Source organism: Camelus ferus, chromosome 18 (genome assembly GCF_009834535.1).
Source record: "Camelus ferus isolate YT-003-E chromosome 18, BCGSAC_Cfer_1.0, whole genome shotgun sequence".
NCBI lineage: Eukaryota > Metazoa > Chordata > Mammalia > Artiodactyla > Camelidae > Camelus > Camelus ferus.
In genome coordinates this window covers 7,866,294-7,972,807 of record NC_045713.1, presented here as the reverse complement: position 1 = coordinate 7,972,807, position 106,514 = coordinate 7,866,294, and the positions used below count along the sequence as shown (strand labels likewise).

Below are 106,514 nucleotides of genomic sequence, written 5' to 3'. Positions count from 1 at the left end.
ATGTTCAGTGGGTCATAAGGATGGGGTTCTGATCCCATAGGACTGTGTCCTCATCAGAAGGGGGGAGGAAGAGCTGGTGCACATGACACAAGGTGGCACCTAGAGGCCAGGAATAGAAGTCCCACCAGGAAAGACCCTGCTGGACCCTGATCTGGGACATCCAGCCTCCAGAACTTGAGAAAGAAGTGTCTGTTGTTGGAGCCGCTGGGTCTGTGGTGTTTGTTTGGCAGCTGAGCTGACATGGCCTCTCAGAACCTGAGTCCTGCTGGACCCCCAGGGCCTCCTTCTTCCCATCTGACCCACTGAGAAATCTCCAGAATTCAGGCTCCAAAAACGTACAAAAGCATGTTAGTTATGTGTAGCTGTGTAACAAGTCACCCAGACCAGTGGCTTAAAAGGATAATAACCATTCCCTTTGTCTCTGGCTTTTGTGGATGGAATTGAGAGGGTCTCCCACCTGGGGAGTTGGGAAGAATGGCTCAGGTTCTCCTCATCATCTGCAGGTTTGACCAGGGCTGAAGGACCTGCTTCCAGGGGGTGATGATGGTGATGATGGTGATGATGGTGATGGTGGTGATGGTGGTGATGGTGGTGATGGTGATGATGTGATGGTGGTAATGATGGCGATGGTGGTAATGATGGTGATGGTGATGATGGTGATGATATGGTGATGTGATGATGTGATAGTGGTGATGGTGGCGATGGTGATGATGGTGGTGATGGTGATGATGGTGGTGGTGATGGTGGTGGTGGTGATGGTGGTGATGGTGGTGGTGGTGGTGGTAGTGATGATGGTGGTGGTGATGGTGGTGATGGTGATTATGGTGGTGGTGGTGATGGTGGTGGTGATGGTGATGATGATGGTGATGTGATGATGTGATAGTGGGGATGTGGTGATGGTGGTGATGGTGGTGATGATGGTGATAATGGTGGTTATGGTGGTGGTGATGGTGGCGGTGATGGTGGCGATGGTGGTGATGGTGATAATGGTGGTTATGGTGGTGGTGATGATGGTGGTGATGGTGGTGATGATGGTGGTGGTGATGATGGTGATGATGGTAATAATGGTGGTTATGGTGGTGGCGATGGTGATGATGGTGGTGATGATGATGGTGGTGATAGTGGTGATGATGATGGTGGTGATGGTGGTGATGGTGGTGGTGGTGGTGGTGATGGTGATGGTGATAATGGTGGTTATGGTGGTGGTGATGATGGTGGTGATGGTGATAGTGGTGGTTATGGTGGTGATGATGATGGTGGTGATGATGGTGGCTCTAAGAACAGCAATGAGGACAGCAGACACCCTGAGTCCTGACCGGCCAGGCTCATGATCATCTTTCATGATATCTCATTTCTCCTCGTGGCCACTCTGTGAGTATTTTACAAGCTTTGCTGCACCAGAGAATCACGTGGGAGTTTTCACAATTCTGAAGCCCAGGTTACAGCCCCATCAGTTATGGCTGCATGTCCGGGAGTGGGACCTGGGCATCAGGTCTTGCTCAGGACCCCGGGTGATTGCGTGTGCAGCAAAGCTGGAGACCCCTGAGTGGGGCACTCCCTGTGCTGACAGTGAGAGGCTGGGGGAGCCAGAGTTGCACCCCAGGTCACCAGATTCCTGAGCCAGGGCTCTTGGCCTCTATGCTGCCGTGTAAGACGGAGGACAGGTGGCTCTCCTGGCCCAGGCTGACACCTTCCATGGAGAGGACATGGCTACAGAAGGACCTGCTGTGGACAGAGCTCTAAGACCCCCACGGCTCTGCCTCATGCTCCAGGAGACAGGGGGCAGTAGTGGGGTTCAGGACAGCCCCGGAGGGTAGGGAGCAGGGCCCTCTTTTCTGGAGTCCCTTACAGACTTCAAAACTTGCTCTTCTCCAAAGATGAGCAGGGGGCTCAAAACTTCCCCAGCCAGGACTTAACCTCATACCTAGCGATGCTTGTGCAAATGGAGTCCTGCTTCTTAAGGACAGAAGCCCCAGTCAAGACATTCATTTATTAAGCACCTACTGTGTGCGAGCCTTAGCACGAACGGCCTTACTAGGGCCATCTCCTGGGACCCTCCTGCGAGTCACTGAGGCGGGCACTGCGTGGCCTCTGCTGTTTAGAGGAGGTGACGTAGGACGTGCTCAAGGCCATCCTGCTTGAGAAAAGAGACAGGGACCTGACCCCAGGACTCCGTCTCAAGCCCAGGCTATCCCTTCCTGGGGCCTGGGGCTAGTGCAGGACGTGGCCCATTGAGGTGCACACCCTTGGAGACCGAATTCGGCCTTACACTCCCTCCTGGCATCCACTCCCTGGCAACTGGCACAGCCTGGAAAGAATGTTCCAGAGCTTGTTGGCATCTGGGGCTCGTCCTGAGGGCTTTCCCTGTGGGCACTGTGCCCACACCCCCGGGGAGTCTCGGATCATGAGAGCCGGACCAGCAGCCAGATGTCTGCTCCCTCCCTGTCCCCGTTTGCCCTGTGCAACTCGGAGTCACCCAGACTCCTCAGAAACCGGGACCAGCTGCAGCACACGGCAGAGGGCAGAGGGCAGGGGGCAGGCGCAGAGGGGTGACCTGACCTGAGCTCCTCCTTCGCCTGGTCGGGAAACGGGAAACCCTGTCCTGCTGGCATCTCTGTTGGGTGGGTGTCACAGACACCTGTGGCTGTGTTGTCACCTGGTCCTGGGACCCTGACCACTTCTCCCTCCTCTTTCCACCTTTCAGAGTCTCCTGCATGGCCTGGAATGGACCTCCAGACCCCGTCCTGGCCCCAGGCTCCGCTTCATCTCAGACACTGTCATCAAGCCCAGATCTGCAGAGGTGTGGCTGGTTGCCCTCAGGACCAAGTCCACAGGCCGGGGAGTCCAGCGGTGCTTCTGTTCCCCTCAGCAGGCCTCGGCCACACAGCAGGGCAGGTGAAGGGTGCCCTGTGGTCCCTGGTTCCTGGATTCTTTGCTGATTGGTTGAGAATCTGAGCCACAGTCCTGGGGAAGGGCCTAAGTTTGCAGCAGGAACCCACTCCCAGGCCAGGAGGGTGTCCAGCGCAGCCTCCCATCCCTGAGATGTGCAGGCCAACCTCCACGGGCCCTGGCTTCTGTCCACAGGTCCTGACCCCCAGGAGGGGCCCCAGTGCTGGCCGCAGAGCCATCCTCAGTCAAATGAGTGGGGAGGGGAGGATGCCTGCCTTTACCGTTGTGATTATTCAGGTTAAATTAAACCAGGAGCCCAGAATTCCTTCAGATGCAGCCAGAAGCAGGAAGAGGAAATTGGTTTTCTCAAGCCTTGCAAGAGAGCTGGGGAGGCAGAAGCTTCCCTTGCTGCTGTGGCCCCGATGCCGAGGGGCGGGGGCCTCCGCCGGCCTGCACACCCTGCCCTCCTGCGAGGGGCTAGCTCGGACCCCAGCCCCCTGCTTGGGGCTCCTGGGAGGCGGTGCACCCAGGCCTATCATCCGCGTGAGGAGCCGAGGGCCCAGGAGGAATGAGGATCCCCGCCTGACAGGACACTGGGAAGGGACCAGGTGCACAGGCCACTCCTGGCCCAGTCAGGTGGGGCCCCTTGCACTGACTACTTGGGGAGAAGTCACTGAGAACCCCAACCGAGGCTTTCGGTTAAAACCCCTTCCTTCATCCAGTCCTGCAGTGAGTCTGGCTGTAGCTCCACGAGTCACCCGGAGGGATGCAGCCAGGAAAAGTCAAACTGCCCTGGAGGCTTCAAAGCCCCAACATCTGACATGGTCCGCAATTGCAACACCCGCCATGGCAGCGGGGGGGGGGGGGCCTGGCTAAGAGCAGGGTAGAGGTCGCCCAGCCACAAGCCAGCTGAAGGCCCTGGGACATCTGAACCCAGTGGCACCGGGTCTCCTGCGGTCCCCTCCCACTGCCGATGCCCTCCACGACCTCTGCAGTGCTCCCGCACCCCTAGAAGTATCTGGTGACTCACTCTGGTGCCTCGGTCCTCAGTCCCCAAAGCACCCCCACCCTGAGCCCCCAACCCCATAAAGTCACCCTGGCAATGCAGTGGGCGGCTGGACTCTGGCATCTGACCCGTCATTTGAGGCAGTGTCTTCATGAGTTCTGGGCTGCCACTCTGGGCTGCCACTCTGGGCTGCCACTCTGGGCCACCTCTGCCATTCCCTGCCCTTTTCTCTCCTGCATGTCTCCTCCCCATCCTCTCTTTCTCCATCACATATAGTAGCTCACGATTTTCTCCACATTAGCTGAAAAAAAACAAAACAAGACAAAACAAGAAGAAAACCCCAGAAACTATCACCATGCAATTCTTTAAAAAGTCAGAATGGTAGAAGTCATCCACAGAAAATAAAATCCACACAAACTGAACTGCCTGCTTAAATTTTGCTTTGTTCTAAGTGGAGAGAAAATTGTGCAAAATTTGACCCAGAAAAAGCAGACATTGGTGTCTGCAAAGATGGGAAGGGGGCAAGTGAGGGGTCCTCAGTGATCTGTCCTTGGGTGTCCCACAGGCCCCTGAAGACCCCCTGAGAGAAGCTCTAATCAGAAAAACTCATACGAACAATGAATGATGAAGAAGTCATATTTTTTTGTAAATTGAAATGGAGGAGAAGTGATTGCTATGAATAGAATTTCAGTGGAATGAGAAAAAGCTAATTGGAAACTGTTTGACTTCAAGCTTAGACGATTGACAAGGATTAATTATATTGGATTAATAGAGTTTGCTCTGGAAAAGTGTTTTTTTGTTGAACATTAGTCAACGAAGGCAAGGTCATAGCAACATTTTTTGTATTCAAATGTCACTGGGGTCCCCACAGCTTCACTCTCTGCAACACATGCACATACCATAAACATACACACACCCCTGCACACACGGTACACACACACTGCTCACATGCACACCCCTGCACACATGGTACACACATCCACACAACATCCGCATACCTGCACACATGTGCACACACCTGCATACACCATACACATGCACGCACACCATTCACACATGCACATAGTGACACACAGTGTAGATGTGCACACGCTGCACACATGGCACAGACATACACATGCATGCACACACTCCCTCTCCAGGCTGGGCTCTGCCCTCTGTCTCTTACTGGATGTGTGCCCGCTTCGGGGTCGGGGACCAGCCTGAATCCTGGCTGTCCTCCCGGCTCTGACCTCAGTCCTTGTCTGGTTGGGTGAGTCCTGAGTCTTGTCAGTGTCCCTGCTGCCCCTCTGGGTGAAGCTGTGAAGCCATTTTCCCTAGGAATTTGTCCGTTCCACCTAGAATGACCATCTCATTGGCATAAACTAGAATCATATTATTATTATATAATATTATAAAAAATGTAATTAATTGGTATAAGGTATAAAAATGACACCTGTGAGGCACCTGGCAGGAGGCACCCGCCTGGCGGCCCAGGCCCCCCACTGGCCACCACCAGACTACTCAGCGCACACACACTGCCCACTCCCAGCCTGTCCCCAAAGATCACCCTCCATGGGGGCCCCTCCTGCTCCTGGGCAACCTTGGCTGTCCCCTGGCTCTCCCAGGAAAGGACTCAGCCTGGACCCCCTCTGATGGCCTGGCTTCTCCCGGCCCAGAATGGACAGTCTGGACTCTGAGGTCTGACCCCAGCTGCTTCCACTTGCCGTGTGCCCTCCACTGGGGGCTAGGGGTGACCCTGGGGCCCACGGGGTGCAGGTCTCTGGGATGAGCTCCATCTGCAGAAGAGTTGGGGAAGCTTCACTTGGAGTAGGGGATCCATGTCTTCCTCCCCCCAGCATGCACCCCATGGCAATTACGAGGCTCAGCTGCAGCATTGGGGGGCCTCTTTTGACCGTCCCCAGAGCTCTGCCACCATCCAGCGAGGGCCCACTGCCCTCTGTCACTGTCCACCAGCTGTGTGGTCATCTGAGCACCCGTGTCCCTCCAAAGGGAGGAAGAGGGCCCATCCGGGCCCCTGGGCTGGGCCTGGTGCCAGCGTCACCCGTGAGAGAACATGTGAAGCTGCGGCCTGGCCTGGGCTCACCAGGAATGATTAACTCCCTGCCCTGAGCACTTTGTTTCTCCCGGGCTGGGGCCTGGGATGGGTACAGCCTCTCCCCTCTCACAGCCCTGTCTTATCTCCCCCAGGCCTCCCTCTGTTTGTTCTGACATTAGAGTAGGGTTTATCTCCTGCTCTCAGCGTGTCAATAAAACCCCAGACCCTGCTGAGAAGCCTCTCCAGGGTCCTGGCCTCTGGGGGTGGGCTGAGGGGTCACAGCCCGCAGCACAGAGGGGAGGGGAGGGCCCTCCCGGAACCAAAGCTCCAGAGGGTCCGAGGGTCCCACTGAGGCAGCAGGGGCAGCTGCCACTTACTTTTAAGGGCGCAGGGGCCTAAAGCCCAGCAGGCGAGCCCCACCTCAGGGTTTCAGAAGCAGCAGCACGTGGGCGGGCAGGGCGAAGACGCCCACCTGTCCTCATGGCACTGCCCAGCCCTGGTGGTCCAGGGCCTCTTGGCAGAGCTGGGACCTGCGAGTGGGCCTGATTTATACAGTACTTGCTCCCTGAGGGTTGGACAGCGAAGTTGCTCTTTTCCCAAAAAGAATACACCCTTCTTGCTCGGGTGAGCCTCTGTGGGTGGGGCTGCTGAGTGAGGGGCTGATGAGGCTTGGGGAGAGCAGACAAAATTTAAAGCCCCGGACCAAGGGGACACACCCTCTTCTCCACCTGGACTGGGGCCTGGAGCCGACCCCACTGTCCCTGCTCCTGGGCCTCGTCCCGAGCCCAGCTCTGCCCCCTTGTCTGGGCCCCAGAGGCCCCGCCTGTCAGGCAGCCAGGCCCCGTGGAGGGTAAACTCCCAGACCTGCCTGCCGGGACCACCCCCACGGCCCCGAGCCGGCACACAGGGGCCAGAAATGGGGCAGGTGTCATGGGAAGTCCGATTAGACTCCCGTGGAGCTGGAAACGCAAACACCGATAGGAGCCGGGAGACTGAGCGCTCTCTGCCGTGAGGCATGATGTCACCTGCAGCACCTGTTTCTGGTCGGAGCTGCGGGAACAGGCGGGTGTGTCCGTGCACTGGCACTGCCCAGAGCAGTGATTGGTGTAATCGCCTGGGGGCTCCGGTCGGGGCCCCGGCGAGACAAAGCCAGAGTGTGTGCAGAGCTGGGTCCTGGCCTGCTGGGCTCGCCAAGCCCAGCTGACCCAGCCCAGCCTGGCCAGCAGACACAGGGCCAAACAGGGCAGCTCTGGGCCTCCCGGAACTTATCTTGAGTCAATAGGATGCCGGGCGATGATGGAGGCTGTTGACCAGGCCGGAGACAAGGGCTGCATTCAGGCCACAGCCTGTTTCCAATGAGCTCAGCTGCTCCACAGCTGGGGCCGGGGATGGGCTCGCACCCCGCCCGCCAGGGCTGTTTTCCCCACTGACTTCCCCCCGGGCTGGGGTGCTGGGAGCAGGGGAGCCCTCAGGCGAGGCGCGCCTGGAGCAGGTGCCACGAGGGGAAGCTGTCAGGGGGCCAGGGAGCTGCCCACCACCGGTGACCTGAGGCAGCTCAGTGGCCACGTCCCCTGCGTTCCCTGCAGGATGCTGGTTCCGCAACAGGTTTTGCAAAAAAACACTTGTTGGTCAGGAAACCTGGGGAGTGAGTGAGAGCAGTAGGGAACCCAAGCTCCAGCCCCTAGTACTGCCGTGAGGGCCGCCCGTGTGGGTCTGTGGGTGGACGTGGAGCTGGTGTCCTGTCTCCGCAGGCAGGCAGCTCAGGACAGGCTGTCTGTGTGTCTGTCCATCTGGGCCAGCTTCTCAAGTGTGGACATGCCGAGGGGTTGCCTGAAGGTGTCCATAAACACAGCTCTGACTCCGGGCAGAGCCTGGGGTTCTGCTTTCCCCACGAGCTCCTGAGATGAGGATGCTGCCTGGGACCCACTGTGAGTGGCTAGGCTGGAGGAGGCTGTGGTGGGGACCTCATTTCAGGAGACACGGTCTTTATGTTAAGAGGTGTTAGGGTGGCTCAGAGGAGTCCAGGATATTGGGAGATGACACTGAGGGCTGGAGCAGGGAGGGACAGCAGGAAGGAGGGCACGTGGTGAAGGGGCAGCCTCCCAGCCCCGTGGGCTACACGCAGGCGCACAGGTGCCCCGGCAGACCCCAGGGCCCATGGCCCCTCTCCACTGTGGCCTATGGTGAGTGTTGGTGTGTGAGTGTGGAGACTTTCCCAGACCCTGTCCCTGGAAACCCTGTACTGGATTGACAGTGTCCTCCACAATACGCGTCCACCTGGCACCTCAGAAGGTGACGGTCCCCAGTGCCCCGGCCACCACGACAGAGCACGGCAGGCTGGCCAGGCAGGTAAACAGTCCACGTCTCACAGTCTGGAGTCTGGACGTCCGAGATCGAGGCAGGTGCCCTGCCGGGGAGGACCCGCATCCTGGCTCGTGGATGGTGCCTCCTCACTGTGTCCTCACGTGGGGAAGGGGCCAGGGGCTCTCTGGGTCTCCCCTAAAAAGGCACTAATCTCATCCCGAGGGCCCCACCCTCATGACCTCATCACCCCAGAGCCCCTCCTCCTGACACCTGCACATTGGGGGTTAGGATTTAACACGTGAATCTGGGAGATGCAAACACTAACCCCAAGCTGTGACCTCATTCAGAAACAGGGTCTTTGCACATGTATATCGTTATGGACCTCAGGTGAAGTCATCCCAGATTCAGAGTGGGCCCCATGTCATGTGACAGGCATCCTGCTCAGACAAGGGACTCAGGAAGGAGATATGTCAGAAGGAGGCAGAGATTGGAGTGAGGCACATGCACCAGGAGCCCTGAGAATGCTGGCAGCACCAGAAGCCAGGAGAGCCTGGAAAAGAGGCTGCCTCACAGCCTCAGAGGAGCCACCATGCCAACACCTTGACTTTCAACTTCAGAATCAATTTCCCTCATTTAAGCCACCCAGCGTGTGGTCACTCCCACAGCCCTGGGACTTTCTCAAATCCCTAACCTGCAGCCTGTCACCTCCTGTTTTCAAATATCCAGCATGTTGCTGTAATGCCTTCATTTAACACATGCTTGTTCTCCTGTGTGCCAGGTACAGGGAGCAGACAGACACAGGGAGCAGACAGGTACGGGGTGCAGACACGTACAGGGAGCAGACAGGTACAGGGAGCAGACAGGTATGGGGTGCAGACACGTACAGGGAGCAGACAGGTACAGGCTGCAGACAGGTACAGGGAACAGACAGACACAGGGAGCAGACAGACACAGGGAGCAGACAGACACAGGGAGCAGACAGGTGCAGGGAGCAGACAGGTGCAGGGAGCAGACAGGTACAGGGAGCAGACAGGTACGGGGTGCAGACACGTACAGGGAGCAGACAGGTACAGGCTGCAGACAGGTACAGGCTGCAGACAGGTACGGGGTGCAGACACGTACAGGGAGCAGACAGGTACAGGGTGCAGACAGGTACAGGGAGCAGACAGGTACAGGAAGCAGACAGGTACAGGAAGCAGACAGGTACGGGAAGCAGACAGGTACGGGGAGCAGACAGGTACGGGGAGCAGACACGTACACGGAGCAGACAGGTACAGGGTGCAGACAGGTACAGGGTGCAGACAGGTACAGGGTGCAGACAGACACAGGGAGCAGACAGACACAGGGAGCAGACAGACACAGGGAGCAGACAGACACAGGGAGCAGACAGGTACGGGGAGCAGACACGTACAGGGAGCAGATAGGTACAGGGTGCAGACAGGTACAGGGTGCAGACAGACACAGGGAGCAGACAGGTACGGGGTGCAGACACGTACAGGGAGCAGATAGGTACAGGGAGCAGAAAGGTACAGGGAGCAGACAGACACAGGGAGCAGACAGGTACGGGGAGCAGACAGGTACAGGGAGCAGACAGACACAGGGAGCAGACAGACACAGGGAGCAGACAGGTACGGGGAGCAGACAGGTACGGGGAGCAGACAGGTACGGGGAGCAGACAGGTACAGGGAGCAGACAGGTACAGGGTGCAGACAGGTACAGGGTGCAGACAGGTACAGGGTGCAGACAGACACAGGGAGCAGACAGACACAGGGAGCAGACAGACACAGGGAGCAGACAGGTACGGGGAGCAGACAGGTACGGGGAGCAGACAGGTACGGGGAGCAGACAGGTACAGGGTGCAGACAGGTACAGGGTGCAGACAGGTACAGGGAGCAGACAGACACAGGGAGCAGACAGACACAGGGAGCAGACAGACACAGGGAGCAGACAGGTACGGGAGCAGACAGGTACGGGGAGCAGACAGGTACGGGGAGCAGACAGGTACAGGTGCAGACAGGTACAGGGTGCAGACAGGTACAGGGTGCAGACAGGTACAGGGAGCAGACAGACACAGGGAGCAGACAGACACAGGGAGCAGACAGGTACGGGGAGCAGACAGGTACGGGGAGCAGACAGGTACAGGGAGCAGACAGGTACAGGGTGCAGACAGGTACAGGGTGCAGACAGGTACAGGGTGCAGACAGACACAGGGAGCAGACAGACACAGGGAGCAGACAGGTACGGGGAGCAGACAGGTACGGGGAGCAGACAGGTATGAGGTGCAGACAGGACGGGGAGCAGACAGGTACAGGGAGCAGACAGGTACGGGGTGCAGACAGGTACAGGGAGCAGACAGGTGCAGGGAGCAGACAGGCATAGGAAGCAGAGCAGAAGGTGCAGTTTTTTCCTTGGGGAGACTTGCTGCTTCAGCAGACACAGCTGGGGTCCCACCTGCAGCCCCTTGGCCCACCTCTGAGGTCACCTGCAGCCTGGTCCACGGCCCCCAACCAGGCACTAGTGCCCCTGAGGGCTCTCTGTGTCAGGGAGATGTGTCTGTCCCTTGGAGCAGCCTGAAGCTGCCAGGGCCTGGGCCCCGCAGGGCAGCCTGGGGCCAGCGCAGACGGTGCCCAGGGTGAGCCTCCGCGGATTCTTCCCCGTGGACGGTGCTAAGGGCCGTTCCACCAGCTCCTCACAGTGACCCTCACCCTGAGCTGGGCGGGGCCGGGAAGGTGGGGCGCCATTCCCAGTCTTCCTGTCTGACCCCAAAGACCCCACCCACCCTGCCGTGCTTTCCGAGACTCCTCCCAAAGCCCCCGTGGGAAAACCTGGAGCGGGACAAGCATGGCTGTCCCGTCCCAAATCTCTGCTTTCTGAGAGGATTCCCGTGTCACCACCAGGATAGGATGGGGTCAGGGCCTCCTCAGGGCTCCAGGGAGGATGGGGCCCAGGGGGAGGGAGCTGGGAGGAAGAGGCATCCTTTGGTCACCAAGCGGCCTCAGGCTTTGAGCGCCTACTGTTTGCTCAGCTTTGTGCTGGGGCGTAGCAGTGAGCCAGGTGGGACCTTCACAGTCGAGGGGCTTCGGGGGTCAGGGGCTAGTGGTCAGAGGGCTCATTGCGAGAATGTGTTCTGCTGGAAGCCAAGCTCTCTTACAAATGCACTGAATGAGAGGGGCGGACCCTGGGCTGTGGGAGGTCAGAGATGGCCGAGGAGGGGCTCAGGGCACTCAGAGGCTCAGGACTCAGGACTGCGGCCCGCGGTAGCAGGCAATTCTGGGCACCCCGTCCATGCCTGCTGCTCTGCTGGGTGCCTTAGAGCCTGCCCCTCCTTTAGACCCCCCCCCCACCCCACAGCCCTCTTCTGCAGTTGGGAAAACGGGCCTAGGAGGGGCTCACCCAGCGCATGTAAAGCCAGGAGCTCCCGAAGCGCAGCCGGGAGCACCCAGGGGACTCCACACAGCCCACAAGCACTCTGGACGCGGCCACCCTCGCTGCCTGAATGGTGGGTCCCCGGAGGCCACCTTCCTGAGCCCTGAGAGGCATGCAGGTGAGTGACAGGCCCAGGCTCTGGGACTCGGGGGGTCAATTGCCCTTTCTGGGCCTCGGTTTCCTCATCTGTGGAAGGGGCTCGCAGTTCACTCGGAGCCGGGCTGTCCAGCCAGCCACCTCTGGAGGGTGTGGAGCCCATGTCCTGCCACATGGGTGGGCCCCCTGGGCAGCCCCAGGGGACAGTGGGCTGCTGCGGGCCTGGGTCCCAGGTGTCTCCCGACCCTGCAGACCTGCCCAGAGTCTGGCCAGGCTCGTAGCTTCCATGTCCCTCAGACACTGCGCAGAGCCCAGGCTCCCCGGCACCAGCATCAGGAGGCCAGGAGCGCTGAATCACACGTCTGTCGGTGCCTGTGAGCTCCAGCTGCTTGCCGGAGCCTAATTACTTAATTTGCACTAATTCTCATGCTATTAATAAAGGCTGCCTAAAATAACATTGCCTAGAAAACGAACTTGTCTATGACACTATTTTTATCATTTTTTGAGGGAAAAAAATTAGTCACGTTGTCAGTGTTTCCAGCTGTTTCCCGTTTCTTTCCCTTTGTTTGCTGTTTGGTGCTAAACTTGGAGACGGGAATTCTGGGAGACTGCCAAAGGGACAGCAGCTTCTGTTCACAAGTCAGACTGGACACCATGCTCCTCCGGCCCTCCTGTGGATGTGTCCGCCCCGGGTGTGCTGGCACCCCCGCTGCCGTGCACCTGCCCCGCTCCTGACACAGACTGCATCCAGGGCCCAAGGGCACCCTGGCCGTGCACAGTGTCCACACGTGAGTGGTGGGCCTCCAGCCCCTGGGCCCTGCGTCAGTGTAGGTGTCTTGAGGCTCTGTCCCTGGGGGCTGCCGGGCGGCGAGGCAGGGGCCCCAGAAGTGCCAGGGCCTCAATGAATCAGGAGTGACCCTCCGTCGACCAGGAAATCAGCATTCCAGCCCCGCTGCCCCTAGTGGATCCAGAGGCCAGAGCCGTGGTCTGCTTTGAACACTCCTGCTCTCATTCCCCCGACCCTGCTTCCTGAGACCCCCCAGATGAGCCACCAGTACTCAATTCTAGTCTTAGACCCTGCTTGTAGGAACCCAGACAAGGAGGGCACGCTTGTGAACACGTGTGTGTGCGCGCACCTACGCAGGTTAGCACAGTGCAGGCGGTAGGCTGGGTAAAGCCCCCTCCCCCAAAAGAAGACCTCTGCTTTCTAATCCCTGGAAACTGGAAGCGTCACCTGGCACGACAAGAGGGCCTTCTCAGGTGTGGTGCAGTGAGGTTCTGAAGTGGACGGTCCTGGATTGTCTTGGGGGCCTACATGCTGCACATGTGTTTCGTACGAGGGAGGTGGGAGGAGAAGAGGGGTGGGACTGGGGGTCTCAGGCAGAGGGGCTCTCTAGGCAAAGGCAGGTGGCAGGAAGGAAGGTGGGGTGGGCACCTGAAGGACACCCTCAGTGGGGGTGCCAGGCTGAGGGTCAGTGGGCCAGGCTGTGCAGAGCCAGCGGGGGCAACCCTCTGCTGGGCACCACTTTCATTCCCGTCTCATGAAAGATGAAGGAACCATTGGCTAACATTTGAGAGAAAACCCAACGCAAATGGCCCGAAGTAATAACAGGGCTACGGGCTCCGAGCCTGGAGGGTGGGAGTAGGTGCGGGCTTCAGGACTGGTTTGATCCAGCCCTCAGTGAAGTCATCAAGCACCTGTCTTCTCAGGCCCTCTGTGGGGCTGGCACTGCCCCAGGCAGCTTTCCCCATCATGATGGAAAGGCTGCCTCGGCCCCAGTGTCCACTCCATGCTGGGCTCCCCAGGACAAGGTCTGAAGTTCCTGCCATCTTGTTGGCTGGGACCAGGTGCCCCATCCACAGGCCAAGGTGGAGGGCTGTCCACCTGGGCCACCGCAGGGGTCACTGTAGAGGGACGTGGTGAAAACCCCCACCCCTGCCCCAGCCTGGCCCATGCCGGACAGACCCCTAGAGAAATGTGGAAAGCGAGGATGCCATGGTCACAGTGAGGTGACAAGTAGCAGGGATGACCATTCTCTGTCCCTGCAGGGTGGCAGTGAGGGGCCTCTGGGGGCCCCCAGAGCGATGTGTCTTGTCTGAGGCCAGTGACCTGGGTGTGCAGAGGGGGTCACCAGGGGCTAATTTCCCCGGGTTGAGGGACAAGTTTCAGACCAGTCCAGACCTGGCTCCCTGATGGGAGCAACCTTGAGCTCCCTGACTCCTCCTGTTGGCTGCTCCGAGCTCGTGTGTGTGTCTGTGTGTGTGTGTGTGTGTGTGTGTGCGCACGCACGCATCTTGTCTAAGAGTCCCTGTGTGCACACGTGTCTGCAGATGGTCCGTGTGCATCCCTGGGTGCAGACGCCCTTGTGCACATGAGTGCCTGTGGGTGGGGGCCCCGTCTACACACACGTCTGCACATGTGTGAACAGGGAGACAGAGTGGGACCAGGTCCCCTGGAAACCCTCACTTGCTGCGCTCCGGGCTGTCTCCATTGTCATGTCAACCAGGTATTTCCAGCTCCATGCCCAGGGCCTCTAGAGTGCCCTGTCTCCTCACTGCTTGCAAAACCCGGACAGACTTCCAAACCGCTAAGCAGATTTTGAATCCCTTTTTTTAGCCGTAGAGTGAAACAAAATAAGCAAACACAAATCTGCTGATCCCAGCCTGCCTCCTCTTCTGGGGAATTTAATTTCTGAGCTTTGATCTGATACCAGGACCCAGAGGACTTGTTATTTCTAAATAATGAGCTGAATGTTTGTGCTCGGAGCCTGAACTTTTCTGGTTTGGGGAAAAATATGACTTTTCATAGAAGTTCTTTGATGCGGCCAGTGGCGCTGTCCACACAGGAATGAAAAGGCCTTTCAGAGGCCGGCGGTGGGGTGGGGGGCAGCCAGGGTGGAGGCCGCGGTGCCGGCCCTCAGGACAATGGCCTCACCGGCCTTGTGGGCAGTGTGGGCAGCAAGAGGGGTCACTGGGACCCTCTGTTCCCCTCCCCAGGGGCCTTGCACTGTCTGTGCTCCATCTGCAAGATGTCAGGGACTTGTGGGGGTCAGAGAACAGCCCCCAGGCAAGGAAGGACAAGGTATCCTGGAAGAACCTCGGAGCCCACTCTGTCGTGCTGAAAGGCTCCCGCGCCGCCTCCCTGGGGGCTCCTTTGGAGGAAACCCTGCCACCAGGTTAGTGCCTCAAACCAAGTTTGGGGGCCAGACCCCTGCTCTAGAGGAGGGGGCTGGAGGCCGGGCAGGCAGCCGAGGGCTGTTGCTGCAAAGGCACCTCGGGAGAGTCAGACCTGCAGGTGCATGGCCAGCTTGTGAGCCGGTGCATAAGCCAAGGCAGAGCCCCCTTGGCGGGCGCAGGGCTGGGGAAGCAGGCACTGGCTGGGCCACAGCACCCAGAGCCCTCTCCCTGAGCCCCTCAGCTGGGCACTGTCCTCGGGTGCACCTTGGCCGTGGTGGGCCAGGCTTGGGGTCACGGGGGCCAGGCAGCTCCTGGGGTCTTTCTCAGAGCTCCAGCTGCTTCCTTCTGCCCCGGGGCCATTGGCTTCTACAGGACGGCCATGCTCTCCCTGGAAAATGACCGTTCCAGGTCTGGGCTGGAGTGAGCCTGACCCACCCCCCAAGCACAGGCAACTGCACGCCCCGGGACGGCTGATTTCACCCTTCAGATGGCGTTTCTCCGGAGAGCAGCCTAGAGCGGCAGCAGGCCTGTCCCCAGAGGTCAAGAGGCAAACATGGGCCCTCATCCACCCCGATGATGAGCTCTCGTGCAACCTGGAAGGAACTACCCGGCTGTTCTTGAAGCTTCCACCCTGAACCTTGTCCCCACCGCGTCTGCTGGCAGCCGGAGGCCAGCCAGCTGAGGTTCTGCGGAGCCGGGGCTCCAACAGGCGCTGGGGCACAGGGTCCCCACCGCCTTCCCCTGTTCCAGACGCAGCCCCCCGCCCGGATTCACACCTAGGGCAGCCCGACCTGGCCTGGACCTAATAGTCACAGGCCCCGGTCCACTCGTGGGCCAGAGTAGGATTTGGACATGCTTAAAAAAGAAATTCAATAATTGAATTAACAGGAAATACAGTGACATGGTTCCAAACCCCAGGCAGGTCTGTAAGCAGCAAGGAGCCCAGCGGGAGAACGAATGAGGTGGAACGAGGTGGACGCATCAAGGACAGGGCGTCTGTCCTGCGTTGGTCGGGGAACCGCGCTCCCACGACATTACTGACAGGGAGACAGCAGGCCGGGCGGACGGGGCTCCCTGTGCAGTCCTCACATTTTTTCTGTACATCTAAACATGTTCTAAAATGAAAGTTTTATTTAAAGAAAAGTTGGGTGGGGGCTGGCCACATGCTGGGGGCCCGGGCTGGGACCCCCGCTGTGGCAGGTGCTGGCTCTCTGGGGAGGCAGAGGCCCAGGGCATCAGCAGGCATGGTCTGAACCCAGAGGGCGGATGGGGGCGGGCCCAGTAGCCGAGGGGAGCAGTGGTCAGAGTCTGGGCGTTTTCTGAAGCTGAAGAGTGAAGCTTGAGGCCCGGTCTTGCCCGAGGAAGAGGCCAGGGCTGCACTGGCCAGTGCGCGGGAGGCGGGAGCGGGTGTGAGCTGGATGGGGTTCCGTCCAGGTGTGTCCTGACTCCCGACCACCGTGTTTTCTCCCGGACCAGCGATTCCAGGTTGAGAGAGAGGGCTTGGGGTCCAAGTGGGAGCCGTGGGTGCACCCAGGGGGCCCTGCTCCAGTCTGTACCCCAGCACCGCCCGCCCCGACCATGGAGCAAGTCTCCCGGGGGTCCAGCCACGAGGGCCTGGCTGCGTGGGATGGTGTGAAGCTACAGCTGCCTGAGGAGAGGCCTGTAGAGGTGGGACTCCATGCCCCTCCTTGTCCTGGCCGCCACGGCAGCTCTGAGGCCCCTGGCAGAGGCTCCCTGCCGCCTTGTTCATCAAAGCAAAACCAGGCTCCCTGTCTCTTTACAGCTTGTATCTCATCTCACGGGCCTATTCACATGGACTTATGCCACAGTTCTCTCTTGCTGGGCTCTTAGGTCATCATAAGTAAGGATGCACCGAATTCCTGTGCAGGAAACACCTCGCCCGTGCACAGAAGCAGAGCCACCGGGCACTCCCGTCTCTGGTTGCTTCTGTCGACCTCTGACCCTGGCTGTGCCCCGTGCCCCTCTGCCAGTGGGAGGGTCCCTGCGTTGCCACAGGTTTGCCGAGACCCAGCGTGGCCCAACATTTCTCTCTGTGCCAATCTGCTAACACGATGGAATCTCCGTTTCATTCTAATTTGCATTTCTCTTGTCACGAGCGTGTCGAGCATATTTCTATGTGTGAAAAAGCCACTTGCTTATCTGTGTTCTATTCCCAGGTTTCAGTCGGACTGCTGGCCTCTGTCTCGCGGTTTTGCAGGCGCTCTTTACGTATTTGGGAAACTAGCTCGTTTTTTCACATGATTGTTAAAACCTTTCCCCAGCTGGTTGACTATCTTCTAACTTTGCTTGCAGTATCTTAACAGTTTCTTTAGAAACACCTGGCACATTTCTAGTCTGCTGATTCCTAGATACCTGTGCCTTTTGCCACAGCTGGAATATTTCACCTCTCTGTTGGGATGTGAAGCCAGTACTCCGGGCAACAGTAGAGTCGGCCACAGCCAAGAAAATGACAGATGTTTACTGGCAGTCTCAGAGGACTCAAAATACTCTGAGTGAAGAGGCCTCACTGGGAGTGGAGGGGACACGGAATTTGCTGGGAAGGACGAACAGGACACAGAAGCCCACATCAGATGGTGACTGGTGTGTGACACCAGGTGAGCGGTTAGGACCAAGCGAATCACAATCAGACGTGCTTTGTGCTCGGAGGTCAGAGCACCGGGTAAGCCCCTGGCTGGACTGGGAGGGGCGCTGGGCACAGGACACAGCTGATTTACATTTCACATACTGCTCGTGCACCTCAACACACCATGCATCTGAGGTAGGAAGGAACACAAGAGTAAAAACTGTTTTGGAGACAGAAGCCCCCTCCTGTCCCCACAGAGACAGGTAACAACACAGCAGTGACTGCCCCTGACCGAGAGCCACACCTGGGCCGCCCGGAGCCTGCGACCGCAGCGGGTGGGCCCCGGGCCTCGGTCTAGCCGTGACCCAGAAGCAGGTGGGGCTGTCGCCACCCCGGGGTGACACCAAATCCCACGGCGGAGCCAGGAGACCGGGGGTCAGGTTCTGGGGGGGTGTCGCGTGGCCAGGCAGCCGCCTGGAATCCCGCCCGCCCGCTCACCGTCCGGTCTGGTTGGGAGGGCCCACGGAGGCCAGTCAGGGGTGGGGCTGCTGTCACTATCAGCCGAATGTATCTGCTTTGAAACGTGTCTCTTCACACAGAAGGGAAGAGCGGAGTTGAGCTGAACTCGGCCAGATCACCCGGACTCCACCCTGGCTCTGACATGGGCGGCCGCGGGACCTTTGGCCTGATCTCTGGCCCGCTCCTCCCTCGGGGGCATCCTCCCGACTCCGTGTTGAGCACAGGCAGTTCGTGGTGAGGTGCGGGCAGGGAGCCCCACGGCCTTGCTGGGGAGCAGGTGGCACCAAGTAAGGAAGTAAACACGGGAGTGTGATTACGACTGCGGCGAAGGACGTGAGCCAGGTGCTGACGGAGGGGCAGTGCGGGGCCGAGGGGGAGGTGCCAGCCAAAGAAGAGGGCAGTGCAAAGGAGCCACCGTGGAGAGGGGGCGGGGCCCTGATCCGCCCGCCAGGCCAGTCGGGTCACGTCCAGTAGAATGGTCCGTGCCCGTGACTCAGCCACAGGCAAACATCTCGTGTCAAGCTCCCCGCGCTCGGATAAACCGGGAGCATTCTGGATGCCTCACAGGCTGGCCGGTCAGAGAGGGCCGCCTGGAGTCACCGGCCTGGGAAATGACCTCAGAGCATCTTGCTTGTTACTGATTAATTTTGTTTGATGTGGGAGTCTGCATGGAGTTTTAACAAGCACTAGCCGGGACTGTAGACCGACTGAGCCTTCCAGAATCACCAAGTGCATTTCAGGGTGTTTGCACGCCCAGCACTTCTGGGCTGGTGACTAGACGGCTGAGGAAGGAAAACCTGGGCTCCCTTTGACTCAGCCGTGAAATTAGGGATCTATCAGGGCCTGCAGTTTTCCCCCTTAAACTCCAGCCTGGAGACTTGTGTGCCTCTCACCAAGAAGTGGAGGTGTTGGCCTAGACAATGGAAAGGAAAAAACAGAGAAAAGTCCAGAGTCTCCAAAGCCAGGGGAGACCCCTGTGCCCCTGCGTCCGTCCAGCCTACTCTGAGGGAGGGGAGCTTGTGACAGGTGAGAGAACTGTGGCCCCGCTGGGAAGAGGGGGTGCGGGCTGTGGGCACTGGGGGTGGGGAAGGATGGATGTTGACTGGGCAACCTTGAATACTCAAGACAGTCCAGGTGGAGCGGGGGCCACAGCATCACAGGCCAGGCAGAGGGGAGCTTGCATGCTGGGGCAACGCATTTGGGTTTTATTTCCAAGAAACTCGAAAGCTGTGTCTTGTGGGCAGGAGGGAGGGAGGCCCACGCAGGCTCGCCTGGAGGGGAGGGGCTCCTTACCCAGAGGTGGGCTGGGCGTGTGGGGCAGGGTGGGGCGGGGGGCCGGCACTGCCCTCTTCTAACCGGGCGCCCAGCTGGCTCCGGGCCACCTCCCCGCGCACCGTGTCCCCACCCCGTTGGCAGTGTGGGTGCTTGTGCCGTTCTCGTTTTGCAGACTCAGTGGAGACTCAGGCAGGGAATGGATGGTTCTTGAGACCGCACAGCACAGTCGGGGCTCAAGCCCAGTCAGCCAGGTCCTTCCCAACCTGACACTGGGAACCGGAAGGCCAGGCGGGCAGCCCCTCCCAGGAGGAGGGTCCAGGGCCAGATTGAGGCTCCTTGTGGAGGCCAGGAGGCCAGACAGACGGCTGCAGGGAGGTCCAGGGACCAGAGAGGGGACCGGCTTGGCTTTCGGAGCCTTTGCTTTGGAGACAGTGGGAGGGAGCAAGTGGCCTGGCCTAGGCGGAGCCTTTGCGAAAGACTTGGGATGGATCCCAACTGTGTTCTCTCTGCCCCGTGTGTGCTGGTTCACGGAAAACTGACAACAATGTAAATGACTCGTGTCCACAGAAGCCAAGTTAATTTTGTCTGGCAGAATGCAATGGATCACACCTGCGGGCGGACGCCCTTCACATCCCTTATTCCCACGGGTGGGGGGTTTTGAATTCTCCTGAGAGCCGGTTCTACTGTCCTGATGTCCTCACTGAGTTCAGTAAAATCTTTGATGCATTTTAAGTTTGTATGATAGTCATGACTTTACCTTTTAAAATGATCCTTCAATCCCCACCTCGGTCATCCGAGGTGAGGTCTGGGGCTCAGGGATAGGCAGGGCTCCAGGACAGATGCCGAGCTCAGGACAATGTCATGTGGGTCTGCCCGGCCCCTGCCCTGCCCTGCATCTCCCTCCTGACAGCACCCACCCCTAGGGCCCTCCCCTTGGCTCTGGGACAGCCCTGCACCCCCACTCTGCAGTGCTGGCATCCTCCAGACTCCCAGCAAATTCACTCTTACACAGTGTTAGTGGCTGATGGTGGCTTTCTTTAACATTTCTATGAGGATACCTTTAAAACCAGAGGGACACCACAAGGGTGCCCCGACCAGGATATGGGGGCACAGCCCCAAACAGCACCACCCAAGCTCAAACTTGCTTCAACACTCCTGTTTTTGAAATAAGATTTCATGGAAACATTGCATGCTATGCCAAAGGACCAAGGCTTATTTCAGTGCAAAACACTAGGCAGACAGGTTAGAGACAGTCTGTGGATTTCCAAACTCTGCAGCTCCCTCAAAGGGGCACCTGGGGGGACCACACTGAGAGACCCCCTCAAGGCAGCCGTGCAAGCGTCTCTCCCAGCCTCAGCCAGGGCCTGAGGTCTGAGCAAAACCCCTCCTCAGACAGGAGAGGAATGACAGGCCTCATGTTCACTCAGAGACCCTGAAAGGGTATTTGGGGATGGCCAGGGACCAGGGAACACGAGAGCAAACAGAAGCTGGACATCTCGGTGCCTGCTTCTCAGGGCCAGTGTCCTGGAGTCCCACTGGACAGCCGTCCTACAGGACCCCCATCGGACCACCATGAGCGGCAGTGGGAGGAAGTGGGGAGGAGCTGTGCTGGGCCAGAGAGGCCATCTGGGCCGTGTCTCAGCTCAGGCCGGAGTGGAGCTGGGTGTGGGAGGGTGACGGGCGTTCAGTCTCCCAGAGGTGCCCGCGAGGGGCCAGCTCACTCCACGGTAGAGCACCGGTCGGGGGTGGGGGTCAGCTCACCCCCCCCCCCCCGTTTCTCTGCCTGTGGCCCAGGTGTTCGGTGAGACGTCTGGAGGCCCTCTAGGTGTCAGTGCCCTGCTCCGCAAACGGGGTCTTCCGGGTAACGATTCCAGGAGAGCAAGTGTCAGGTCCCTAGACAGGCCCGGCCGCGGGTAAGCCCGCTCGGTGGCAGAGCCCACCTGCCGCCCTCGCCGCCGGCTCCATCTTGCCCTGTGCACACGTTCCTTCAGGAGGTGGTCCTGGAAAACCCTGGGCTCCAGACCTGGGCACCTTTCACTGTGGGGGCGGGACCTGCTCCGTGGGGCGGGGTAGAATCTGGGCCACGGGGCGGGGCCTGGACCAGGGAGGGGGCGTCTGCGCGGGGTCCGGATCACTACCGCCCCCGCCCAGCCTCCCGGCTCCGCTGACCGGCCCATCCCTGGCGCTCTGCTGCCACCTGGTGGCAAGGTGCGGGCGCGCACCCCCGGGCCCCACCTGTGGGAGACTCAGGTGCCGTTCTTGTCCCTGCAAGGCCGGATGAGCAGATGAGGATGTCGCGCTTTTAGGCGTCCTGAGGCCCAGGCGCAGGAGGTCCGCGGAGAGAGAGTGGACGCAAAGGGAAAGCTGCTTATCCCCCAGAGTTCAGCCGGGCTCAGCTTCTGTGCTGAGAGGGGTCCCTGCCAAGTACATCGCTACCCCTGGTGCAGAGACACCTGGGCTGCACCTGGAGCGCTAAGACGGGCTGTGCTTCCACGAACTGGGAAACTGGGGCTAGAGAGGCCGCTGTAGCTTGGCCTACGGGCGGGCCTCTCCTGCTATGAGCCAGCGCTGGTCTGGAGCCGCGGAGGAAGCTCTCATCTGTGGGTGGAGCCTGTACTCCAGTGAGAGGGACGACAAACGCCAGAAAATTGTACTATAATTAAGACAATACAACATCACAAAGCATGTTGGGGAGTGCAGTGAAAAACAAGGTAACGGGAGAAGACAGCCGCTGGGGTGGTTGCTGGCTGGGTCGGGTGGCCAGGAAGGCCACTGGACAGATGGCATTGAGTGGAGACCATTCCAGGCCAGGAGACAGTGGTCCCAAGGCCCTGGAGCAGGAACAGCCAGGAGGCTGCAGTCCGTAGGTGGGGAGGGAGGGAGAGGAGAGGGTGGGGACAGGAGCAGACCCTGGCCTGGTGGGGCCGCGGCACAGGGCTGAACTTTGTTCCAGGTGCAGGAGAGCCTGGCTCCGGGCGGAGCGGGGCGGGGGGGGGGGGCGCACTCAGGGAAAAGGTGGTCCGAGTGGTGGGGATTGGTCCCAGCCACCTTGCTTTGGCTGCAGGCTGGGTAATGTCGGCGGGGGGGGGGAGCAGGTGGACACTCGCTGCCTTCAGGTGAGTGAGGTGGGGAGGGGCTCAGGGCTGAGGCTGTAGGAAGTAACTGTGTTCAGCACAAAGGCTGCTGCGGGCGCGGCTGTGGGTGGAGGCAGGTAAGATGAAGGCCGCCTCCCAGGTGTCAGGCCTTAATCACCCACAGGTGTGATGGGAGCGGGCCAGGTGACGTGTTGTCCGTGGCTGCGCTTGGTGAGCCTCGTGTCACACCGCAGGCATTATCTCATTTATTTAGTGCAATAACCCGAGCTCTGTGCCTTATCTCGCCCGCTCAGCACAGCAGCCCTGTGAGTCAGGCTTGTTGTCCCAGTCTCAGCACAAGGAAATGGACGCCTAGACGGGGACGCGCTCTTGTTTTCTGTGGCCCAGGGTCTGAGCAGGGCTCGCACCCCAGCTCAGGTAGTGTGTGTGCAGCTGTAAAATTGAGATAATCTACATAACACGAAAACTCAATATTTTAAAGGGCACAGTTCACAACGTTGAACAACCATCACCACTATGGAGTTCTAGAACATTTTCATCACCTCAGAAAAACCCCACATCTCCAGCGATCACTTCCACCTCTCCCTCCCTCCTTCCCTGGGCGACCACTGACCCCAACCCGCCCCACCCTCGTCCCCCCCCACCCCAGGACCCGTGATGTGAGCTGTGCCAGGTTCCCCTGACTTTTGTAACCGGGGCCCCTGAGGCCTCAGCCTTCTCCCTGCTGAGCGTCCAGTGCTCACAGCTGCACCTCTCAGACTCCCTGGAATCAGGGAGGAGTCAGCCCCCCGCAGGTAACACAGGTGGGAGAGGGTGGGCAACACAGGCTTTGTGCGGCAATGTCCATGATGCACTGCTGGGGTGTGGAGAGCAGGACCAATTTGTTTAACAAGTGTTGGGTAGAATTGTAGGTCTGTATCTGCCGAGAAAGGTGTATGTGTGTGGCCCACAAAGTGTGCAGGGCGCCTGCCTTTGGGGTTCGGGATTGTGGGGAAGTGGCTGAAGTGGGTAACTTGTCCAGAAATGCACACCCACTTCCCCGAGGGAAGTGCCCTTCCCGGCCCTGGACTTGGGCTGTGGCTGTGTGACTTGCTCTGGACACAGGATGTGTGGACGTGGTGCCGGCGGAGGACTTGCATCCGTGCTGCCCTCTTGCACCTCTGAGGCCTTTGCAGAAGGAGCTTCCCCAGGTGGTCTGAACCCCAGAAAATGCAGACAGCAGCCTGAGCCCAGCCTGCAGCGAGGGCAGCACAAGCACAGTTCAGGCTGAGGCGGAGCCCAGCCCTGCTGCGCCCTCTTTGCTTGAGCTGCTGAGTTTTGGAGTAGCCATCTCTCGGCATTCTCTTGGCAGGAGCTGACGGATACAAAGGGAGGGTGAGCAGGGTAGTTCACATTTTACCCTGTATCCGAACATTTTTAAGCAAACACAGTTTAGAATAAAAAGAGGTGTCACAGGGTGGTGGGGGTTGGGGTACACCTACTAACGTCCAGCTGGCCCCGACGTCATGAAGGAGAGAGGTGACGTCATTGCAGAGTCTGAGTATTAGGAGGGTCCTGAGGGAATATTAGGAACCATTTTCATTAATCAGACAACATATGTGAAATGTGCAAATTCCTTAAAAATTGCAAACTGCCAAACCTCATTAAAAAACAGACAACCTGATTAGCCCTATGTTTATTAAAGAAATCAAATTAGTAATTAGAGCCATTCCTGCACAGAAAGCTCATGTGGCTTCAGTGGCCACAATTCTACCAAAATGTAAATTCTACACCAATTCTTCATAAATTTGAAAAGGTGGGAATACTTTCGGACTCATCCTGTAAGATCAGATCAGTGTTCCCTCATTATCAAAGCCAGACCACGTCCTTAGAGGGAAGCTGCAGCCCAATCTCCCTCATGAACGCAGATATAAAAAGTCTAAACAAAATCCTATCAAACTGAATCCAGTGTTTATAAAAAGACAAATATGTCGTGGCCAAGGGGAGTTTATCCCAGGAGTGGAGGGGTGTTGTAACGTTTACAGTCAACGCCATCACCTGCAGTCACGACAGGGAGGGGCGGCAACTTTCAAGAGCCATTGAGGGCTTTATGGAATCCGCCCTGGTGAACATCGGGGACCTCTAGAGGGTGCTGTGTTCAAAGCAGGAAGGAAGAACGCTGGAGTCAGAGCTGCTAGGGCAGGCGGTGGGGTCCTCGGCACCTTCCAGCCCAGCCAGGACAGTCCAGGAAGGCTTCCTGGAGGAGGCAGCCTGAGTGCTGAGTCTTGAGCACAAACATGAGTTAGAAAGCTGAGAGGGGAAGGTGCCCAAGCAGAGGGTGGGGAGAAGGCCAGGAAGGCAGGCTCAGCCTGGAGAGCTGGAGGACCCCCGGCTCTGGGTTGGGGAGGAAGACTTGGTCAGGGTCTCTGGAGACAGAGACCGGGTGAGGGAACACTTATTTACTGCAGTTGCAGGAATGTTAAACAATGAAAAATTACTTTTTTCTAAGATGGAATAACTGGCCAAACAGGGCTGTGTTTTTTAAGGGTGGTCTTAATGCTTAGGTTTCACCACATGTAACAGACTGCGAGTGTCACCTCAATGGACAGAGTATAGAAAATGTACCCGCAGCCCCTGCAGACATGCGGCCCAGAGCCCCAACGTGCCACTGCTCAAGCCCTGGCCTTGGGCCGGATCCCAGCCATCGGGGTGCCCGGCGGCCCCAGGGAGGGTCTCGGCCTTGATCAGCGTGCCCTGCTGGGGGCCGGCAGCCACAGTCAGACAGAGGCGCTGGGGCCTGGACAGAGAGGGCAGAAAAGGGGCTGCAGGGGAGGAAGGGTGGCAGGTGGAGCTGAACTTTCTGTCTGGAGGAGACCACGCTGGACCATCAGGGACGACCCCAGGGGACGTTTGGAAAGTTCTCACGGTCGGATCCCATTTGTGACACAAGCCGGGTGGCCCAGGGCCCAATGCTGGACACGCACTCCCTCCTGGGAGGCAGCAGAGGCTTCCACGCCGCGTGAGAGGCTGTCAGATGGAGGTGGTTATGGATGTGATTTTTCTGAGGTTCTATGAGCAGGTGCCAGGTCCGCGGCCCCACCCAGATTACGTCTCAGTCAGGGTTAAAAGGCATCTGGCGTTTCCCTGTGATTTATGTTCTGACCTTTACAGCCAGCGGCGCTAATTTCTTCACCAGCCCTGCCACCCCTGCTCTGAGAGGTGTCTCACGGCAGCCCCTGAGCGGCGCCCTGAGACCTGGCAGGGACCCCCACCAGGCACCCCCGCAGAGGAAGCCTTCCTGTGAGACCTGGGGAGCTCATACACTTCTTAGCATGTAAAGGATTGGAAAAGATGTTTGTGTTACCATGACACACGCACACGAGCTCACCCACGTGAGCACACTTACATGTGCAGTGCTCACCTACGTGCACACACAGTGTACATTCACACCCACGTGTGCACTCACCAGTGCGCACAGGCACATACCTGGCAGACGTGCAGGCACGGCCCCACGTGTGCCAGCATGCAGACGCACGCAGAGCGCCCCAGATGGTTGAGCTGATGGAGGAGAAACCCTTTCTGCCCGCGCTGGGCAGGGCCCCAGGGCAGACAGGACTTCCGCATGTGTGTGTTGGTGGGGGAGGGGTGCAGAGTAAGGTGGCCAGTCCCCAGACGCGGGCCTGAGGTGGACTCGGTGCAGCTGCTGTTTCAGAGGTGACGCCGGGGAACACTGCGGGGGAGCGTGAGCGGCGGGCACAAGTGCAGGAGTAGGTAGGGCTCGTGCAGGTGTTTTGCACATTTATCCCCTATTGTTAAGCAAATATCGAAACACCTTTTGTATGAATCAGGACTCCTTTGTTTGGAAGTGTCAGAATCACAAGTCACTCTATTGCCTTAAGCCCAGTAGAGTGTTGTTGGTATAGTCAATGGAAAGCAATGGCTTCAGGCATGGCTAGATCTGGGCGCTTCTGGTGCTGTCAGGGCCTTCGGCTCTGCTTTCGGCTGTGCAGTTCATCCTCCCGCAGGCTGCTCTGGGCAGTGGTGAGACGGTCACCTTCAGCCAGGCTCATTCTGTAGGCAGACAGTGCTCCTTCCCCATAGTTCCAGCAGAAGCCAGGACAGGGTTTATCCTGTTGTTTTGGGGTCATGTGGCCCTCCTTGCATGGATCTCTGTGGTCAAGGGGGAGGGGTCCTGTGCCCGTCCAGGCCCTCAGTGCACTGCCTTCGCTGCACCTGCGGTGTCTCTCATGCCTGGGCCATGCGGTCTGCAGCTCACCGCTGCATCTGAGGGTGGAGACAGACATGAAGCGCCTGACGCAGGAGTAGATCCGACTCCCTCACCACCTGGAGCCCAGTGTGTCCTGTCAGCGTTTTCAGAGAGGCTGATCTGAACCGTCTCTTCTTGCTCCGGTTCAGGAACAGAGAGTGTTGTCTCTGGACACCAGGACTCACTTTTCTAGCTCACTCTCGACCTGGGATGGAGTAGGTTTGGTGGGTGAGGCACCCTCGGGCGAAAAGAAGCAATCGTGGGGAGCTCTGGGTGTGGAGAGGCAGGGGAACAGGTGAGACGGCCCCAGAGGACAAGGCTACTTGGAGAGCAGTGTGGATGTGACCAGTGAGCAGGCAGGTGGTAGCCGGGCAGGGGCCCAGGAAGGGGACCCGGTGCCCCCAGCCCCTACTCACATTCAGCACAGAGCAGAGTAAAGTCGGGTGAAGTTCAATGTTCTCACTCAGTTTCCTCTCTGTTTTAGAAATGGCAAAGCTGTGCGACCTCTCTCAGTTTATTATAAATCTAATACCGTGAGTTTCAGTTGAGTGAGTTCACATCTTGTTGGACCCTGGGCCCGAAGTCGCCCAAAGCTGGGGAAACGTAATTGCACAGATGCGTGAGGACAGTTAATTTGTCCTCAGCAACAGCCTGACCAGCGGTGCCTTCAGTTCCAGGTCCATTTACATAAGATGCACTTGGTATTTTTAACGGGATGAAAACTACAATTTTGCAAATGTTTATGGACTGTTAATTTGGCTGAATGCAAAATCAAATTACAGGTAATAGACTGTGTACTTCCAGGGTTCCTCCTAAAGTAATTACTGGGGGGCGGTGCACAGGCTGATCCCCGTGGGCTGACTACCCCTGACTAAGGGGGCTGGAGGTCAGGCTGCACCGGCTCCAGACCTCAAATTTCTGGTTCGGACCCCTCGAACTTGCTCCAGTGCCGAGTGTTGGTGGACAAGGGGAGGGGACGGAGGGCTGGAGTGTGATGACATTTAACCTCTCAGGGGGATGGGTGGACAGAGTGGGTGGGGGCTTGGGGTGTGGAGACCCTGGACCCGTCCGCCTGAATGACCCCCTGACCGCCACAGTCCTGTTCGACCAATGACCCTGGCCCTCTAGACAGACTGTGGCCGGTGTGGTCAGACCCCTGAGTTCAAATCCACCGCACAGCAAAACCAGGGCAAGGAATCCCTGACTTCACAAGGCCTCGAAGGTTGGGAGTGCTCTGAAGGGTCCAGGCACGGAGAACCCTGAGAAACCCCAGGCGGGCTGCTGTTTTATCAGAACGACCGTCTGCCTGGGCTCCGACTGTGTGGGGCTTGTGGGTGCAGCCAGCTGCTCTGGGAGGGACGTGCCCCAGCCCAGGGAGACCTGCATGAGCAGCAACAACTCCATCTTCTGCGCAGGAAGGCGGCTACAAACAGGCTGCACGTGCCCCTTCCCTGCTCCTCCCCTGCCGTGGGGTCTGCGCCTGTGGCCCTGTTGCTGTCATGTACACCCTCCCCCTAACCGGTTATTGTGGGGCCTCGGTCTGATAGGGGCACCCCTGAAACCCTCCCCCTCCCCAGTTCCCATTTCAGCCGTCTTCCGTCCAAGGAGACCTCGTCTCCCGTGAACGCCCTCCAGGTGGGACTAGAGCCTCGGACACTTGACTGTTCAAAGTCCAGTCACCTTGATGCAAAGTGTCGGCTTCCCTTCTGATGGGAGATCACCCCTCTCGACTCCAGGCTGGTGGGTGGGGGCCTTAGTTCTGCCCCCTTCCTCTCCCTTCACGGGCTCCCGGGTGGGAGGCACTGCCGTGGGGTTGGTCTCCCAGTCTGTTGCGGGGCCTCCTCCCCTGTCCCAGGCACCATGCAGTGAGGGCAGATGGGCCTCCCTCCCGCTCACCCTCGGGGCCCCAAGGGGAAGCCAGCCCCCTCTGTACCCACAGACTAGAGGACACGGGGGCTTCCCTGAGTGCCCCCAAAGCCTCTTAGATTTGAAGGTGACCAGAAGCTCCGAAATCCACGAGGCCAGGAAGGGGGTCTCATCAAAGCTGGTCAAGGGTCTGGGTGGGAAGCGCTCACCCCACACAGAACACACCCACGGAGGGCTAGGCAGACGACGGGCAGACTGGGAGGTGCAGGCCTAGGGGCCAGGGGGCCCAGGTGGGCCAGCAAAGACAGGGGCATGTGGGGTGGGAGGAGAGAGGGGGCCCCTGTGTCCCCGCTGCCGGGGCCCCCAGCACTCAGGCTGGCCTGAGAGGCCTGCTTTCAGCTTATGCTTTGGTGAGAAACAGGCCTGTCTGGGCTCCTAATGTAGAATGTTTATGCGGAGGAGTCCAGGGTCCTGGCGTCAAGATAAACTCACTCCTGCTGGGTCTGTACCCACACAGCCGAAGCCGGCCCCAGGGGAGGCGGGACCAGAGGAGTTTCAGAGGGAGCCCAGCCCCAGGGGTGGTGACTGGGGGTGCCTCTGCTCCCAGCCCAGTGCAGCACCAAGCACCTCACTTCACATGGAGAAACCAAGGCAAAGGAGGAGTCCTGCTTGACTCCTGAGCAGGAGGCCCTGTGGGCGCAGGTTGGGGGACGAGTCCTGCCCTTTGGGAGAGAGGAAGCTGGCAGTGCCCAGAGGCAGAGGCAGTGGCAGGGTCCCAGGGGAGGAGCAGGGGTCTGGGGGCTGCTTCAGGAGGGGCGGTGCCCAGAGGACTGCCTGCCTGGGGAACCGATTTCCATGGGGCACCTTCAGCCAGGCAGTGCCCCTCCATGCCTCTCCTGCTGGGTCCTGGTGCCCTGGAGCAGGGGATAGGGCGTAGGGGGCATGAGACAGGACACAGACCTGGTCCAGTGCCACCGGTCCAGCCCGTGACATCTCAGCTAAGCCCCAGCATGTGTGCAGGCCTGTGTTGGGTGAAGAACCCCAGGCTCTAGTGGGCAAGTGAGCAGTCTGAGGGTACACAGCTGGCAAGACCCCCAGCCTGGTGTCCCCCCTACTCCTGCCCAGGGAGGCCAGGACTGTGGCATGTTGAGGGCCACTCTAGGGCAGCCGGCCAAGGCCTGGTTGATGCCAAGGAGGGCTGGTGCTGAGGGGGCTCCAGAAGACCCCTCCCACCTCCGTGCAGCATCCTCACCAGCTATGCCCACCAGCTGCCCTGCCTCTGGGTCTCGGGTCCCTGAACTCTGTTTCGTGAGCTCAGGATGGGGCAGGTCAGGGAGAAATGCTTGGGGATAAGACCAGGAGTCCTGTGGTGTGTGCTCAAGCAAGTCAGCCAGCATGGAGGCCACATTAACCAAGGCTAAGTACCAGAACATGGGAGGTGATTGCCCTGCAGTTCCATATGTCAGAAAGAACAGGCAAATGCAGGAGAGGAAAGAATGTGAAGAGAAATGAAGCCAAGCCCTTACTCTGCTGCCCGGAGGAGGACCAGGGGCCAATGGGCAGCAGGTCCAGGAGTCCTGTTCAGCTGGTAGAGGGACGTGTCTGAGCATGGCACTGTCAGCTGAGGGAGGCCCCTCTGGGGGGACACAGGGATGCTCTGCCCCAGAGGTCAGAAACGGGGCAGAGGAGGGACCCCTCCCCTGCAGCCAGGCTGCACTCACAGACCCACTTGTGCCCCCATCCTGCGACTCTGTCCCTCTCCAGGGAGGCTGGGTGAGGAGGATTCCCCATGCTGCCCCTCCCTCACCCTTGAGCACCGTGCTTGGCCCGGCTGCTGGGAACAGGGACACCCCACAGTCTGCAAGCTGGACGCTGCCCAGCCTGGATCTCGCGCCGCACGATGGAGATTTCTCGCTTCGCTGAACTCCCACGTGCAGCCTCCCAACTTTGTTAATGGAAACCTGTGATCCGTGACGCGTGTGGCAGACATCTGCTCGGGGTGATGTGGTGGTGATGTACGTATCGGTGATCAATCAGCGGATTTGCAGGAGAGGTACAGAGTATTTAATTATAATTGCGTTGGGCAGGTGTGCGTGGTGGAGGCGACATTTGAATAGGTCAGACCAGCCCTCACCCTGCTGTGTTGTTTGCTATTAAATGCCATTCACTCTGAGGGCCGGGAGCCTTTCCCAAGTCGCAGGATATCACATGCTGGCAAATTGAAAATGTCCCTCTGCTTTTAAAAACATGATTGATATCCTTTGCAAAACAAATACTACACGTCACAGCACACAGATCTCACCGCCTGGTGCTGCCCCTTGGCTCTGGCAGCCATGGGCGTCTGCGTGGGACCGTGCGCGTCAGTCGCCTCGTCTCCCTGCAAGGCTGGCTCCTCCACAGATTGTCCTACTCACGGCAAAGAGTCTTCCTGTCTCAGTGAGGCTTCAATCACCAGAAGGAAATCAGAAAGAGAACTCAAAATGCAAACTTTATTTGCTCGGTCGGTAGCAGAAAAATACATCTTCAGATACTCTGTGTGCCGAATGCTTACGTCTAGAACCTCTGTTGTATCACCGTCTGGTTAATATATGGTATAACTTAAAACGAGGCTTTCAGCACACCTGACAAAGGGCTGTAAAGAGCAGGAACGAGGCAGACACCCCACTCGCCCAGGATGCACAGGCACAGCCATGCCCGAGGAAGCCACATGCTAGCAGCCTGACCCCAGAGCCAGATGACTGCGCCCCAGGCCTGGGCCCGTGGCGCGGCAGGTCCCGATCTGTCAAGTGGGGTGAGGCGCCCAGCACCCCCTCCCCGGGCTGGCGTGCTGGCGGGAGACGCCTGGCATCCGGGGCCCAGCTCCGTGCCTGGCTGGCAGCGAGCACCCACAGACACTGGCTGCTCTGGGTGCCTGCAAAGGCTAAGTGGCCTCTATGTTATGGGCCCTTGTCCTCTCCTCAGGCAGAGGCTGCAGTTGTCGGCCTGGCCGGCCCAAGGGGGCGCTGGTGGCAGGAGTGGATGCCTCACAACAGTGCCCGTCTCTGGAGTTGGGGCCACACACTTCTTACCCTCCCCCCTCTTCTCAAAGCAACTCACAGGGTGGGTGAAGGAAGCAACAGTGCAACTTAAGGAGATGCCTGGCCTTGTGAATGGGAAATGCAGCCAAGCGTGAATGCGTCCCTTGCGCGATTCAGTCCGTCTCATCTACCCCAGCCCCAGCGTCTTCATTCCCACAAAACAAGACTGTAATTCCTCGTCGAGACAGCAGCCTCCGTGGGTGTGTTTTTGTCATTTACAAAATTAGCCAATCATTGTCACCTAGTGAATCAGATTAGGTGTAATCCATACTAATGTTCAAATTAAGTCATGGAAAGCAATTAACTCTGCAAAACTGGGCTGGTGAAAAATGGTAAGGTTGGTCAGATAGTTTCACTGTGCATAATTGTGTTTTTTTAAATGCCCATCTCTACACAGTAATTAAATCATTTGCATTTCAAATGGAGTGTGCGCACCTCCAAAGCTTGTAACTGTGCACTTCCTAATTGCACACTTCGCAGCGTAGCAGGGATTTATCAGCTGCCTGCTACCCGATGTCTGTTTTCTCAGGAATCCGCTGGATGCAACGTGCATGAGTAGGGCTTACTCCCTGCTCAGAAGAATAAAGAAAAGTGTGCTTTGCCCCCACGCCAGCCCACGGTTGGACCTCCCTCCCTTCCCCACTCCCACCGTTCCCTTCTTCCTTCCTCCCTTCCTGTATAAAAAAGTCCATGGATTTTTTTTAAACAATCATCAAATATTCTGCCCACAACCCAAGATGCATTTGTCACTTTCAGTCACATCGTCCACAACAGGGACACAGTTAAAAAGCTTGGGCAACATTCACAGGATCAATGAGGAGCTGGCTTGACCGTCTGCACTTTATTGTTGCCATTTTTGGCTGGAGAAGGGGGTGCGGGAGGTGCCTGTTGACTTCACTGCCTGTGCACTCAGCTGACTGGCAGCTTCCGGGTGTGGCTGTCTAAGCGGCAAGATTTCCAACGTGGCTCTGAGTAAAAGTGACCCTCACACCCCTTTCACGAGGTCACCCTCTTTCCCTCCCACCCAGCTGCTTTCGGCACCGAGCCCGAGTCTGTGGAAGTTTGTAGGACGCGGCAAAACCTCACTTCTCCACTCAACGTGGGGCTGAAATCACCCCGGAGGCCCCCGGCGGCTTGGGCGCCAGCCCTGCAGGGGGCTGGCCTCAGCCCCGCTCACACTGTCCAGAGGTGGAGGTGCCTCTGCTGGGCCTCCGGCCGGGGGCGTGCGCTCTCCTGCGCGCAGGGCGGCTTGAGCCCAGGAACGGGGTCGGGGGCGGAGAGGATGTAGTCGATGCTGAACCTGAGGTCCCTGTGCTCCGCCCTCCCGGGGACCGGGGGCTCCTGCGCGCTGGCGCTGGCGGGCTCGGGGGCTCGCGGGGGCCTCTCGGCGTCCGCCACGCGAGCTCCTCTCGGCCCCTCGCGCTTGGGGCCGCGGCGCCGCCGCCGGCGCCGGAAGTTGCCGTTCTCGAAGAGGTCCAGCAGCGACTCGCAGCCGCCGGCGAACGTCCAGTAGCTGCCTTTGCCCTTCGCGTGGCCCTCTGTCCGCGGCACCTGTGCGAGCGCGCGAGGGGCTCAGCGCCGGGCTGTCTGCCAGCCCGAGCCGCGTGGGGCGTCAGGGTGAGCCCTGGACAGCCCTGAAATGACGCCTCGGCCTGGGGCTGAGCAGCTGGAGGCCGACCAGTTTGCTAAGACTGAATGTTCCAAAAACGGCCGTGCAAGTGCCACCTCCCCCCACAGCTCAGGGATGACTCGGCCCAGGTGTCACTAGACCAGGGGCGCCCAGAGGCTGCTCCGGGGGGCGGGGGGGCTCACCTTGACGAAGCAGCTGTTGAGGGACAGGTTGTGGCGGATGGAGTTCTGCCAGGCGCGCTGGTTGGCGCGGTAATAGGGGAACTTACGCATGATGAAGTCGTAGATGCCGGCCAGGGTCACCCTGCCCGCCGGGCTCTGCTGAATGGCCATGGCGATCAGCGCGATGTAGCTGCGGACAGGGGCGCTCAGGCCACGCGGCGCGGAGGGAGGGCTGCCCAGAGCGCGGCTGGAGTTCCTCCTCGCCCGCGCCCTCGCGTCAGCCCGTCCCGCGCTGGCGCTTCCGCGGGGACCCTCTCTGCTCTCCCCTCCCCCAGGGCGCCTTGGGGTGTTGGAGGTGGACGGCGGGAAGGCATTACTTAGGTCGGGGACACCTTGCACCTGGGGGCTTCCCCTCACCCCGCGGAGGCTGGGTCCCTCGTCCCAGTCCCAGGCAGGTCCCGGCCCCTCGCGGAGGAGGGTCGCCAGCCCCCGCGGGTCCGCCCCAGCCCCGTGGTCACCTGTACGCGGGCCGTGTGAGCCGCTGCTCTTCGTCGGAGCTGCCCGCCGGGTAGTCGTCGGCGTCGTAATTGAAGCAATTGTAGGGATACTGCGAGCTGTCAAACATCCTGAGGGGCCCCCTCCGCTGCTGCTGCTGCTGCTGCTGCTGCTGCTGCTGCCGCCGCCTCCTCCTCCGCGCCGCCCGCCGGCCCTCCAGGTCTGTGCGTAGGTTCTCTCGGGCGCGGACCAGCGGCGCGTGCACTGCGGGCTGCTCTCTGCCGGAGCTGGGAACCTAGCCTCCTGGGGTCCCCCCGCCCGCCCCCACCCGGTCCTCTCGCATCCAATCCCGGAGTGGGGGAGGCCCCTGTCGCCGGTGAAGCGGCCGAGGGGAGCGGAGCAGGCTCTTGGTGACCCTCTGACTGGCCTCGGGAGGAGGGAGTGGGGAGCGGCGCGCTGGGTGGTCCAGAGGGCGGGGCCCCGCAGCACCGGGCGGGTGGGGGCAGGAGGGAAGTGCGGGCTGTGAAAGGCAGCGTAAGGGTGGGCGCGGGGGGGAGGGACCCCCAGAGTTTTGTGATATCACCGCTGCGGGAAACGGTGCAGGATACTGGGGTTCTCTCTGGATTATTTCTTACAACTGGGTGGAATCGACAATTATCTCGGAATAAAAAGTTTAATTAAAAATCCACGGATGGTCTTGGAGACCCTCTCTCCCCGCCCCTTCGTCTTCCGGTTATGGGGCTGAAGCTGTGAGAGGCAGTCGCAGGACAGAGCAGTCTGGGTGCTGGGTCTCAGGTCAGCACCGCAGGGAGAGAGGTCCCCGCCTTGGTCTGGGCCTTTCTGAGCTGTGCTGCCCACACCTGTGCCCCTGCGGGCCTGGTCCTGCCCTCCTCCTCTCTCTCCACTTCCTTTGTCAAGCCCAGGTTCTGGGGTTGCCCCCACCTGGAGCCCCACAGTCAGGCAGAAGCAGAGGAGAGGGGGCTGGCGCTGTGAAGCCCCAGGCCGCCTGTCCCAGCCGGTGAGGTCTGCGGCTTCTGTGCCCCTGGGGGCTGAAGATGAGGACGCTGGTCCCTTGTCAGATACATGATTACAAATGCAAACAAGGGCTGCTACTTTCCTCCAGCCTTCTGTGTCTCAGTGAAGGCCGCCGTGGCCAACCCGAGCGCAGATCTGCACAGTCACAGCTTTCTTGGATCCATCAGAGAATTAAGGGGCAAGGCCACACCCCAAACCCAGGGGAGTGGACCCAGGACCTATCCAAGTGCTCGCTCACCTGCGGCAGGGGCCAGGGACACGGGTTGGGTGCGGTGAATGCTAACGCCTTGTTCAAGGCCACGCGAGGGCCCGCGGGACAGCCCAGACCCCTGGAACAGGTGGAAGGACGGCAGGCTTGTCCATGACCTTGCTGAACACTCAGGAGGAAAAGATGGAGCAGGTGACAGTCTGGAGGGGCCTCCTGCAGGCCAGGCCTCGGGGCGGGGTCTAGAACAAAACTGAATCCGCCCAGGGAAGGTGGGAGCCAGCTGGTGCCTCATCCCAGAGATGCTGCAGGTCCTAAGACAGGGTCTTGGGGTGCGGTGCTGGGAGCTTCTGAAGCATTAAAGGAAGGAGCCTGAAGAACGGATAGTGGAGGAAACAGCTCAAGTTATTTATTTCTTTAATTGAATAGAAAATGAAGGCTGACCGGTTAGAGAACCTTTTTGAATGTGTTTTGGTTTCTTGGAGTTCTGAAACGTGTGCTTGAGTTACTTCTGAAAAATCACTTCCAATTTAGCACCTGGCAATGAGAAAGTAAGCTTCTCCGATCTTTAGCCAAAAATTCCCTTAAAATACCACTGATCACAGCAGCATCAGCCACAAGCACAGGCCAGCAGTTTTCTGAGGTTTTTCACATTTTTTCAGGACAATCCTGTGAGTCAGGACGACTGTTTATTCCCATTTGCAGGAACAGACCAGCTCACCCAGCATCACAGCACTGGGATGGAGCAGATTTGCACCGAGACCCTTCAGGAAAGAATTAGCCACTACTCACATGCTGGTATATACTCCCCAAATTTTGGAGTGTGGGCACCATTTGCCAAACTGCTAATACATCAGAAATTTGATTTTTCATGTCTACAGAATACTGAATGCGTTGGGGTTTATTTACAGACCGTACATGGTATTACCTGAGATTTTCCTTTCCTGAGGTAGGCTTGTGTCGCTGTAAACTTCCCTCTGAGAACGGCTTCTGCTGTGTCCCAGAGGTCTGGGATCACTGTGCTTGCGTTTTCATTTGTCTCAAAGTACTTTCTGATTTCCTCAGTGATCCACTGGTTGCTTAGTCTCCACGTGTTTGCAGTTTTTGCAGTTTTTCTAGTAGTTGATTTCTGACCTTATAGTACTGTGGTCTGAAAAGATGCTCAGAACAATTTCAATTTTCTTAAATTTACCGAGGCTTGCTTTGTGGGCCAGCATGTGGTCTATTCCGGACAATGCTCTGTGCACACTTGAGAAGAAGGTGTGTTCTCTTGCTTCCGGACAGGATGCTCTACAGACATCAGTCAAGTCCGTCTGCTCTAGTGTTTCCTTACTGGCTTTCTGTCCGGGTGACCTGTCCATTGACGGAAGTGGGGTGCTAGGGTCCCCACTATTTTTGTTATTGTCAATTTCCCCTTTTATGTCTGTTAACAGTCGCCTTATGTATTGAGGTGCTCCTAGGTTGGGTGCATATTTATTTACACTTGTTACGTCTTCTTCTTGGATTGGCCCCTTGAGCATTATGTAGTGTCCTTCTTTGTCTCTTGTAACAGGCTTTATTTTAAAATCTACTTTGTCTGATGTAAGGATTGCTACTCCAGCTTTCTTCTCGTTTCTGTGTGCATGGAATATCATTTTCCATACCCTTATTTTCAGCCTGCAGGTGTCTCTAGCTGTGAGGTGGGTCTCGTAGACAGTGCATATATGGGTCTTGTTTTCATATCCATTCAGCCGGTCTGTGCCTTTTGGTTGGAGTGTTTAATCCATTTACATTTAAGGTAATTTTTGATATATATGTTCTCATTGCCTTTTGCTAATTGTTTTGTAGTTTTTTTTTTTTTTTCTCTTTCTTCTTTTTGTTCTCTTTTCTTGCGGTTTGATGACTAGAGAAGGTCCTTTAACATTTGTTGTAAGGCTGGTTTGGTGGTGCTGAATTCTTTTAGCTTTTGCTTGTCTGTGAAGCTTTTGATCTCTCCGTCAGGTCTGAACGAGAGCCTTGCTGGACAGAGTATTCTTGATTGTAAGCTTTCCCCTCTCATCACTTTAAATATTTCGTGCCCCTCCCTTGTGGCCTGCAGAGTTTCTGCTGAAAAGTCAGCCGATAACCTCATGGGAGTTCCCTAGTATGTCATTCGTTGCTTTTCTCTTGCTAATTTCAAAATTTTCTCCTTATCTTCCATTTTTGTCAATTTGATCACTGTGTGCCTCGGGTGTGTTCCTCTTTGAGTCGATCCCGATTCCGTGTGGAACTCTGCACTTCCTGGACTTGGGTGACTGTTTCCTTCCCCAAGTTGGGGAAGTTTTCAGTTACTGTCTCTTCAAAAATTTTTCTCTCTCTCTTCTCTTTCTGGGACACCTGTAATGCAAATATTAGTGTGCTTCATGTTGTCCCAGAGTTCTCTTACACTATGCTCATTTCTTTTCATTCTTTCTTCTTTATCATGTTCTGCAGTGGTGATTTCCACTAATCTGTCTTCTAGCTCACTGATCCGTTCTTCCGCCTCATTTAATCTATTCTTGTTCCTTCTAGTGTGTTGTTCATTTCAGTGGTTTTATTCTTCAGCTCTGGGTATTCTTTATGTTTTCCAACTGTTTGCTAAAAACTTCGCTCTGTGCATCTATATTCCTCTTGAGTTCTCTGAACATCTTCACCATCATTACTGTAAACTCTTTCTCAGATAAATTGCCTATCTCCTAATCACTTATTTCTTCTTCTGGGATTTTGTCTTGTGCCTTGGCCTGGGAGATACTCCTCTGCTGCCTCATGTTGTCTGTCTTTCTATTTGTATCTTTAGATAGGTTAGTTAACGTTTCTCAATCTTGGAGAGGTGGCCCTCTGGGAGACGTCCTGTGCGTCTCAGCAGTGCACTCCTCTCTTGTCACCCAAGGGTCAGGGTCCAGCCAGTCCCAGGATAGAGTGTGGCCTGTGTGTGTGGATTCCTTCCACAGGCTTTAGGATTGTTGTTCTCTTATTTCTGGCATCTGCCCCTGGTGGGTGAGACTGGACTAGAGGCTTAGGCAGGGTTCCTGGCAGGAGGAGCCAGTCCCTGTCCACTGCTGGGTGAAGCTTGGTCCTGGACCTCTGGTTGGCATTTTTATTTTCAGTTTTGAAGGCGGAGAAGTCCCTCTGCAAGCTGGAGGGCCAGAAGAGCCAGTGGTGTAGTTCTAGTCCAGGACCCAAGTCCAAAGGCCTGAGAACAGGTCTGAGGGCAGGAAAGTATGGATGTCCTGGAGAAACAGGCCACAGGCATGCTTCCAAGGCAAGGAGGTGGGTACGAGTTCCTGAGAACCCCTTTCTGACAGCCTGGCAAGTGCTCTGTGTCACTTCTCAGTGGACCAGCTGGAGTCACCTCTGTCCCTGTCAATCATTGCAGTCAGGAGGTTAGCGCTCTCCCACAGGAAAAACCAGGTCTGGTGCCTGGTCAGCTCTGCTGAAGCCACAGTACTGAGGCCAGCAAGGGACTGACTCCCTGCAGAAGAGCCAGGGGTCTAGTAAAAGAAAGGGCTGCCTCCCCAGGACAGCTGGTGGCAGCAGAGTGTGCTGTGAAGGAGGACCAGGTGCCCTGTGGCTGCTCATTGCATGGACCTGTGCAGTAGCTCATTGGAGACTGGGAGCTAAGCTGTGGAGATGTAGCCGGAGTGGTCTGCTGCTCCCCACAAGCGAGCTTTGAGCAGCTATGAGGAAATGGAGACATCCTTACAGTTCATAGAAAAGCCTTGACACAGGGTATTTTGCTGTTTGTGCTGGGCAACAAGCAACTCCAAACTTAGTGCCTGAAACTAACTGACAGATGTTTATTGTCTTCCAGGGTTTCTGGGAGTCAGGAATCTGGGAGCAGCTCAGCTGGGTGGCCCTAGCTTAGCATCTCGGGAGGCTGCAGTCAGGATGTTGGGCGGGGCTGGTCATCTGAAGGCTCCTCTGGAGCTGGAAGCCTCCCTCATGCCTGGGGCGCCAGTGCCGGATGCTGGGGGACCCAGGTCCCTCCCCACGGGGGCCTCTCATACAGGCAGCTCACCCCCTCACAGGAGATCCAGGGATGGGCAGGGGCCCGGGGGTCCTACAGCCTAGCTTTGGCAGTGACGTACTACCACTCACGTGTGTTCAACAGGCCTCACAGACAAACTGGGCCCAGCACTGGGGGGTCACAAGGGCTTGAATTCTGGAGGAGTGGACCACTGGGGGCCCGCTTCGGGGCTGCTCTACACACAGGGAAGTGGGAACCCTTGACTCCGGTGGTGGGGACAGCATGGGGTCCAGAGAGGGTCAGGAGGGCTGGGGGGACATGGGGGACCTGGCCAGCCTGTGCCAGGATGCAGGGCTGAGGTTGGGGGCACGCCTCGCTGGAACATGATGAATTCAGGGGCAGGAGAAGAGCCGGCCCGGGTGGCAGGGGCTGGAGCTGGTGCTTTTAGTTGTCACATTGTTCCAGTCTGGTGGGATGTGGACGCTGACCTGACGATCTCAGAAATACATGATCCGAGTCCAGGTGGGGGCTCCATGTGAGAACACACTGAGGTCACCCGGCTAAGGGCCAGGAAATCTTCCAGGAGGAAATGTTTGGCAGCACCTGGAATAGGAGTTAATGAAGTAAGGGTGGCATGGGGCAGACAGTTCCAGGGTGGGAGAAGGTGCGTCTAGAAGCTTCTGGAAGGTGGGAGTGCTTCTACACTCCCTCTTCTCTGATGTTGGAATTGCTGCCGGCGGTCAGACCTTGTATTCAGCACTCGTTGAAGAATGACCCACAACTCAGTAAGCAGCTCTGGGGGTCCCGGCGCAGTGCTTCAGGCCTGGGGGCTGGGGAGCCGCTCTGAGCCCCTGGACACGGGAGGACAGGCTGGCCTGCTGGGGCTCCGGTGGGTGGCAGGGCCTGCTGATAGCTCTGCTGGGCAGCGGAGGGGCTTCTGAGGTCTTGGATTCTGGCCCTGAGGACCTGGGGGCTTCCGAGGCCAGGCTCTGCCCTAGGGAAGGTGGTCTTGCTTTTCCCAGGTTCTCCTCTAGATGGCGCCAGGGGATCCGACACGGGCAGCATCCACAGGGCAGGCCTTCCGGCCGCTCCAGGACGGCGACCGCAGGACACATCCGGCCAAGAGTAGCAGGGGGCTGCGTTTTGAAGCAGGGCTGGGCTGGGCGCGGGCCTTGGGTGGGGCTGGCTGGTGGGAGCCTCAGAGCAACCTAGCGGGGCTGCCCCTGAGCTGGACGAGGCCCTGGTGTGCACCCCACTGACCCCACTCCTCTGAGCCTCTCCCCACTTAGCCCATGAAAGCCACCAGGCTGGGAGCTGCCCCACCACTTTGGGACGGGGTAGACACTGTCCCCAGTCCCTGGCCACCCACAAATCCCTCCTCCGGAATGCCAGCTCCGAGAAGAATAAGAAAGGCCCCGCTGTACACGTGGGGATCCCCTCCCGGCAGGGGCTTTGGAATTCCGCTTTCCTGATGGAGGTGAGGTCCATCCAACGTCCCCCACTCCGCCCCCAGGATGAGGCTTCTAAGGTGGCTCTCATTCACCTGTTTCTGCCTTGTCCCTTGGGATGTGAGGACAGTGACTCGTGGGAGAGTTTCCCTGAAGACTGGGCAGGATGTGGGACAGAATGAGGGAGCTCTGGGTGCATCACCCGGGAGGGTGGCCTGAGGGCCCATATCTGGCCCACCTGGGAGCCTGCACCTCGGCGTGGTCCTTGGGGGACTGGCTCCAGGAATCTGAACAACTGACTTGCTCCCAGGTGGGGAGGCACCGGGGTTGGCCAGGTGTCACAAGGTGGCCTCTGCCATCGCCCTCCTTGGGCCTCGGTGTCACTGTCCTTGGGGCAGCTCGGCTGTGTGGGTAGGGGCTGGGGGTCGGGCGAGCCCACCTGCTTCCCCACCGCCCCATCGACACGCTCAGTCCCTTAGGCCCCTGGGGTGGGGGTGGTGCCCGACTCCCCATCGTGCCCTGATTGACTTGTCCATTTATGCGTTTCCGTGAGAAAGCGGTCCCTGCCCCCAGAGCCGCCCTGCAGCCTTGGCCAGGGGCCGCCCCTCCTGCCTCTCCCGTGGTCCCAGGCTGACTAGGGGAGGGCGTTTGTCTTGATTTCCCCCCAGTTTGTTCTTTCAGTCACGCCTGACTTCTTACTGCACAGTCTCCTCTGCCCCAAGGTGCTGTCCTGTTTACGGACAAAGCGGGCTGCCTGCTGCCGTGGGGAGAAGCAGCCGTTCACCGAGAGGTATGTCACTGGAAGCCCTTTCCCGCTTTGTTCCAGACGCCCCCTGCAGCTGCAGATCTGGGTCCCCAAGGCCATGCCTCCCTGTGTTACTCCAGGGAAGTCCCCTTGCGGGTCTGGGCCTTGGTTTAGACGGAGTAAAACGGGCTGATGGGATCCAGACTCTACCCAAGAGCGGTGGTGAGGGCCTGAGCTTCTGGCCCCCTGGGCTCTCGGGCCCCGCCAGGCTCGCAGCTCAGGCCCTGCCCCGTCCCCTCCCCCAGTCCAGCAGCTTTGCCTGCATTTTGAACTTGTAGCAAAGCAATGGGTGAACACAGCTTTAAAGCCTTAAATTACACTCCAGATCAGACCGTGAGAAAGCAGACCCCTGCCCCTCCCACCTCCTCCCCATTCCTGCAGCAAAGGCCAGAGAACTCACTTCTGTAAGCTTCCCTGGGTGTTGTGCTGTGCTGTTCTGTTTTGGTGTTACCCCCGTGTTTCTCAATGACAGGCTTTATTTTTAAGCTTTATGTGATACCTACTGACGTTCTGCCCCAAGAGAGGGTTTGGGCCACCCCTCAGCCCCTCCCAGTTCGGTTGTATCCCTTCCCTGTTTTGGAGTAGTGTTGATTGCTTCCATTGCTGCCTGCGACCCGCATTGCAGCTGGGCCAGAAGGTCCTCTGCTGTTTCCTTCCTGGAGGTGACTGCTCCCTCAGGGCCGTGGTTCTAGGCAGGTTCTCACCCTGACGGGGCTGTAGCCTCCTCCACAGACAGCGCGGTTCCTCTCTGTTCTGTGTTTTCCTGGGGACCGTCCCTGGAGCCCCGTTTTGTCCCTCCTACCCTTGTGCCAGGGTCCCCAACCCCCCATCCCGCCTTCCTTTCCCTCGACTTCTTCCTGGTGCCACACCCCGGCAGCGTCCTTGGGGTAGTGTCTGTCGTCTGTCCTCACGTCAGCACGCTCACCCGGCGCTGAAGGAACGTCCCCCGGCACCACTGCTGCTGCCCTGCCCGGAGCCTTGGAGAACACTTCCTGTGTGCAGAGGCGTGAGTCTGTCCTTCCTGGCAAGTGTTAGTCAGGCTCCTCCGAAGTCCCTCCCCCTCGACCTTTGGACTCCTGTGTCTGGCTTTGCATCGCCCAGTTTTAGCAAGAATCCTGCTAAGTCAGTTTATTGAGAGCCCCCAGCCCCGGCCCTGCTTCGCCAGGAATCCCGGTTCAGCCAGAGCCCTGGACTTGGTGATTTTCCACCCACCTGCCCCTTGGCTGGAAAGCCCCACTTCCCAGGCTGCGCTGGGAGTTGAGCTGGTTCTATACTGAGGTCTCTTGTCCCCAGTGCAACGGTCCTGAACGGAACTTTCCACGGCTTTGACTGCTGCCGGGCTCTGGGCCCCTTGGGTGGCTCTGTGGGGCTTGGAGCCTCCTCAGTGACACTGCTTGGCCTTTGAAGGGGAGCAGGTGCCACCCAAAACGTGCCTCTGGCGTAAGGGTTATTTTGAGAAACAACAGCGGAGCAGTTGCCCCTTTGTGAGGGACGTCTGCACGGAGAAGGAGCCTTCCCTTGTTAAGTGTTGCCCTCTCTGTGCCGGGAGGAGGGGTGACTCTAGGTCACGGGGGACACTCGTCGGGGAGAAGCGGACTTAAACCCGAGTAACCATCGTGCCGTCGTTAAGTGCTCTGCCTGTCCACCCCCGTACCTGGCCTCCCCCACACCCTTCTTCTGTTGTCTTCAGCTCAGGGAATTCCAAGGGATCTGGAAGCTCTGTGTCAGGACCGGGGACAAAGACCAAACACCTTATCCTTGTTATGCCCCAGGCTGCAGTACCAGAGCCCTGCAGACTCGGCAACCCAGACGCCGGACCATGCTCTCAGTTCTGGAGGCTGGAAGCCCACCGTCAAGTTCCCGGTGGGGCTGTTTCTGGTGAGGCCTCTCTCCTGGCTGGCCAATAGCCATCTCCTCCCTGTGTGCACGGGGAGATCTGTGGGGTAACAGTCAGGAGAACCCCCGATAAAAGGCAGAGGAGCTGTGATTTCTCTGCTGAAAAAACACTCAGTTCCTGTGAGCCCTCGGCCAGCAGACTCCCCCCAGGCCCAGCCTGGCCCACTCGCAGGAGACAGAGATGCTCTGGGTGGGAAGGAGGCTGGCGGAGCCCCCGCGGCGGGCTTCGGGTGCCATGGCCCTCAGAAGGGGAGCATGTGGCTGGGGGGCTGGGTCTCTTAGGCTGCCCGTGGCTCAGTACGGCCCCTGTGCTGCTGTCCCTGTGGCCGGTCCAGCCACCGCTGTCCTGGCTCCTGCCGGGTGGACGTGGGTGCCCGTGGTGCCAGGCCTGTGGAGACTCCATGCTGCCCCCGAGCATGGCCCAACCAGGAGCCGAACAGGCCCCTCTTTCAGCCCCGGCGCCTGGCCACGCCCGGTTCTAGGACCGGCATTGGAGGGTTGGCGGGTGGGCAGCTGAGCGCCAGGGAGTGAGGGACCCAGACCCCAGACAGGCCCCTGCACACACTTGCTGAATCTTTATTGCACTTTTACCACATTGCAAACTATTCCATGGAAACTCTGCGCAGGTACCCCAGCGGCCCGGCCTGTAGCAGTGTGCCTTACGGACACAGCTTCCAGAGCAAGTCAGATTACGGACAGCCCGGCGGCCAAGCCCTGAAACCCTGCGGTGTTCGTCTGTCGATGTGCGTCCCTGAGGGCCCTCAGGAGCCTCTGGAAGCTGTGACGAGTCCCAGCCCCTGGAGCTCAGCCCCAGGAAAGGAGAGGTTCTGCTGTAGGTCGGACCCACGTGGGAGCACGTCACAGCGACCCTGCCGCTGGCGGAGTGGCCTCCGTGATTCGGGAAGGGGTCCGGGGTCTGCATAGACGTCTCCGTTTATGTACATTTACACCAGGTATAAATACAAAATAGTAGATAAAGGCTTCCTCTCCATATAAAAAGGGTGGGTCGTCCGCCGCCAGGCCGCTCTGTCCGTGGGCAAGAAACGCGCCCTCCAGGTCTGTTCTGGTCTGGACACGGAGAAGACGTGCCCCGTGGACCTGCCGCGAGGGCCCTGGCGTCCCCGGGGCAGCCTGGTGGCCCCTGAGTTCACCAGCCTCCCACGTCCCTCGGCACCGGCCGCGGCTCGTGGTCACTACCTCCCGGCGGAGACTCTGTGCCCGGGGTCCAGGCCGTCCTCTACGACGCTGCGCAGCCCGTCCCTCTCCACGCAGTCCCTGACTGCCTGCAGCACCACGCGCAGCCGCCGGTCCAGCGCCTCCAGGTGCGGCGGGTACAGGACGGGGGCCACACGGTCCCCCCGCAGGGACTCGGCCATCAGCAGGCTGAGCTTGTACTCCTCCCTGGCCAGGAGCTGCAGCCGCAGGTAGGTGGACTTCCTAATCCTGCAGGGACAGCGCGGTCAGGCCCGCCAGCTGAGAACCAGTGCCTCCTCCGCCCCGAGAGCGGGTCCCGGCTTAGCCCCGGCCTGCTCAGGCCCCTGCCTCTCTGAGGCCCTGGGTGAGGGTCCCGCCTCGCAGGACGGTGCCTGGGTGGGCCCAGCAGTGCACCTGTGAGTCCAGGCAGATAGGGCAGGAGGGAGGCGGCCCCCACTCAGCTCACATCTGTCTGGGCCAGGCAGACACGGAGGTGCCCCCAGCCCAGTGCAAAGGGTTCCCCCCACAGCCTCCTTCCAGAGGAGGGATGGGTTTGGGAGCCCCATGGAGGGAGGCAGAGTCTGGAGAGCTGGGACCCTGGGCCTCAGTGTCTTGCTCTGAAGGTGGGCTGTCACAAGGAGCTGGGGTCCCAGGAGGGGTGTCGGGTCTGGCCAGGTAGGGGCTGTGAGTCGCCAGTGGGGGATGGGAGGCTCTGCCTTCTGCTCAGTGGCAGGGTCACAGGTGGTGGGGCCCCTGGGCAGGGGCAGGGCCCTACCTGCAGCACTGCTGTAGAGGCGCCAAGATGGAGAGCTCATCGTGGGAATGTTTCCCAAACCTGTGGGAAGAAGAGCAGAGCGGTGGAGAGGCCCCACGCAGGGGCCGCTGTGTGCAGACATCACGCATGGGCACCTCACGGGGACAGAAGCGCCAGAGCAGGCAGTGCCTGTGTGTGCCCTGCCGGGCTGCAGAGCCGGTGGAGGCCGGGCAGTGTGGCCTGGCCCCTCCTGTCCCAGCCCCAGAGGTGGGCCCCTGAAAGCCGCCAGAGGTCTGGCCACTGGGCTGAGCAGAAGCTCAAAAACGAAGGGTCCCAGGAAGGCTGGGTAGAGGAGGCTTGAGGGTGGGTCAGCCTAGGGCCCAGCTGCAGGGGTGTCTTTTACAGCCAGAACTAGTGACCCACACTTGTAACTGTCCAGGTGCCCAGAGCTGATTCCCCTGAGGCCTCTGGGTACCTGCACATCTGATCGTTTGGAGGGGCGAGTCCCCTGCACACACCCACTTCCCCGCCCTGCATCAGCAGATCACTCTCCCGGTGGCCCAGGACTGAGTAGTGGCCGCCCAGCAGTGGCTGCAGGCCCTCCTGACGGGGCAGGGAGGGTGTCCGTCCCAGCCTCCTACATGCCTCACCACCCCACCCTCCTTGGCCAGAGCCTCTCCAGGCTGTGGAGTTCACAGGCGCACCGGAGCCCTGTTTACACCCAGCAGGAGGACTGGCCGGAGCCCTGCGGCACACAGAGGGGTCTTTGGGGTCTGGTCTGGGCTGCAGATGGGCGGGGATGCGGCAGCCCTTCACTGTGTCCGGAAGAGCAAGACCAGGGCTCACCCTCTTCCATTGTCCAAGTGGATGATAAACGTCTCGTTCCCAAACTTCTCGAAGGTCTCGTAGTGATGGCGGTCCATGTTCCCTGTGGGGACAAGTGTGCTGGGAGCCGCATGCGGCTCAGAAGCGTCCCCTCCCTCCCCCGTGTGGCCTCCAAGTTGGAACAACTGAGCACAAGCAGGACCATGGTGGGTTCCCGGGCGGCCGCCAGACGTACCCATGAGGAAGTCAAAGACGGTCATGTCCATGACATCCAGGATGCGGTGGCCACTGTCATAGGGGGGCGTCTGCTTCACCTCCTCGCAGTAGTCGGGGTCCACTTCCCACCTGCAGGAAGCCGGCGTGAGAAGACCAGGCTCCTCCTCTATGGACAGGGAGGCCCAGGCCAACCCCAGGGGCTGCCCAGCTCGGGGCAGTGGATTCACGGGCAGCAAGGATGGAACGGAGGAAAGCGCCTGGAGACAGGCGCCTGCCAGTGGCCAGCGGAGGCTGCATTTGCAGGAGCATGGGGCTGGGAGGTGATCCAGGCAGACCACCTGGAGGCCATGCGTTTGGAGGGTCTCTGTTAAGAAGCAGGGCCTGGACACCACACAAGCGAGGACATCTCTGCGGCTGGAAGAACAGGGCGTCTCTTGCAAGAAGGGCAGGGGTCTGACACCACGTCCAAGGGCAGAGACCCCAGCGGCAGGCAGATCAGCACCCCTGCAGGGACACAACCTGTTCCCAGAGTGAGGGGCCCTCTGGTCATCCATCCCGACACGTGCAGTCTAGCCCCACCTCACGCCATGTGGCCATTGACCAGACCCCTGTGCTTGTTCTCGGCCACAGACGGGCAGGGTTGGCCCCCCAGGACCCCATGGAAGTCAGAACCCTGGGACCCCAGCCCCACTCACTCTGCCTTCTTGCGCTTATGGTATGAGCGTCGCCAGGGGTTCCGCCAGGTCTTCCTCTTGGCCAGTGACAGGTCCGGCAGGAAGGCCGCCAGCGAGCCCTCTATCTGGTCCGGCCTCCCGCACAGTGCGTGCTCCGTGGAGCAGTAGTAGGAACACTCCCCGTAGAAGCAGATGTTGTTGGCTGAGGGCAGAGGGACCTGTGGTGGGTGGGCCACTCCTCCGGACATCCATCCTGCCCAGCCACGTCCGCACCTGCGTCCCACTGTCCCTCCCATGGCAGGGCTCCCCTGCGCGCTCACGTTCGACCTCGGACACCTGCTCCAACCCCACAGCACAGAGAGCGGAGCCACACAGCGTGGTGGGGAGTTAGAGTTCAGCTCTGACCCTGGGCTCTTTCCAGGCCCCTCAAAACCAAGGGCCTGGAGTCTCTGGAGTGATGCTTAACGGCTGTTCAGTGGCTTGAAAAAGGCCCTTGTACCGAAAAGAAAGAGCTCAGCACGGGGGTGATGCCCGCACGTTGCAGCCAGGTGCGACCCAGTAGCTGCGCGTACAGACACTTACGACCCAGTAATAAAACGACAGACAAGCCGGTACTAAATGGGCAAAGAGTCCAAAGGGCTCGTCTCCAGAAAAACGTAAAAATGGCCACCGTGGACACAGAAAGCCACTTGTCACCATCAACTGCCAGGGAAACGCAAGTCAAAACCCCAAGGAGATGCCGCTTCTCGGCCACCGGGAGCTCCGACCGGAGGGACGACGGCACAAGTGCTGCCGAGGGCGTGGGTGGGAGCGCCGGGGTGCAGCCGCTGCGAGAAAGGCCGGTGGCTCCTCATCACCACGGGGCCCGCAAGTCCACCCCCGGCACCCCCGGGAGGAACGACACCACGTCTGCACACAGACTCCTGCACCATGCTCACGGCAGACTATTCACAGCAGTCAGAGACTGGAAACAGCCCGTGCCCACCAGTGATGGGGAATAAACACTGTGGTACATCTGCAAAACGGACCGTTACCTCGCCATAAAGGGAACAAACCAACACTTGCTACCACGTGCATGAACCACGAACAGGATGCCCCGTGGACGAGGCCAGACATTCCTCAGAGGAAACGCCGGGAACAGGTAGATCCACTTGGAAACGTTGGTGGCTGCCAGGCCCAGGGTGGGGGAACTGGGGTGACTCTGAACAGGGATGGGGGTTCCTTTTGGGGGTAGAAAATGTTGTGGAATCATAGTGGTGACTGTTGCACAACTAAAACCCGCTGAACTGTACATGACACGAGCTGGATTTACAGCATGTGACGTGCATGCCAGGAAGGAAGGGTGGTTTGCAAAGCGCCCACCAGCATCTCCCGGCCCAGCTAATCGGCCAGCAGGCGTCCATGGGTGTGCGTGTACTGATGGAATCCGTATTCTCTTTTGTCACTTTGTTTGTTGGTGGGGAGCCCCTGAGAGCCTGGGGGTGCAGAAACACAGGGGCCAGAGCCCCAGACGCCACCCCCAAGCCCCCTCCCATTTGTGCGAATGGCCACCTTCCCAGACCAGGCGCCCCTGCCCTGCACATCCTGCCAGAGCGGGATGCATAACCAAAGGTCACTATCAGGGGATCGAGGAAAGACCAGACTGAGATCTTGTCTGTGTCGACACGGCTCGACCTCAGCTCCACTTTCAGTACAAAGTCCTCATCTGAGCCCCTACATCCGCCCACCTAAACCAACAGCTGAGCGGCTTTAGGTGGGTTCATGTGAAAAGACAGCATTTCATGGGCCTTTTCCTCGCCAGAGACCAAATCCGGGCTCTACACAGACATCCAGGGTGGGGCTCTGACAGCCCCGGCCTCTCTGCTTCCAAGCTGTGCCACCTTGGGGAAGCCCTTCCCCTCTCTGTGCCTCGTCTCCTCTGAGCTAGGGCCGCAGCAGCACCGGCCTTGTGGGCGAGTGTTAAACACGTGATCCAGGGAAGGCGTGAGGGGCCCTGCAGAGGGAGAGGAGGGGCTTAGGAGCAGAAGGACCTGAGTCCTGGTCATCTCAGGGACAACACTCAAGACAGACAGGCCCAGGTAACCTCTGACCATCTGAGGGTTCAGGGAAGATGGGCTGCCCAGGGGAGGAACTCGGTCTCTGCGAGGGTCAAGAAGTCCCAACACCCGCCCGCCTAACAGTCCCTGAGGGTCCAGACAGGCCTGCCTCTGAATGTTTTGGATGTTCGCAGGCTGCAGTGGTGCCATCTTGCCCAAACTGGACACTCCTAAGAGCAGTGGGGATGTCATGTGTGGTGGGGCCGCTGAGGAGGGGCCTGAGGCTGCCTGGGCTCTGCTATATGAACCCCTCTGGCCCTCCGTGAGAATTTAGACTGGACACTGACCACGGTGTGTGGACAGAGTCCCAGTGACTACCCAGCCAGACCCGGGCCGACATAGCGGGAAAGGGGCCAATTTAAAGAGCGAGGCTGAGTGTCTTGGAGGGGCAGGAGGGGTTTCTGGGGGGTCACATGGGTCCCGGGTAGAAACCCACAGGTTCGCACAGATGGACGTGTGTATAAGATATAAGACAGGAACTTGCCAGAAAAGTATGAGAAACGTGCTCCAGAAACTTGGGGCCTAAAAGCCTTGGGCTCCAGTCACTGGCCCCGCAGCATCAGCCACTTGGCTGCCCGACTGTCCGGCCCTGGCAGGAAGGGCCCCCTGGCCCCGTCGGGTGCCTGGCCCTCCCACTGGCCGCACAGATGTCCTCCTTTTCGACTGACCCGGAGCAGAGCCACTCAGGCCCCGGAGGCGGAAGGGAGTGGAATAAAGGCTCCAGCAAAGCTCCAAAGGCCGAAGTGCCAGCCAAGCAGAATTGGTATAAACGAATCTGAACGGATTTCGTCTTCTAACAGGAGATCAAAGCTGGCTCCCATCACCCGTGGCTTTAGAGAAAACCAGGCACTTTAAAAGGCTTCTGGGACAGAGCAGGCTGACAGAGCAGGGCGAGGGGAAGAGGCAGCCTGGCGGAGGCGCGTGCGGGAGCTGGCCGGCGCACTTAGGGGAGGCTCACCAGAGCATGATCCAAGTGAGGCCCTCCGGCGCCAAGTGAGGCTTCCAGGCGAACCGGCGGCCGGCCTGGGAGCGCAGCCGGGAGCTGGGAGCCCGAGTGTCGGCACGTACCCCCATGCCGGCGTCGGCGCCGCGCACGCGGGGATGCGCCGGGGACCAGCGGGCCCAACGCGGGACAACAGGTGGGGCGCCAGCGCCTTGGCTGGGTCATCTGCTGATACTAGTAGCTGACTGTCTTCTGTTTGCAGAAAGGAGCCCACACCCAACACACGTACGTGAGACACCAGGGCCCGGACCGCAGCTGCCTCTCACCTGGAGGACCCTGAGCCGTTCGTCAGCAGGAAGGCCCCTCTGCGCCAGAAAAAGCGAAATCCAACACACGTTTCCCGGACTTGTTTCCTTTTCTCGAGATTGCAAACGCCAGTCCCTCCACCTCCTTTTGGGCAAGTTACTTGGTCCCCTCCGTTCAACGCCCACCAGCAGTCTGGACAGAGGAAACCCAGGACGCCCGTCCAGTGGAACAGGACTCGGAAACAGGAGAGAAACGCAGGTCCAGGGGGCGGTGAGGATGAATCTCAAGATGGCATGAAGGGAGAGATGGGGCACACCTGGCACCCGCCCTCCACCTGCAACAGCCTGAGGAAGAAGCCACCTACTCGACCACAGGCAAGGCGGGGGCACAGCGGGAGGCGGCTCTGGGGGACGGGCACGGTCACCACGTCTCAACTGTGGGGTCGGTTCTAGGTGCAGCAAAACCCACCAGGCCCTGGGCTTCAGTAGAACTGTTTGAAAATGGGGATGAGGAAAGAATGGGGCTGACCGAGCCTCAGGCTCTGCTATGGCGCCGACACCTGAACCTTCCATCTGCGCTGTGGCGGGCAGCAGGGGCACAGCACTGCGTTGGGACAGCACTGTCCCACCCATTCACACCCGCTGCAGGGCTGCAGCCTGTCGAGGTCTGAGGGAGCTGCGGGCGCTGGTCCACCTGCTGCAGAGCCTGAGCACAGGTGGGACCAGGTTCGATCTGCAAAGTGCCACATCCAGCCCGAGTGGCCACACCATGCATGTTCTCAGGGTTAAGAGGTGCTGGACTTCTCTGTGCCTGGCCTGTCCATCCTTTATCGGATCTGGGATGAGCCCCTGCACAGAAACGCCAAGGCCCATGTTGAACGCAGGAGGACGAGGGGGTCCCCACACCTGGGGGTGGGAACAGGGGAGCCACGCATGTTGCAACCTCACTCTTTAAACCTTTGAGATGAAAAACTGCAGAAGGACATCGATAGGAAGCAGGCACGTGCCTGGTGGTCCCGAGGGTGTGGCCCAGCCTGGACTCAGTGGCTGTCACCGTGGGTGGTGGAGGCGCTGGGGCATCTAGTTTGGAGAGACCACGGGAGGGGTCCCTGACAAGTGGCAGAAAGCACAAGAGCCCACGGTCAGCTCTCTGGGGAGAAAAGCCTTTCCCATGGCTCAGGCCATGCGGACAGGAGCTGAGTTCTCCATGAGGCAATGAGCTCCCCATCCCTGGGGGTGTACAAGCTGCAGCGGTGGGGCAGGCTTGGCAAGGCCGACCGAGAAGCCCTCAGAGTCCATCCGGGAGCACAGGCTGTCACTCGGCCCTCGTCCTGGTCACGTGGGCGAGGAAAGGGGTGAATCCTCGTGCTCCGGCGGTTTCTGTCCTCCTTCCCGCCCACCCACCACGGGCTCCGCACGAGGCTCTCAGTGAGCCTGGATGGCGAGGCTGGAGCTTGATGCCATCAAGGGCTTGTAGGCCCCGGCTCCGACAAGCTCGTGGCCATGGCTAAGACACGTGCAGAGGGTGTCAACCTGAACATCCACGGGACGCGAGTTCAGGGGTTGGGCTCTTAGGTGCCAGCAGATCTTCAGACATAGCCTGTCAAGGGCCCCAGGTGGATTCTGTCTGCAGGAACCAGCCATGGTGGCTGCCGGGTGTGACCGAGACAGTCCTGCAGGGTGGGAGGGGCCCGTGCAGTCTCGGTGGCCCCGCCGCGCCACTCCACTCTGCTCTGCCGGCATCAAGGGGTCAACTCAAGACGCTCCAAGATGAAATGTACGTGACAAGAGGCTCGGGTGTAGGAGTGCCCCAAGCCTCGGGCCTAGTGAGTGGGGAGCGCCTGGGAACTGCTCGGCGCGGGGTCTGGACCAACGGGAGCGCCCAGGGAGGAGGGGAGGGAGGGCTGGGGGGCCCAAGTGCCCAACCCAAGCCAAGCTGGGGTGGGTAACTCGCAGGGTGTGGCTCAGTTCACATGTGCGCCCAAGGTTGATACTATGATATAACACAAATGTGTGTGCACTGAAGGTCTGTGACACAGTCCCGAAGGCACTCATCACCATCAGCACCTCAGTGATGCGCTCATCTTACGTGAGTGTGCAGGGGACCCACCTGCAGGGGGCCCGCACACACCCTCGGCGACCAGGGGGAGCTGCCACTCCCTGTCCAGCGCTGCGTGGAGGAAGGGGAGACAGCACGGCCCTGCCACTACGTGAGGGTCTTGCTGGGCTGTTTTAAATCTGGGGAAAGTCCAGGGAATGGAGGCGCCCTCTGGCTGGACCACCTGGAGGAGATCTCCCAGGAGGCTGGGGTTTTCTAAAGTAACTCATTTGCCTTTTAAGACAAACAAATGGTAGAAACAACCTCTGTGCCAGCCTGGGGATGGAGTCAGTCATGGCGCAAGACCATTCTAGCAGCTCTTAGAGTTCGGGCGTGGCTCCCAGTAAAGTGAAAAAGTAGCCGAACCCAGTGACACACAGGGGTGCAGGACACCTGGAGGAACAAGGTCCCCGGGGAGACACGGTCACCAGGGGGAGACAAGGTCCCCGGGGAGACGCGGTCACTGGGGGCAGACGAGGTCCCTGGGGAGACGCGGTCACCGGGGGCAGATGAGGTCCCCGGGGAGATGCAGTCACCTGGGGGAGACGTGGTCCCCGGGGAGACGAGGTTACCTGGGGAGATGAAGAAGGTCCTCCACAGTTTCTTGTCTCGCGTGACGTCCCGGATCTCCTTGGTCATGTTGACCATCCTGCCGGCCACGGGAGGGACACGGCGGAAGCCCAGGATCCTGGCAGAAGGAACAGGGAAAGGAGTCCTTACCTCTGTGCCCCGGCTGCTCCTGCTGGAGCTGGATGGACACCTCGCTCTAGCCCACGAGGCCCAGTCGGGGCCTGGGGCCTGCCTAGCGGTCACTGACGGGCAGAATTGGACCCACAAGGATGGAGCCTGGTGTTGTGTCTACCTGCCAGGTGCCCAGGCAACTAAAACACACCCTCGCCTCAGGGCTGAGCCTAAAACAAAATTAAAGTTAACCGCTGTCAGTGGGGCTCTTTCTGAACCAGGCGCTGCTGCCCGCTAATTAAACAGAGGGCGGGTGCGAACCTTTCTGGCCAAGGCAGGGCGCGGCTGTCCTGCAGGAGAGGCGCGTGGTGCTGGGGGCACGGGCACGTGGCTACCTCGTCCCACCCCCGCGCCCCACCCCAGTGTAAAAGAGCCCCTCCCAGTGAGCAGCCCTGAGGTTTTCGGGTGAGTCTTCTTCCCCAGAAAGGCTCTTTCCTGGGCTTGGGCTGCTCTCGACGTGGAAACTGCTGAAACTCGACTTGGGGGTTTCTGTTGCCACCACATAAGATTTGACCTTTAAAAACCCATCCCAGCAAACCGGAATGAGCACATGAGTCACCTGGGACCGTGTTAGAATGTGGATTCTGGACCTCAGGTTTGGGAGGAGGCCCGGACTCTGCATTCTGACTGGCCGGGGTGACACTGGTGCTGTACCCCAGCCACACTGGCTCAGGGCTCGCATGCAGACGGGAAGGCTGAGGGCCAAGGTGGGTCTCCCAACCCCCAGGACCCCTAGGCTGACCCAGAGCCAGGCCGTGGACCCTGGAGGGGCCAGAACTCTGAGTGAGTCCATCCAGCTTGGCCTCCTGTTGGTCGCCTGCCCACTTCCCGAGCCACAAGAGGCATGTGGAACCCCAAAGCAATTCACGTTCTGCTGGGCAGAGCTGCCTGGAGACAGGTGATCGTAGGGGGAAAGGCCCAGTTTTGTGAGACTCATGACCTTCGGCATCCGCAGAGAAGGGGACACCCTGCGATTTTCTGAGTTAAATCCATGACCCTCAACGCTCCCTCCTCTTTTCTCTGCTTTATCCCGACAGCCTGCTCCACCACCCTGGTTGAGCACACAGCAGGGCACGTCCACGGGGTTACACCACCACAAGGGCAGGGACCCCTCTGCACTTGACAGGACCGGTTGTGGCATGGGTTATGGGCAAGCCACCTGCTTCCGGTGCCCGGGTGTCCTTGCCTGTTCAGTGCGGGGAGCAGGGGACCCACTGGTTGGCAGCGAGGGTGGCAGGGCCCACCGCACACATTGCTCAGACCCCGGCAGCACACGGTGGGGGCTCACCTGTCCAGGTGGAAGGCAGCGATCTCTGCGTTGTGCCTCTCATAGTCAGAGAAGTAAAAGAAGTCAGGAGGCGTCTCCTGCTCCCTCGTCTGCCTGCAGAAGACAGGACAAGCAGAAGGAGTCTGTCACGAAGGAAGGCTCCCAGGAGAAGGCACCTGTGGCTCACACCAGCTCACAGGAGCTGACTGTCAAATTCCGAATTCTGGGATCGGTGGTTGAAGCACAGCTGTCATTAAAAATTAAACTACGTAAGTTACATTTAAGCAGTGATAGATACTCAGAGCTCAGGACTTCCCGGCTCTCTCTCCACCCACTGTCCCTGAGCTCTCGAGGCTGTTCCTGGTCTGCAGGTGGATCTCGGGATGGGCACCTGTTCCCAGCCCACCTCTGGTGACCTCGTGTGGAGCCTGAAGCCGGCCGCAGAGGGAGGTCTGCACCGTGGAAACTGATTATTAACTAGTTCCTAGATCCAGGCCCCTAGACAGACTCTCCGGAGCAGCAGAGGAACCGCCCTGAGCGAACGGCTCCTCCGGCTCAGGTTGTGCAAACTGACCCGACCTGCTCTCCGCCGCCCAGCGGCTGCCTGGACAGAGGGCCCCCTGGGGGGGTGTGGGCTCCCGTTCCAAAGTCCACGAGGGGACTATTTCCAGTGTCCTCAGAGCACCCTGGTGTTTCGGCCGCTGCCCTGCGCCATCCCATCTTCCCGAGCTGAGCTGAGGTCACCATACCTCCTCCGGGGCCCCCGCTCTGCTGCTCCATCTTCCTAGAACGACCTTCCCTTCGCGTCTCACAATGCCTGGGGGTGGGGGAGCATTCCCAAATGTGTGTCCCACCCAACCAGGCCCAGGGGCTCCCAGCACAAAAGGAGGCCTCCGCCAAAGTTTGGAGTTTGGGCAATGGTGCCACTCTCTGAGGTCTCAACCATGCATATTAGCGCTGTAAAGGCTCTGACAAGGCCTGCAGCCCTCTGTTTCTCCACCCATGTGGTTCATAACACTTTCTGCATTTGTGAGAACTGCTGGCTAAGCTCTCAGTGCAAGTTCCCCACTCAAAGGCCAGCTCCTTCGCAAGCCTTCCTGATGCCACAGAGCATGGGCCTCTGCTGGCCCAGGCCCTCCCGACCTGGCGAGCAGACAGCAGTGTTTTCTGCCCCTTGCCGCCGCAAGGAAGCCCCACTGGACCACCAGCTGTTCTCGCGCTGGGCTGGCCGCCCCCTCGCAGTGTGTGAGTGACAGGAGTCTGGCTGGGCCCTCTCTGGACTCAGGTCACCCTGGGGTGGGGAGGATTAAGCAAGGAGCCCCACAGTGCGAGGCAGACTCACCTAGAGGTTAACACTCACCCCTCCACCGGGCCTGGCACAGGAGGCCACGTGCAGGGCTCTCCTGAAGGGTGAACGCCCCTCTGTAAACATCAGCACTCAGCTGGCGCGGGAGGCAGACACACTGAGACGTGTGCCCTCTGTCCAAAGTCAAGTGGGAGCACACGCTGCCTACGTGAAGTCCACCGTCGGGGACCGTCTGGCCAGGGGCAGCGCCTGGCCAGACTCAGAGAGGGGAATCGACCCTCAGCCTCGTAAGGATGCCCGCAACCTTCCTCAAGCTGGGGAACACAGAGAATCAGGGGCCCACGTCTCCCCCACAGAGGCCGTCCGGTCTGGGCTTGAATGCTTCCGGTGACAGAAGACTCAGCACCCCCACCCCCAGGTAACTCTTCCATCCCAGCTCCCGGTCCGCATCCTTCCTACCCAGCACACAGCTGAAGTTGGCTGGGACCCTCAGAGCATCCTGGCCCCACTGCCGGCCAAGGCCACTGCTAAACACGCACAGGTACTGAGTCCTGAGGCCACACGGGAGGGCCAGCTGTGTCTGCTCCCTGTGCTCTCAGAGCTCCTAGCAGGGACACACCCCCTTCTCTGCGCTTCCCTGAATGTCCCCTGAATCGGCCTTTCCAGGAACAAGCTTGTGATGCCGGGACAGACCCTGGCTGGTGTCACCCTGGCCCTGCACCCAGGCCCCGCATGAGCCACAAAGGAAGACATGGCAGGCTGCCCACTGCCCGTGACGGGGCTGGCGTGGGGGCGGGGTGGTGCCAGGAGGTACAGGCCCGGGACAGTTGGGCGCCTGGCAGGAGTGAAGGCCACACTGGCCAGGGCGTCTAAGACTTCAGGGAATGGAGTCTAGGCTTTCTTGTGGCCTCTCCTGAGTTTTAAATGCTAGCACAAGTAAATTTAATTTTTAAAAAAAACACTGTGGATTTGAGACAGGAGGGAAGGGGGCAGGGCACAGCCATTCAAGGAGTGCTGCTACAGCAATCGCCACCAAGATGGGAGCAGGTTCAACCCCCCTTCGGCCTCGAGGCTCAAGATGGCAGGAGATCTGACTTCCAGTGAACTTGAGCTTCATTATATGCTCATTGTAATACATTAGCATGGTGAATAACATGCCCACAGGCACCATGGCAGCTCCAGCGCTGACCATAAAGTCAAAGAGTGGGCAGTGGCCATATTCCTGGGAGCCCCAGCCGCTTCCCCAGGGTAGGTGGAATGGTCCTCCCACTTCTTAGCATGTGGAGCTGCTGAGCCCATAAAAACCAGCAACACCGCGCCCCGTGGCCGCCTCTCTTGCTCCGCACTCTGTCTGTGGAGCGTGTACCTACTTTTACTTTAACCTGAGCACCCAACCCCCACACCTCGTGGCCTCCCTCTTGCCTTCTGAAACAGCCTGCACTCTGTGGAGTATGTATCTCTCTGAATAAATCTACCTTTACTCAGCCGTGGCTCACTCTTGAATTCATTCCTGCACAAAGCCAAGGACCCACACTTGGCGAGGCACGTCCCAGGCTCCACCGAGACCAGGGACACGGCCCTCCTCTCGCCCACATTTGTTTTCCTGTATCAGGTTGAACCAAATACTAGAGCCTCCCTCACCGGGTGCTGCCCAAGGCCCTGAGTCTGCGGCCGCTGAGGGCTGGGTATTTTTGAGGTTGAAACGTGGTCGTTGACTCAGCTGAGAATTACTGGTTGAGAAACTGCTGTCTACGCACACTGGTTCTACAGATTTCAACGCTTTAACCAGAAAAAGGGTGGTGCAGACTTGAGACTTCTTCCCTGCAGAACTTCTGTGAGCCCTGCATGTGCACAGATCCCAGAACGCCTCCCACCCAGGCAGCATTTTGTCTGCCTCAAACCCTACCCCCCACATCCCTGGACTTATTTCAGTCTGTTGTGGAATTAAGAGGGTTTTTTTTTTTTTTGGAAAATATGGGCCTCAAACACTCATCACCTGGGCAGTCAGAAGTCACTGCCAGTCCGCGGAGAAGAGCCCTTCACAAGGAACCTATAAAAATGTATGAAATTATTGGCTTTAAGAGGCCCCTGGGGCCACACTTGGGGCTGGACAGCACTCCCTCCTGTGCCTTCCATGGACCTGCCGTCCCCACCCTACCCAGGGGCTCCAGGTAGCTGAGCCTGCTTTTTGTGTGGCCTGCACGCAGCCTGAACTCCCCTCACCGGCCTAGCGCGTTCCAACAGGACTTTCCATGATTAGTCAGGTTAATTTACCTCTAAATAGGCACATGTGGCTGGTGGCTACTGTCCTGCAGGTCTAGTGGACGGCCTTCCTGAGGCCTCTTTGCTCCTTCTGATCGTCCCTCTGTCTGCCTGTCTATCCTCCCTTGGGTGCGAGTGTGGGGCCCGGTCCTCTGCCTGCCTCTCCTGGTGGACCTTCTTCCCTCCACCTCCCAGCTGGGTCGTACACCACCACCACCACCATCCCCAGTGCTTGGCCTTTTCCCCCTCTCTCACCCTGGCCCTCACCTCTGAGCAGGTCACAAACCTGGAATGCAAGTGGCTCTGGGCCCTGCTGCTCTGGGAAAAGCCCAGCCACTTCCTGGAGGCTCTGTGACCAGGTTCCAGGGCAGTTCCAGGTTCTTTCACATCTACTGCCTCAGGGTTTCCTGGTGACTCCACCCCCAGGCTGTTCCCGAGAAAGTAGCTCTGCTTAACTCCTGGCGGGTGTCCCACTGGCCAATGCACACCCGGGAGAGCTCAGGGGACTTAGAGCCACGTGTACCTGCCGTGGGGGCATCTGGCACCTGTCAGGGCCAACACGCAAGCATCTGTGGGGTGCGGGGACAGCGGTGCCCGCCCACAGGGAGACTGGAATTTCTTTCCTCGCACTGGGCAGGGAGGAGGTGGGTTCTCCTGGCTGCACTGGAGAATATGCCGCTGCCGCTGACTCAGCCGTCTGGGAAAAGCTCTCTGGAAAAGTACTGAACCCAGGGCACCCGGCAGAAGACTGTACTCGGCTGAACCGGTCACCTGGCGGCCTCTCCTTCCTTCAGGTGTCCTGCTGGAAGGTGCGCCCAGGTGCGGGAGGGCAAGTCAGTCTTCTTCCTGGGGCGGGGGGGGGGGCGGTGGAAATGTGGAAAGGAGATGCTATCGGACTCCGCAGGGCTGGTGGGGCGCCCAGAGCTGGCTCTGACAGGGTGGGAGAGATGGGGGCCAGGGATCAGCGTTTCCCGGAACAGCCCCTGGAGCATGGAGCCCAGAAGTCATGGTCCTGCCCAGCTGCCCGAGAGGAAGCACCCAGACCACCGGGGACCCAGGGATGGGAGGAGCATCCCGTGGCCCACGGCCCCACAGTGGGGCAGTCAACACCTGGAGGCCCCCGACACCGCCTAGGAGGTCGGCCAGCCACACCAGCCCCCTGCCTGCACGGCAGGAAAGTGAAAAGGTTTTAAGGCTGACTTTCCGGTGAAACAGCAGCTGAGGAATGAGGCAAACAAACCAGGGATTAGCGGACTGTCTAAGTGGAAGGTGGCCCCAGCGACTGGGGTTAAAAAGGGAAGAGGCAGCACCTGGTGGAAGCCAGAGGGCCAGGGCCTGAGGAAGGTTCTGGTCCACTCCTCTCTCAGGGAGGTCCCGGACTTCACGCCTCCACCTGGCTCAGACAGTCACACTGAGCCCCACAGACCACCAGAAAGCAGGCACTGGAAGGTGGCCCCGGGGGGTACACCAAGCACTCCTGACACCCTCCGATCCCAGGCCAGCTGAACTCTGGTGAGGCCACTCGGGACCAGTTCTTGGAGCCTCCTGGATGTTCACATCCCCTCCCTCCCTCCCAAACCCCCTTCCTTTAGAGGGACTTCCTTAGCTCTGAAGGAAGCACAACAGCTGATTGTGGTTATTCACACTAAAGTGAGAATGACTACTATGTTGGCCTCTTCCAGGAGACCTGTGATCTGAATCCCCAGAACCTGTGCATATGCTGCCTTAAATGGCAAGAGGATCCCTGCAGATGTGAGTGGGGGTCCTGAGACGGGAGAGCAGCCTGGATTATCCAGGTGGGCCCAATGTCATCAAAATGGTTCTTACAAGAAAGAAGCAGAGGGAGACTTGAAAACAGAAGAAGCTCTGGGAGGAATCTGTTTCCTTCCCCAGCTTCCAGGGGCGCATGCATTCCTCAGCAGGAAGCCATCTCCCTCCGGAACCACTAGAAGCCCATAGCCTGCAGTTCCATTTTAGATTTCAGACCCCCAGAACTGTCAGAGAATAAATGTGTGTTGCTTTAAGCCACTAAACTTGTGGAGTTCTTTTTCGTAACAGCATCAGGAAACAAATACAGAATTGTTGGCAACACCAAAGCAGCACAAAGGACACAGTGGTTTAGCAACCTTGGAAAGGTTGTGAAATTCAGCCTAGTTCCTCCAATCCGGTCATGCTGAAGTGTATTACAATCTTGAGAAATGACGCAGAACCTTTAAAGAGAAGGTACCTCTGTTTCCACAGAAGCCAAGGAGGCAGACTCTGATACACACTGTGCACCGCCCTTGAGCTCCATGATTGGTCCTTGGGGAGCCCTCAAGGCTCTGAGCCTTGTCCCTGTTCTGACGACACTAAAATCGGAGGTTGGGAAAGGGGAGGCAACATTTGCAGAATCACACAGCTAGAAATGGCAAGTCCTGGGTTGGGAACCGGGCATCTGACCCAATCCTGGGCTCTTTCTTTAGGGCCCCCCAAAGTCAGACACAGCTCAAGCTGTCGGTCCTGAAAGTCTGTACTTCATTCAGGGTCAGAACCAACCTGGGTGCGGGAGCTCCCCAGGCTGGGCTTGGTGCGGCCGGAAGACGGTAGCCACCAGGTAGGGTGTGTGGGCTCCCAGGGGACCCAGGAGGGCTGTGTGGCAGCCCCAGAGGTTTGGCTACAGGAACTGTCCTGCGTCTCCAAGGAAGGTCCTGCTCCGAGTGCAGGGAGCTTTCAGGACCGGGACTTCAGTGGGAGGAAGTTAACACCAGTGCGTCTCATTCCTGCAAGAGGCTTGTCCCAGGCCCCTGTACCCTCCATAACAGCTGTCACAACCACAGGTTCCCTCTCACAGACAGCCCCCTTGACTGTTCCCACTGTTACCATCAGCTTCTCAGCGTTCTTTAACTTGTGGAAGAAACTGAAAACCTTTGCTTCGGTTAAAAATAGAGTAAATTGACAGCTTATCACCAAACTTTTGAAAGAATCAAAGCCAACATGTATCTGACTCCCACTCTGAGCTGAGCCCCGCTATGTGCTTTCTGTACATCTACTCCCTGAATCCTCAGGACCACCACAAACTGTCCCCATCCCACAGGCAAGGACACAGCCAGAGAGAGAGGTCTCAGCTCACACATGGAGGGCCCTGATGCAGGGCCGAGTGTTCAGGTCCCCAGCCCTGCTTCGACCCAATGGTGCCCCAGGATTGAGAAGGGGAGGCTGGGGTGGACAGTGGGCTGGGTCACATTCTCTCCCCTGGACACCGGGAGAAAACAGCTGGTGGGGAAGGGTCTGCTGGCATGGGCCCGGCCTGGCTACGCCCTCTGCAGGCTGCCCTCTGAGACATGTGGCAGGAGTGATGGCTCGGGAGTGATGCCTCCTAGGGTAGCAGAGACCTGCTGGTGCTCCCCCTCTCCAGCTGGCTGTCCCCCAGATGAGCAGAGAGGGAAGGGGCTCCCAGTCCCTCACAGGCGAGCCAGTGCCTCCTGGTCAGTGGACCACACCAGGCAGGGCCGGCCATGCAGAGGCCAACGGGGATGCAGGGTCAGCGGGCCACACTAGACAGGGCCGGCCATGCAGAGGCCAACAGGGATGTGGGACCAGGAGGGAAACAGCAGCAAATCGTCAGGTCATACTGGAAAAAGGGCAGCTGTCTGGTTGCTCGGGGCACGGACAGCTGTCACACGGCTTTTCAGGTGTCCTAGTCAGAGTGAAGGGCCCCGAGATCCCTGAGCCCAGATGGGAAACGGAGGCCCAGAGGGTGGTGGGCCACACACAAACGTTCTGTGTGTGGTGGAGATGCACCACCATCCCAAACCCTGCAGGACAGAGCAGGAAGTGGACCCTTCACAGGCTGTGTGAGGACAGCCGGGACACACGTCTGCAGGGGTCACAGCCACTCAGCAGAAACCAGAGTGTTTGCGGACTGCTGGCCGGGGCACCCTGCTCACGCACACTGACCCACATGACGGCCCCACACTCCAGGAGGCAGGCCGCGTTACTCGGCCCGGGTCACCTGGCTGGTAAGGCGCAAGGCTGGGTGAGGCACACTGACCAGACAGCCTGGCCGGCATCCGCCCCTCACCACCTCCCAGGATGGACCCTCCTTGTTCCAAGTGTAGGGGGCCAGGAGGCATGTGCGGGTGTCCTGCAACTGCATGACAAAAGGCCCCACACGACAGTCTATCCTTCCACAGTTCTGGCGACCAGAGTCCAAAATCAAGGCGTGGGCGGGTCACACTCCCTCCAGGGGTTCCGGGGGTGCTCCTGGCCTCTTCCAGCTTCCTCGGTCCCCAACACTGCCTCTGTCACCACATCCATCCTCTGGTTTCTCTTTGTCCAAACCAAGGACACATGTGATTGCATTTCAGGCTCACCCGGGAGTCCACGGGACCGCCTCATCCCGAGGGCCTGACTGTCACATCCACAGAGACCCTTGTCCTAGTAAGGTGACCTGACATCCTGGGGTCAGGCACCACTGAGGGGACGAGGCTCTGGCTACCATCCAGGGCCAGCTTCGGGCAACACACACAGCCATCTCCCCACTCTCGGAAAGGCCCTGTGGAGCCTGACTCACCGAGAGCGGGCAAGGAGACAGCCATTAGCCTGCTCCCAGGGTGACCCTCCAGCAGCCACACAGCAGCAGGCGGCCGCCCTGACCCTCCACCACTCACATGGCAGCAGGCGGCCGCCCTGCCACTAAGGAGACAGACTGAGCTGTTTGATATCAGGGTTTTGGCTGGCAGACCTTCTGGAAACGATGAGGGGGGGGGGGTCTGGCAGTTACTTCAGTGAGACCTTGCAGTCGGTATCTCCTGCTAATTTGGGCACCAACGTCCTGGCTCCTGCGGGTGTGGGGATTTGTTGCTAAACACGCCTGTCTTGTTCAGAACCTCTGGCCCCTGTGTGTCCACCCCGTAGCCCTTGAGACGGATCCGAACCAGTGAGCTCTTGAGCCTTGCTGCCCGAGTGCACGTGGCCAAGCCCACCCGTTCCTCACACCTGCTGAGCGTGTGCATCAGGGACCTTGACAGGGAGGACACGCAGCCAGCTGAGCAGCAGCAGATTCCCGGGAGGGGAGCCGCACCCCGTGGACTTAGCAGAGGACGACCTCACCTGCCAGTCCCTGAAAAGCCGGCCTCCTCTGCACGGATTTGGGGGTGACGAAGGTTACAGACCTCCTAATCTGACATGCAGGGGTGTCCTCGGTTGGGACTCTCCCGGTGGACCGGCCACGCACCAGCCAATGCGGGCCTGGTGGAGAGGGCACGGGGTGCAGTGGAGCCGGCCCAGCTGTGATCCACCATCAGCGAGACACAGGCAGAGAGCCACGTCCCAGGAGCCGAGCCGGGCCGGGCCAGGGCCCCCACGTCTGCAGGGGCTGCTCCGTGCGGCTGGACGCTGCCACATGTTGTCCCACAGGCCTGAGCCAGCCCGGCGTAGCCGCACGGTGGGCCAAGGTGGCCAGCCGACCTAAGAAAAGCTTGGTCTGGCAGTGGCTGCCCATCCCTGCTGCTTCTCCTTGGGACTCGCCCGTGGTTTGCACCAGCTCCGAGGAGGCCTCTGCCCTCCACGGAGAGGGTGGCTGCAGCCCCCGTGGAAGCCCTCCCTCCAAGGTGCTGGCCCCTCAGCTGCACAAGACCCGGGAGCGGGTGCCACAGGCCCAGCTGGCCGCCCCCCGGCTGAGCCACGACGCCAGCCCTTGGGTGGCACTGACTCTGGGGGTGCCGACCCAGCAGAGGGGCCTGGGCCCCCACAGAGCTGACCCCGCCAGAGAGCCTGGGCACCATGCAGGCCACAGAGGTCTGCAGGGACCTGCTTCCTGAGCTCCGCCACGGAGCCCTCCTCTCCAGAACTGATGGGGCAGGGGGTACCATGCCAGGATTCGGCCGAGGATGGTGGTCTCCCACCCGTTTTCTTTTGGGAGGACTTCTCTGGGGGCCACGGACTCATAATGACCACACCCAAAGATGGGTTCTTGGCATCTGTTACCCAGGCACAGATCTGCCCCTCCCGCCGGCCACGCCGCCCGCAGCCAGAGCGTCGGAACCAGCAGGTGGTCTGCTGCCGTTCTCGTGACCATGAGGAGCCCTCACCCTCCAAGGCCCCTCCCGCTCACGGGTCTCCAGGAGACCCTGGCAACTGCTCTTCAAAGTGGGACGCAGGAGAAAAGTCACTTCTATAGTGGGGTAGGAAAATTAAGTCAGGTGAGACTCAAACCACTTCCGGTCAATTTAATGAAAACCAATTTAAAAACAATTCAAAATCCGTAATTATAAAGAAAGCCTGAAGTCATTTTCATTTAAAATTAATTGCAATGACTTAGACTTGACTTCAAGAGCAAAAGGCAGAAGAGAGTTCCTTGAAAGTTTATGTTTTAAATCCCGTTCTGTGAGCTCACTGGTGTCTGTGGACGTGCCCGGGAAATGGACTGGAGGGGAGTGAACACCCTGGCCCTGAACGCAGGTGCACCTCCTTCTGTACCGAAGCCCTGTGGCTCAGCACCTTGCCTGAGGTGCTGACAAGAGGGCCTGAGTCTACCCAATGGTGGGTTGAACATTTAGCACCAAGGCTGCTGCTGTGACGTCTTTCCTCCAGTAGGAAAAACAAACCAAATCCAGCGCTTGGGGGCCAATTCCAGCTCATTTTCCAGGCTTGTCTAAGGAGATCTGAGATCTGCAAGTTTCCCTTTGGGGTGTAAAACACAACCAGATGGTCAAGCGCTCCCAGGAGGCTCCCCACCTGTTTCCTACCCAGCACGAGGGAATGAAAACCCGACTTTTCTTCCCTTTCCACTGCTGCCCCTTTCAGGACAGTGGAGCGCGGCCCCGACACCAGCAGGCCCCGCAGACCCCCACTGCCTGAGAAAAACACAAAGATACTCTCGACGTCTTGGTGCAGGAGAATGTTTTCGGAAAAAATGACTTGCTTGCTTTGGTTCTGAACAAGGGGGATAATCTTTTCCAGAAGCTCCATTTGTCACAGGCGGCCAGGGCGGGCGTCCACGGGGCTGGGGGCCTGGGAGACGCTCAGACCCACCCTCTGTTACTGAGTTTCCCATCTGTTCAGTTCCCTGCCAGGCTCTCTGCAATGGTTACAGAACTGTCGATAGCTTCCTTTTTCTTTTACTTTGTTAAGCAAAGGGATTCCCAGCTGCCAAGTAGGAGCAGGAGAGGACGGCTGACCTCTGTGTTTGGCCTGAGTCACGCAGCTCTGGCTGACGGTAAATCAGTGGGGTTTGGGGGGGCCAGAGCAACCCCTGCACCCTGGCCATTCTGGCTCATGGAGAGGAGCAGCCCCATGTGATGGCCATGCCAGGCCACACGGAGCCACGGCAGAGCCAGGCCAGCGCTGACCCCTCTGGGCAGCAGGCAGTGACTCCCTCCTGAGCCTCTGGGTACTGTGAACGTGTGAAGAGGATGACCACTTCGGGACTGCCCTGGGGATTAACTGAGACCCCTCCCAACATGTCCACCTGAGCAGGCGCCCACGGGCATTGGGGGTGGCACTGCTGTGCTGGCCTCAAGGCTCGAATGGCCAGGGCCCAGGGACCCTCGGATTCCCTGAGTGGGCAGAGCTGGACCAGCATTTCTTGGGGGCTTGGAGAGCTCAGCTGGTCAGGGGGCAACGTGGGGTGTGGGGATACCTGGACCCTGGGAGTGAAGCAGGGATCAGTGAGGGAAAGACCCTTCCCAAAGGCCCAGTATCCTGCTCCTCAGGCAACAGACCCCTGCATCTCAGGTGAGCCCCTCTGTCCTCAAGGGCTTCTGCCTTCTCCTCTCATCGGGACAGTTACTCTTGGCGCAGGTGGGCAGCTGTCCCGCAGTGGTGCTACTGGGAAGGGGCCAAGGTGGCCACAGGCCGGGCAGGCCAAGCTGGGGTCCTGGCTGCTCTGCTCAGAGGCCCCCTGAGCTGCCAGCCTCGTCCTGCCACTGACAAACTCAGGAGGTGCTCTCAAAAGCCTGTCATGGGTGTTACTTAGTTGTTTTTCAATTAACAAAGTCCATTGCTTTCTGACTGAAAAAATAGTTCATGAAATGGGGACAAGCTAAGTTCCCTACCGCTGGGGGCCTGTAAGGTGAATGACCATGTGAGACGTCCCAGTGGCTCGGGGCGGGCTCCGCAGAGGCACCAGGAACGCTGACTGGCCTGGGCACAGTCGTCGGAGAGCCCCGCGCACACTCAGACCCTCGCGGGTCACCCGCAGGCCCCGTCCAGGCCCCTTCCACCCCCCCATCACAGGGCCTGGGTGGCCCCCGGAGGCCCCTCAGTCCTGGGGCACCCGTCCCTGCAGCTCTGCGCGTTTCCTGTTCACCCTCGCGCACAGCCACCTGGACGGCCCTCAAAGACCCTGCTCCTTCAAGCAGGGCCACGTGTGGACACAGCTGCTGCTTCGAGCCACGCACCACCCCCGGTGGGCTAAGTCTTCCAACGCTGCTGGGTCGGTGGTTCACTCGCGCATTTTCTCACTCCTTCAAAACTACTTGCTGAGCACCTACGACAACGTTGAGGGAAATTACGAGCCGGTGGCTGCACCCTGGAGCTCATGGTCCGGTGGGAGGGCAGGCAGCCATTAAACCCCAACCCCCCGTCACTGCAACTGGATGTCATGTGCGCTCTCACACCCAGGGGCCGTGCCGGCCCAGCTCCCAGCATCCAGCATGGTGAAGGTCGGACCAGACACGACCACCATGCTCGTGTCATCACCAGTGAACCCCTCTCCGGAATCGTCGCCTTTGGTGCCCACCTGCAGTCCCTGGGCTCTGACGCTTGATGCCCCCAGGGTCTCGGCTGTGCACCGAACCCCCCATTCACACCCGGACCTCAGGAAGCAAGGGAATGGAGGAGTGACCGGCCCCACACCGAGGCTGAGCCTTGGGCGTGGACTCAGGTCATGCACATGGAGCTGGGACAGGACACACGTTCCCAGACCCCCGCCACCCTCTTTAGGGATGCAGTTTGGAGCCCGAGGCTCCCTTCAGGTCCACCAGGCCCTGTGCCGACTGGGGACATTAGACGGGTCTTGTAACAGTGTCGAAGGGCCACACCCAGGGCTCGTGGACAAACCGCAGGGCACTGGGCAGTCCTGCATGTGGGGCTGAGGGGCCCTCCCGGGGCGAGAGCAGGAAGAGGACTCTGGGTCTCATGACTGGCTGGGGTGCTGAGACCAGGCAGGGCGTGAAGAGAGGCAGAAAGGCCAGCTGCACTGTCTGCACTTAAATCCCACAGCGGCTCAGGGAGAAAACAGCCAAGTGGGCTGCCCGGCAGTGCCCCTGGTGTGCCCTGTGTTACAGGTGAGGGCACCGAGGCCCAGGGGAGTCCAGGAGCCCAGGCAGCAGATGCCTCTCTGCAAACCCCAACCCCAACCCTCACCCTCACCCTCACCCTATCTGCAAAGGAGGCAGCTCCGCATTCACAGCCCAGCCCCTGCTGTACAGGATCCATGCGGCTCATCGCACGGGCATCAAAGAAGATTAAAACTAGGAGAGACACTGTCTAACTCACAGGTAAACTAGGAGAGACACTGTCTAACTCACAGGTAAACTAGGAGAGACACTGTCTAACTCACAGGTAAACTGGTCCCGGAGAGCAGCACCCAGTGAGGGTCGTGGACGACAGAACTGCTCTTTACACGTTAATCTGGGAGAGGCAATTACCACGCAAGGCTGCGGCAGCAATCATGCTGCAATGCAGACGTGGCCAGTCTCCCCCTCTGCCAGCCAGGGGAGCGCCGCATTCCATCAGAGCCTCCGTAAATCCTCCCCTCGTAAAAGCGATGACTAGAAACAGCATGCAAGTCTCACACTTTGATAACAAGGCATGGGACCCCTGGCCCACCAACAAGGTGGCTGTGTGGGGACCACAGAGACCCCACTGTAGCCTCTCTGCCGGCCAGGCCTGGAGGGAGGAGCTGGGGAGGAGGCATCAGGGAAGAGCCAGCCCCGCCAGTAGCCTCCCGGCATTGGACTGCTGTCCCAGAGACAAACAATCCCTTGGAGTCAAGTCCATTATGACTCCCTCCCTGTGACAGCCCTGGAGCCCACGTGGTCACAGAAAGTGGACTTCCCTGTGCCAGTGCCCATGATAGCCAGACGGGGCCCTGGTGTGGAGGGGGCCCCAGCGAGGGGCAGGGCCTGCTTGGGGCCACCACGTCGCTAACCTGGAGGAAATGCCAACACCAGGAGGACACTGGAGAGGATGCCTGGCTGAGCTCAACTCCCCCAGATACTTGTTGCTGGGAGGCCGTGGCAGGGCCCAGGGGCAGGTGGGTCCATGAGGCCACGAGGGCCCAAGGCTCCCACTCAACTGGGGGCCCCTGCCCCATGGCCCCGAGCGCGCACTCTGCAGACGCACCCTCCCTCCAGCACCTCCTCCTCTCGGGCCGGTACTGCTCCCTGGGGGCAGTGCCTCAGAGCACAGAGGCTCAGGTGTCTGTGTCTGGAAGGACTGCCTCGGCCTGCAAATACTTCTGCAGCTGCCTGTTGTGTGCACCTCAGCCACAAGGAATTCCTGGGCCTGGAAACAGCTGTTTGGGGACGGTTTCCCTGGGAGACGCAGACATGCACGCAAGCGCGCGCCCTGTTCTTTGCAAAGGTAACCCGGGTACTTAGAGCCTCTGCACGTGCAGTGCCCCCGGGGGGAGCAGGCAGTGTGGCACCTCCCCAGGAGAGACCCCATCCCCGTGCAGCGGGCCCAGGGGCCCTGACAGCCGCGGCTCTGCCTGAGGGAGAGCCCGATGGGCCTGGGACCCGATGACCACTCTCTGCTCGCGTTTAAGCCTTGCTGAGCCCCAGTCTCCTCTCCCTGAAAGAACCTCCTGACGTGTCAGCCCCGGGGTCTCTGGCTCCGCTGCTGGCTGGAGCGGAAGCTGCAAACTCCTAACAGACTTGAGGAGGTGAGGGAGCAGCTCTCACTGGGGTCGAGAACCACGGCCCGGCATGTGAGCTCGGGGAGACCAGGCTGCTGCACGGACGAGAAGTACGAGGCGGGTGTCCGTGCAGGGCCGGCCCCAGCCCAGGACGTGCAGATGCAGGCCCCCCAGGGCCACATGGTGGGGCTGCCAGACCAAGGAGCCCAGAGCAGGACAACGGTGGGGAGTGAGGGCCCGAGGGCCAAACATGGGGCGCAGGCCTGGCCTGGGCCTCAGCGACAAGGGCGCTCACAGCCTGCGGCCTGTGCAGACTGTATGCGCGGCTGACCCAGACGTTGGCACCGAGCCAGGGCCCAGACCCTGCTGGGGAACATGCTTCTGGGCACGGACACCCTGGACAGCCGCTCCACAGGGGTCGAAGCTGAACCCGAGACCAGGCCCGTACTCCGGCTGCGGCCCTGCCCTCCGGACGAGTCCTGCAAAAATTCCTGAATGCTGAGAGCAGTTCATTAAAATATCCTCAAATAGGAAACAAGTCCACCAATGGGGTTTTCACACAATGGAATGTGACTCGGCCGGGAGAACATGAGCCATGGCGGGTGGTGAGGGCATGGCGGGGACCCCTCGCTAGGAACAAGAGGGCAGTCAGCGCTGCGGGAGCTGCGGGGGAGAGGGGCCTGGGGGCTCCGTGGGTCTGTTCCTGACCTGGTGCCAGTGACCTGGTGACCTGGGGCCCTGCGTGTGCTCCGTGGTGAGCACTGCTTACCATCCTTGCACACTTTCATAGAAATGGCCCAACTTAACAGAAATGTAAATTTTAAGACGGTGGAATGTGGGGAATTCAAGTGTTGGTAAAACTAAAATTTTACTGGATTTTAGCAACACTGATATATTTGCTGTTGCTCTAACCGACCCCTCCTCATCCGACACACAGAGGAGGGGGCCCCAAGGCGGGCGAGGAGGGTGGTGGAGATGAAGGCTCTTTCCCACTGTCTTCACTCAGGCCTGGGAAGAGGCGCAGGTGGACACGGAATGGAGTCTAACCCGGACGTTGGGAGGGGCTGAGCTGCCTTCCCCCAAGAGGTATGTTGGAGTCCCAGCCCCCAGACCCATGACTGTGGCCTTACTTGGAAAGAGGGCCTTGGCAGATGTGAGCAGTTAAGAAGAGATCACAGTGGACAGGGTGGCCCTGGGTCCGGTGACTGGTGTCCCTACAAGAAGAGGGGACTTTGGACACAGACACACAGGAAGGCCAGGTGACGACACGGAAACTGTAGAGACGTGGCCACAGGTCACGGAGCTGCGGGGATCGCCGGCCGTGCCCCGAAGCTGAGCCAGCGGGAAGTGCCCTTCAGGGGTGTCGGGGCGGCAGCCCTGCGACACCCTGGTTTCGGGCTCTGGCCTCCGGAGCTGAGAGGGAAGAGCTTCCGGGTATTGCCGGCTGCCCAGGCTGTGGCACGCCACTGCAGCAGCCCAGACTCTCATGCAGGGTGGACATGCAGGTGTAGAATACAACAGCGGTTATAAAGTGGGGAACCCAGAAACTAACCCACCTTTTAGTGACATCAAAGGTGGTGGTGGCCCTGCAGGGTGGCCACCTGCTTTAAGATCTGAGTGGGGACAGTGTGGTGGTCACTCCAGCCCCACCTCCTCCTGGCTGGTGACTGTGGGTGCCCTTGGGCACGTCCCCTGACACTCTGAGCTTTGGTCTCCTTGACCGCGACAAGGTCTATGGGGTGACAGTGGCCTCCCTCCTGCCGGTGCCCGCCCAGGTCCGTGAGGCCCGTGTGCCTGGCCTACTCTGCACTCACGACCTCAGCCTGTCTGCCTCCAGGCTGGGAAGGGTGCCTTCCTGGGGGCACCTTCCTCAGTGCCCCAGCTCCTAGGCCTGGGAAGACGAGCGCTCATTAGCCAGACTTGAAATGACCCATTTCAGACTCGCTAAGCCTGGCTCCTGGAGTTTTCCCCTTTTTCTTGGTTTTCAAGCACGTGGATCGTGGATCACGGCGTGCCAGGGACCACACCTGTCAGTCCTGGTGTCCTCTTGCCCTCGTGGCTGTTTTTCCCCTCGAAGCTACCACAGGGCGGGTCCTTTTCCACTCCTCACTGCCTCTGAATACATCTTAGATCCCAAACCACACACAGGCACAGAGGATGTCACAGCCCTGGTTTCCAGAGGCTCAGGAGGCTGAGACGGGACTGGCGGGGGAGTGCACGGCGCCTGCTGGCCTGTGACCCGGGTGGAAGCGCAGCTGCAGCTCTGTTTCCAGCCTGCGATCAGCTGTTGGGCCCTAAATAGCCGCAGTTCCAGCGCACCAACTGGTTGTCCTGCCAACATTTGCAAGAGACTGAAACCAGCACACCGGACGATCAAAGAGCAAGGACTGACTCTGGGGAGGGAACTACAGGCGGCTCCCTGGAGCACCACTGGCTCTGAAAACCCACTGCCTTCCGATGCTGGAGACACGAGGGGCCCTCAGCCTCCTGTGATCCAGCCTCATGCAGAGTAAGGAAACCAAGGCCCAGAGAGGGGCGGGAGGGTTGCAAGGTCACACAGCCAGGATGCCCCTCCATGGCTGCCCCTCCTCCCACTCCAGACCGCATGTGCACCCTCTGCCTGGATGCCCCAAGGCCACTGGCACCCAGGCCGTTAAGCCTTCACGCCCTCAACCCCACTACTGTGCCCAGGGGACCACTGTGCCTGAGATCTGCTTCCCCCAAGTTTCTCTAGAACCCACGCTCGTCCCCCATCCTCACACCTCCTTGGCTGCAGCTGCCAGCATCTCTCAGCAGACCCCTGGTGAGCCCTCCTGCTCTCCCCACCCCAAACCTGCACAGCCCCCATCCCTGCGCAGCACGGCTGACTGGCCTCCTGGAAAAAGTCCAAAAGACCCAGACGCCTGCCCTCCAGAGACCAGCCTCTGCCCCCTCTAGCTGCCTCCTCACCCCTCACGTTCTGTCCTCAAACCCAGGACTGTCCCACAGCTTCTGGTGATGATGGACACGTCCAACATGGCACCACGAGCCACGTGCAGCCACTGACACCCGAGGTGTGGCTGGTGAGACCGAGAGACTGAGCGGTAACTTCACCTCATTTAAATTAACCTCAGCATAAACAGCCATGTGATGTGGTCCTCTGCACAGCAGAGGGTACTGAGCGGAGTGGCCTCTCGCCTGCGGAAGCTGCCCGGTCCCAGAATGTGCTGCCTCCTCCAGGCTGGTCCCCCGGCCTGGGGACTTCACACGCATGCTCAGGCCTCAGCTGGAGGTCACGTCTGAGAAAGCTTCCGGCCGCCTCGAGTGCTCACAGGCTGGTCACACTGGACTGAGGGTGCTGTCTCACACGGGCATCCTGGCTTGTTCTGCAGAATCCATGGAGGACCAGGCCCTGCGCCCCCGGGGCTGCGTGGCAGAGCACGCACACTGCTCTCTGTCCCGCCCTCAGTGGCAGGACTGCTGGGGCTGAGTCATGCCTGTACCCCCGCCTGGCACACGGCCAGGCCTGGCTCGGTGCTGACGGGAGGCTGACGCATATTTCTGCTGGGAGGTGGTCATGGCCAGCGTCACGGGCGCCGGGAAGCTTCCTCTCCAAGAAGCAGGTTGAAATTTGTTGCCAAGAGCCTGTACGCTCTGGTGTGTCTGCCCAGCCCCACCTGCCTTGCCAACCACCAGCAACTCTCAGCTTCCTCTTATAAACTTGGTGCCCTGTCCCCTAGACCAATCCACTGGAGTTTAGACCTACAAAGCCCTCGTCGACAGATGGGCAAACCGAGTCCCAGGGAGGGAAGGGATTTACTGGAGATCAAACAAGGATGGCCACTCCAGGCCTGCTGGCCCTGCGGACACCCCGGTGCTTCCAAACTTCAGCTACACACATCACCTGCACCCCTATGACCCAGCACACACATTTCTCAATATTAAAAACAGACCTGGAGTTCAAAATTTGTAGATACTGACAGGCATATGCAGAACAGATAAACAAGACTATACCGTACAGCACAGGGAAATAAATACAAGATCTTGTGGTGGCTCACAGCGAAAACAAATGTGACAATGAATACATGTATGTTCACGTATACCTGAAAAACCGCGCTCTACACTGGGATTTGACACAACATTGTAAAATGACTATAATTCAATAAAAAAAAAAAGTAAACAAAATTAAGAACTACACCAAAAGCACAAGCTACAAAATAATATTCAGGTCCAACATCCTCAAAATGAAAACTTGGGTTTCAGAGGACACCACATATGTGGTAACGGTCTTGTATCCAAAATACATAAAGAACGCTTATAACTTATGAGCAAAAAGACAACCAACTAAGCACTAACACAAGATCTGAACAGACATTTCTCCAAAGAAGGACATGAAGAGATACCTGACATCATGAGTCGGCAGAGAACTGCGTCAGGAGCACAGGGAGACACCGTCTCACACCCGCTGGACGGCTAGGACCAAAGAGACCGAGAACAACGAGCACCGACCAGCACGCGGAGGCTGCGGGGGGACCACGACAGCCTGTAGCCACAGCTCCCCAAACAGCTGTGTTCAGTTATCACTCGACCCAGCAATTCCACTCACAGGCCCACACGCAAGAGAAATGGAAACACGTGACCACACAGAACCCTGTGCGTAAGTGTTCACGCATCCAGAAGGTGGAAAGAGCCCAGACGCCTAGGAACAGATGAAAGCATAAATAACCCGTGGTCCATCCATACCATGGAGTAGCAACTGGCAGTAAGAAGGAGTGCCACAGTGTGGATGGACCACGCACACACGGTGCTCAGTGAGAGGCGCTGGAGAGTGTACGACTCTATTTACGTGAAATTCTGGGATTGGCAAGTCCACAGAGCCAGAGTAGACCAGTGGCTGTCCAGGCTGGGAGGAGGGCGAGGCGGGAGTCCTGGGGGTGAGGGCAACACCGCACAAGGGCTCTTTGTGGGCTGATGAATAGGCTCTAAAATTGTGGTGCTGGGTGCACGACTCCGTGGACACACTGAAAGGTACTCAACTGCAGACATTAAGCGGCTGAACCAACTATAACGTGAATTACATCCTGATAAAGCTGTTGAAAAACCTTACTTACTTTAACCCTAAAGCAAGAGTACCGAAGAAGTCAGGGCTAAGGTGCTAGCTGCATTTTCCACTGCTTGTCAAAAACATATGCCCATCAAACTTCCAGTGGTCTCACGTAAACTACACGTTGCAGCGCCCCCGAGGGCAATGCCTCCCATGCCATCACTGCTCCCTCTAGGTGGAGACTTCGGTGAAAAAATGCCACCACCGAAGTAACTCAGAATATTCAACTTGCAAAGCTATGACGAGCTCGTAGAAGAAAGTTCTCCTTAAAGAGAACTGTTAATCATGGATTTTAATTTCTTTAATGCTGTGGTCACAAACCACAGCTGTTTTGATGTTTAGACCACAGCCATGGGGGGCAGGAACACGTGGACAAGCCCTGTCCCCTGGGGTCTGCTGGCAAGCAGACCACAGTGGATGCCTGACTCAGGGCCTGGTCAGCACAGGAGGGACGCGGGTGCTGAGACATGCTTGGACTAGACCAGGAGGAGTACCGGGAGTGCCGGCCGGAGGCACGAGGTCAGCCGTCTGTAAAGCCTGCCTGTGCCCACCCTGCCCAGCCAGGGTCCTCTGCCCAGGACACGCCCTGCGCAGGGGAAGGAGGCAGCTGCTGTCGGGCGGGCAGGCTGTGAGCACGTCGTTTCCTTTTCTGGCCTCAGTCTCCCAACCCAGCCCACTGGTCACAAGCCTACCCCAGGCCGTCCACCCTGCTCAGCCTTCAGACAGGAGCCCGATGTCCTTCCCACTGCAGACAGGCCACCAGCGGAGAGCTCATGGGAGAAGGGGGCCAACGTGGGCTTCCCAAGGGGCCCCTGGAGTCCGGCTGCCTCAAGCTGCCAGACCATAGGCGGGTGACCTCCGGACTCAGTTCCTCCTGTGACCACGGTGGTGACGGCCACACCGTGGCAGGGAGATTGGGCACCTTGGCTCGGGGCTCTGCAGGTTTGGGTTCAACCTCGGGCAGTCCACACTACTCGCCACGCGCTGGTTCCCGCACCCGGAAGCGGCAGAATCATGATGGTGGGGGTGCCTCTAACTCCCAGGAGTTCCATGACTAGACAGCACAGCGTGAACCCTCAGCATGGCACGTGGCCCAGGGCACTGGTGGTCGAGGCGCCTGCATACACAGTAAGACACCATAGACGTTCTTACAGACCGCAGCTGGATCAGCAACTCTTCCAAGGTGAGAGTGACCTCGACGGAGAGGCCAGAAGGGCGTGGAGCCCAGAACAGAAGCCTCCAAATGCACCAGCCTGAGTCCCCGTGGCTCAAACCCCAACTCAGGGCATCTGCAGAGGGTCCTGCCTGCACCACTGGGGCCAGGGACCTCACCCCGTGGCTCCGGGTGCATCTGGACACGTCCTGCTGGACTCCGGAGGACACACCACCCAGATGAGGAGCCTGTGTGCCAAAGTGAGGCTAGAGGGGTGGCAAGGACCGTGCTATTGTCCAATTCCACACCTGCCAGGGAGGGGCCAGGCCCACCTGTCACCTGGCCGCCAACAAGCACCCGCGGCCGACCCCGCCTGGCGCAACCTCCTCCCCGCATGGCTCCACACACACCACCTGACATCAAGGGGCCAGGAAGTAGCTCCTCTACTCAAGCCCCAGACTGAGAAGGCGCAAAAGAGCCCAGGGTGACCGGAAAGTTCCAGAGGAGCCCCCACCCCTCCAGAATGTTCCCCAAGGAGCCCACGCGGGGCCTGGGTCTCACCTGGCCCAAATCAACCCTCCTGAGAGGAGCTGTGAACCAGGCTGGCTGTCCTCCCTGGTCACAGTACTAAGCAGGCAGCTCCAGTGTCCAGCGTCTTCCCGAGACAGCCCAGCTCACTATGGACGCTCATCAGGGAGACGTGAACTCCCTCCACACAGATGCGGGGAGGGAGGCCTGTGCTCACGGACCCCAACACAGACACTGGCCTCAGTGCTTGGCTGTTTCCCACCTCCCCAGCAGCCCCCAGCTCTGCCCTCCCGGTCTCCTTGGTCCCTGTGGACAGTCCCCTCTGGCCTCTGCGCACAGTGCTCTCAGCCCCACTGCGCCAGGCAGCTCTGGATCAGCGCAGGTCAAGCGGCCTTGGGGCAGCCGGGCAGGGCCACGGTCCCCTGTGGAGTCCCTGCAGGACATCTGTCCGGAGGAGCGGGAGCAAAAGGCCCTGAAACTGAGGCGCAGCACAAAAGCACGCTCTCAAGTTCAGCAGCAAACTAGCTCTCACGCCTGGTTTGACCTGCAAAGCATCTGAAATGCTTCTGAATTAGTTACCATCATTTTCAAAATTTAAAGATTAGGTAGAAAAAAATTCTGTATCTCGAAACTATCTATCTTGAGAGTCAGACATCAGGGCAGATGAACAGGATCTGGCGAATGAATAGACAGCTGCCCCCAGGTGGGTCCGTGCCCCGCAGCTTTGACAGTCCACACCCAGCCCAGCAGCCTCACGTGACTCAAGTGGCCTCACCGACACCGGGGGTGCAACCCAGGCTTCACACACGGTGAGCCCTCCCACCAGGGCAAAACCGGCCTTGTGTGAAACTAGCCAGCGACGGGAAGCCGCCTCGGCCCTCGTGGGACAGCCGAGCCCCAGGCCCAGCAGGGTGGACTCACGGACCTCAGCAGCTGGCTGTGCGTTTCCAGGGTGGTCTGTCTTCCAGACGTCCCTGCTCCTCCACCCCCAGAGCCCCCCGATGCCGCTGGGCCTTTAATATTGACTTTGGTAGCACAGTTTCTATTCTATCTAGGACAGGGCAAGCTGCGGTCAGAGGTCGTAGCAGCCAAGCGGCTGGTTTTAGGGACAAAGCCTCACTGGCTGGGAGGGCAGGGCTGAGTAGCTGAGACACAGACCACTTGGCTGGCAAGACCGAAAGCAGCCACCCTTTGGTGTCCGTGTTCAGGCTCTTGCTTGAAACCCTGTCCTTGCTGAGGGGAGACTGGGGAGGAGGGGGTGAGGGTGCAGGACCCTGTGTCACCCACTTTGTCCCCTTGGTTCACCCCAAAACCTCTGAAAGACTGCATTTTCCACCAGAAACTCAGTGCCCAAGAGCCCCCAGCACCAGCCCCTCGCCCCCAACCCAGCCGACCCAGCACTTACTTCATGGGTTTGAACAGCGCTTGTCCGTAGTTCTGGAACGTCATGACGAGCTTCAGCTGTGTGCCCCCCGACTTCATGGCTGCAACGGGAGGGAGATAAGGGTCACCTCTGCCCTCACAGCAGGCCTGGGGCCGAGCACAGCCAGCCCCCCATGACCCCACAACCCTGCCTGAGCCCCACAGCCTGCCCGGGAAGTCTGGGGTGTCCTGCAATGATGCTAATACACCCCCCTGACATTCAGGTGCTGGGGCTGAAGGCAGAACCTCTGACCATCTGACCCACAGACAAAGGGACTGGCTTCTGGAAGTGATGGCTGGGTGCACACAGCTGCCAGCTCCTCCAGACACACCCAGTGCACACAGACCCTGCACATCTGTGCGTGCTCACACACACACACTTGCATGTACACACACACCTGCTCGTCCAGTCTAAGTGTCTGAGGTTCTAGGGAAAGTCTGGCAGAGTTGGTATGAAGAGACCCTGAGGACCCCTTGGCTGGAAACACCTCCCCATCAGAGGGGCCTTCTGGGAGCTCCACACGGACATCAAGGAGACACATTGGAGGGGACACACTGGAGGGGACACACTGCAGGGTCTGGTGCATGGCAGCCCCGAGGTGGGCATCTCTGCCCGGCTCCCTGTGACTGGGGTCCCTGTAAGGCACCTTCACCCTCCCTGACCTCAGTCCCCCTTCTGTTGAAAGGGGCTCAGCTTCCCTGCCTGGCCTCCTCCTCGGGGCTGTGGTTGGGGTCGAGACTGACTTGTCAGAGCCTGGCTATGAGGGGGTGAGAGGGACACCACCTCCTGGGGCCACTCTCACGACCACATGGGGGTCCCGCCAGCAAAGCATCTGGAACACTGTCAGGCTCGTTCAAATCGACCTCGAGGTTGACTCCTCGAATGTTCCCGTGGCCTCAGGGCTCTGTGAGCGCCAAGGCCAGGCCCTCCTCCAGGTCCCCATCCTGGCCACCCGCCCCATGGCTGCCAGGACAGCCTGGCTCCATCTGCAGGCCCTTGACCTGGAGTCTGGAGATGCGGCTGAGGTCCGGTGTGACCCAGGTCTATGGGTGAAGCGCTCAGAGCCTGTGCCCTCCTCAGGAAAACAAATTCCACTTCACTCCAAAACACCTGAAACAACCTAAAAATGCCTGACCCGGGAAGGTGAAGGAGGCGGGGCTGTCCACGTGACCGAACACTCAGTAGCCTCTCAGCGGTACTGAAGAGCTTGTAACGACACAGCAGTTCTGTCGCTAAGCTGAGCCGTGGAGCCACCACCCTCACGCCCTCAAGCGCCTTCTTCAGAGTGGAAGGTGCGGACGCGCAGACAGAGCTGAGGCCCAGGGGTCGCCTCCCAGGGCTGGGGCTGCTGGCTTTGATTTCCTTCCCCTTGTCTGTGCCTCCTAAATTCCCACAATGATCATTTACTACTTTTCTAATCAGATGAAAACAGAAGCGATCATTCAAAGCACTAGTGGTCTGATTAAGCCCCAATTCACTGTCCCCAATTCTATTTAATAACTGGGGTCACTGGATTTGATTATTCCCTCCTGGGCCAACTGGGACAGCATGTCAGCTCTTTCCATGGCTTATAATTCTATTATTTTGTTGTTGTTGTTGGGGGAGGTAATTGGGTTTAGCTTTTAAATGGGGGTACTGGGGATTGAACCCAACCTCATGCGTGCTTAGCACGCGCTCTACCACTGAGCTATACCTTCCCCCCAATAATCCTGTTTTTTAAAATAACAAAGTATTATGCAAATCTGGTCAGTTTAATCATCCTTGCTCTGGAAGCAAGTCCCACCTGCACCCCTGTGTCCAATCAGCTCCTCCCACGGAGCAAATAAATGATAAGAAACCAAAGGGCATCAGAACCTCAGCGTGACTGAGGACTCCAGAAACGCAGGGTCTCGCCCACCCCAGCACTGTCCTCTTACTGGGGAACTGGTGCTGTCCCACCAGCCCATCGGTCACTCTGCCAAGCTGGGGCCAAATGCTGAGAGACGTCTGGAATTCTGCTCTAAAATCGCGTAGAGTCTCCTGAAAAGCTGCCGTATGTCACGGCCGAAGGCAGAGTTCAGGGGAGCAGCGGCAGATGCCGCCCGAGCCTCTTTGAAGACAGCTAACAGCTGAGAGGAAGCAGCCAGGAGCCCACCTGTCAATAAATCTCCACTGGCCGCACGAGCTTCGTGAGTGGAGCAAGGACCTAACGGAATCGCTCTGCAGAAAAGTGCCGGAACACTACAGGACGCTTCTCATCAGACCTCTTCCAGACTCACGTTCCAAGCTTGAAGTGACCGCTGAGGCCACATGGAGAGCCGAGCCAGGGCAGGGATGTGCTGACCGTGCGCCTGGAAGCCCACTTCCCTGTTTGCAGGAAGGGACTGGAAGGTGGGCTTGAGTTCCACCTCCCCTGTCACCAGCTCGAAAGGACGGAGCCGCTGAACCCGGAACCCCAAGGCAGGCTCCAGGCTCTTGCAAAGGGGCCGCATCCAAGACTCCCACGGGGCCTCTGAGGGCTGCGCCCCTCTCCCTGAGCAGGCAGCTCCTGTTCAGGGGCCCGAGACTCCAAACCTGCCCAGTGGCTCTGCTAAGCCAAGGGCGCAGCGGGCACAGTCTTGGCAGCTGGGTTTCCAACCGCGGAGTTGGGGGAGCACCCCTCCCTCAAGGCCTGCATCCCCAGGCGCCCCAGCCCTCTTCCACCCGCCCACTGGAAGACGAGGCCTGCATCCCCGGGGCACACCTGCTGCCCGGCCCAGCCAGCCCTCTCCTGCCCACCCCCTGGGAAACCGGGCCTGCATCCCCGGAGGCTCCACTGGGCTCCAGGTGGAGGGTGTCCTGCCTCCTGAGGAAGATGGCCCTTCTCCCAGGTGTTGACCCACCAGGTGCACCTCCAGGCCTAGGCAGCAGGGCGTGGGGCTGAGTGTCCGGCTCTGGCCTGTGCAGCACGGCTGAGAGGCTGCCTGCTCCCTCAAGGGTGCGGTGAGCCCGGCCAGCCTGTGGGATCCTCATAGCCCACCCTCTCCCCGAGACCCTGCATTTGCACTCGAGGGGGTGTGGAAGCCACAGCACCAGCTCTGGTTGATGCCATATGGGCCCGGGGACATCCTGGACTAAGACGAGAGTGCCTGAGCCCTTGACAGACAGGAATGAGGCGGGCAGCAGCCTCGGGTGTTCTCTAAGCCTCACCTTAACAGGCTATTTCCCTCCCACCAGGAAAGCCTTTGTCCCATTTGAGACCCGGGCCCTCGAGGCAGAGGTCATCTCCCCGCTGGTCATTCCTGACTATCTTTACCTCAGTGTGTGCTCCCTGTCCTGTCCTCCTGGGACTCTCAGAACCCCTAACTCCCAACACCCAGAAAGGGGCCTGAGATGCAGGAGGTGCTTGAGAGGGCTTGTGAATGGACAGCGGATGGTCATTGCCCTGGACGTCTTTGTAACGGCCTCGTCTGTGCTCGGAACAAGGGGACACCCCAGCTGTGGCATCTACCAGACAATTCCCAGCGTCCACACAGACGGCTTCCCAGCTTGGCCTCCGCGAGGGGCAGGAGGAGGGCTGGGTGGGGCCGGGGTGGGAGGCGCTCAGACTCTGCCTGGGCAGCAGCAAGGAGGGGAGACACTGCCCTGCGCCACCAGTCCCTCTCAGAGGGGGAGCAGCCATGTGACGGGAGAAGATGGGTGCACCAGGCAGAGACACCCAGTACAGCTTCCAAAGAGCTCTGGAAAACCCAGGTGCCTGCCCTCAGGCCACGCCCGGCTCCCCAGCGTCAGTGAAGGGACAGAACCCAGTCAGCAGAGCCCCCTGAGCAGCAGGACTACCCAGATGCCAGGAGAACAGTGCCTGGAGCTGCCTGCCCCAGCACCCATGCTCCAGGGCCACCCTCCACCCTCCACGGCTCCCAGGACCATTCCCCCACTGGTCACTAATGAGGACCTTCACAAAAAACCACCTACAGGCCCGAGACAACGGCACCAGACCTCCTCGCTCAGAAACCAGGGCTGACACGTTTTCCTGAAATCAGTAACTGGCTGCCCTTTTTGGTCTAATTCAGCAGATCCCAAAGCACTCAGAGACCTCACCTCCAACACCCTGGGCAGAGCCGAGCCCCAGTCACCCCCATCCACGTGGGATCTCGGGAGTGCCTCGCAAGCACTGAGGCAGGGCTGCCCCAACTACTAGAAGCCTCGGGGCTCTCCGCGGGGTCTCCTGGCTGTGTTGGGACCAGCTCCAGCCACCAGGGGTGCCCTTCCTCCCCCGAGAGGGGTCCTGTGTGCCCCCCAGCCCAGTAGAACAACAAGGCGGGCTGGGCCGCGTCCCTCCCTCCTTCACTCATCCTGCAACAGCAGAAGGCAGCCCCCCATGGGCTGCTAATCGCACGGAAGGCCTTCAGGCGCCCTCGCCTGGAAGGCTGTCGGGATAAGGGGCCCAGGAGGCGATGTTCCAGCACAGAGAGCCAGCCAAGCCACCCTGGCCCCGTGGGAGGCCTGGGGAGGGCACCTACCGACACTGGTGATCTTCTGGGTGCCGAGGTCACGCAGCAGGGCATCCACCGCAGGGTTGTGTCTGGAGTACAGCTCGTAGCGGTTGATGCCGATGTGGAACTTGAGCCAGTTGGGGTAGGAGTCCACGGCCGCCTCCCCCGTAGGCAGGAATTCTTCATCCTCAGGACCTTCGTGTGGCCTGCAGAAGTGAAGTGGCCCAGGGTCAGCAGGGTCTGAGGAACGGGGGAGCTGGTGCTGAGCAAGATTTTCACTTTGGAGCCAAACAAAAGCAGATTTATTCAAAGGTGCCTCGACTCAAACAGGACCTGCAGCATCCGCACTTTCCCTGTGGCTGCTGTTCTGCCAACTAATAACAGACCTGAAGGCAGGTAATTTTCACTTAGTCTCGGGAGACGCCACAGACAGCTATAACTAAAGCAGACCAACGCAGACCGTCAGGGCTAGGTCTGCCATGTCTGTCCTGGGGTCACCAAAACAAGCATGATGTCAGCCTGGGGCTCGAGGGGCTGCCGGCTTCCTGGGGGCAGAAGAGCCGTGTTTGGCAGAAGCCTCACTGGGCACCCAGCTTCGGTTCCAACGACCAGGGTAGGAATGATGCAAGAGGCTAAATCTGATTTTAATGAAGTGGCTTTGGGTGGGGAGACAGGAAAGTGGTGCTCACTCCAGCCAAGGCCCAAATTGAGGACCTCCTGCCCACGTGGCCTGGCCTTGTCCAGAGGGAGCCCAGGGACCAGTCTGAGGGAGGACAGACCCTGTTTGCTGTTGGGATGGAGCAAAAAGTGAATTATCTTAGTTCTAATTTACATGCAAGTGAGGCCGTCCGGCCCCACGACTTGCCGCACAGCGGACACTAGAAGCCGCCCTCGGTCTCCATCACTGACCACCGGCTCTGGGCTCTGTCTCTTCTACAAAGAGGCCCAGATCTGGGCTGCTGCTCTGCCTCTCAAGTTTCTGAGTATTACCTCGAACCTGGCCAGCCAACAAAGCTCACACCTTGATGTGTTTAGAGGGAAAACACCAGGCCGGTCCAACTGCAGAGGAGAAAGGGTTTTAGGGGAGGTTTTGGAAACCTAGCCTTTCCCCTCTGTTGCTTGGGTAACCTTTTGCAGGTACTTATTTATTCTGGCCTTGCTGCTAGTTAACATTTCACCACCCTGGACTGTAGCATCTGCTTATTTTGATCTGTGTGGCAGAGGAGGACCTTGGGGGTAGGCGTTTAAACAGAAACAGTTTAAAAAGATACTCCCGGGAGAGGCTACTCGCTGTATAGGAAGCTGTCCCCCCCCCCCCAAAAGCTGGCGCTGTCTGCACCCTGGCTGGGAGAACCCCTCGGCTATGCGTCACTGGGCCAGCACGCCCCTCTGCTAATTTTGTTCTCAGTGACTGGTTTACAAGGCTCATTTGGCCTCCCCAGGCTTTTCTGACGCATCTACCAGAGCCATGTCACCAAAGCCAGAAGCTTCCCAAGGAAAGGCTGGGGCAGCCTGTCACTCACTACCCCCAGCTCTTTCATTCACAGCCTGACTCCTTCTGTGAGCCAGTAACCAGGGCCTGGCAGGCCAGCACTGCTTTCCTGTAAATGCAGAACTGGCCCTTTCTGCTCCCGCCATGCCAGGCCTGCCTTCCAGGCCAGTGGCCACAGGGAGCAGCTCCCACACCACCCAGCAGCCCTTCTTGGGGAGGCAGGCATTCTGGAAACAAAGGCAGTGCCTGAGCCGGCATGCTGCCTGCCCCACAAACCTCCCTTCCCTGGGGCCTCTGCTGCAGGGTCCACGCCCTCCTGGGGTCCCGGGGCCTCTTCACACGGTGTCTGGGACGTGCAAGGGCCCTTTCTGGGAAGGGGCCTGAGTTGATCTTGGCTCTCAAAAGGCGCGCGGCTGCCTTGGGGGCCGTCCTGCCAGCAACCACACCAGCCAGCAGACCCTGCCTCACTCACCAGTCAGGGTTCTCTGCCGCCGCCGCCGCCGCCCTGGGGTTGAATCTGATGTCACTGTTCACATTGAAGAGGACGTCGTCCTCCGTTAGTGGCGGAACGGCAACCTGGTACAGGGGGTGTTGGAACAGCCTGGCCAGGAGGGAGCCGTCCCCGCTCGGGCCAGGGGACGCCTCCGGCCGATGTGGGCCAGGGTCTCGGAGCAGTGGCCGGTGAGCAGGGTCTTGGGGTGGCGGGACACCGGGATCCTGCCCCTGCAAGGCGCCCTCAGCCTGTTCAGCCACGGGTGGCAGCTTCTCAAGCGAGTGGGACGTAAGATTGGAGGAAGGGTCGGAGCTGAAGTCCTGCAGGATGCGCAGCGTGTGCTTGTTGGGCCAGCCCGAGTCGCCAGCGGCTGACGCTGCGGCCAGGGGCTCCCCGGGGCGGCCGCGCGCCTGGGCCCAGCCCGGTGCCGCCTCCTCGGCTGCGGGATGCGCGCACGAGCAGCCAGGCTCCCCCGAGGGCTGAGCGGCGCGCCGCTCCAGCTTGGGCAGCAGGTCCAGCACGATGTGCAGCGCGCAGGCCACCAGGAACGCCATCAGGATGAGCACGCGGAACCTGCGCACCAGGATCATCTTCATGGCCCCGCCAGCGAAAGACGCCCCGGGGGGCTCCGGGCTCCCCGCGAGCGCGCTCCGCCCGTGCCCCTCTAGTCTTGGCTTGGCACGAACGCGGTGCCGCGGCGCGGGTCAAGGTCCATCTGGTGTCGTCCAGCTACCAGCCTCGGGGCTGCCCCCAGGCCTGCACCACGCATAGGGCGCCCACCGCCAAAGCGCCTGCTAGCTCGGCCATCTCAAGGTCCGTTCCCCCTCGCCTCCCTGGGGCGGCCGCACCCTCAGCGACCCGGGCCCAGAAGCCCTCGTCTGCAGAGCTGGGGGTGTAGCTGGGGAAGGCCCCGCGCACGTAGCAGCGGGCTCGGGTCTCCCAGGCCGCGGCCGAGCTCATCAGGCACACGGGGGCCAGACGCTGCGGCCCATCACGGCCAAGGCGTGGCGGCCTGGGGGGGGGGTGGCGACCGCGCGGCGCAATCCGATCCCAGGCTCGGCGCAATCCGATCCGAGGCTGGGCGCAGTCCGCTTCGCGGCTCCAAGCGAGGCTCCGGGCCGGCCGCGCGAAGGGGCGGCTCCTTCGGGCAGGGTTTCGCTCTCTCTCGCTGGCGGGGACCTGGAGGGGAACGAGGGCGCAGGGCCGCACAGACTGAGAAGGGGGTAGGAAGGCGGGGCGCGCACGGAGCTGTCGACCACGTCCCCGGGCAGGTGCAGCGGCCGTCCGGGGAGCGCAGCACCCGCACGGCCGAGCCTCTCGGCGCCCCGCGCCCCGGGCGGCCAGATATCCGAGCGCCGCGGAGCCGCCCCCCGCGTCAGCGCCCGCAGATTGGCGGAGCCGCAGCCCCGCGAGTCCGGGCCTACTCGGCTCCTTCTCTTTTCTCCTCCCCTCGGCCGCGCCCCACCAAGCCTCTGCAGCTCCGGGTCCGCTAAAGAGAGGGCGCCTTCTCACCGTGGCCTGCCGAGAGAAGGCAGAGAGGAAGGCGGAGGGCTCAGACCCGCGCGCCCGGCTCGTGCAGCGCGAAAGGAGCGCTGCGGCGCTGCGGGCTCTGCCGAGGCGGGCTCCTCCGAGGCGGGCTCCCGGGCCAGGCCGCTGTGCCCAGGACCTCCGCCCGCCCGGGGCCGGCCGCCGCCAGCTGCGGCCTGTCGGCTCCTTCTCGATGAGCCGAAGGCCAGAACCCAGGCCAAGTCCCTCCCTGGAGCCGCTGGGCGTCTGCGCCGCCAGATGAGCTCCCCGCCAGGCGGTGACCTTGTGCCCCCCGCCCCCGCCTCGGGCGGGTCCTCGCGGGCCGGGCAGCCGGTGAGGGAGAGGACGACGGGGCGTCGCGGCCACCGCGGCTGGAGTTGAGGATCGGAGCGCCGAGTTTGGCCCAAACCCGGAGGGGACGCTGGAACCTTAGCAAGGCTCCTGCACGCTGAAGCCCCACCCTACCTCGAGGGGACCACGCCTGCGCCTTAACTCTGGAGGCGTTGCTGGGATTCGCTTGGCACCGAAAAGTGCTTGTGTGTGGGAGGCGGCACCTCCCTCACTTTGGGAGGGCCGTGTGTGTGTGTGTGTGTGTGTGTGTGTGTGTGTGTCTGTGCACTGGCCTCCCTAGATGTGTAAAATTGGCCACCCACACCCAGGGGCGCAGTACTTCTGGGCCCATACAATTTCTGGAACCCCAGCTCCCAATAGAGAATATTCGTGTAAATTTCAGACTAAAGTCCTAGTTGGGAAAGTAAGTGAGCCTGGCCGAGGAGGACATCACACTCACCGCCAAGAGGACAGGCTTTCTGACCCCTGCCCTCTGGGCACCGCAAGTTCCCGAAGCAGGTAGCTGAAGCCTCCCTAGCAGGACTGAGGAGGGCAGTCTCTGGCGGGGGCCATTGGGTGGGACCCCAGCTCTTCCAGTGACTCACTGTACTGCCCTCTCGGGACCACCTTTTTCTCTTGCATGAATTCGGGGTCCATTTTCCCTGAGCCTCACCACTGCACCTCAGTTCCCGGCCCAGTGCCTGACATTCAGTGGGCACCCATTGGAGGGGGAGTCCCAGCCCAGCTAGTGGGAGGAATAGATGTTTCTGAGGCCATTTGAAGTAAGTGAAGGACTGGGCCCTGCAGAGCTGGAGCTGGAGGGTGTGTTGGAGCCGAGGAGTGGGGTGAGTGGACTCCAAAGGGTGGAAGTGGAGCGTTTGGGGGAGTTTCTTCCCTCCCTCTCTCCCTCTCACACTGACAGCACCAGCCGTGTGCCAAAGATGTCACTTTGGACAGGGTTACTCAGAGACGCCAAGGAGATGATGTCCAGACTGAGATGGAGGTTGAGAAGCACCCCTCATCTGGGGGAGGTGGGAGGCAAAACAGGAAGGACTTTAGGTCTGTGGTCAACAGTGTCTCCCTTGGCCCTGGGGTTCTGTAGGCTGCAGCCGTGCCAGGCCTCCCATGGTCGGTGTCTTCAGTGTGGACGTGGGGTGGGCGGGCCCATGAACCACGGACATCTTGGAGCCTCAGTGGGGCTCCCTGAGCACGTATGTTCACAGCACACACACACCCCCATTCTCTTGGGAGCTATGTTATTCAGACCCTCCGTCCACCACTGGATGGCTCCCTTGCACAGTTCTTGCTTTATCTCAGCTATCACCTTGGAAAAGCACCATCTCAATAGCCAGATGGTGTTTAGTGCCCACCCTTCCCCTGCCCCACGACTCTGATTATCGCCCAGCATCACCCGTCATGGTGGGAAGATGCCGTCTTCTGTTCTCATCTGTGCTTTGTCTCCCTCAGACGCACATGCTCCTCTAAGACCAGTGCCTGGTTCACACCTGTGCCCTGGGCTGGGGCAGAACTTGTTTCAAAGAAGGGACCGCAAGCCACCATCGAGCTTGGGGTCAGCAGGCTAAGGTGACCTGTGGGAAAAAAAGCCTTTGAAAACAGAGCACGCCCCACAGGAGGTCGGAGGATGGAAAACTCTCAGCCACATCTTTCTGCCTGGTTCTGTGGTAATTCTCCCTGAGGAGTAATTTGACTTGGTGCAGTGGGTTCATCCATGGAAATCACAAAAAGGAAACACACACTCAGGTGTGCACAGATATATATACACATGCACACACAGAGAGGCACGGCCTTAGCCAAATACACACACACACACACACACTCGGACACACACACTCACACACAGCAGCATAAGGCCTTAGGACGAGAAAGGCTCGCCTGGGGCTGAGCTCATGAATCTGTAGGGTGGGAGGCCGTAGGGAAAGGAGGGGCTTCAGGGTTGCTCTTGGAGTCCAGCCAGGGCCCCTGGGGTTCCGTGGATGAACAGATTAGGGTTCTGGGAACTAGGGATTTCGGGTCGATTTGAAATGTAAGTTGTCCTTGTACACAGAGCCGTGGGATGGATGGGCAGGGCCAGGAAAACTGGTGGGAGGGCTGAGCACTGGGCCCCGGTACTCCACCACTGAGGCCAGGAGGGGTGACCAGCCAGGGTACCGGGGAGGAAGCCAGGAGGCCATGTCAGTGTCCCAGGACGGCAGGACGCATGCTGTCCCGTGCTACCTGGCAGGTGAGTGGGAGGCTGACCACTGACCCCAGATGTGGCCACATGGGTGTCATTGGTGGTCTTAACTGGATGACCCTGTGCAGCGCGGCTGAAAGCGTCAGCAGTCCCGAGTAGAACAGAAGTGGTGGGGACCAAGGGAACCAATCTTCTGAGGAGCTTTGTGGGAAAGGACGAGGCGGGTGTGGCTCGGGGCAGGGCAGGACCAGCCCTGGGTTCTCGGAGGAGGCCTGGGCAGGAGCCACAGTCTCCACGGCACCTCATCACTCTGGGCTCATCCAGGGAAATTCACCTCCAGTCTCAACCACTGCCCTGCATGGGTGGCAGGAGGAGGCTGGGGCTGCAGGAGTGGGTACACCGTGAGGCCCTCACAGCAGGCACTGGGACTGGACCAGAGGACAAATTGGGTGTTCCCAGGGAAGTGGGGTAGGAGGTGTGTTCCAGGCAGAGAGATGAGGTCCCTGGGGACAGATGTGGGGGAGATGCCACCTGCCTTTTAGCAGTTTAGGGCAGGTGGCATCTGCTCAGGTCCCCCCACCCTCCAGCTGTTCTTTGAGTCCAGGTTAGAGCAGCCTCGGGGGAGGTGAGCCTTGTGCCCTGAACCCCACGGGGTGTGCGAAGCAGCCAGCTGGCCTGGTTCAGGGGGCATGGTTAATCCTTTCTGGCAGGAGGGGCTGTGAGTGGGTAACTGGAGAGATGAGTACAGGGAGTGGCTACTCGTGTGGGAAGGGAAGAAGCAAGCATGTCTGTAGATGCCGTGTGTGGGGTGTGGGGCAGCACTGGAACCTAATGCACTGGTCACCTGTGAAGTGGGCACCCGGACGACAGGGAGGGGCTGGAAAGGAGACTCATGCCAGGAAGCTCAAGGTATGTGTAATGGTGGTTGGGGGGAGGGCTGTACCAGGAGCTGAGAGGCCGCCAGCAGCAGGGTGACAGGGGGTCCTGCCCTAGTGGCCAGGAAGTCATCCAGGAGGACCTGGCATGCCTCCTCCTTCCGGGACACCCCAGCCTGCCTCCCCCACTGCACCCCCCCACCTCTGGCCTGGCCAGCCAGTGTCCAGCCTGGTGTGGAGGAAGGAGGCCCAGAGGGACCCGCCCACCAGCTCAGGTCTCACGCCTACACCCCTGCAGTGTTTTCCTAAGGATTACTCATCCCAGACCCACGAGGGAGGCTCCGGGGCTGTTTACCAGGCCAGCCTTGGCCACAGGCTATTCTGGGAATAAGGGAGGGGGGCCAGGTGGGGACTTCTTTCTGGGCAGCAGGGAAGGGGAAGGGGTCTTGGTCTTTACTGGGCATCCATGTGTGGGTTTTAACCCCTGTCTGGGGGAACTAGAGACCAAGGAAAGATTCCTACCCACCTGTTCCTGCCTGGGACTTGGGGCTGATGGGGCAAGGGGCCTGGGCTAGAGGGATTTACACTGACCACCAGCAGGAGAGACGCCTCCTTATGAGAGGGGCAGTAAGACCAGTGTTACCTGTGCTGGGTTTGAGGGGCCCTGAGGATGGTTGCAGCGGGGGACTGTTCTGTGGACCAACGTGGCTCCAATGGCTAGCATACCAAGCACCCCCTTGCTGGTCCTCGGGCCCCACAGCCACAGCCTGAGAGGCCTTTGGAAAACAGAGCCCCTTTGTTCTGATGAAAAATGACAGCTCAAGATGCCAAAAACTGAGTGAAAAAAAAAAAAAGGTAGTAAAAAAGCTTGGCTTTATTTTGTACATTTTGTGTTGCTCACGTACACAATTCGTATTATTTTCTATCAGATTTGGAATAGCCACGAAAAAACTGACCATCTACTGAGCATAAGGACAATTATCACGAAGTTCCAAAGGCAGAAAGTCTGCAGTCTGTTCACTGAGTGTATATACGCACACGGACATGCATATACACAGATACTTCTGCATGTATAATCTAGTCTGGTCACTGAGTATGTGTATATATTTTATATATACCCACATGCATGTATACAGATACATATGCATATATAAAGTCTGTTCACTGAACACAATGCAGTTTAATAAAGGGGAAAAAAAGACTAAGCTATAAAAATATTTCTACCTGGAAATTAATGCCACAAATAAAAACTCTGCTAGAAATAATTTGGGTATTATGAAGGAAACCAAAAGGGAGATTACAGACTATTTAGAAATGAATGCAAATGAGAACAGCACCTATTAGAACTGTAGGACGCCACCGAAGTGGTGTTCAGAGGAAACCTGGAATGATAACCGCATTCGTTAGTGAACTAAGCTTTCAACTCATGAAAACGGAAAAAGAACAATAAAATAAAGAAGAAATGGATTCTTACAGGACAAACCAAAAACTAATGCAATAGAAAACAAACCGCAGTGGAGCTGGCTCATAAAACGAAAAGACATTTCTCGGAAAAGACCGACGAAAAAGTCTACAGGTGGTGAAATCCAACAGAGAGAAAAGAGAAGACAGAACAGGGAGGGAGTGTGGCTGGATGTGTGAGTTCTTGGCCCTGCAGATTCTCAGCCTTGGGAGAAGCAGGGAGAGGACGGAGTTGTGAGAGTTTGGGGAGCTTGGAGGGGGTGCTCCCTGAGGCTCCCCGAAGGATGTGGATGGTGGCAACAGGCACCCGGGCAGAGCGTCCAGTGTGCACCCGGGCCCAGCACCTGGAGCAGAGGTGGACTCAGCGAGGGCGTCTGCTGTGCGCCTTCTCCTAGAAGCTCTGGTGCGGGTTTGTGGCCTAGTGCTGGCTGGACCGGCTCAGTGGTGGTTCTCAGCAGGCACCGAAGAGAACACACAGGCGTCACAACGGGGGCGTCTTCAGGTCCGAACTGAAGGTACACAAGCATCATTTGCGGTGCTGCCTGGGGGCCATCTGAGTCATCAAGGGGCCGTGGTCCCCAGTAAGGGAGGGTCTGGGGAGGACCGTACACAGCAATTGAAGACATATTAAGTTAGTTATCCCTTAGCTTTCAGTGATCGACGGACATGACTATGTGTCCACTGCTAACCTGAATGTCAAAAGCCAAAACTGGTAAGACTTACAAAATATTTTTATCTCCAAGTTGCCAGTGGCATCATTCTGTCTTTTCCTGGGTGGAGGGGAGAAATTTTAGGAGGCATTTTGTAAAATTAAAAGGCGTTAACCAAATATTATTTTATGCATGCATGTAATCTACAGGTTTAATGATTAGACATGAAAATGCAAATAAGATTTGATATTTAAAGGCAAATGCAAGATTTAGGTGAGAGGATAAATTACAGCAAAAAGTCTTCTTCGGAGCTGTCAAATTTCTGGGTCTGGAGCAAAAGTGTCATGCTGCCCTGTCACGTGGTGGGGACGTCAGGTTATCCAGGGGAGCAGCCTGCCTTGGGGGCCCGTTGACCCCCACAGCTTCAGGTCTGCCCAATTGCACCACCCAGAACCCCCATTCCACAGCAGTGGCTTCAGGTCCTGAGTCCTTGTTGTGAACTCCATCTCTTCCCCTGCTAACCCATGAAGGTTCCACATCTCCTGCAGGGTTGCCTGTAAGTCCCAGGCTCTGCCTGGAGGAGCCTGGCCAAGGGGAGCCTGGCCAGGGGACCCCCCACAGCCCTCATCCCGGAGGATCCAGACAAAACCTGCTGGTCTCAACGTTACCATGGAAACAGATCCAGGACAGAGCTCAGCGCCTCCTCCCCGGCAATGTGGAGATTGCGAAGGCAGGCATGTCCGCCCCCATGGGCCGGTGTGCTGGGGGGCAAAGGGCACAGGAGCACAGCTCTGCCACTTGTCACCAGAGGGACAGGGGCCTGTGCTCCCATGACTGCTCACAGGGGAGGCTTTGGCGGGGAGAGTGTCGGACGTGGACATGGTAAAAAAGTCAGGGGTGCAAAGTGATTGCACGTAGATAATCTGGAAACAGCTGCCTAGAATGTTCTCTACACTGGACAGTGTGCTTTGAGGTCATTATTCAGGATTTTGTAGGCCATTTCTTGGCCGAGCCCCAGGCTGGCTTCTGGCTTTGCAGAAAGGCGACATCGTGTTTTACAGGTGGCAGATGGCTTTTATCACACCTCTGCATCATCGCTGTGGTGACAGGGCCGTGGTGCTGCCCCGGGACGTGAGCAGGGGCCCCAGACGTTGCCCGACAAACGTGTTTCTCCAGCTTCCCTGCTGATTGAGCGCCCATGCTCCCCTGGCCCCCACACCTGGGCACAGGCTGACCAGGCCAGTCTTCACAGGATGGGCGTCCGCTCCAGGCCCCACAGAGGCCTCGTCCTCCCTCTGCCCCTTCTGCTCCTGCAGGGACTTGCTTGGCCAAACCCCGTTCTCTTTATCAGAAAATGAATGAAACCAATTCTTGTTTGTCTGAGCCCCCCAGCCCAGGCCCTCCCCCAGGGATCAAGGCCAAAGCCCCCTCCTCCGCTTGCTCCCGCTGGACACCTGGCCAACTGGCTCCTGTGCCCCAGAGCTCCCGTAGCTGGCTCAGACCTGCCCTAGTTTTCCTGGTGTTCAGTCCAGGGAAATCACTGCATTTGGCCCAAAGAGGAAACGGGGCCCTCTCCTGGGGCCCTGCTGAGCCGCCGGGATGAGGAGCCAGAAGCATCAGCTGGGGTGGGTGAGGCAGCACAGATCCCCGGGATGAGGAGCGTTCCAAAGCCGAGGGCAGAGGGGCTGAGGCAGGAATAGATGTGAGGAGGGGTCCAGACCCTTCTCTAAAAGATCCCAACGGGGCCAAGCCCACGTCCCCCACTCCAGGTGGGAGGAGAATGGATGTCAAGCTGGCTCACTTATCTCAAGCACGTCTGGATCCTGGGTCTCACGGCCAGCGCAGGGCAGGCCCTGGGCCTCCCAGACCACCCTCGCCATGCCTTGGCCAGTCTCTCCCTGTCCCTCTGGGCAGAGCCCGCTCCAGGCCACTGCCCCTCAGACAGGATGTGACCATGGTCCATGCTGGTGCCATCCAGAGTGGTCTTTATTCTTTCAGAGGAGCCAGGGAGGGGCCCTGAGAGGCTGTGGGGACAACAAGTCCTCCTTAGGAAGCCCCCGGCCTGGGCCTCAGGGGACCCGGAGGGGAGGGGACCCAGGCTGCCTCTGACCCCCTGCCGGGAACTGCAGCCTCAGGCGGTGGTCCGTGCTCCCCAGCTTCTCACTCAGCCTGGTCTCTCACTTCAGGATGTAGGTGTCAAGGTTTAAGTGATGCTTTCAGAGGCCTCAGCAGTTTGGGCTATAAATGAGGTTGATGAAAGGTAGAGAAGCAGGAGCCAAAGGACGGACTAATGCTGCCTGGATGACGCACAGCAACGGCAGCTTTCCAGAAACACCCCCCCTGCAGCTCTGGGACCTTCTGCCCCGGGGTGAACCCCGGCCCTACCTATGCCTTCGCTCTGCAGAATGGACTCGGGGGAGCCCCCAGCAGCCTCCCCAGGCCCCGTGCTGCCTACAGTGGGGTGTGGCCTCCCCAGGACACAGGGATCTGGAACTGACCGCCCCCCTGCCCCGATTCGGGCACAGGGCCAGCCCTGCCAGGCAGCAGAGGGCCAGGTGCGACCTGGGCTGATGCTCCATCGAGTTCCTGGGGAAGTGATGCCTGGAACTAGGCCACCAGGCTCCCAAAGGGCCCCCCATGACCTGGAGACCCCAGAGCCTGGAGCCACGCCTGTCGTGAACCCAGCCTGGTGCCTGTGGACCAAGAACAAAGTGAGTATTTGGGGTGTGACTGGTGTTATTTTAAATACCTATGGAACCATCTAATCGAAAAACAAAACCATTTTCTGAAACCACTGTGCGTGGAAACAGTGGAACTATTCATCCTTGTCCCCCCGCCCCCCGCAGGCCCCAGGCCGCCTCACGCATGCTCCCTACAGGGGCCTGTGTCCACCTCCCTCCAGCCTCCTCGGTTCCCAGGGGTATCACACGGTGGTCAGGCGGCTTTGACAGAAACACCACAGGCTGGGCAGTGTGAACAGCTTCTGTTTCTCAGTCTGGAGGCTGGACGTCCAAGATCAAGGTGCTGGCAGATTTGGCACCTGGTGAGGCTTCACTTCCTAGTCACTAGTCCATCTTCCCACTGGGTCCTTGAGTGGCTGAAGGGACAAAGAGCCCCTTGGGGTCTCTGCCTAGGAAGGCGCTGACCCTATTCATGAAGCCTCCCAACACAGTCACACTTGGCGGGGACGTGAACATTCAGGCTATAGCCAACGTGATGTAGGAAATGCCTGGGTCTCATCTCATCCCAGGGTCCAAATCCACCGGTAAAAAGAGGGGAGCCGACCCCTGACTTGACCAGCCACTGCCCCGCCCACCTGCTCTGTGAACAGAGGAACGGGGTTGGAAGCCCCTGGAACCCAAAGGAGCACCTGGAGGGCGACACACAATGTGGGGAGAGCTGGAGGGGGGCTGGAGTAGAGGTGATGCAGGAAAACAGATGTGGGGCGTCATGAGAAGGGCTGTGTCCCAGGCTTCGGTGGAGCTCCTGGGACGTGCCCCGCCAAGTGTGGGTCCTCGGCTTCGCGCAGGAAAGAAGTCAAGAGTGAGCCACAGTTGAGTGAAGGTAGATTTATTCAGAGAGATACATTGAAAGGCAAGAGAAAGGCCACCAGGTGTGGGGGTTGGGTGCTCAGATTCAAAGTAGGTACACACTCCATAGATAGAGTGCGGGCTGTCTCAGAACGGAGAGACAGGGAGAGGCCATGAGGGGCAGGGTTGCCCGTTTTTATGGGATTTGGTAGCTTCATATGCTAATAAATGGAAGGGCCAGTCTAACTAGCCTGGGGAAGGGGCTGGGATTCCCAGGAAGTTGGCCTTTTCCCACTCTGACCTTTTGTGGCTAGCCTTGGGACTGCCATGGCACGTGCGGGCATGTTATTCACCATGCTGCTATATTACAATGGGCGCATAATGGAGCTCAAGCTCTGCTAGAAGTTAAATCTCCCATCATCTTGAGCCTCAAGGCCTACTGGGGGTTGAATCTTTCACCATTTTGATGTTAACTGCTGTAGCAGCATTCCTTGGATGGCTGTGCCCTGCCCCCTTCCTGTCTCAGAGGGGGCGGCCAGCAAGCTCCTCTGTGGCAGAGAAACCCAGAGGGGCATCCTTGGAGGACCCCGCTGGCCAGCTGCTGGCCCAGCCCCGGGAACTGGGCACCAGGGGCTGCCCACCCACAGCCCAGCTTCCAACCTCCGGCCTCATTCAAGGACAGCACGGTCACCACACTCATACTACCTACAAACCCCTGGCCATTTCTCCGTCCACATGGGGGCGGGTAGGTCCACCTGGGCTCAAGGCCTTGGTGTTCAAAGCAACTACATCTGAATTTGTCCCCTCCCAGCCCAGGATCTGTCCGGCCTCTTGTCTTCCTGCCCCTTTCCTCCCCAGCGTGGGGTGGCAGCTGCGGGCAGTGTTCTCTCTCCCTCCACCCTTCCTCAGGCCCCTCCCCACAGCGGCCCTCCCCACCTCAGTGTCCTCCTTGTTCAGCTTTCCCACAGCACCATCCAGGGAGACAAGCCCAGGCTGCTCTCTGGAGAGGGAGCTGATCTGGGACTTTAAAGTACGACACACTGAAAACCTAAGAACTCTGCAGCTGGTGCCCATTAGAACCTGGAAAGCCGTAAAGCCTGCATTTGCAGAAATCCTATTGGTGCCAAGAGTTGCAGGAGAGGGTCACAGTAAGGAACCTGAGATCACCCTGGGCTCTGATCTTCCTGGCCCCCTAGTCTAGCATCTCTCCACCTGCCTTCCTGGAGAACTACACATGCTTCAGGGGCCCCTCCAAGTATCACCGCACCTGTGAGCCCTCCTTGACAAGGCTCGCTCACTCCTCCTTCTTGCTCTCACCTCCCCAAAGACTCCAGCCCACGGGCCCTCCAAGGTGTTGGGGGGTAGCACCGTGCTGTCATCAGCGGGCCTGGGGTGCAGCTCAGAGCCTGGTCTCTTCATGATGGAGCTTGGAACCAGCAGTTGTGGAGAAGAGCTTGGCCTCGTAAAGGTGCTGGCAGCAGGGACCGGGGCGGCCCAGGCTTCCAGAGGCCTGGACAGTGGGAACCCAGGACTGAGTGCTTTCCACTTTGTTACATCCAAGGTGCCCCACAGGTGGGCGTACTCGACCTACTTAGGTGAGGAAACTGACTTGGGACACAAGCCAGGAGTGTGGGTGTGATGTGCCCCAGAGCCTGACACTGTCCCCAGGTGACCTCGCAGAGCTGAAAGGCATGTAAGTGGAAAACCCGAAGGCACAGCCAGGGCCACACCCAGGGCTGTGAGGTCGGCCTGCAGGGGACCCTTGTGGGTCCCGCCCTCTTGGTGATGCTGGCTGACCCTCCCCTCACAGTCTTTCTGTGGACACCAGGGAGGGTGGCCTGTGTCCCACTGACACTTGGCCTCCCATGGGTGCTGGAGGGTCCCTGGCCTCCTGTCCCTTTGCAGAGGGGAACAGATGCAGCTCATGAAGCAGGGAGGTGGGGTCGTTCCCTGCACACCCCCAGATGTCTGGTCAGGGCTCCCTGGCTTCCGGCTGGTATGAACGGTATGAGGTCCCTAGAGCCCCTGGGATGGAGTCCCCACAGCATCTCCAGGCAGAGAACCGCCAAAAGGCCAGATGTAGCAGTTAGGCCTGAAGCAGCTTTCCAGCTTTTCAAAAAAAAAAAAAAAAAAAAAAAGGCAGAAACTTTCTCTCTAGGCCAAGGATAAATTAGCTAAGGGCAAACGCAGCACCATGATCATTTATCATCTCGAGCAGGAGAGGTACTGGGAACCCTGTCCTGGCCTCAGAACTCAAGGTCACAGCTTCTACTTTCCCTCATTATTTCTATTTTTAACGATTGTGCTTAGGCCTCTTGTAAAAATAGCAAGAGGTGAGAACATTTCAAGCGCTAACGTGCCCCTTTGTCAGAAAACCGCAGGGATACAGGAAAAACCGGCCAGGATCTGGGCCACATGGCACAGAGTGCCCAGCACCAGGGCGGGTGTCCTGCGCTCCTCGTGCAGGTGAGTGAGCCTCGGCCATCAGGGCCGGTCAGGGAGGGGGCCCGGAGCAGTGGGTCCCTCTGAGACGCAGGTCCAGGTGGCCAGGGGGCCCAGGTCTGGGGCCTGGACGGCAGGGGGAGCAGTGTCCAGGAGCTCGGACACCACAGTCCCCTTGCAAGGATATCAGGACGTGCCCCTTTGGAAGGCAGCTGAAGGACGAGAAACACACATGTGTGCACAGACCTGGGTGAATGTGCACGTGTGCATACAGGCATGTGTGAATGCATGTACAGATGCATGTGTGCACCCTGTGACGGGTGTGCTCATGTGCATGCATGTATGATATGTGTACATGTGCGTACATGTGCACACACGTGTGTTAGTATGTGTACGCATGCACACAGCCCCTCTAGGCCCGGAGGAGCAGGGCTTCTCTGCGGGGCAGGAGGCTGGGCATCGGCACCAGCCTGGAGCAGCTTCAGGCAGGCCCTGCCTCACCTGCCGTTAGGGTCACCTGAGCGGGTCAGGTGGGCTGGGCTCTGCGGGTCTGGAAAGGGTTAACACTCCCCTGATGCTCTGGGCCCACAATCTGCCTTTCTTCGCAGCTCCATCTAAGACGCAGCATCTGCTCCAGGCTCAGGGCCAGATGGGGGGCCTAGAAAGAGAACAGAGGAGGGGCAGCAGCAGGACGGCCAGCTGGTCCCCCGGCCAGCACTCCGATGGCCCCCCCACCTACCCCCAGCCATGCTGGCTAGGCTGTGGCCTACGTGGAAAGGAACTTCTGGGGCTAACGGTGGCCTTGTCCCTACACAGAGGCCTCAGTGAACCTTCTGGCCCACCAGCCCCTTAGTGAACTGAGCAGACTCCACGAGGAGCTAGCCTCTGCCCTCAGCCTTCGCGCTTCTGAGTGCAGGCGTCACGGCCCTGCAGCCTGCGCAGCCTTTCTGAAAATCAGGACCTTAAAGCTAGTCGTCCCAGTTGACCCCACTAGGAAACTACTCAATTGAAGAAACAAGCAAAAAAAACATAACAGCAACAACAAAAAGGCCTCCATTCCTAAAGATATTTGTGCCTTTACCTGTAAAGTGTGTGGGGCGAAGGCAGCTTAAGCAGTTGAGGGATGGAGGGTGAGTCACGGCTCACGAGGTCACGGGGACAGGACGTGGCTCCTTACATTGACAGGCTCCAGAATGACTGGGAGCTTCAGAGAACAGTGTCGGTTATGTGTTAAAACAGTGTTATATGTGCATGAAGCAGAAGCCATGTGAAATGTGCACACTGGTGCTGAAAACGGTAGATGTGCGCCAATGTGAAAAGAAGTTTCAGCAGCAGGATTACGGGTGCGTGTTTTCCTCACATGCCTCTCTAACAGGAAGATCCAGGTTTTACTGACACGAGGAGATGGGAGGAGGTGAGGGCTGGGGTCGTGGAGGGAACGGAGGGTGGAGGGGCCAGGTGAGGGGCCCCCACCTCTGGGAGCCCCTTTCAGGGCTCACCATCACTAAAGAAACAAAGGTCAATGATGTTAACATTTCCTAAAATGATGATGGAGGAACCAATCACGGAGAAAAAATTTTAACGGTAATGGAAAATGAGGTGTGTGCATATAAACACTTTACCTTTAATCAGTTGTGATGAGGGAAGCCAGTGCCTCCAGCTGTTGTCTGGTGACAAGATGCACTCCCCGCCCCCCGTCCTGGCCGTCACTTACGGGGGCTTGACGGCAAGGAGCAAATCACCCACCAGCTTGTTTCACGACTCATTAAGCAAGCACAGCAGACACAGTCCTGCTTCTGGCATTAAGGAGATTTCGAAGCCTATGCAGCGCTAACGATGCTGGATTAGCAAAGGTCAGACGAACATTAATGGAAATCTTAGAACGTTAATGAGAGTCTTAGCTGCGCAGAGTCAGGGTCCCCCTTCCTCCTCTGGCAGCGGTGTAGGTGCTGCTAAAAGCCAGGCTGGAACCCACCCGAGGAGGATGCTGCTCGACGGCCTAACGCACTGGGGACGGTGAGGCTGGAGCCTCAGCTGGGACAGGCGCACCTGTGTCCCGGGTGGCAGGACAGACGCAGCACCAGCCCCAGGAGGCTTTTTTTTGACAAAAGCCACATCCAAAGATTCCACACAAACAGGGTCTCCCCCTGGGGCAGGGGCAGCTCACGTGCATTTCCCCTTGAAAATAACCCTCTTGATTTTCAATGTGTAAGTGTTTTCGATGCAGTGATTTTATGCCTTTTTTAAAGGGACGAGGACCTGTAAGTGAAAGAGGATGAAACAGCAAAATGGAGCTGCTGAGGGAGTTGCGAGGGGTGGGGGCCTGGAGTCCCTCACCCCTAGTCTTGGTGGGCCAGGGACCGCTGCAGCTCTGCAGGACCCGAGGGACCCCCGCCGGAGACCCTGGTCCCTCCGACGTGTGAGGGGTCTGGGTGAGCATGCGCCCCCGAGCCTTGGAGACCACCTCTCCAGCTGCCAGGACCTCAGGTCTGAGCAGAGAGGAGAGGCGTGATTTTTGAGATGGCCGGCTCCAGGGAGAGGTAGCCTGGGCGGGTCTGGGTGACACTTTTTGGGGAGCTTCTGGGGAGCAAAGTCACACCAAGGGGACAGTTCTGGGGGGAGGGAGGATGGGGGTAGGTGGGTCCCTTCTGTGGACCTCTAGGTCCATCTGTCCCCCACAGTCCAACTCCTGGAAGTTTTCAGTGACCTGAGCTATAAAATGGTAGTTTTAGTTTTTTTTTTTTTTTTTGTCTGATATGAGGCTTAGCTGCTGCAGTGGGCAGAATGTGCACGTCCCCCAAATTCATGAGTGAAGTCCTAACCCCAATGTGATGGCATTTGGAGGTGGAGCCCTTGGGAGTTGACTAGGCCCTGAGGACAGGGCCCTCATGAATGGGACTAGTGCCCCTGTAAGGAGAGACGGGGGTCCCCCCGCCCCTTCAACCAAGTGAGGGTGCAGCAAGGAGACGGCTGTCCCTGACCAGGAAGTGTGCCCTCTCTTGACTGCTGGCACCCTGATCTCATGCCTCCAGACCCGTGAGGAATAAACACCAGCTGTGGAATGTCTGGCGTATGGACAGAGGACCAGAGACTCCCGCCCGGGGTCGCTCGCTGGGAACAGGTGCAGCCTCACCCAGCGCTCGTGGCCTCAGCCACTAACAAATACCCTTGGTTCTTGACCGCCAGCGAACACGGGAGTCACTGAGGGAGTCTGCTAAATGCAGACTGCCGGCCCCCACCATTGACTCTGTTCCGTGGGCCACAGGAACCTGCATTTCCCACAACATCGTGGGTGGCTCCGGTGCAGACCATACTGTAAAGGAGATGAAGTCTACTCTGACATTGGCTGCCCTTGATCATCCATGATTATATCTGCTCCCAAAATCCTTGCCAAGAATCACAGCCTCGAGCTCTGTCACCACGTCCCCACGGGGAGCTGACCCAGCTCGGCCCCAGGGTCTCCCCCAGGCAGGCCTGAAGGGGCTGTGTCTGACCTCTGTGCGGGCCCTCCAGACCCCGCTGGGGACACAGGTGTGCCCCCTCCCGCAAGGCCTTTTGTAGGGAAGGCCCTCTCATGCTGTGGGACTCCATCTGTGATGAGTCTCAGAGGAGGTCCTGGTCCCTCACAGGCAGACGTGTGGCTCCTGCAACTGGATGGGGAGAAAATGCTGTGTATGCACATCCTTCAGGTGTGGTTTTGCCTCCACCTTCTCCTCACTTGACTCCAGCTGGTGTGTGCCCCACCGTTCTGTCCTGCTTGCGTTTCTGGGGGCCCAGATGGCCCCAGCCTGGACTGAGGCGGGCACCAGAACAGACCAGCTTGAAGCCCCGCCCACGGAGAAGAGGTTCTGTGTAGACCTGAGAACTGCGCTGAAGTGAACAGCTCTGGTGGTCACAGCTTTGCCATTAAAATTTGTGTTTCGTGGGCTCTATCTGAAGGAAAAGTAAACAATTAGGGTGAGTTGTGACACCTCTGTGTCCCCAAGAGGTGGAGCAGGCGGAGGAACCCTCGAGTGACCCCAGGGGAACTGCAGTCCTCAGTTTAAGGAATTTTAAGCGATGTAGACCAGTGGTGCTCAGGAGGGGTGAGAGGTACCTGTCGACCACGAGGGCCGGCCCGCCCCATGCCTCCCTCACGTGGCTGTGCGGCAAGGCCCCTTCTCCGTCACCCTCTAATTTTGCCTGGTGGCAGTGGGTCTCACTCCTTCCCGAAACATCTCCCATCTGGCTGCAGCTCACCACATTTTCCTGTTTTTGTTTTTGTTCCTCTGGCCTGGCCAGCCTCCTTCTCCTGACCTCGCAGCCTCAGCGTCCTGGCTCCATCCAGGCTCTTATTCCCCAGCGTCGCCACCCTGCTCCTGGCGACGACCCCTCGGCTCCGAGCATCGACCTCTGATCTCCAGAACCAGCCTGAGGGAGCGTCATCTCCCCAGACTCCAGGTCCACGTGCCCAAGGCCTGCGCGGCATCTCCTGCCGGTGGGGTGGCAGGCTGGCCGTGTCCTCTCACACCTGCTGGACCCTGCTCTCCCACACGCAGCTTTCCCTTTGCGGGAAAGGCAGCTGCCCGGGGTCTGTCTGTCCACTCGTCTCTCCTCTGTCCTCCTCACGTCTGACTCGGACCCCCTTCTCCCTGGCCGCACTTCCCCACAGGGTCAGAGCTGCTGCCCCTCACCCCTCTGTCCTCCTTCCCCCGATAATCAGGGCGTCCCCTCCTCTTGGGGGCATCCCCTCTTCACCAGAGGAAAGAAAGGTGAAATCCTGGTGAAATACTTGTGACAGGGGCTGTGAGTCCAAGCCCTGGTCCAGGAGGAACCCCTGCTCTCCCGCATGCACACTCACACTCACTTCCCGCACCAGCTCGGTGTCCTGTGCACCAGCTCAGTGCTGACTCCATCTGCCTGGAGCGGACGTCAGATCCCACAGGGGCCAGGCCCAGTGGGATGGCCCCCACTTCACATGCCAGTGGTGGGTTCCAGGTTGTCACCTGCGCTTCCGACCGACCAGCTGTAGCAGGGGTCCCGGCCCCCTCTTTAGGCTCAGTAATCTGTCAGAGCAGCTCCCAGAACTCAGGGAAGCACTCACGCACGTGTCCTGGCTTATTCTAGTAAAGGCTGTGATCTAGGACACGGGCGCAGAGGCACAGGGCCAAGGTCCGGAAGAGTCTGGAGCATAGACCCCTCACTCCCCTGGGGTCGGGGCGCCGCCCTCCCAGCCAGGGGTGTGTTCCCCACCCGGCAGCTCTCTGGGGTTTTGTGGTGGCTTCGTCACGCACACAGGATCAGTTCTTAACTCTAGTTCTAGCCCGTTCCCCTCCCTGGACAATGCGGGCTGGGGCCGAGCGTCCCAAGCCCCTAATCAAGGTCTGGTCTTTCAGGTGACCGGTCCCAAAACTATCCAGGACTCACCGAGAGCCACTGCTTTGGAACAAAAGGCGTTCTTATCACCCAGGAAATTCCAAGGAGCTCTGTGTTAAGAACACAGGTCCAAGTCCAGATAGGAGACCTTTACCATCCAGGACATTACAAAGGCTTCAGGGCTCTGGCCAAGAAGCTCTGTTCTGCCACATTGTCACAGCCAATATCAACTCCTCCTCCCTCTCGCAGTGGCTGGTCTGTGCCTCACCGGAGACGTTCAGGAGGGAACACGGCCACCTGAATTACTGACACGTGTCCCAGACTCCCCTGCAGCCGTGTAGTGGTCAGGGAAGTTGGAGTTGAAGATATGTGAGCAGGAGGGGTGTCTGAGAGCTTCTGGAAACCTCACTGCCAGCTGGGGAATGGCAAGGTGTGAAGGCTGGAGCTCCAGCAGCCGCTTTGGGAGGGAGAACGGGGGCCGTGAGCAGGGGCGGAAGCCTCCCTGGTCACCAGTGACCTGCGCATGAATGTCACAGGGACGCCAAGCTCCAGGCTTCCTTATGTGAACTAAGATGCCCGTCTGTCTTGTTTTAGACCCTGTTATTTTGGGTTTCTGTTTGTGCAGCTGAACCTAATCATGGGAGTAACAAACACTGGCCACATCCGGGATTATTCCAAGGCATTTCCTCCTCCAGGGACACAGGAGCCATCAGCAACCTCTGCCACGTCCCCATCTTCACAGTCACCCTCAGTCCCCAGGCTGTGACCCTGCTGGCTCCATACTCGGGAGGCATCCCCCATGTGTTCCAGGAAGCCCACGGCACCGTCTCTGGCTCTGACTCAACGTTCACCTCTCCCCACAGTGCCTGTCCCCCGTCCGCCTAACTTAAAGTCCTGCCCTTCTGATCTTGTCAGTTGTAGAAAAATCAACTGAGTGATGTGGTCCAACATCCAGCTACTCACCAGGTAAGACCTCCTGGACCAGGCCTTCTGCCCTGCAGACCAGGCCTTGACCGCGGCTTCTGGACTGCGGGTCCCGCTGAGACATGAACAGAAATGGAACCGTGAGGCAGAGGAGCCTGGGGGAGGCAGCCCACCTGCCCTCAGGCCGGGCCTCCTGTGACACTGGGCCTCCTGGTGCCCTTGGAGCGGGGGTGTGTCATCCCAGCTCCGGAAACAGGAAGGAGGTGGCCACCCATGGTCACGCAGCAGGGCACCACAGGCCCATCCAACCCTGACCCGTTGTGTTAACCACCTGCTCAGTGTGAACAGCTTTGGGTGTGAACCACTGTGCAGCCTGTGCCCAGGTGCTGCTGTAAATTCCCCAGGACCTGAAATTTCTGCACCACTAGGGGCAGGGTCACCTGCCCACAAGGCCTGAGTCCAGTGTGGGAGGAGGTCACCTGCACCTGGTTTCCAAAATGCAGCCACGCCACTCTCTGCCACGACAAACACGTCCCGCGTAGAAAGCAGATCCTGGATGTTCCAGATGCCGGGGGCAGGACATGAAGGAAAAAGAAACAAAGGCTCCTGAGAAAATCCACATTCTCAGGCCGAGCTCTTCTGCGAAAGGCCAGGCCCTCCTCGCAGGCCCCCTGCGCCTGCGATCCAGCAGCTGGTTTGTGAACCGTAAAGCTGAGTGTGCTCCCTGATGATATTTCAGGTTTTGTTGAGATTCATCTTTCATAATAATCCAACAACGGGCCACATCGTGTTTACAGCCTCAGGAAGCGAGGGCAAGTGTCCTGTCTTACAATGTCCCGGCAACGTTCATTTTCCTTTAATTATGCCTGGAGAGACACTGCCCGTGTGGATGGCAGACGGCATGTAGGGAAAGTGGCCACTGATGAGACCTGAGTGGGAGGCCACACAGGCTGCCTCCTTACCCCAGGGAGGATCTGAACATGATCAGAAAGCCCTGTGCCCTCCTGTCCCCCAGGCCCACACACACATGGTGGGTCAGTCCTGAGAGGAGGCTGGCCACAGGACCCTGGCACATGGCAGCTTTTCTTGGTTGCACAACCTTCCCCCCACCACCCCTACTTTATGTCTCTGGGATTATCCTGTGAGCTAAACCCACTGTCACAAACACACCCCTTGTACACTACATGGTGGGTTCCATTCAGGAGCAGCTCGGGAAAATTGTCCACGGTGAAACCCTCAAGGTCCTCCACCCCTGCTCGGGAGAGCTTCTAGCCCAGCCCAGGCCAGGCATTTGCAGGGGTGACCCTAGCCCTCCACCCACACTGTGTCCTGGGCAAGGGCCCATCACCTGCCAGCCTTCTGCCACTTCAGGAGTGCCCGTGAACCAGCGTCCCCTCAGGCCAGAGGACCCCAAATATCTCTAGAAGCAACAGACCATTGAGGTGCAGCTGCAGGGCCCACTCAGCTCCCGAGTATGCCCAGGTGCAGGACAGAGCAGGTCCAGACCAGGAGGGACGATGGCTCGGCCATGGCCACAGGCAGAGCCCTGGAGTGTCAGGACGATGAGAGAGAGGGCCGGGTGGCTGGCCAGGACCAGCCCTTAGAGACTGCTGAGAAGGAGGCTGTCTTGTGTCATCTTAATCTCAGCCACAAGTCATTTCCGGCAAGTAAGGGGGGGTGAGAACATGTGGGTACCCCCCACTCACCACTGCAACTGCCCTGATGGAAGCCCTGGAACAGGGGGAAGGTCCCAGAGCGGGGAGACGGGAGCCCAGCCCAGAAGACTCCGAGCAGGCCTGCCCACTCCCCCAGAGCAGGCGGCTGTAGCCGCGGGCCAAGTTTTAACGGCCGGCTCTCAGGGACAGAGACGCATGCATGTAAGCCTATCATAAGTCTTAGTAAATTATCTGGAGCACACAGTCTGCAAATAATTTCCAAAGAATACACAATATTCTTCGCTATACGCTCTGTACAAACAGTCGATTCTCACTGAACACTTCTGTTGACTTTTGGTGATCTCTTGTGTCTATAGGGAACCTCTGGCTGTAACTGACCAGTGAGGGTTGTTCCCACACAAGAGTTTGTGGGTTTTTCTTTCTTTTTTTTGCTTTGATGGATAAGATCAAAATGAAGCCACAAAACCAAGTCTGGTCTTCTGCTTGTCAATGACCTCTTGGCTGAATTGGGTTATTTTTCTAATACCGAAAGGGTACTTCCACCATTTTCTCGTGCTGTTCAAGTGTGCTGGCTTCAACATGGTTTTAGTTTAATCCACGCTGCTAACGTGTTCTCTGTCCCTTTCTTAAGTCGAGATGCTCCACAAAGCGACAAATCAAAGGCTGACCTGCAGGTGCCAGCGTGGGGTGGAAACACTCCCAGTGTGACCCAGTTCAGGCCCACCTCACAGGACCGACGCGGAGGGGGAGGGTGGTCTGCAGCCAGCGCGGTGACACCAGGACGGGGGACCCCACGCGTGGGGTGTCTCAGGCATGCACACTATGCACCCCACGCCGAGACCAAGGGGGTTAATTATGGTTACAGAACAAAAGGCATGTCTATCAGTCTCATAATATAAAAGTAACCATCTGGGAGAGGAAAGGACAGGGGTGGGGCGGGGGCAAGGCACCGACCTCACCTTGCAGAGTGGGCACCGCAGATGCTGTCGGAAACAGACAAAAAACAGGCCTGTGAGTGCCCACTTATAGCAACTTCTGTGGCTCCTGCCCTGTGGGCGCGGCTACCACGCGGGTTCCCTCCCTGGGGCCCGGGCACCGCTGTGGTGCTGCCGAGTGTGTTCACTCTCGTCTTCCTCTCAGCTGTGCCCCTCACCCACTCAGGGCCCCGGCCCAGGACGCCCATCTGTTAGTCACTCACTACTCCTCCCATTTGCCAAGCCCCTCTTACGCCCTAAAATAGCTTTTCTTTATTAAAATCGGCTTATTCCAAAGCTCCTAGACAGCATTGTAATTGCTAGTTTGAAACATTAGCCAGAGGATTGTAGATAAAACAGAAATTACTTCCCAAAGAAATTTCATCTACAAATACACCGGTTTCCAGTCTCACTTTGCCCTAGTGATGCTGTCAGCGGGAACTCGGGACTTGCCTCAGGTGAAGGGTGTTTCTCAGGCCTCCTCACGTCATTCACAGGATCACCCAAGGAGTGATGCAGAGAGAGCTGGGGACCCGGCCATCCAGGTGAACGTTCCTGCTCGTGGAGCCTGCAGAGCCTGTGCCAAAGAGCCTCCCTGGACCCCTGACCCTTTTGCTCTCAGACTCCAGTCACTGGTTCTGGAAGCAGCTGTGGAGACAGCCGATGGACCGGTCCGCCCAGCAGGGCTACTTAGCTCCATTAGAGCGACTGACCCGCACTCGATCTCATTCTCCATTCCCAGCAGTGAAAATGATGGCGTTGTTAAACGCCCCACATCACAGTGAATTCTAGTGAGCCAACGAAAGCTGAGTGCACTAAAATCCTGGTCAGTGGGAACTGGAACAGCCAGACCTGCCTTGCTGTTTCCTTTTCTAAGAGAGAGAACGGGGGAGGGTGCAGCTCAAGTGTTACAGGACATGCTTAACACGCGCGAGGTCTTGGGTTCAATCCCCAGTCCCTCCTCTAAAAGTAAATAAATAAATAACCCTAATTACCCCACCCTAAAAAGAAACTTAAAAAAGGAAACAGAAGAACTTAATAAAGGAAAAATATTAAATAAAAAATTAAAAAATAATTTAAGAGAAAGAGATCAAGCAGAAATATAATCTAAAAGTTTATAATACAAATTTCGGACAACATTCTTGGATCTTGGATTGGTCTAGCATTGCCCTCACCTGCAGTGCAGGGC

The 106,514-nt window shown here is 58.8% G+C and overlaps 3 protein-coding genes across 17 annotated transcripts; 1 reads left to right on the top strand and 2 right to left on the bottom strand.

Moving 5' to 3' along the window:
* The first annotated feature begins 11,598 nt into the window (after positions 1-11,598).
* On the top strand, positions 11,599-44,216 carry LOC116657485. 14 transcript variants are annotated; one of them, XR_004312595.1, is made up of 8 exons: positions 11,603-12,547; positions 14,757-14,935; positions 17,328-17,551; positions 18,120-19,065; positions 41,259-41,326; positions 42,219-42,347; positions 43,114-43,219; positions 43,864-44,216. XR_004312595.1 is itself a non-coding variant. In XM_032459796.1 (6 exons), exons 2-6 carry the CDS (start codon positions 18,960-18,962, stop codon positions 44,159-44,161), a joined length of 681 nt encoding a protein of 226 aa, XP_032315687.1. In that variant the 5' UTR covers positions 17,346-17,551; positions 18,120-18,959; the 3' UTR covers positions 44,162-44,216. The 14 variants fall into 14 exon arrangements, 9 of the variants coding, with proteins under 9 accessions (XP_032315687.1, XP_032315689.1, XP_032315690.1 ...); XR_004312594.1 differs by having other exon boundaries at positions 41,243-41,326; XR_004312592.1 differs by having other exon boundaries at positions 11,605-12,547; positions 40,111-41,326.
* On the bottom strand, positions 31,154-34,138 carry FOXL3 (forkhead box L3). Of its 2 annotated transcripts, none has more exons than XM_032459805.1 (3): positions 33,908-34,138; positions 33,411-33,579; positions 31,154-33,149 (listed from the first exon to the last, which is right to left on the bottom strand). In XM_032459805.1, exons 1-3 carry the CDS (start codon positions 34,012-34,014, stop codon positions 32,772-32,774), a joined length of 654 nt encoding a protein of 217 aa, XP_032315696.1. In that variant the 5' UTR covers positions 34,015-34,138; the 3' UTR covers positions 31,154-32,771. The 2 variants fall into 2 exon arrangements, with proteins under 2 accessions (XP_032315696.1, XP_032315697.1); XM_032459806.1 differs by having other exon boundaries at positions 33,497-33,579.
* On the bottom strand, positions 43,791-84,020 carry FAM20C (FAM20C golgi associated secretory pathway kinase). Its single transcript, XM_006173219.3, has 10 exons — positions 83,367-84,020; positions 81,430-81,608; positions 76,931-77,009; positions 54,372-54,464; positions 52,915-53,030; positions 46,922-47,102; positions 46,246-46,355; positions 46,032-46,113; positions 45,207-45,266; positions 43,791-44,680 (listed from the first exon to the last, which is right to left on the bottom strand). Exons 1-10 carry the CDS (start codon positions 83,981-83,983, stop codon positions 44,431-44,433), a joined length of 1,767 nt encoding a protein of 588 aa, XP_006173281.3. The 5' UTR covers positions 83,984-84,020; the 3' UTR covers positions 43,791-44,430.
* Positions 84,021-106,514: the final 22,494 nt, after the last annotated feature.

Coding starts and splice junctions, on each gene's coding strand:
- LOC116657485 (XM_032459796.1), top strand. CDS start 18,960: ATGGAAAGGAAAAAACAGAGAAAAGTCCAGAGTCTCCAAAGCCAGGGG. Junction 19,066..40,110: donor GGGAGGGGAGCTTGTGACAG/GTGAGAGAACTG, acceptor TGCTTTTCCCAG/GTTCTCCTCTAGATGGCGCC. Junction 40,214..41,258: donor CAGGACACATCCGGCCAAGA/GTAGCAGGGGGC, acceptor CTCTGCCCCAAG/GTGCTGTCCTGTTTACGGAC.
- FOXL3 (XM_032459805.1), bottom strand. CDS start 34,014: ATGTTTGACAGCTCGCAGTATCCCTACAATTGCTTCAATTACGACGCC. Junction 33,580..33,907: donor CTCACACGGCCCGCGTACAG/GTGACCACGGGG, acceptor CCCTGTCCGCAG/CTACATCGCGCTGATCGCCA. Junction 33,150..33,410: donor TCAACAGCTGCTTCGTCAAG/GTGAGCCCCCCC, acceptor GCGCTCGCACAG/GTGCCGCGGACAGAGGGCCA.
- FAM20C (XM_006173219.3), bottom strand. CDS start 83,983: ATGAAGATGATCCTGGTGCGCAGGTTCCGCGTGCTCATCCTGATGGCG. Junction 53,031..54,371: donor GCTGCCTTCCACCTGGACAG/GTGAGCCCCCAC, acceptor TCCTTCTGCCAG/GATCCTGGGCTTCCGCCGTG. Junction 44,681..45,206: donor CCTCTACAGCAGTGCTGCAG/GTAGGGCCCTGC, acceptor CTGTCCCTGCAG/GATTAGGAAGTCCACCTACC.